General features: G+C 42.4%; 2 protein-coding genes and 1 non-coding gene across 4 annotated transcripts; 2 read left to right on the plus strand and 1 right to left on the minus strand.

The window, feature by feature from the left end:
* Positions 1 to 470: 470 nt before the first annotated feature.
* Positions 471 to 5902, minus strand: DBI (diazepam binding inhibitor, acyl-CoA binding protein). The gene is made up of 4 exons (XM_036254123.1): positions 5775 to 5902; positions 4383 to 4500; positions 2144 to 2206; positions 471 to 745 (listed from the first exon to the last, which is right to left on the minus strand). Exons 1-4 carry the CDS (start codon positions 5781 to 5783, stop codon positions 672 to 674), a joined length of 264 nt encoding a protein of 87 aa, XP_036110016.1. The 5' UTR covers positions 5784 to 5902; the 3' UTR covers positions 471 to 671.
* Positions 5903 to 6026: 124 nt separating this feature from the next.
* CUNH2orf76 (chromosome unknown C2orf76 homolog) lies at positions 6027 to 101757 on the plus strand. 2 transcript variants are annotated; one of them, XM_036254227.1, is made up of 7 exons: positions 6027 to 6049; positions 56030 to 56095; positions 57194 to 57338; positions 80507 to 80557; positions 83923 to 83960; positions 90861 to 90942; positions 101636 to 101753. In XM_036254227.1, the coding sequence occupies exons 2-7, from the start codon at positions 56036 to 56038 to the stop codon at positions 101710 to 101712; spliced, it is 453 nt and encodes a 150-aa protein (XP_036110120.1). In that variant the 5' UTR covers positions 6027 to 6049; positions 56030 to 56035; the 3' UTR covers positions 101713 to 101753. The 2 variants fall into 2 exon arrangements, with proteins under 2 accessions (XP_036110120.1, XP_036110121.1); XM_036254228.1 differs by lacking the exon at positions 6027 to 6049 and adding an exon at positions 56825 to 56882 and having other exon boundaries at positions 56028 to 56095; positions 101636 to 101757.
* On the plus strand, positions 44992 to 45208 carry LOC118625965. Its single transcript, XR_004958801.1, has one exon. It is a non-coding gene; the product is annotated as a small nucleolar RNA U3 (small nucleolar RNA).
* Positions 101758 to 144179: the final 42422 nt, after the last annotated feature.

A 144179-nucleotide genomic window follows, 5' to 3' on the forward strand; every position in this document is an offset into this window, starting at 1 on the left:
CGCTTCTCTACCCACACCCTCTCCGGTGTGACTGAAGGAGTGATAATTTGCTCCCGCAGATGCACACCTCATTCCTTGCTCGGTTGCCCTGGAGCTGTGGACTGGTGGACCCGAGGCAAACCCCAAACACTTAACACTGCCTTCTGCAGAGCACAGGGCCGGCAGTGTTCTTGACCAGGGGCTTCCGTACCTGCAGACTGGCACGCCAGCCCACCTGGTGGGTGTGGCTGGACCTGGGAGGGAGAAGTGGGAAAGGCCACTCCTGCACCCTGTCCCTCCCCACAGGTGAGTGCACTCCAGGCCTGGGACAGGTGGGAACACCCGCCTCACACTCGCAGCAGAGGACAGAGCGGCAGAGGACAGAGGGCAAACACTCCGCGCGAATCTTTAGAAAAGGAAGTGAGGAAGTGAGATCAGAATAGAGCAAATTCTTTCAAGAAACCAGATTACCAAAGACTTTAAGTAACAAATGCCATTTTAATTGGTCTATAGATAAAAACTACTCAGCAAGGTGAGTAACCATTTCTGCTCCTTAATCTGTTAGAGCCGTATCCTGGACAGTGTTCAGGAAGAGGGTTAATTTCGTTACTTCACTTCATCGACCGTGTTAGAAAAACAAGGCATGATTATCAGTTTAGATGAAACACGTGGCTGGCAGCCAAACCCAGTCCCTACATGCCATATTTTTTCTTTAGTTCTTCTACTTTGTTGATGTACGCTTTCATGGCGTCTTCCTTGGAAGTCCCTGTAAGGAATCAACAGGACTGTCGGTCAGAGGCAGCATGGTAGACAAGCAGCGGCCTTAGAGCCCCCAAGAGCCCTGCTTTAATGCTCTGAGGCTCAGTGCCTCACCTGTTAAGTCGGGGGGCCTACTACCTACACCTCAGAGACCTGGCGGGATTTGGCTTGCAGTACCGGAGAAGCCTGGCCCACAGCGAATGCTCCCTAAAGCGATGAACCAATGTGTGTGTGGCTGTCCTGAGGCCTGCTGGCCATGTAAGTCCCCTGTCATGAGTGAGTGGTTAGGCTGAGGTCAGGAGAAAGGTAGGGCCCTCCAGATGGGCAGGAAAGCCTAACATGAGGAGCCCTGATGGCTTCACTGGTCCTGCTGACTCCTGCCACTGGCTTTGACCTATCAAGTATTTCTCTGTTGGGCTCTTAACTCCCAGAGTTGTCCAGCTGGCAGTGAAAGAGTAAAGCCAGGTACCCTTTTCTCCCCAGAGAGAGGCCACGAGAAAACAAAAGCAGCTGGCTTTTGAAGGGAAATGAGGCAAATTTTTGCCTTCTTGCTGCTGTATAAGAAACACTGACTATATCCCTCAGAGACAGTAACCCCTAGTTTCCTGGACTCCGGAGTGAAGGAGAGATGTCTGCTGGGAATCGGAGAGCATGGGGCCTGAGGATGGTATGGAAATGCCCAATGAAAGTGGACAGTAAGACAGGCATTCCTGTTCCAGTTACTTGCAAATCCTAGGAGTGTTCTTATTGTATTCTGCTCTTTTGAATTGAAGAGTTTCTCATTTGCAGGAAGACAGAGGGCTTATTCAGAAACTAGCTGCAAGAACAAAAAGCTGGCAGGCACTTTAGTGCCCGCTTCTAGGTCTCGCTGCCGCAGGTGGCACGTGATTAAGTTGGAGCTGGGACACTTCTTGGCTGCTGTTGCTTAGCATATAATAGCTCCATTCACGGAGCCTGTGAGTGCCAGAAGCTTGCCATGTATTAGCTCATCCCTTTACTTTTTGTGCCTTTCTAGCTGGAGGGAACTGGGGAGGGCTGCTTGGGCTAGGGGGTCACTGCCTGGCCTTGTGGGGGAGAGGAGGTATGGGCAGGAAAGCACCCCTTATTCTGAATATATATAAAGCCCTCGCCAACTATATCGCCTTCCAGTCCATTTCTTGTTGGCCTGGTCCCTGTCCCTCCTCTCCAGATGATACCACTGCTTGCAGATGGTGCTTTTGGAAAAGGAATTAATAGTATTAGGAGAAAAAGTAGGTGGCCCAGTTTTTTTCCATTCTGACACAGGTCAAGCTGGTTTCCAGCCTGGACCTCATCCACTGTTTTCTCTCCTCACCCCTGCACTCCATAATCAAGAGTATTTTGTTACTGGGCTTCACAAATGAGGGAAACTGATGAGAACAGTTACCTTTTAGCTCATTCCAGGCATCCCACTTGGCCTTGCCTTTGAGGTCCAACATCCCAGGTCGTTCTTCAACAAGAAATGGAAAGAGATTAGAAACTGTTCTCATGAATACAGGATCCTTGTCTTCTAAGATTAATAACTCGCAAACTTCTTTTTTTAAAAACTGTACGTTAATTAAAAAAATAAAACCAAGTACTTACATCCATGCACATGGCTTAAAATCCAAATGTTACAAAGGGGAATCCTATAAAGTTCCCCTCCCACTCCATTTCTCTGCCTCATGCATTATTGTTTTCAGTTTTCTGGGTATCCTTTTCCGTGAGCTCTTTGTTCATATCTTTGCCCCATTTTCCCACCAAATTGATAGTCTATTTCTTGCTGACCTGTGGGAGTTTTTTCCTGAGGGCAAGGTTTAACTTATACCACGATTTTATGCTTACAGACTTATTAGTTGTACTTGGGAAACATACTCACTGCTTTCCTGCTGACCTATTCCCCTGCATGCTGAGAACAAAGCCAAGGGCAGCAATCACAGTGCCCAAAGACTGGACCACTGTGCCAAAGGAACAGCACATCTTCCTAGGTGCTTTCAGGGAAGCACTCCCAGGGATACCTGGGGGAAGCTGCACCTACAGTCATCAACCAAATCCTAGAGCAGCCCACCCCAACGGCCCTTCTGCAATGATGAAAATGCTGTACATTGGCATTGTCCAATTCAGGGGCCACTTGTCACTTGTGGCAACTCAGCTCCTGGAACAGTGGCTTGTGCAACTGAAGACTGAACTTTTGATTTTATTTAATTTGAACTATTTTCAGTTTAAATTTGGGTAACCACGTGTGGCTAGTGGCTACTGTATTGGACTGTGAAGCCCTAGAATGTGCTGATACCTCCCTGATTGGGAAGTGATAGAGTCCCAAGCCAGCCTACCTATGCTCATGTGAAAGCAGGGCAGGGCCAGTCTCTGCAAAAATACTGCTTGGCAGAAAAGTATCTCAGCCCCTCTGGCCACCCCCACTTCTTCTCTCCTTCCCCTTACCAGGAGAATACAGAGTTTATAAAACCCAGCACAAAACTCACTCTCACTCTTAAGACATTTCTTGTTTTTTTTTTTATTTTTTATCCTCACCCGAGGACATTGTTCCATTTTTTGTTCAGGTAGAGTAGGAGGGGGAGAGAGGAACAGAGAGAGAGAGAAACATCGACGTGAAGGGACACATCGAGTGGCTGCCACCCGCACGACTGACCAGAGCCGGGGACAAACTGCAACCGAGGTACATGCCCTTAGCGGGAACCAAACCTGGGTCTCTCGGGACCGCAGGCCAACGCTCTAACCGCTGTGCCAAACCGGCCAGGGCTTAAGACATTTCTTAACTCAGCCCTGCCTGTGTACCCATTTGATTTGGCATTGCACCAGATCCTCACGTCTGGGCACTTCTAAATCCACTGGCTGGCAGCCAGCCCACGTGCTCCACCCTCCAACCCAACTGCAGTGGAACTAGGGGCCACACTCACTCTCCTGAACAGAGAGGGGAGGGGGTGACTTCCTCGTGCGGTGCCATGGCCACCACGAGTCCTTGCATGGACTGAATCGTGCCGTTGCCTAAGCATACACCCGAGTTTCAGGGACTCTGGGGGCAGAATAAAAACTGGCCAAGACAGAAAAGGCACTGTTATAGAATGAATATGGTAGTTCAAATGATGGCCTCGAAATCTGTACCAAGATTTTTCGGCAGGGAATGGTCATCAGGAACTGTTTCAGCAAAAGCGCTCTGACTTGCCCCAGGAAGCCAGCTGCTTCTCTTCCTGATTTTGGTTTGGCCCTACTCCAAGTGCTCTGAGACTTTGATCTTGCCCATCTAGGGTGGAAGCACTATGTTTTAACAAAGCTACTACTGAGCTGAGAGTTTGGAGCAAGTCTCTTCAGAGCTGGGGGCCTTCACTTCCTCCCAAGTAGATGGGAAATTCTCTTGATAATCAGCTAAATCTAGGATTAGAATTCTGCTACCTGAGCTACCAAGAACAGTGCAGGGTCTGTTTATCCGACCCAAGAACATGATCTCTGGGGAACCTCTCCCAGCTTAAACTCCAGGAACGTCATGAAAAATTATCATTCTCCACCCAAAGAGTAGGATCTTAGGTGGTTTTGAGTGAGGTTCCCACAGATTAAGAGTTCCAGCACCAATCAAGCCTACTGAGTCTGCTTCGATGAACAGGGGCCCACCCAATCTCATCATAGCATACCTGTATTTACGTCACCCACAGTTGCTTGTTTGTAGCGGCTGTAGATGAACAGCATCTCATCATCTGCTGGCTTGGTCTTGAGGTGCTTAACATCCTCAGCAGCTTTGTCAAACTCAGCCTAGATGTGAGGGAGAGGAGAAGCCTGAATAGAGCTCAGTAATGGGGAAGGAGGTGCTGCAAAGGCAGCACTCCTGCAATTCAGGTGAGGAAAAACAGCACCCCCAAGTGTCTTCCCTCCTTTCCACACAGGGCAGCTAGATCGATTCAAGAGGGGAGGCACACAGGTTCACTTTTTTTTTTTTTTGGTTAATCCTCACCCGGGGGGCATTTTTCCATTGATTTTAGATAGAGTGGAAGGGAGGGGGGAAAGAGAGAGAGAGAAACATGTGAGAGAGACACACTGATTGGTTGCCTCCTGCATGCATTCTGACCTTGGCACCCTGCCAGTGGTAGGGATGGAACCAGCAACGCAGATACTACCTTTGATTGGGAATTGAACCTGAGACCCTTCCATGTGCAGGCTAACGCTCTAACCACGGAGCCACACCGGCCAGGGCCCGGTTCACTTTAAGTAAAGGAAGCTCTCACTAGACCAGGTGTCAGACACTGGAAATACAGCGGTGAAGGAGACAGGCTAGGACTGCCTGCAGTGCGAGAGTACTCGGCAGGAAAAGCATCTTGGCCAACTGCCTGGCCGCTACCAGGTCACAATGGGGTCCAGTGAAGCCCTGACTTGTGGACAGCGGTGGCACAGGTACTTAAAACAGCTGAGAAGGGGCCAGGATATGAGTACAGCAGGGTCAGGGGACTGAGTAGTTGGTGCCCCTCTCCTGGGGCGGGGCGTCCAGCGCCAACCTCTGTCCCAGTGCCGGGCTGAACAGAGGGAAGAGGAGCCAAAGGTCGCCCACACAGCTCGGTTTTGGAAGAGCGGCTACATTCAAGGGAGGGAAAGGCCTCTGGGTCACCTCTCCCCCGCGCACGTTGGGCCCTACTTCTCCTGACCTCAAGCAGTCAGCTATCGCTTCCTTGCTTCCCACTCGGTATGGCGCCCTTACTCTAGTCCTGTCCTTCCGGACGGGCTCGTCCCCTTGCTCCTTCAACCCACGCAACCCTCTGCTTCTCGTCTTTCTGCCTCGGACCCCTCCCCATCCCCGCTTCACCGCGAAGTCCACTCGATGGGCAACTTCCCAGCAGTTGCAGGGTGGATAGCGGTGCGGGGCGGCCCGATCCGGGAAGTTCCGCTCAAGAGCTCTGTCCAAAGACTCAGGGCCGGGCACGGGTCCAGGAGGAAGAGCGGAGCGGGAAGAGAAGGACCTTTCAGGGTGGTGCCTGCGGGACGCTCCCCACAGCCGCTTCCCGCCCCGCTGCACTCGCAGGCAGACCGCGCCATACCTGAGACATGCCGGCGGCGCAGGCTGCGAGGATTCCGGGGAGCGGGCGGAGGCGGCGAGACGCGGGGAGAAGTGGCACAGGACTCCCCTGGCAGCGCCTTTAGAGACGCACTCGCAGGCCTCCCCACATAGCTCGGACGAGCGACGGGCAGCCAATCAGCAGCCAGCTGTACGCCGGGGCGTGGCCATCCTCTGCAGCACGGCCAGCCCTGTCCGAAGCCACGTGGGTCTGCTCGCGCAGGCGCAGACAGGAGCCGAAGAGACCTCCGGGAGCAGGTGGGGACCGCGGAAGTACGGAGCACGTAGTGGAGAGGTTGCTTTCGTCCGAACCTGGTTCTGACCCAGCCCGCTGTGGGGAGTGGCCCACAGGGCAAAGGAAAGGGGATGGAGGCTGAAGAACGAGAGTCTTAAATGTGTTTCTTTAAACCCTGTGTCCCGCGGGCGCGAAGAGGTCGGAAGTTGCGCCTCTGGATGAGGACTGTCTCAGGCTTGGGGAGGGCGAGTGGGCTCCCGCGCCTCTCGGGGATCTAGAGGAGATGCCTGGAGAATTGCGCCTGGTTAGCGGAACTGGTCCCCGGAAAGGCGGGGCCTCGGCCTCCTCCTCTGAGCTCTTGGCACTTGTTCCCGTGGCCTTAGTTTGCAGCCCAGTGTCGCATGTGTTTGTGGTGCATTCTCCATCTGGAGCACTAAAGGCAGGGCCAGTGTCTTACTGATCCGGACTAACAAACTTGACCCGGCCTGCTGTCCAGCAGATATCGCTTAGTGAATGACACTTTCTTTCATTCACAAATATTTACTTGACTCTTGTCAGGTAACTCACCCCTTCTCGGCCTGGCTTTGGGGACGCAGCCGTGAACAAGACAGATACATTCTTTCATTCTTGCATATTGGAGATAAATAGTAATAAAATAAGTTAAATAGAAAGTTTGTTGGAGGATAGGGAGTTGGAAGTTTACTGTTGTAGATGGGAGGGGCAGTGTAGGGTTAAGGGAAGGTTACATTTGAGAAAGACCCTCAAGGAGAAGAGGGAGCATTCTAGGCAGAAAGGTGTAAAGGTATGAGCAGGGAGGGAGGGAAAGAATGGAAAGAGACGAGGTGGGAGAGTTAAAGAGGTCGTAGGTCGGTTAGAAGATGCGAAGCTTGACCTTTACAGGGACTTTGACTTTTATTCTGAGTGAGATGGGACGTCAGAGGTTTTTGAGCAGAGGATAATGAGACTGGGGGAGCGGTGCAGGTCTTTGCAGGGCTGTTAAAGAGGCTGATGTTCTCCATGGAAACAGAAAGGAGCAGCACAGATGGATGGGAGAGTTGCCTTAAGTCCTCCTAAGAGATGCCTAAGAGACTAAAGGGAAAATTTCCTGGTGGTTACAAAGGAGTGGGTGACAGGGAGGGAATTGATGGAAAATTCTCTGGAAATCATTAATAATTTTATTCCTAGTATGTATCTAGAGGACTGGACTACACCTTCTCCCATTTCCAACTGTAGGTGTTCAGAAAGAAAAGCCAGGTGGACCTTTTTTAAAGGTCAGGCTCTATAAAATGGGAAGAAGTGGAGGTACCATGGCAGGGAACAAATCTAGACTCTTTAGTCTATGAGTAGTAATTTTGTTTGAGAAAGCAAAGTCAAGCAAATTAACAAAAGTCTTGGAGTTAAAGTTGAAGAAATTACATTTGAATTGTAAGAAATGTAGGTTTCTTCCAAAATGACAGTGTTTTTTTTTTTTTCTCTGAGGCCCAGATGAAGCCTGGATTTATTTTTGCTCCATCATTTGGTGTTTACGTCTTCCTTGATGGATATTCAGATTATTGCCTGTGTGGGTCAGATTTGCAGTCAACTGAATCTGCTAATCAGTAGGTTTTTACATTAGGTTATTGTGATTGGCATATTTGAAAAGATTAGGTACCTCTAATAATGTAATTTTTAAAAATGTACCTCAGAGATTGATTGGTGTGATTGGTTGGGAGTTAAACATTGTAGAAAGCAAGACTAGTGTTTTATCTTGGCAGTCTCCAGTTTAAGTGGGGTTGATTGATTTGTTGGTTGCTTGTTTGGAATCTGTTACACTTTTCTAAAAATAACATTTTCAACAAGGTAGTTTTGTGTCCAGGGGACTACAAAAGTTGCTTAAAGCTGCTGAAGTATGGAACTAGTAAGAATTGTGGCTCCGGGGATCAGGGTGCTAAGTGATCCGAGAAGGAGGAGTGACTTTCCCCATTACTGGGCCCACCCTAGGCCAAGTTTTTGGCCTGCTTCCTGCTTCCTTCCCTCACTTCTCAGTGACCCATTTTTGGTTATCTCCATGTATAGAAGTGCTGCCTTAAGTCCTCCACTTACCCCTTCTGTTTACTCTAGGGATTTGGAATGGCATTCAGCTTTTAACATACAGAGGGTAACAAGCCAGCATCTGGGAGTTAATTTTTAAAAATGAATTTAGAGTATATTTGGGTCCAATAAATTATATGAATTTTAAATTTTATATTTTTACAGTGTTGGAAAGGAAAGTGCTCTTCATACCTGGAGAAAGTGCAAGTTCCTTAGCTCTGTTTATAGCTTTGTTAGCAACTGTTATACTTTGTAATTATTTTATTTATAATTATTTTTTGTTTTAATTTATTCTTCCGTCAGAGCCCCCTCTACATAAGCCAGGGAGGATAGCGATCCCTGTGTATTGGTCAGTGCCTGTCTCCAAGTGCCTGGCACTTCTTAGGCACTCAGCCAAAGTAATGGGAAAGAAGTGCTTTTCTGTCAATGAAATGTATTCCTTCTGATTTGCCATGAACTGGAAACCAACAAAGGTTAAAGCCCAACGTGAAACTATGGGCTAGAGTAAAGTAGGTGAATTCTGGTGCAATTACCACCTTATCTCTTTGTGGGGATTTCCCAGCTTTGGAAACAGAACACCTAAAATGTTAAGGGAAGATAAGGAACCTGATGAGCCAGTCAGCCTCATCGTCCCCTCCCAGTTAGTGGAGAGGCTATTGCCATTCTAACAGCTTGCCCTCACTTTCTTGGGATACCTGTTTTGACTACTCAGAGACTTCACTTGCTGGGTCTCAGTGTCAAGTCAGTCAGTCAAGATACATTAACAGTAGTGAAAGCAGTTCTTGTCCAGTGGGTGTGAGTAGTAGTTTGATGTTAGATTCCTTGTTATAAACTAAATCTCACTTTCTCAAAGTAACCTATCATTAAAAAATGAACTACAGTTAAAGCAAATCTTTACTAGAAGGCAAGGGTTATCACATTAACAAATGATGAATTATATTCATTTGGTATCTATTCTCCAGTTTCTTGGAGTGTGATCCTGGGGCCTGGCTCCAGGAGAGCTGGGAGTGGACTAGAGTATTGTGAGGGCGGGAGGCACTTGGGGATGCCTCTGGGAAGGAGTGGGGGCAGGTGGGCGGAATTGCAGGTCTTTGGTGAAAGCCCAGGGAGGTAGGAGCTGAGCGGTGGGATTAGAATGCAACATAATTTTTCTCTCCTTCCCTCTCCCTCTTTTTTTTTTTTCTGTCCTTTCTCCTCTTTTGTGTCTTTTTTTTTTTTTTTATCCTCACCCGAGGACATTATCCATTTTTTTGGTCCAGATAGAGTGGGAGGGAGAGAGAGGGAGGAAGGGAGGGAGGGAGAGAGAGAGAGAGAGAGAGAGAGAGAGAGAGAGAGAAACATCGACATGAAAGGGACATGTCGAGTGGCTGCCACCGGCACGATGCACTACCCAACCAAGGCTGGGGCAAACTGCAACCGAGGTACATGCCCTTAGCAGGAACCGAACCCTGGGCTCTCGGGACCGCAGGCTGATGCTCTAACCACTGAGCCAAACCGGCCAGGGCTGTGTCTTTTCTTTTTCTGAAAGCATAACTGTAGTGAAGAGTGGCAGCTGGAGGTCTTAACTAGTCCCTCCCCTTCTCCTCACTGGGGGTTCATCTTCAGAGAAATTGCCATAAAGTGGGTGTGGGAGAAGAGTGAGTGTGTATGTGTGTCATGTGAATGTGTATGCTCTCTGTTCCCCTCCTGTTTCTGCCCAGACAACTTGGTGGGGTGCTGGTTTGGGCTGAGGTGAGACATGGAGACCAGGGCTTGGAAGCAGGGGGTTCTGTTGGGGAAGAGTTTTATACTGGTGGGGAATAAAGAAGAGAGGAAGACTTTCTTTAGAATTACTTAAACATAAGTTGGTTATACACTGGGCAGGTGCTGCCTATTTTCTATGTAGAAATTCTTATGATGATGGGCAGGAATAATGAAACACCTTAAGATATCTTGAGTCCATTATGGCCATTCTTGCACAACTGTCTTAGAAAGTATAAACTCTCTCCTGAATCTACATTGTCTTCTTTGCCTGTATCCATAGCTCCTAGTTACTCATGACAAGCACTTGGTAAATGCTTTGGAATTAGGTTGTTAGAGGTGAATTTTCTAGTGCCTGTCCACAAGAAAATTAGAAATGTTAAAATCAGGTGACAAATGCTTTGGCTGATAATTCCCATGGAGAACAAACACCATTAAAAAAAACCTTATTTTTATTTTGAGATAATGCCATAAATCCCCGCCCCCTTACTTTTTTTTTTTAATCCTCACCCAAGTACATTTTTGCATTTATCTTCAGATAGAACGGGAGGGAGAAAGTGAGGGAGAGAGGGAGGAAGAGAGAGAGAGAAGCATTGATGTGAGAGAGACACATCGACTGGTTGTTGCCACCCACACAACACCAACAGGGTCCAGGGATGAACTACAACTGAGGTACGTGCCCTTAGCAGGAACCAAACCCAGGACTCTCTGGTCCGTGGGCCAACGCTCTAACCGCTGAGCCAAACCAGCAGGGCTCCTCCTAATTTTTATTTTGAGATAATTGTAGATTCACCTGCAGTTATTAAATAACAGAGATCCTTTGTATCCTTTACCCATTTTCTCCCAATGGTAACATCTTGCAAAACTATGTAATACATACCACCATCAGTACATTGACATGGGCACCTTTAAGATAAGAACATTTACGTCATCAGAGATCCTCATACTACCCTGTGATTGCCACAACCACTTCCCTCCTGCCTTAGCTCCTGGCAACCAGGAATTTGTTCTGTTTCTATAATTTTGTCATTTCAAGAATGTTATCTAACTGAAATCATGTCATTTGTAACCTTTGGGATTGGCTTTTTCACTCTGGTGATTCATCCAGGTTATTGTGTGTACCAACACTTTGTTCCTTTTTATCACTGAGTAGCATTTTTTGAATTTTTTTGATTGAATTTATTGTTGTGACATTGCTTACAGGTATACAATTCTATGAAACCTCTGTATGCTGTGTTGTATGTTTACCACTCCAAGTTAAGTCTCCTTCCATCACCATTTGTCTCCCCTTTTCCCTCTCCTGCCTCTCCCCACACACCCTTCCCTCTGACAGTCACCAACTATTGTCTGTCCATGAATCTTCTTTTTTTTTTCTTAGCTTAATCCCTTCACCCAGCCCCAACCCTCTGACAGCTGTCAGTCTGTTCTCTGTATCCATGAATCTGTCTCCACTTTGTTTGTTAGTTTATTTTGTTCATTAGATTACACATACACATATAAGTGAAATCATATGGTCCTTGTCTTTCTCTGCCTGGCTTATTTCACTTAGTATAATGCTCTGCAGGTATTCCCATGCCCTCGAAAAGAGTAAAATTTCCTTCTTTTTTTTTTTACAGCGGAGTAGTAATCCATTGTGTGAATGTACCACAGCCTTTTTTTTTTTTGTACAGATAGAGTGGGAGGGAGAGAGAGGAACAGAGAGAGAGAGAAACATCACGTGAAAGGGACACATTGAGTGGCTGCCACCCGCACAACTATCCAGGGCCGGGGACAAACTGCACCCGAGGTATGTGCCCTTAGCGGGAACCAAACCCGGGTCTCTCGGGACCCTACGCTGACCCTCTAACCGCTGAGCCAAACCGGCCAGGGCTACTACAGCTTTTTTATCCACTTATCTATTGTTGGGCACTTCGGCTATTTCCAGATCTTGGCTATTGTAAATAATGCTGCAATGAACATGGGGCGCATATATTCTTTAGAATTACTGTTTTGGGTTTCTTTGGATATATTCCCAAATGTGGAATTACTGAATCATAAAGCAGTTTCATTTTTAATGTTTTGAGGTAACTCCATACTGCTTTCCACAGTGGCTGTACCAATCTGCTTACCCACCAACAGTACACAAGGGTTCCCTTTTCTCCACATCCTCACCAGCACTTGTTGTGTGTTAATTTAATTGATGATAGTCATTCTGAAAGGTGTGAAATGATATTTCATTGTGGTTTTAATTTGCATTTTTTTGATGTTTAGTAAAGTTGGGCATCTTTTCATATGTCTATTGATCATAAGTATGTAGTATCGTTTGATATACTATTCAGGTCCTTTGCCCATTTATTAATTGGATTGTTTGTGTGGTTTTTTTTTTTTTTTTGGCATTGAGTTTTATAAGTTGTTTATAAATTGTTTTTTTTTTTAATTCTCACTCGAGGACATTTTTCCATTTTTTGTTCAGATAGAGCGGAAAGGAGAGAGAGGAAGAGAGAGAGAGAAACATCGACGTGAAGGGACACATCGAGTGGCCGCCACCCACACGACCCAACCAGGGCCGGGGACAAACTGCAGCCAAGGTACATGCCCTTAGCGGGAACCGAATCCGGGTCTCTGTGGACCGCAGGCTGACGCTCTAACCGCTGAGCCAAACCAGCCAGGGCTGTTTATAAATTTTGAATAAGGTTAACCTTTATCAGATGTATTGGCCAGTATGTTCTCCCATTCAGTGGGTTCTTTTCATTTTGCTGATGATTTCCTTTGCTGTGCAAAAACTTCTAGGTTTGATGTAGGCCCATTTGTTTATTTTTTCTTTTGTTTCCCTCACCCAAGGAGATATATCAGAAAAAAATATTGCTATGGGAAATGTCCGAGATTTTACTGCCTATGTTTTTACTTCTAGGATTTTTATGGTTTCGAGTTTCACACTTAAGTCTTTAATTCATTTTGAGTTTATTCTTGTGTATGGTATAAGAAGGTGGTCTGCCTTGTCTGGTGTGGCTCAGTTTGTTGGGCATCATCCCGTGCACCGAAAGGTTGGGGGTTTGCTTCCTGGTCAGGGTTGCAGACTGGATCCTAGGTAGGGGCATGCGGGAGGCAGCCGATTGATGTTTCACTTTCATATCAATGTTTCTCTCTCTCTCTAAAAATCAATAAAAATATTTTAAAAAGAAGGTGGTCTAGTTTTATATTCTAGCACATAGCTGTCTAATTTTCCCAACACCATTTGTTGAAGAGAATATCTTTAACCCATGTATGTTTTTGCCTCCTTTATAAAATTAGTCGACCATAAAGGTGTGGGTTTATTTCCGGGCTCTCTATTCTGTTTCATTGATCTCTGTGTCTGTTTTTATGCTTGTACCATGCTGTTTTTATTACTATGGCCTTGCAGTATAGTTTGATATTAGGTGGCATCATTCCTCTAACTTTGTTCTTCTTTCTCAAGGTAGCTGTGGCTTTAGGGGTTCCATATACTATTTTGGAATATTTGTTCTAGTTCTGTGAAATATGCTATTAGTATCTTGATAGGAATTGTGTTGAATCAATAGATGGCTTTGGGTAGTATGAAAATTTTAATGATGTTATTTCTTCTTTTCCATAAACATAATGTATGCTTCCACTTATTTGTATCTTCTTCAGTTTCTTTCATCAGTGTCTTATAATTTTCTAAATATAGGTCTTTTATATTCTTGGTTAAGTTTATTCCTAGGTATTTTATTCTTTTTGAAGCAATTGTAAATGGGGTGTTTTCCGTTTTCTTTTCTGATAATTCCTATTTGGTATATAAAAATGCAACTGATTTCTGCATATTTATTTGTATCCTTCCTGCTACTTGACTGAACTTACTTATCAGTTCTAGTAGTTGTTGTTTATTTATCCGCACCCAAGGATGGATGGATATATACACACACACACACACACATATAATTTATTACTTACTGATTTTAGAGAGAGAGGAAGGGAGAGGGAGAGAGAGATAGAAACATCTATGAGAGAGACACATTGATTGGCCACCTTCTGCATGCCCCCCACTGGGGATTGGGCCCACAACCTGGGTATGTGCCCTGACTGGGAATTGAACTAGTGACCTCTTGGTACATGGGTTGATGCTCAGCTACTGAGCCACACCGGCTGGGCCTGAGGATATTTTTTCCATTGATTTTTAGAGAGAGTGAAAGGGAGGGAAGGGGTGGGGGGAGGGGAGAGAGAGACAGAGACAGAGACAGAGAAATCAATGTGAGAGAGACACATTGACTTGGTTGCCTCCCGCACATGCCCTGACTTGGGCTGAGAATCAAACTTGCAACCCACATACGTACCATTGACTGGGAATCGAGCCCATGACCCTTGGGTGCACAGGCTGATACTTTAACCACTGAGTCATACCAGCCAGGGCAGTTCTAGTAGTTTCTTGGTGGAATCTTTAGGATTCATTATATATAGTATTATGTCATCTGCAAATAGTAACAGTTTTACTTCTTCCTTTCCAATTTGAATGCCTTTTATTTCTTCTTTTTGCCTGATTGTTGTGCTAGAACTTCCAATACTATGTTGAATAAGAGGCGTGGAAGCAGACATCCCTGTCTTGTTCCCCATCTTAAGGGAAACACTTTTAGTTTTTGGTCAGTGAGCATGATGTTGGCTGTGGGTTTGTCATATGTGGCCCTTACTACGTTGAGGTATGTTCCCTCTATTCCCATTTTGCTAAGAGTTTTTATCATAAATAGGTGCTGGATATTATAAAATACTTTTTCTACGTTTATTGACCTGATAATGTGGTTTATTTTTATTTTTTTAAATTCTCACCTGAGGATATTTTTTCATTTATCTTCAGATAGAGTGGGAGGGCGGGGGGAGAGAAAGAGAAGGAAAGAGAGAGAAAGAAACATTGATGTGAAAGAGACACATTGATTGGTTGCCTCCCACATGACCCAACCAGGGCTGGTGACGAACCGCAACCGAGGTAAGTGCCTTTGACTGGAATGGAACCTGAAACGCTTTGGTCTGAGGGCCGATGCTCTAACTGCTGAACCAAACCAGCCAGGGCTCTTTTCATCCTCTTAATAGTGTTTGACAGAGTGTAAGTTTTTAATTTTGATGAAATTCAGCCTGTTTTCCTTTTATGGATTTTACTTTTGATGTGAAATCTACCAACTCTTTGCCTCGCCCTAGAACTTGAAGATTTTCTTTTTTTCTTCTCTCTTATCTTTTGTAAAAGTTTTATAGTTTATAGTTAACATAATCCATTTTGACTTAATTTTTGTATAAGTTGTAAGATTTAGGTTGAGGTTCATTCTTTTTTATTGTCCTGGAAGTCGAATTACTTAGCACCCATTTGTTGAAAAGATACCTGTTGGTCATGTTTATGTGGTCTTTTTCTGTGTTTTCTCTTCTGTTCCATTGATCTGTGCATCTATTTCTACACTAATACTACACAGTCCTGATTACTATATAATGTCTTGAAGTTGAGTAAATTGATGTCTCCTACTTCATTCTTTTTTTCCACAATTAGTTTAGCTATTCCAGTTTCTTTACCTTTCCATATAAATTTTAGAATAATCTCGTCTATGTCTACAAAAGATCTTACTGTGATTGTGATAGGACTTGTATTGAACTTGTATATCCATTTGGGGCAAATTGATATTTTTACTATGTCGAGTTCTTCAATCTGTGTACATAGTATATTTTTCTATTTATTTTGATCTTCTTTGATTTCTTTCATCAGCAGCTTGTAGTTTTCAGCATATAAGCCCTATGCATGCTTTGTTATATTTATACCTAAATAAATATTTAGGTGATTACAAATGGTATTGTAATTTTAATTGTGTCTATGTGTTTATTGGTAGGGTACAGAAATACAGTGATTTTTGTTTGTTTATCTTGTGTTCTATGACTTTGCTAAACTCACTTATTCTAGAATATTTTTCTTTCCTTCTTCTTTTTTTAAAATCCTCATCTGAGGATATTTTTCCATTTATCATCAGATAGAGTGTGGGGGGGAGAGAAACATTGATGTGAGAGAGACACTTCAACTGGTTGCCTCCTGCACAATCCAACCAAGGCTGGGATGAACTGAAACCGAGGTACATGCCCTTGATTGAAATCGAACCCATGACTCATTGGTACTTGGGCTGATGCTCTAACCATTGAGAAAATCCAGCCAAGGCAGAGGATTTTTCTTTTTGTAGATTCTTTGGGATTTTCTGTGTAGATAATCATGTCCTCTGCAATTGAGTACGGTTTTATTTCTGATCTGTGTGCCTTTTATATCCTTTTCATGCCTTATTGCACTGGCTAGACCTTCCTGTACTATGTTGAATCGGAGTGATGAGAGTAGATATACTTGCCTTGTCTTGATCTTAGGGAGAAGGCATTCAGACTTTTACCATTAAGTGTAATGTTAGTTGTAGTTTTTTTTTGTTTTTGTAGAGGTCCTTTATCAAGTTGAGGAAGTTCCCCTTTATTCCTCTTTTTCTTATCATGAATGGATGTTGAAATTTATTGGATGCTTTTTTTTGCATCGATTCATATGATTGTGTAATTTTTCTTTGTTAGCATATTAAAATGGTAGATTACATGGATTTTTTTTCAAATATTTAACTAGCTTTGCTTTCCTGGAAGAAACACTTCTTGGTCATAATATATAATTCTTTGTATATATTACTGAATTGCATTCGCTAATATTTTAAGGATGATTATAGCTATATTCATAAAGGATATTTGTCTATAGTTATTTTTTTATAATTCTTTGGTTTGTTATGGAAACACTGCCTTCATAAAATGAAATAGGAAATGTTCCTTCATCTTCTGTTTTCTGGAATAAATTGTTTAGAACTGATGTTAATTCTGTAAATGCTTTGTAGAATTCTCCGATGAAACCTTCTTGGCCTGGAGATTTCTTTTTCTGGGAGTTTTAAAATTATGAATTCAGTATTTTTAATAGTTATAGGGCCATTTAAATTTTCTATTGCATATGGGTAAGTGGTGGTAGTTTTCAAGAAATTGACCCATTTTATGTAAGTTGTGAAATTTGCATATATAAATTTGTTCATAGTATTCCCTTTTATCTTCATGATGTGTGCAGAGTCTGTGATGATATCATTTGGTTTTCTCTCTTTTGGTGTTTTCTCTCTTTTTTTCTTTGCCAGGCTTGTGCAAGATTGCTTATTTTTAAAATCTCTTGAAAGAATCAGTTCTTTTTTTTTTAAATCAAAATTTTTCTCTATTGTCTTTTTGTTTTCAATTTTATTTGTGTTTTCTTTGCCTTGCTTGTTGTGCAAGATTGCCTATTTTTAAAATATCTCCAAAGAACCAGTTCTTTTTTAAAATCAAATTTTCTGCTGTGGCTGATTTGGCTCAGTGGTTCGAGTGTCGACTTGTGGACCAAGTCGTAGGTTTGATTCCGGCCAACGGCACGTACCTCGGTTGCTGTTTGTCCCCGGCACTGGTTGGGGTCGTGCCGGAGGCAGCCAGTCGGTGTGTTTCTCTCTCTCTTTTTTTAAAAAAATTTTTTTCTTTATTGATTTTAGAGAGAGAGGAAGGGAGAGGGAGAGAGAGATAGAAATATCAATGAGAGAGAACATCGATTGGCCGCCTCCTGCATGCCCCACACTGTGGATTGGGCCCACAGTCTGGGCATGTGCCCTGACCGGGAATCTAGCTGGTGACCTCTTGGTGCATGGATCAATGCTCAATCACTGAGCCACACTGGCCAGACAAGATATGTCTCTTTCACATCGATGTTTCTCTCTTCCCCTCTCTCTGTCTCTTTCTCTCTCCCCCTCCCACTCTATCTGAAGATATTTGAAAAAATAATCCTTGGATAAGGATTAAAAAAATAATAATCAAATCAAGTAAAATTTTCTCTCTATTGTCTTTCTGGTTTTAATTTCATTGATTATTCTTTTTTTCCGTTTGCTTGCTTTGGGTTTGTTTTGCTCTTCTTTTTTTTTTTTTTTCTGAGGTAGGAGCTTAGATTATTGATTTGAGACTTTTTCCTTATTTAATGTATGCATTTAGTATTATATGTTTCCCTCTTAGTTCTCCTTTGTGTCGCCCACATTTTATGTTGTAGTTTTGTTTTTACTCAGTTCAATGTATTTTTCAATTTTCTTTGAGACTTTCTCTTTGGCTCAAGGTGTAACAAGTCTCTTGCCTAGTTCCCAGGTGTTTAGAGATTTCCTTGTATCTTTCTGTTTTTTTATTTCCATTTTTATTCCATTGAGGTCAGAGAATACACTCTGTATGATTTTATATCTTTAAATTTGTTGCGTGATTTTCTATGGCCCAGGATATCGTCTTATTGGTATATATTTTGTGGGCACTTGAAAAGAATGTGCATTCTTCTGTTGCTAATGGAATATTCTATAAATGTCCATTGCATTCTGTTGATTGATGGTTGAGTTCTATTTTCCTGTTGCTTATCTCTGTAGTTATTTTACCAGTTGCTGAGAAAGGGGTGTTGAAATCTCTAACCACAATTGTAGATTTGTCAATTTTCTCTTTCAGTTCTATCAGTTTTTTCTTCACATACTTAACAGCTTTGTTGTTTTTATACACATTAGGATTGCTCGATGTTCTTGGTGAATTGACTCCGTTGGTTCATAGTTTCTTCTTTTATTTTCTTTCTGTTCAGACATCCTTTATCCATTCTTTTAGGATAGGTGTGCTGCTAACAAATTCTCTTAGTTTTACTTCATTTGAGAATGCCTTAATTTCCTCTTCATTTCTGAAGAATATTTTCACTGGGTATGGGATATGGATTGATGGTTCTTTTCTTTCAGCACTTGAAAAGTGTGCCACTTCCTTTGGCTTCCGTGATTTATAATGAATAATAATGTCATTTGAATTGGCTTTTCCCCTATTGGTAATATTTATTTTCTCTCTGCTTTCAAGATTTTTTCTTTTAGTGTTCAAAAGTTTGATGTGTTTTGGAGTGGATTTCTTTAGGTTTGTTCTGTTTGGGGTTCACTTCACTTATTGAGTCTGTAGAATTATATTTTTTTATCAGCTTTGGAAGGTTTTTAGCCATTACATTTTAAACCCTGACCTTTTTGGATTATTATACTCCTACAGGCTCTAAGGCTGTTTTTTTTTTTTTAAGTCTATTTTTTCTGTTTTTCAGGTTGGGTAATTCCTGTTGTTTCATCTTCCAGTTCACTGATTCTTCCCTATGTTCCCTCCATTCATTGAGTTTTTAAATTTCAGATACTGTGTTTTTCAGTTCTAAAATTTCTACTTGGTTCTTCTTTATAACTTCCTTTTTTTGTATGAGATCTTTTAATTTTTTATTGGTTTCAAGCACATTTATAATTGCTCATTGAAGCATACGATGTCTGAGTAAACATCTATGTTGTATTATTCTAACATACTGTCAACTTGGTGTTGGCATCACTTGTCTTTTTTCATTCAGGTTGAGATCTTCTTGGTTCTTGTATGCTGAATGATTTTCAGTTGAAACCTGGACATTTTTATTTATTTATTAAAAAATTTGTTTTCTTTATTGATATAAAACATTTTTTTTCTTTTTATTGATTTTATTTTTTATTTTTTAAATCCTCATCTGAGGACATTTTTCCATTTATCTTCAGATAGAGTGGGGGGGGGGGGAGAGAAACATGGATGAGAGAGAACATCGATTGGCCACCTCCTACATGCCCCCCACTGGGGATTGGGCCCACAACCTGGGCATGTGCCCTGACTGGGAATTGAACTGGGGACCTCTTGGTACATGGGTTGACGCGCAACGACTGAGCTACATCGGCTGGGCAAAACCTGGACATTTTATTTAATTAAGTAATTTTTTTGCAATTTTTATTAATTATTTTTGTTACAGAGGTTTCTCTCCCCCCCAGACATTCCCCCCACCCCCCGCCTTGTTGTCTATGCCATTGATTACGCATCATGCATATAAGTTCTTTAAACCTGGACATTTAAAAAATATATGTCTTTATTGATTTTTTAGAAAGAGAGGAAGAGAGAGAGAGATAGAAATATCAATGTGAGAGAGAAACATTGATTGGCTGCCTCCTGCATGCCCCCTACTGGTGCTCGAGCCTGCAACCCAGTCATGTGCCCTGACCGGGAATCAAACTGGGACCTCTCCGTGCATGGGACAACATTCAGTCCACTGAGCCACATGTGCCGCGCAGAAGCCTGGACATTTTGGGTATTATGTTTTGAGGCTGTGGATCTTATCTAAATCTTCTGTTTTTTTTACTTTTTTCTGACATAGGGGGACTGCTGACTTGTTACTGCAGGTGGAGATAGATGTTCAGGTTCTTGATTTGATCCTTGTTGACACCTGAGGTGGGGTGAGAGTTTTCACTTCCCACTAGGCCTCCTCAGGGTCACTTTTTGTTTGGGAGGGGTAAGAGTGCCTCATCACTGCTTCCCAAGTCTTCCAGGTTTCAACTGAAAGTTCTGACTCACCAGACCTCCTCTGATACTACCTGTTAGGATTTTGTTAAATTAATATTTGTTTTTGTTTTTAATTTATTTCTTTTTGTGGCTCGTGGCCCTAGTGGGAACCGAACCCGGGACTCTCTCAGGTCCGCAGGCCGACGCTCAACCACTGAGCCAAACTGGCTAGGACTAAACATTTGTTAAGTGGAGCACAGTGTGCTGGATGCTGAGCTCAACCAAAGATTGCAAGAGGAATTGAAACAGAAGTTTATTATTCACAGGTCCTGGAGGAGAATTCCTGGCACTCCTCGTGGGGCCACTTGGGGAGGTCAAGGCAGGGTTCAGGCAGACAGAGCAGCAGTACCTGGGACATATGCCTTTACTGGGGTCTGTAAGTGGAGTGCTTTGGGGTTCTCAGGCTAGAGCTTGATTGGTTAATTCAAACCAAAAGTGTGAGGTTCTGGTAAGCCCAATGGGGCTCTTACCTAAGGCGTATACAAGAGAAGGCCCTGGGAGGGGAAACTGTTGATCACAAGGGCTTTTGGGGAAATCTGTAGGAACTTATATCTGCTGGTGACTCTGGGCTGCTTTCGAGGGTATTTGCATGAGGGGCGAGTGTCAGTTTAAGGTCCCTGCAGGTCACTTGGCCAAGCAGCATGGATGTCCAGATAGTACAATGGTAACTTAGTTAAACTTTTGACACCAGTGTGGAAGGGCAGAGGCCTTGATGTTCAGTGGATATGGAAGTCTGAGCTCCCGTGGTGTCTGCACTGACACTGGGTTTCCCGAGTCTGGCTCATTATTGCCCACTCCCTACTCTGCCTTCTCTAACATCACCCTGAGGGTGGGGTGAGTTGGGGGTGTCTTTATTAAAGCCAGGGAAGGAATCTAGGCTCTAGCTCTGCCTTTGCTACTGTGGGTGGGGCTGTCGTTTGTTCTGTGATTTCTCACTGGACTAGCGTGTTTACTGTCTAAAAGTTTCTGTCTTGCTAGGCTGCCCCTTTCCTGGTTCTGTGGCTGGGAAGAGCAGGCTTTGTTCAGGGGTTTTTTTTGTACCTGTTTGGTGTTTATAGGTTGCTGACTTTTTGCAGGGACCTCACCATTGTGTCTTTTGTCGGGTCTCAAGGTCTGTATCCAGTCTGCCACCTTCTTGCCACCTTTCAGGTCTTCTTGTTTGTTTGTTTGTTTGCTTGTTTTATCCTCATCCGAGGACATTTTTCCATTTTTTGTTCAGACGGGGGGAGGGAGAGAGGAAGAGAGAGAGAAACATCGAGACATGAAAGGGACACATCGAGTGGCTGCCACCCACACGACCCAACCAGGGCCGGGGACAAACCGCAACCGAGGTACATGCCCTTAGCGGGAACTGAACCCCAGTCTCTCTGGACCGCAGGCCGACGCTCTAACCGCTGAGCCAAACTGACCAGTGCTGTTTGTTTTATGTATAGTGTCCAGGGCTTTTAGTTGTACTTAGCAGGAAGCATAGGAAAAAAGTATACCTACTCCATCTTCCCAGAAGCAGAAGTGTAGGACAGTGCCATTTAAAATTTAATATTATTTTCTCTGTGAATGACATTGTATCCTGAATTTGTAACTGAAAGTTGTGGCTATTAAAATTGAATAAAGACTCATTGTTCCCCATTCTCTTCAGGAGAGTACTAGTTCTGTTTTGGCTACTTGAAAGCTGTTTCATGTGGCTGAAGCTTATTTCCTATTGAATTTAATAACAGGGTTTTCTCCTCTTAGGAAGCCGAGAGCTCAGACACTTATTGGTTTGGTCATTAAAGATGAGTTCCAGTGAGGTCAAACCCAGCTTTGGCTAGTGCTCAGTAAAATGGACATTTTTGAGTATTGCCTCTAGAAATAGTTTATTTTAAAAAGCACTACTTCTGAGATAATACCAAATGTAAGTTTTGAATGTATCTTTCTTAACAGTATTTTCTGATTATATGTAAAAATACTGGGAGTGTTGCTGCAGGGAAACTAGTTCTTTATTAGTCTGCCAAATATGTTATTTATGTAATATGATATATAGCCCTTGATGCAAATCAGAAGACGGATGTCTTAGTCTAGGCTCTGCTACTAAATCAGCAGCATTATTCTTTTTTTGGGGGGGTAAAATTTTTTTTTTATTGGAAAACAAATATACAACTTGGAATGGATTTGAAGCAAATTGTACCATAAGCAGATTTTCTTTAAGTGGCTAAACAAAGTTTAAAAAGCAAGTAATAATAAAAGAAAATGTTTCTGGTACAGGACCAGCGGTACAAAAATATAGTGTATGAGTACCTATTAATGCAACTTTTTTTTTTTTTAATCCTTACCCGAGGACATTTTTCCATTTTTTTGTTCAGATAGAGTGGGAGGGAGAGAGAAGAAGAGAGAGAGAGAGAAACATCGATGTGAAAGGGACACATCGAGTGGCTGCCACCCGCACGACCAACTAGGGCCGGGGACAAACTGCAACCGAGGTACGTGCCCTTAGCGGGAACCGAACCCAGGTCTCTCTGGACTGCAGGCCGACGCTCTAACCGCTGAGCCAAACCGGCCAGGGCTATTAATGCAACTTTTAAGTACATGTTGTTGACTGTTCATGGTACACGCAGAGTTACAACTCCACACTTCAACAACAACATGCTGACGGTTCCTAAAGAAAACTACTTTAAAAAAGGCATAACCTAGATGTTCCCTCATTTGAACAACTCCATCTAAGTTTAGATGTGCAGAAGGGCTTAGATATATCCAGAGTAAGCCACATAGCAGCATTATTCTGAACTCACACATCCTTCATTTCCTGATCTGTAAAATGGGCACAATTATACTGACTTTGCTGATAGTTAATTGAGGAATATTGGTGATATATTTATAGCATTTAGCACAGTGTCTGACAAATGCTGGGTAGCTATTATTACAATCATTAATGCAGTTGATTAAAACAGAAACCTTGAAACAAACTCATAACAAAACCAGAGATCAAGTAACTTTCTTTGGTTTTTATAATAAGGTCATAGAGTTGAGTCTGTGACCTTTCTTCATTGACTCTATTGTAACTTGTCAGGACCTATTTGTGGTATCTTTTAACATGTATTGGTATAATAACACATTTGCATGAAGGATTATTTTTTCCTAGTAGTGAGGCTTCACTGTAATTGTAGTTTATATTTTAATAAGTAGATTACTTGAAAAAAGAAACACAATATTAAAACTCATTCATGTCTCTGTGCTTCCCCTTCCTCTGTATGAACTCCTTTCACTTCTATGTGTGTCTTTTAATTTGGCATTTGTATTAGTTTCCTGAGGTTGCTGTAATAAAGTGTCACAAACTAAGTGGCATAGAACAAGAGAAATTTATTGTCTTACAGTTCCAGAGGCTAGAAATCCAAAACTAAGACATCAGCAGAGTTGGTGCCTTCTGAGGGCCATGACGGGGCCTCTGTTCTCAGCTCTCCTAGTTGCTGGTGGCCCCAGGCATCCCGTGGCTTGTAGATGCATCATGGCCATCCTCTGTCTTCACATGACATTCTCCCTGTGTCTGTCTCCACACGCCCATCCTATAAGGACACCCGTCATACCGGATTTGGGGCCCATACTAACCCAGTATGACTTCACCTTAACTGATTGCCTCAACAGCCACATTTCTAAATGAGGTCCCATTCTGAAGAACTGGGTGAAGATTAGGACTTCAATATGTATTTTTGGGGGGCCGGGGCACAATTCAACCCATAACAGCATTCTTCTAAATACCACAAGAAAGCAAATTGGTGTTAAAAACACAGTCCTTTCCCTCATTCATTACAGTCTCCAGGTCGGGGGCAACGGAGAACAAATGGGGCAGAGCCAGTGAGGAAAGGTCCTTCCGAAGAGGTGACACCTACACTGAGAGCACGAGGATCTAGCTTTAGAAAAGTTGAGAGTGTTTCCAGCATTGAAAGGGGCCATCGTAACTGTTGGGTGGTGACCGAGGGGGAGACGGAGTCATGCAGGGACTCACTGGCCATGACAGGAGATTGCACTTGACCAGGGGGGCTGTGTGGAGCCTTTGAAGAATTTCAAGCAGGGGAAAGATACTTGGATTTATATTTTTAGATGACTCTTGCTGTTACATGCCACATGGATTAAAGAGGCCAGACTGGTAATGAGAAGACCAATTAATTGGGAACCTTTTCCATTATTCCAAGAAAGAGACAGAGACTAAGGTTCCAGTAATAAAGATGGAGAAAAATGGAAAATTCAAGATACATTTTGGGGAAAGAGCTGATAAGATTGCCGATGGATTATCTAGAGGGTAAGGGCAAAGGGGAATCCTTTGCTGATTGCTTGAGTAACTCAGTGGATGGTCGTATAATTACCAAGACTGGGAAATCAGATATAAGCTGCCAAGTTCATTTGGGGATATGTTAAATACCTGGTGATATTTAAGTAGTGAAGCAAGTAACCAACTTAATGTATGAGTTTTGAACCGAGGGCTGGGAACGTATTTTAGAGCGGTCAGCATAGAGATGGCAATGACAGCCAGGGGTGGGAAGGAGATGGGAGTGCTCCCCTGGGGGAAAGTGCAGGGAGAGAGCCAGGGGTACTGACCTGGAGGAACACTGATGTTTTGAAATCTAGAAAAGGAGCAGGGCAGTAAGAGACAGCTGGAGAGTGTGGTATCAGAGCCAGAAAAGCATGGGCAAGCTCTTCATCCGTGTCTCGTGCTTCTGAGAGGTTGAGTGAGGTCATCTATCTATCTATCTATCTATCTATCTATCTATCTATCTATCTATCTTTTTCATCCTCACCCGAGGATATTTTTCCATTTATCCTTAGACAGAGTAGGAGGGAGGGAGAGAGAGAAAAACATCGAGAGAGAGAGAGACACACACATCAACTGGCTGCCTCCTGCGCAACCCCTACCAGGACTGGGGAAGAACCGCAGCTGAGGTATGTGCCCTTGGCTGGAATCAAACTGGGTCTCATTGATCCACAGGCCAGCGCTCTAACCACTGAGTCAAACCGGCCAGGGCAAGTGAGGTCATCTTTTATTGACATCAAAGCAATATGAAGATCAGGACAGAGACTTGTTCAGTGGGTTTGACCTCATGTTTCAAATGAGGGCTGGGTGCAAAGTCTCGTTTAGAGTGGATTAAAGAAAGAACAGGAGGTGAGGAATTGGATCAGGCATGAGTAGACAGCTCTATCTTTATTATTCTGGAGGGTGAGTACACTGGCCCTCTGCGCAGGGGAGGCACCGTCCTCCACGGCTGCGGGCTAGACAGACATCCTAGAAGAGACAGTCTAGAACAAAGGCTGGCAGGGCATCTGCTCACAAGATGTGCAGAAACTCAGAGAATCAAGGAAAGTTTTCTTCCACTAAGAGCCAGTCCTCGTATCTATACCATATTCTGGTGAATATTTTTGTGAGTGTGCATCTCTGTCAGAAACTCTGGTTAGTATGACTGGAAGGGGCTGGGTTTAAATCAGTTCTGTTAGTCCAGGCAGCACTTAGGACTACTCTCAACAAGACTGCAAGCACCAGGACCAGGCCAAGCTGCAGTATTGAGCTCAACCATGCCCCCAGGTTTTGATCCCAGCCTGTTGAACAAATCACAGAAACCATCCATGGGCCTTAGAAAATCAAGCCTTTTTCCTTTTTAATTTTATTTATTTATATTTATTTTATTATTTTCTATTTAATTTATTGGGATTACATTGGTTAATAAGATTATATAAGTTTAAGGTGTGCGATTCTATAATACGCCATCTGCCTATTGTATTGTGTGTTCACCACCCTAAGTCATGTCTCCTTTTGTCACCATTTATCCCTCTTTTACCCCTCTCCCTCCTCCTCTGACCCCCATTTCCCTCTGGTAATGACCATACTGTTGTCTGTCTATAAGGTTTTAATTCTTTTATTTTGCATAATCCCTTTACCTTTTGCACCCAGCCTCCCTCCATCCTCCTCCCTCTCCTCTGATAACTATGAGTCTGTTATTGTTTTGTTTGTTAGTTTATTTTGTTCCCTAGGTTCCACATATGAGTGAAATCATATAGCACTTGTCTTTCTCTGACTGGTTTACTTCACTTAGCATAATACTCTCCAGGTCCACCCATGTTGTCTCAAGGCTAAGATTTCCTTCTTCTTTACAGCTGCATAGTATTCCACTGTGTAAGTGTACCACAGCTTTTTTATCCACTCAACTGCTGATGGGCACTTGAGCTGTTTCCAGATCTTGGCTATTGTAAATAATGCTGCAGTGAACATAGGTTGCATATATTCTTTTGAATCAGTGTTTCAGGTTTCTTGAGATCAATTCCCGGAAGTGGAATCACTGGATCATAAGGCAGTTCCACCTTTAATTTTTTGACATAACTCCATATTGCTTTCCACAATGGTTGCACTAATTTGCATTGCCACCAACACTGCAGGAGAGTGCCCTTTTCTCCACATCCTCGATAACACTTGTTTGTTGATTTATTGATGACAGCCATTCTGACAGGTGTGAGGTGATATCTCATTGTGTTTTTTTTTTTTTTATCCTCATCTGAAGACATCTTTCCATTTTTTGTTCAGATAGAGTGGGAGGGAGAGAGAAGAAGAGAGAGAGAGAGAAACATTGACTTGAAAGGGACACATCAAGTGGCTGCCTCCTGCACCACCCAACCAGCACCATCCAACCAGGGCCGGGGACAAACTGCAACCGAGGTACATGTCCTTAGCAGGAATCAAACCCAGGTCTCTCTGGACTGCAGGCCGATGCTCCAACCGCTGAGCCAAACCAGCCAGGGCTCATTGTGGTTTTAATTTGCATTTCTCTGATAATTAGTGATGTTGAGCATCTTTCATATGTTTATTGGCCATTTGTTCTCTTTAGAGAAGTGCCTATTTAGGTCCTTTGCCATTTTTTAATTGGATTTTTGTTGTTGTTGAGTTTTGTAAGTTGTTTATAAATTTTGAATAGTAAGCCCTTATCACATGTATCATTGAATATGTTCTCTCACTCAGTGGGTTGTCTTTACATTTTGTTTAAGGTTTCCTTTGCTGTGCAAAAACTTTCAAGTTTGATATAGGCCCATTTGTTTATTTTTTTTCTTTTGTTTCCCTTGCCTAAGGAGATACAGTATCAGAAAAAATATTGCTACAAGAAATGTCAGAGATTTTTTTTTTTTATCCTCACCCGAGGACATTTTTCCATTTTTTGTTCAGATAGAGTAGGAGGAATAGAGAGAGAAACAACAACGTGAAAGGGACACATCGAGTGGCTGCCACCCACACAACCCAACCAGAGCCGGGAACAAACTGCAACCAAGTTACGTGCCCTTAGCAGGAACCGAACCCGGGTCTCTCTAGACCGCAGGTTGATGCTCTAACCGCTGAGCCAAACTGGCCAGGGCAAAATGTCAGAGATTTTACTGCCTATGTTTTCTTCTAGGATTTTTATGGTTTTGAGTCTATCATTTAAGTCTTTAATCCATTTTGAGTTTATTCTTGTGAATGCTATAAAAAGGTGGTCTAGTATCACTTTTTGTACATATCTGTCCAGTTTTCCCAACACCATTTATAGAATACACTTTCTTTACCTCATTGTATGTTTTTGCCTTTTTTGACAAATATTAATTGACCATAAAGGTGTGGGTTTATTTCCGGTCTTTCTATTCTGTTCCTTTGATCTGTGTGTCTGTTTTTATGCTATTACCATGCTGTTTTGATTACTATTCCTTGTAATATACTTCTATATGAGGTAGTGTGATTCCTCTAACTTTGGTTTCTTTCTCAAGATAGCTGTGGCTATTTGGGGTCCTTTGTGGTTTTATACACATTTTCGGAATATTTTTTCTGGTTTTGTGAAGTATGCCATTGGTGTCTTTTATTTTTTTTGGTATGTGCCCCTAGTGGGAACTGAACCTGTGACTCTCTAATCCACAGGCTGATGCTCCAACCGCTGAGCCAAACTGGCCAGGGTGGTGTCTTTTTTTATAAACCTTTTTTTTTCCTTTATTGGTTATAGAGAGAGGAAGTGAGAGTGAGAGAGAGATAGAAACATCAATAAGAGAGAACATTGGCCACCTCCTGCATGCCCCCCACTGGGGATTGGGCCCACAACCTGGGCATGTGTTCTGACCAGGAATCGAACTGGCGACCTCTTGGTGCATGGATCGACGCTCAACCACTGAGCTACACTGGCCGAACAACCATTGATATCTTGATAGGAATTGCATTGAATTTATAGATTGCTTTGGATAGTATAGACATTTTAATGATGTTAATTCTTGCTATCCATTAACATGGCATATGCTTTCACTTATTTGTGTCTTTTTCATTTTCTTTATTCAGTGTCTTGTAATTTTCTAAGTACAGGTCTTTTTCATACTTGGTTAAATTTATTCCAAGCTATTGCATTTTATATTTTGATGCAATTGTAAATGGGATTGTTTTCTTAGTTTCCCTTTCTGATAATTCATTATTGGTGTATAGAAATGCAGGTGCTTTTTGGATATTTATTTTGTATCCTGCTACTTTACTGAATTCATTTATTAGTTCTTGCAGTTTTTTGGTGGGATTTTTAGGGTTCTCTATATATAGTATCATGTCATCTGCAAATAATGACAGTTTTACTTCTTCCTTTCCAATTTGAATGCCTTTTATTTTTTATCTTTTTCTTGTCTGATTGCTGTGGCTAGAACTTCCAGTACTGTATTGAATAAGAGAGGTGAAAGCAGACACTCCTGTTTTGTTCCCCATCTTAAGGGAAACACTTTTAGTTTTTGTCCATTGAGTATGATGTTGGCTGTGGGTTTGTTGTATATGGACTTTATTACATTGAGGTATGTTCCATCTATTTCCACTTTGCTGAGAGTTTTTATCATAAATGGGTGCTGGATTTTATCAGATATATTTTCTGCATCTATAAATATGATCATGTGATTTTTATTCTTCATTTTGTTTATGTGGTGTATCACATTTATTGATTTGTGGATATTATACCAACTTTATATACCCAGAACAAATCTCACCTGACCATGGTGTATGATACATTTTTAATGTATTGCTGGATCCGGTTTCCTAATATTTTGTTGGTGATTTTAGCATCAGGGATACTGGCCTATAATTTTCTTTCTTTGTACCGTCTTTATCTTGTTTTATAATTAGGATAATGCTGGCTTCATAAAACGAGTTTTGGAGTGTTCCCTCCACTTGAATTTTTTGAGTAGTTTGACAAGAATAGGTGTCAGTTCTTCTTGGATTGTTTGGTAAAATTCACCTGTGAGACCATTGGGTTCAGGACTTTTGTTTGTTGGGAGCTTTTTGTTGTTGTTGTTACTGCTTCAGTTTCTTTCTTTCTTGTCTTTTTTTTGGTGGTACGTGCCCCTAGCGGGAACCAAACCCAGGACTCTCTGGTCTGTAGGCCGACGCTCAACCGCTGAGCCAAACTGGCCAGGGCACTGCTTCAGTTCCACTAGTTGTAATCTATTCAGATTCTTCCTGATTCAGCTTTAGAAGTTTGTATGTTTCTAGGAAATTATTCATTTTGTCCAGATTTTCCAATTTTTGACATAGTTCTTTTTGTAATATTTTCTTACAATCCTTGTATTTCTGTGGAGTCAAATGTTACTTCTTTTTTATTTCTGATTTTATGTGGGTCCTCTCCTTTTTTTCTGAAGAGTCTTGTTGAAGGTTTGTCAATATTGTTTGTCTTTCAAAGACTCAGCTTGTGGTTTCATTGATCTTTGTATTTTTTTAAAGACTCTATTTCATTTATTTCTGCTCCGACCTTTATTATGTCCTTCCTTCACTTTCAACTTTGTTAGTTTTTTTCTCTCTAGTTTTTTAAGTGTAAAGTTATATTCTTTATTTGAGATATTTTCTTGTTTTCTGAGGTAGATTTATAATGCTCTGAATTGTCCTCTTAGGATTGATTTTGCTGTGTCCCATAGATTTTGGTTTGTTGTTTTCTTATTTTCATTAGTTTCAAGGTATCTTTTGATTTTTTCCCTTGATCTCATTGTTTACCTATTTATTGTTTAGTATCATGATATTTAGCCTCCATGTTTTTATGTGTTTTTCAGTTTTATTCTTGTGATTGGTTTCTATTTTCATACTATAATGGTCAGAGAAGATGCTTGATATGATTTCATACCTCTTACATTTATTAAGACTTATTTTGTGTCCTAACATGTAGTATATTCTAGAAAATATTCCATATGCACTTGAAAAGAATGTATACTCTGGTGCTTTGGGCTGAAATGCTGTGAAGATACCAATTAAATCCATCTAATCTAGTGTGCCATTTAAGGCCACTGTTTTCTTGTTGATTTTCTTTCTGAAAGATTTACCCATTCATGTCAATGGGGTGTTAAAGTCCCCTACTATGACTGTATTCTGTTGATTTGTCCCTCTCTGTCCATCAGTATTTGCTTTATATATTTAGATGCTTTTATCAGTGTTTACAAGAGTGATATGGTCTTACTGTATTGTTCCTTTTATCACTATGTAGTGTCCTTCTTTGTGTCTTACTATATAACCTTTGTTTTAAAGTCTGTTTGTCAGATATAAGTATTGCTACTTCAGCTTTTTTTCATGTTTATTTGCATGAAATATATTTTTATATCCCTTTTCTTTTAATCTCTATGTATCTTTCATTCTGAGGTGGGTGTCTTGCAGACAGCATAAATATGAGTCTTGTTTTCTTATCCATCCAGCTACACTATGTCTTTTGATTAGAGCATTTAAACCATTTACATTTAAAGTGATTATTGAGCCTGGCTGGTGTGGCTCAGTGGTTGAGCGTTGACCCATGCACTAAGAGGTTGCCGGTTTGATTCCCAGTCAGGGCACATGCCCAGGTTGTGGGCTTGATCCCCAGTGGTGGGCATGCAGGAGGCGGCCAGTCGATGTTCTCTCTCATTGATGTTTCCATCTCTCTCTCCCTCTCCCTTTCTCTGTCTCTCTAATATATCAATAAAGAAAAAAAAATGATAGGTATGTTTTTATTGCCATTTAATTCTTAATAGCTATCTTCTTTTTCTTCTTCTTCCACCTCCTCCTTCTTTTTCTAGAGGACCTTTAACATTTTTGTAATACTGGTTTGGTGGTAACAAACTTATTTAGCTTTATCTTGTCTGGGAAGCTTTTTATTTCTCCTTCAATTTTTAAAATGTTTTTTAAATGGATTTTTTTAGAGAGGGAGGAAGGGAGAGAGAGATAGAAACATCAGTGTCAGAGAGAAACATCAATTGGCTACTTCCTGCATGCCTCCTACTAGAGGCCGAGCCCACAACCTGGACATGTTTCTTGACCAGGAATTGAACCAGGACTTCTCAGTCCATTGGATGATGTTCAGTCCACTGACCCACGCTGACTGGGCTGTCCTTCAGTGTTAAATGATAGCCTTGCTGGTTAAAGTAGTTTTGGTTGTAGGTCCTTGATTTTCATCACTTTGAATATTTCATGCCAGTCCCTTCTGGCCTGAAATATTTCTATTGAGAAATCAACTGACAGTCTAATGGGAGCTCCCTTGTAGCATTGTAAAATTCTCTTGCTTCTTTTAAGATTCTCTCTCTGCTACTTTTAAGATTCTTTTGCTTCTTTTAAGATTCTCTCTTTGTCTTTAACCTATGCCTGCCATTTTAATTATGATGCGTCTTGGTGTGGGCCTCTTTGGGTTCCTCTTGTTTGGGACTCTCTGTGCTTCTTGGACTTGGGTGTTTTTTTCCTTCACCAGGCTAAGGATGTTTTCAGTCATTTTTTTCAAATAGATTCTTTTTTATTTATTTATTTTTTATTTTTGGTATGTGCCCCTAGCAGGAACCAAACCCAGGACTTTCTGGTCCACAGGCCGATGCTCCAACCACTGAGCCAAACCACCCAGGGCTCAAATTGATTCTTGATCACTTGTTTTCTCTCTTCTCCTTTTGGTACCTCTATGATGTGGATTTTGTTATGCTTCATATTGTCCAAAGATCCCTTAAACTATGTGTATTTTCTTGTCGTTGTTGTTAATCCTCACCTGAGGATATTTTTTCCATTGGTTTTTAGAGAGAGTGAAAGGGAGGGAGGGGGGAGTGGGATAGAGAGAAACATTGATGTGAGAAAGACACGTCAATTGGTTGCTTCATGCATGCAACCCAACTGGGCTGAAGATTGAACCTGCAACCTAGATAATTGCCCTTGACTGGGAATTTTTTTTTTTTTTTTTTTTTTTTTTTATCCTCACCCGAGGATATTTTTCCATTTTCTGTTCAGATAGAGGGGGAGGGAGAGAGAAGGAGAGAGAGAGAGAGAGAAACATCGACGTGAAGGGACACATCGAGTGGTTGCCACCCGCACGACCAACCAGGGCCGGGGACAAACTGCAACCGAGGTACGCGCCCTTAGCGGGAACCGAACCTGGGTCTCTCTGGACCGCAGGCCGACGCTCTAACCGCTGAGCCAAACCGGCCAGGGCGCCCTTGACTGGGAATTTAATCCACAACTCTTCAATGCATGAGCTGATGCTCTAACCACTGAGTATCACTGGCCAGGGCTATATGTATTTATTTTTTCTTTAGTTGCTCTGATTGGGTGTTTTCTTCTACCTTGTCTTCCAAATCACTGATTGGATCATTTGCTTCATCCTACCTATAGTTTATTTATTCTAGTGTATTCTTTATTTAGATACTGTATTCTTCATTTCTGGCTGGTTCTTTTTTATGGTTTTCTCTCCTTTTTTTTTTTTTTTTTTTATGTTTGCTTTCCTTTTGGTTATATTCTCATTGATTTTCCCATTCTTCCCCTAAATTCCTTGAATATTCTTATAAACATTATTTTGAACTATGTATCTGGTAGATTGCTTGCCTCTATTTCATTTAGCTCTTTTTCTGGAGATTTCTCCTATTCTTTCATTTGGGGCATGTTTCTTTGTCCTTCCATTTTAGCTGCTGTTTTGTATTTGTTTCTATGTGTTAGGTAGATCTGCTATGACTTTCAGTTTATGTAGGGTGGCCTATGTAGTAAGTATCCTGTGGCACCCCACTGGACAGTCTCTTTGATTACTTGCTCTGGTTGCTCCAGGAATGTCCCTTGGGTTATATGAGTGGGTTATATGAGTCTTCCTGTTATAGTTGAGTCTTGAGCTCTGTTGGCCCATTTGTGTGTGGGGTCAATTCTCAGGCAGGCTGGCTGACTGTAAGGATCAACTCCAACCACAGTGTGGGAGTTGTTGTGCAGGTGCTGACCACTCAGCTGAATTTGCCTCAGGAGAGGCTAGTGCCTACTGAGAGCTCTCTTTGGATATTCTGCGTGTGAAGCTAATTGGATCCTGCTCTGATGTCGTTGTCTTTTGTTTTGTTTTGTTTTATTGGTTAATCCTCACCTGAGAATATTTTACATTGATTTTTAGATAGAGTAGAAGGGGTTGGGGGGTTGGGTGGGGTGGGGGGAGGGAGGGAGGGAGAGAGAGGGAGAGAGAAAGAGAGAGAGAGAGATCTATGTGAGAGAGACACATCATTGGTTTGTTGCCTCCTGCATGCGCCCTGACCTTGGTTCCCTGATGGTAGTAGGGATGGAACCTGCAACCCAGGTACTGCTCTTCATTGATTTTTAGATAAATTGGAAGGGAGAGAGGGAGAAGGGGGGGGAGAGCGAGAGCGCGAGAGCGCGAAGGAGACACATCAATTGGTTGCTTCCTGCACGGCTCCGACTGGGCCTGGGGATCAAACCTGCAAACCAAGTACATGCCTGTGACTGGGAATTGAACCTGAGACCCTTCAGTCTGTGGGCCAATGCTCTAACTGCTGAGTCAAACCAGTCAGGGCTCTGATGTTGTTTGATGCTGACCACTGGGTATGCTGGTTCTGGGGCCTCTTGGGAGGGGCTCTAGTGCTGGCCAAGGTGAGACGCTGGCTGTGACTGACCCTTGGCAACCTGTTTGGGGCTGCAGTGTGATCCATAATTTGTGGCTGCCACTGCTGGGTCTGGGTTTGCACAGGAAGAAGGATTAAGGTGTGTACCAACACTTGATTTTATCAGCACTAGACCTAGAGGCAGGTCAGCAAAAGTCCCTAGGAACCCTGAAGTCTGCCTTAGACTGCGTCTGTCTCCCAGCTGCCTATTAGGCTCAGTCACTGAGAGAGCCTCTGGCAGTACTGGAGTTGCATTCAATCCGTTCTCTGTGAGTCACCAGGAAGGGAGGGGCAAGAGGTGTTCTCCAGATCTATAGGCATTCAGTCTTCGTGCCAGTGCTGGGTCTGAGGCCACTCAGCAAATGTCCCAGGGTATACCAAGTCTAGCTACCACCTGCAGGGTGTTCACACACTTCTGTGGTGGGGTGGGGTGTCAGGGAATCATCAGGGTGAGGCTAGGAGAGTTTATCAGGCCTTAATAGACCAAGATTTGGCCATGTGAAAGGAAGGCTCTGCATTTGTTGGGAGTGTGAGGGAAAAATTTTCCCTGTCCTAGAGCCACGCAACTCAGACTGTCCCACATTCTGCCAGGAGCTTGATCTCAATAGGGAGAGGCCCTTGGAGTCCAGAGAGCGGGTGGTGAGGTTTGGGGGAAGTTGGGGGTGTGGCCCCTGCCCCAGAGCTTCACAACTCAGATTGTCCCTGATTGTGCTCAGATCTCAGCAGGGTGGAGCCATCAAGAGTCAAGAGGGTGTGGCCTCCAGGAGCTTGGGGAGTGGGGCTATCTGATCTACCCTAAGGGGCAGGCACCAGTCAAGATCATGAGAAAATGATGGGAATGTCCCTTGCCCCTAAGCCACACAACTCAGTCCCTCCCCCTCCCCCCAGTCTGCCCTGATATCTGCCCTCCAGCCAAGGCAGCTGAGTCCTTAGCAGGGCTTGAGCTCTACAGAGTGGAGCAACAGGGAGACCAGAGGTGGGGCACTTGCTTTGCCCCAGGCTGATGCCGTATGGAGGGACATGTTTCATCCAAGGAAGATGGCATCTGTGGTGTGGTAGCGTGAGTCAGTACAGGGGTCCCAGCAGTTGTCCTCTCGGCTCTCTCCCCAGGGCCACAGACTCCAGTCTGTCTACACACGACTCTAGTCTGCTCCACTCTCCCTCCCCTGAGCCTAGGGTAAATTGTGTGAAAGAGGTTTTGTGTGTGTGCCCTTTAAGAGAGTGCCTGAGTTTCTAGTGGACTCCCATTTCTCCTGATGGACAGCACCCAGCTCTTTTTCACAGCCAGATGTTATGTGGGTCCTCTTCCAGGCTCTGGTGTTCTGGGCTGGAGAGCCTGGCTTGGGCTTGAGAGCCCACGCTTACCAGGGGGACCCTCTGCAGCTGAGATATCCCTCTGGCCCCTCAGCTGCTGCCTGTGGGAGCAGGGCTAGCCCTTTTCAAGGCCCTGTACTTCCTACCAGTCTCGATGTGGCTCCTGTAAATTCTCGGTTATAAGACTTCTCATCGGCCCTGGCCGATTTGGCTCAGTGGTTGGAGCGTTGAGAGTCCCGGGTTTGGTTCCCGTTAGGGGCACTTTGGTTGCAGTTCGTCCCTGGCCCTGGTTGGGATCCTGTGGGTGGCAGCCACTTGATGTGTCTCTCACATTGATGTTTTCCTCCCTCTCTTTCTCCTTATCTCCTTCCCGCTCTATTTGAAGATAAATGCAAAAATGTACTCAGGTGAGGATAAATAATTAAATAAATAAAATTAAAAAACAACAACAACTTCTCTTCAGCTAGTCTTTAGTTGGTTATTCAGGCTGATTGCTCTGTATTTTAGTTTCTGCTTTTCTCTTTTAGTTTCTTGATTGACCTTCACCCTTGGTTTGAGACATCAATCCAGGAGCAGGAGCGTGTGCTAGCCATGGCACAGACTCTTCCGGGGGCCCAAGGAGGAAGCTGGAGCAATTCTGTTGTCCATAACAACCCTGGCCAGTGAGCTGACCGCCAACCTGAATGCCCTGCAGGGCAAGGTGGTGTTACTGCTCACTTCAGTGGAAGTTGGGGCCAGATTTCATACAACCTTTTATAATCATACAACATTGTAGGCAAAACTGCCCTTGGGGCGCATTTAAGCTAATGAGTCAAGTAACCCTCCTGAAAGCTTCCCTGAGTAGGCAAGGGCAGTTTTGGAGAGATTGGCACCATTAGTCTGATAATTGGTCATCTGAGAGCTTGCTTATGGTGTTTTTTGAAACACCTGCAGGTCTAAGATACAAATAATGGTGTTTTTGAGGGGTGGTAAGTTGAGACTAGCTTTCACAAAAAAATTAAGGCCTAGGGGTGCACATGGTGTCCCTGGAAAGGAATTTCTTGACAGTTTACAACTAGGCCCTATGTGGATCAGAGGGCATAGGTTGTCAAGGGCCTTCAGTGTGACCTCTGGTCAGCTGGTCGGCATTAGGGTTTTCACTTGAGTTGAAGGCACTGCATGTAGAAGTTGGCCTGAGGGCAGTCTGTGCAGTTAGCCTTGTTTGTGCTTTTGTCCCACAGAATGCGTGGCTGTGGGGGTGGGGTAGAGACACCTGGGCATATTGACAGGTGTTTTGTGTGGGAGGTACAGGAGCTGAGGTGTGTGTTTCTGGTAGACTTGTTGGTAATGGCGCTCACATTGTATTCAGAGCCATTTGTCAGGTTGGCAGGTTCGGGAGTCAGTTAAATTGAAGGTGTTTACAGCAGTTTGGAGGAACCCTGCCGCAGTGATTTGCTTCCTAAGGACTACTAGAGAGGCAGTTCTGAAAGACAAAGATCATTAGTTGGTGATCCTCCCTGTCCCTAGCTCCTGGGGTATAAGTTGTTCTCTCCCTAGATGTTGAGGTTATTTCTCTCCCTTCACCTCTAGAAAAATCTGTGTCCTATTGCAGTAGCAATAATTCCACCTTTTCTTCCTAATCAGTTCTTATTCTCTGAAGATAATTTTTTATAAAACTTACAGAGACCTAGCATATCCCCCACTTTGGCCTGTGGTACTCGAGTGGTCATTATCCTTGTGATCTGAGATCTTGTCAGTCAACGAGAGAATCCAGGGAGATCTCCAGGCAGAGGCTGCCTCCCTCTGCTAGACGCTCCGGCAAAATCATCAGCTGAGAGACTGGTGCCCCCACGAGCTCATCAAGGTAGAGGACGGCCGCGGCTTACCGGACAGCTCTCCATGCAGGCAGATTGACTTTGGCACGAGGTGTTGCCTCGTGGCATAGCCAGTATACAGGACCAAGTAGAGTGTCTGAGAGGGGACTGTATCATATCAACCAGGGTTCAACTGCAGAAGCAGGATCAATAGGGACAAAATATCACACACACACACACACACACACACACACACACACCCCATAACACAAGTTGTTGGCTTACTCCATCGTGGGGGCTGGCTAAGCAACCCTGAAGTCCAGAGGCAGGCAGGCAGGCAGACAGAAGGGCCATTGAGGAGCAGCTGGACCCCACAGACACCAGCTGAAGCCTGTGGTCCCAGGTAGCAGTCAGGAGAGGAGACCCATGGGAAGGGAGAGCAACTGTAGCCCCCTGGCAGTGTGGAGTCTCTGGCCTCAGGGTAAGGCCTAAGTCCTCCCAAAAGGCTTCTAACTGATGACATCAGGCGCACCCAGGAAAAGCTCCCTTTTGAGTAATTTAAGGTCAGCTGATTATGGACTTTAATTATATCAGCGTGTCTATGCTGCAGTCATCTGCCACTCTGACATGTCAGAGCCACACTGCCTCCAGTACCCAGAGTCCAACAATGTGCTAGGCTGCCCTTTTTTTTTTTTTTTTTTTTTTTTATCCTCACCTGAGGACACTCTTCCATTTTTTGTTCAGGTAGAGTGGGAGGGGGAGAGAGGAAGAGAGAGAGAAACATCGATGTGAAAGGGACACATCGAGTGGCTGCCACCCGCACGACCAACCAGGGCCGGGGACAAACTGCAACCGAGGTACATGCCCTTAGCGGGAACCAAACCCGGGTCTCTCGGGACCGCAGGCCGACGCTCCAACCGCTGAGCCAAACCGGCCAGGGCTAGGCTGCCCTTTTAGTGAGGGGAGGCTGAAGGGCCAGCCAGCCCTTGATGGCTAAAGATACTGGGCATTGTGAATCCACCCACACAATCCCAAGAAACTACTTGGCAAGTAGACCCCTGGATTCCCCTGGTGGAGGTGTGGTAACAGCATAATCAGGGGCCATTAAGATGGAGGTTTCTGATTTGTCAATGAACAGGACATCTTTTATATACTGAAAACTGTGACCACAAGAGGGTAGGGACAATTCCATGAGATCCTGACCCACCTACGTGACCTGTAACTTCCCGATGGGGGAGAATCACCTCTGGCACTAAGGACAGGGAAGTATAAGTATATATAACACATCATCTATACACTCAGATGTAGAAACAACAGTACTTTGAATTGGCCTTTTACCCTTCCCCATTTGAATTTTGTCCAAAACCCATTAGTCGACTCTCTCCCCACACTGGGACAGGTAGGGTGGTGCCTTGAGAGCCTGTACCCACAGGACCACAAAAATTTGAGCCCCTTCCCTCCCTGAAGTTCCCCAGTATACTTGGGTGCATTAGGCCTTCAGTCTCTCTTGGGGACAGGGAGACCTTGGCTGCCCACTCCTAATCATCTTCCTTCAAGCTTCCTTCGAGGGTGACGGGAGCTCTGTGCCAGTAAGCAAGGGACACTTACTTAGTTTCAAGTGTCCTTGTGGCTGTTCATGGCTCAACTGAATTCACTTTTCAGCTCTGGGGTCTCCTCGACTCAGCAGCGATAGCCACGCACCTGTCAGCTTGCCTCTTGGAGGGGAGTGACAGCAGCCAAGGCACCACGGGCCACTTGTTGAAGTCCTACCTTTTGCTGCTCATCCTCCAAAGGTTCATTAACTCTTACTCCCCCACGGCTACCACTTAGACAGGAACATTTGCTGCCAGGTCCCATGGAATCTTCTTATCTCCCTTAAGTTTATGAGACCTTTGTCTTTTTGTTCTGGAAAGACATGTCTCTGCCAGCATCCCATCCTTGTCAACAAGAACTGTGACAGTCTGAGATTTTATGCTACTTATAAGCTGACAGGCCAGCCTGTCAGTGTCCTGGAACTGGCAGAAGATGTGGGACTCCTGCCCAGGGACAAGGACTGGATTCCAGCTCGGCCAACAGCATGAGCTTCATGTCTGTGGCATTTCTGCCTGCCCGTAAGTCCACAGCTGCAGGAACCTGGAGTCTGGGTAACCCAAGAAGACCTGCTCAACCTTAGCCCAGAGGGAGACATTATTTTTATTATACTGGACAGTAGACAAATCTACCCTACTCTGAAGGGAGATAATATCTCAGTCTTCCTATGCTGTTTGCTATACACACATCCTTGAAAAGATAGTTCAGAACTATAGCAGCCAGCAGCTCTGCGTGTGAGATGTGCAGAAGTGTGAGAGACCTGTGAATTGTCTCCCAACATACTAGGTAAGGATTAACATTCCCACTGCTTGGTTGTGAATCAGGAAAAATAGAATTTATATTCAGTATACTTTGTTCAAGAAGAAAAGTATGTGGAATATTCTTTCCAAACGGTTAAATCTCTAACCCTTTGGAAAACTCAACTGTGCACAACAGTTAGTTCTCTGAAGAGTCTTACTTCTCTTGAGCGGAGAAAACAAGTTATGATTTTGTGTATTTGCTCTAAATTGAAGGTCACACAGGCAGGTGTGTGGATTTGTAAGTGTTGATTTGTCAGTAGGTGGTATACTCAGAGTGTAACATCATTGGTTTGTTTGTTATAATTGATTATGACCCTTCTTCAGAAAGTGCTGCTGCTAATACCACTACACAGTAGTTGCAGCAGAGAGAAGCATTTCTGAGTTGTCAGATTTAGCTAATATTCGTGCCTGTGCTATCTAAACACCCAAAGTGGAAGGCTTTATTTTTTAACCTCTCTCAAAAATGGTTGAGGTTAAATAAAGTCTTTAAAATAATTCGTGTGTTAATACATTGAAATATCTTTCTTACAAGGTTTATGTTAGTGAAAGATGAATAACCTGAATTTTCTAATATAATAGCACTTTGATTTGAATTATACAACTAAATATTTGGGGGGAAAAAAACCAAGAGGTTTTCAAATGTTTATCTAATCTTGTTCCTAGTCTACAAAGGTAGACTTAGTTTCATATTTTAAAAGTTATACTTTTGAAAAAAACTTAAAGCAAGTTCCTGAAAAGTTCCTTTTCTTTTTATTGAAATGATCAGCTTTTGGTATTTTATTGTTCCCGATATCTATTTTTAGAATACTTTTTTATTTCTATCTAGGCTTTTAGAAAAATTATGCTCTTGAAGTAGGCTAGAATAGATTAAAATGAAATTAATGTTGCAGTTTTAGTGTTAAATGTGACAATTGTAATTTGTCATTCTTAGAACTTCAATTAAATGGAAATTTTATACAAAGTTATTTATTTGACAAGGTTAAGTTCTCTTTAAAAGGGGGGACATTTATCATTCACTTACTTAGCAGTATGCTAGGTGCTCTGTATTTTTAAGTAGAGTAATAAATTGAATGTAGGTTTCTCCCCCTCTTCCTCTGGCCTTAAACAACTTTTTATTTTTTATTGTCAGTAAAATGACATATGTGGATGTTATTCAATAGTATATAGGATAATTTACTAAAAATCGTTAAGGCTCAATTTCAGAATCATTTGCATATTCAATGATTTTCATCTCCACAGAACTCTTCTTTTTCCTGCTTTTATACCTGATCATTTATGCCCGTTTAGTGTCCTCACATAAACGCACAATAAACTGGACTGGCTGGTGTGGCTCAGTGGTTGAGCGTTGACCCATGCACCAAAAGGTCCCCGGTTTGATTCCCGGTGGGGGCACATGCTCAGATTGTGGGCCAAATCCCCAGTGGGGGGCATGGAGGAGGTGGCCAGTTGATGTTCTTTCTCATCGATGTTTCTATCTCTCTCTCCCTCTTTCTTCCTCTCTCTCTCTCTCTATAAAACAATAAAGAAAAAAATTAAAAAAAAAAAACCACAATAAACTGTATTGCTTAGCTTCTTTGTACTGATTTGTTTCCAAAGGAAGGCAAATAAAATCTTTGCCCTGTAATATTAGTTTCTAACCCTAGAGAAAAATTAAGCATTTACTGTGAATTTTTCGTATGTGGTTAGAACATTACTTTTTGGAAAGTTGTGCTATTTTCCTTATGGGTAAGAGAAGCTTTAAAGCAAACTTGATATCCTTAAATTTAGGGAGTAGATATGACTTTACAAAATATTTTCATTAAAATAATTCACTCCAGGAGTCTTAAAATTCAAGTCCGGTGCATCGCGTCTCTGAAGCAGCCCACGCTCCTCTGCGGGGGTGGGGTGGGGTGAGGGGGGTGGGAGTGGGGGTGATGGGGGGTGAGGTGGGGGTGGTAAGACGTCCAGGCCACTGCCCGGCTGTGAGCGCTTTCCTGCACTGGAAGCGGCTACTCCGGCTCAGTTGGATTCCATTCTCTTACAAAAAGGTCAAGAGCATCCTTTATAAAAAGTACTGGAAGGCACATGTACTCTTTTATTTTTTTTGGTAATATAGTCATCCTCACTATTTGCAATTTCTGTGTCTATAAATTCGCCTCCTCACTAAAATTGTAATCCCGGAGGCATTACTACTGAAGGCACTTTCTCGGCCATTCCCCAACATGAGCAGGGGCCACGGATCTGAGTCAACGCAGTGCGCGTTTCCAGCTGAGGTCACACAAGGTGGCCGGCTGCCTTCTCCTCCCGCCTCTCACGCTGGGAACCGTCCGGTTTGTGCTCTGTTCAGTGCCTTGCTCTTCACATTTTTGTGCTTTTTGTTGGGGAATTGGTGTTTTAAAACGGCCCCCAAGCATAGAGCTGAAGTGCTGACGTGCTGTCTAGTGTTTCCAAGCGCACGAAGGTTGTGTGTGTCTTACGAAGAAAATGTGTATTAGATACGCTTTGGTAAGGTTTGATTTATAGTGCTGAGAGTTTAATGTTGGGGAATCAACAACACATGTCAAATAAGGTGCCTCTGATCAGAAACACACATGAAACCAGGTTATGTAATTGATCCGTGTTAACAGTGTTGTGGGAACCGAGGCCTGTAGGGCCCTAGGAGCAGAGGTCTGTATTCCTTAACTCAGTGCTGGGGACCACTTTATATGGACTCTCCCCACCATGAATAACTAGAATTGGTGGCAGGTATTATTTTTTAAGCTGATAGATATCCATCTAAAGTCAACAATCAGGTGTTTTGTGAGGATGCACGTTTTGTGCTGCACTGTGAGCTTTTACCTACCGTACCTATGTTCACCTCTGGAGCCTGCCCAGGCCCTGGGGAGAAGAGCCAGCTTGGGAATGGGAGCAATCGGGCTGCTGGGAAACCTGGCATGCGGCTCGCCTTGGCGTTCCCTGAATTTCCACCTGTTCACGATGCTGGAGCCTGGGTGGTAAAAACCAGATCCTCCTGACCTCTAGCAACCAGGGAATTCTGGTGTGTGTGTGTGGTGGGGGGGTGCGGGGCTGCGCCATTCCTCGTGGCTACCTGTTAGGGACCTGCGAGCTCCGTGGGAAGGGGTTCCTGCATGGTTTTGTTTGTGTCTTTGGTTTGAAGTGTTGGTTTGCTTTGGATATGACTTATCCTTCATCTTAAACCAGCTGGGTAAGGTACCAGCCAGAACAGGTTCTTTAGGCAGGGAGGTTTAAAGCCCTTTCTAAGCCCTAGGCACTGTTGCTTCTCAGATCCCCACCCTAAACCATATAAAATGTACCCATATTCTATATTAAATCTAATATATATAATTATGAATAGAGTTGAATTGCTGTTGAAATGTTATAGGTGTAGGTGTTTAATTAAATGTTAATGTAAAATGTTCATATTCTGGAGCATTAAGGGTCCCGGACATTTCCCGGTGTCAGACATTTCATGGGCCCTGGAAACACTCGTGGACCCTGTAGTGCAGGACAGATATGTCAGTGTCCCTAGGAAGGAGGAAATTGGGTTTTCCTTAGCCCTTCAGCTGGTCTTCAACTCTCCAGCCTTTGACAGCTCTGCTGTGCCTTGTGCCACACGTGTTGGGTATGCAAGAGTAAGCCAGACAGCGAGCGCTCTGTCCTTCAAGGAGCTTGCAAGCTTCCCTCCTTAGACAGGTGGCTTTCCTGTGGCAAGGTAGGTGCTCCGGGCAGATGGGGGCCCTAGCGGAGCTGGGCGAAGGAGGGGACCCTGAGGTGTCCTGGAGCAGAGGTCCTGCGTGGGGTGTTGAAGGATGCCTTTGGTAAATGAAGAGGCCTGGGCAGAGGGAGTTTGGAGGAAAGCTGGGGGTGAACCAGGTGGCAGGGCCTGGCTCCAGCATGGGGCGTGTGGGAAACTACAGGTTTTTGTTGCTGCTGGAGTGATACGAGACAGGTGGTTTGTGGTGGTGACAGATACCATTGGAGAGACAGGGAGGGGCTGCAGACGCAGGCCTTCGTGCCACCTTAGACAGATTCAGGCTCGTTCTGGGCGTGTGACCTGCTTCTGGTGCTTCTGCCGCGAACACTTTCTGGTATCCCTCAGTGAACGTCAGTTGTACAAATAAGTTTCTAATCTTCTCTGTCATTTACAGTGTCAGTTACCTCTTCTTTAAAGAAATGAAAATGGCTTAGTTCTAGAAATAACTTTTTGTTGATGCATGACACACCAGAAAAGTGCAAATGCAGGTATCCGGGGAAATGGCTTACTTTTAGCCATTCTGATAAGTATGGAAATCACGATTCTGAAATTCTGTCATTCTTTCAGTGCTTTGTAGCTGCAGTTCTATGAAGAAGAACTTTCCTCATCAATTATTTGGTAACCTTGAACTGTAGTCTGTATAAGAATGGCACAAAGTATTTGATTACTTTTCTCATTTCATTGCCTCCCTCCCATCTTGAAAAGTCAAGTTCAGTAAAACAGATGAGTACCCTATTAGGCTCCAGAGTGACTAATTGACTTTTAAAAATCATTATACACTCATGGAGTTTTAAAACATTTGATGTGACTGTATTCTCAGTAAATCAGTAGAAGAGAAATTGCCATGTCAAAGAGTAGGCAGATTTCGCCCTGGCCAGTTTGGCACAGTGGTTAGAGCGTCGGCCTGAGGTCCGGAGAGACCCGGGTTCAGTTCCTGCTAAGGGCGCGTACCTCGGTTGCAGTTTGTCCCCGGCCCTGGTTGGGTCGTGTGGGTGGCAGCCACTCGATGTGTCCCTTCACATCGATGTTTCCCCCTCTCTCTCCCCCTCTCCCACTCTATCTGAACAAAATATCGAAAAATGTCCTCGGGTGAGGACTAAAAAAAAAGAGTAAGCAGATTTCTAATCTTGGTACAGATTACTCCCCTCCCCTCCAGAAAGATTGCACCATTTTAGGTGTTTAGCAGTAGTATATAAACATATTTATCTATCCATCTCCTTGCTATACTGCTTTGGCCAGTTTATTATTATCATTATTTAATTTTTTTTTCTTTATTGAGTTTAGAGAGAGAGAGGAAGTGAGAGGGAGAGATAGAGAGAAACATCGATGAAAGAAAACATTGATTGGCCGCCTCCTGCATGCCCCCCTGGGATCGGGCCCACAGCCCAGCACGAGCCCTGACGGGAATCCAGCTGACAACAGTCGAGCTGACAGCCTGTTGGTGCATGGGTCAGTGCTCAACCACTCAGCCACACCAGCCAGACTATTATTTTTTAATTTACAAATCTAATGGCAGAATTGACACCTTACTGTTTCTCTTTGCAGTTCTTTAGTTACTAGTAAAGTTGATTATCTTTTCACATGATTGACTTCTTAAAAATTTAGTCAATTGCGTATTCACTACCCATGCTTCTATTAGTATATTGGATTGTTTCTTAAATTTTTATGTAGTTTTGTCTATCCTTTCAGGGATCATTTCTATAGTTTGTTACTAGAGACATTTCTATGAAGGTGCAGAGCACCCGAAACCAGGAGGAGGAGGTGCAGTGTTCTCTCCTAAGCGTGAAGCCGGCTTTTGGTGTTTTTACAACTTTTACAACTGCCATTGGCTATTGATGATCAGTCTTTTCCTTTGAGAGAGTAAGAGGGAGAGGATGCAATCTGAGTGGTTTCTGGAAAAGAGAGAGAGAGAGAGAGAAGAAGAAGAAAAAGAGAAAAAATAATGAGAAAGAGAAAAAGAAAAGAAACAATATAACGTTATACCTATCAACTTTTGTTGCTGGTTACTGGTTTTTATTTGCTTAGAAAGGCCTTTCCTACCTTAAGATTATAAAAACATGTATCCATTTTTCTGGTGCCTCTCTGTAATTTTACAGTTAAATATTTGTTCCATGTGTGGTTTATTTTTGTATAAAGAATGAGGTAAGAACCCAGCGTTACTTTTTTCCAAATGTCTGACCAGTTTTCCCAATGCCATTTGTTATAAACTGTTTTATTTGCGGCCAATGTGAAATGCCACTTTTAAGTTAAATTCTTTTACCTGCATCTATTTTTGAGTTTGTCATTATGTTTCACTGATTTGTCAGTCTAGTCTTGTTTTAGTATCACAGCTTAAATTACTATGTAGTTTAATTGTCCTTTACAATTTTGTTATTTGATTTTGTAAATATATGAAAATCACACAGGCCTTTCTAATATATTACTATTATGTCTGACTATTGCTTTATAATGTGTACTATTAACTGGTACTGCTAGTCTTTTTTGTCTTTTATGACTTTTCTGACTAAATTCACAAATGTATTCTTTCTTGAAAAAGGTGAGGGGATTAAGATATACAAATTGCCAGTTATAAAAACAGTTACAGGGATGTAAATACAGCATAAGGAGTATAGTAAATAATATTGTAATAACTATGTATGATGTCAGATGGGTACTAGACAAATTGGGGGGATGATTTCATAAATTACACAAATGTCTGACTACTATGCTGTACACTCGAAACTAATATAATATTGAATGTGAACTGTAATTGAAAATTTTTTTTAAATAAAAAAATATATTTTTCTAGAGGGATTTTAGAAATATTAGTGACAAGTTTCCCAAACCAACTTTTTATATTTTGATTGGGATTTTGTTAAATTTATAGATTAATTTAGGGAGAATTGATTTCTTATAACTTTGAGCATTCATAGATAGAATGGAAGGGAGGGAGGGAGAGAAACATCGATGTGAGAGAGACACATCGATTGGTCGTCTCCCATATGTGCCCTTGACTAGGAATTGAACCCAAGACCCTTTGGTCCACAGGCTGACGCTCTAACCACTGAGCCAAACCAGCCAGAGTGAGGAATGCTTTTAAACTTCTTCAAATCCATTTTTTTTTAATGTAGGTCAGACTTCTGGGAAAAGGTCATATTTTATAATCTGTAATATTGGCTTTATAAACTATCTCTTTAGTAAGTCAGCTTCCCTCAACTAACTAGCATTTCCCACAATCCTTAAGGCAAATTAGATAATGCTTTTTTTCTTTTTTGATATTATTGTATAGTTACCAAGTATATATTACAACAAATTTCTGATGAAGATAATAGTACACTGTTAACCAAAATTAGATATTAACACAAATTTGGAGTTTTAAATTTAAAGCCTTAATTATTTAAGTACAACATTTGGACAGCTTTTTATGAAGTAAAAAAAAATTAAACCTAAAATTATAAAACAGTTTCATAGGCATGCCTGTGCTAGCTTGCCCAGCTTTCTTGGTCAGACCACTTACGTGATTTGTTTCACTGTACCTGGGAATCTAGTATCTTTATCTGCCACCTATATGAGCTGTCTTTCTGCTCAAACCTATTTTATCCCAAGCAGACTAACAATAAAAGCCGCTACTTCTTACTGAAATCCTACTATGTGAGATCCAAGTGTGTGTTGCGGCTAAGAGGTAGAGTTGATATTTAAGCTACATCTGTCTAGCTCTGACCTCATTGTGGACTGGGACTGCATTCTAGGCCTTCCCAACCAGTGTGGGTATGTGTGTGGGTGTGTTTTGGAGGGTGTCTTTATTGTTTGGGGGTGGGTAAGTGAGAAGGAGAAGAAGTGATCGTAATTTTAAAACCTGTTACCACTGCATCTGAAATATAGAAATCTTTATTTTTTTAAAATATGTTTTTATTGATTATTTTTAGAGAGAGAGGAAGGTAGAGAGAAAGAAACATTGATGTGAGAGAGAAACATCAATCAGCTACCTCCTGCACACCCCCTACTGGGGATCGAGCCCACAACCCTGGCATGTGCTCTGACTGGGAATTGAACCGGGACCTCTCAGTCCATGGAATGATGCTCAAACCACTGAGCCACACCAGCCAGGCTAGAAGTCTTTTATAATATCCTTTTCTTAAGAGGTATTCTTGCCCTGGCCAGTTTGGCTCAGAGGTTAGAGCACTGGCCTGCGGTACAGAGAGATCAGGGTTCGGTTCCCGCTAAGGGCGTGTGCCTCAGTTGCAGTCTGTTCCCAGCCCTGCTTGGTTGTGCAGGTGGCAGCCACTCGATGTGTCCCTTTCAGATTGATGTTTATCTCTCTCTCTCTCCCTCCCACTCTATCTGCAAAAAATAAAAATAAAAAAAAGAGGTATTCTTTATTAAATATCTCAGTGTATTTTAAATTATAATTTTGTAGATGTTTGCTGAACTGCTATTATGTGGTAGATTCTAGGATCAGAATTTTAGGAAGCATTGTAAACTAGATTTAATAACAAATAGCATAGTAGCTAATATTGGGATTATCAAATGATTTGTTATTCTAAACTCATTAATGACTAAACAAGATTATAAGGTGAACCCTTACCTTATTGTAGAAGGAAATACTATTTGCAGTTCCTTAGGAACCATTCATTTAATTAGAAAAAGTATACTAATTATAATTACAAATTATTTTATGTATCAAAACAGCTTGAACTTTGATTTCCATATATAATATGTATATATTCTCTCAAATCTAGTAAAATATTTGTATAAGCATTCTATGATTCAGAGAGACTTTCTAGGCCAAATTAGCGTAGCTTGTTGCTATCTATTATGAAATATTCCAGATACGCTAAAAGGTATAAAATATAACATACTATCCATATACCTAACATCCTGCTCAGGACATAAATTGCTAGCAATATATGTGTGTATGTGTTCTAATTGTGTAACCCTTTCCCTCAGGGATAACAACTAATTACCTCATTTTAAACATAATAAAAACTATGTTTTTTTTCTTTTTATTATTATTTTATTTATTTTTTAACTCATATTTATTGCTGAATGTATAATAGATGTGCCTCTTTTTTCCCCATTGACTCCTACCTCCCCAATCCTGCCCCCTCCAGCCTTCCCCACATTATTGTTGGTGTCCATTGTTTATGCATATATGCATAGAAGTTCTTTGGTTTATTTCATACTCTCTCTCTTCCCCTTTCCCTTTGAGGTTCATCAGTCTAACAACTAATTTCTACTTCTTAATTCCTTCATCTTTTTCACCCAGCCCCCCAGCCCCCACCCTTCTGGCAAGCAACAAAAAGTTCTCAGTATCTAGGAGTCTGTTTCTGTTCTGCTTGCTCATTTTGTTTGTAGATTCAGTTGTTGATAGATATGTATTAATTGCCATGTTATTGTTCATATTTCTGTTCTTCTTCAAGAAGACCCTTCGACATTTCATATAAAAATGGTTTGGTGGTGATGAACTCCTTCAGCTTTTTTTTTGTCTGGGAAATTCTTGATATGTCCATCGATTCTAAATGACAGCTTTGCAGGATAGAGTACTCTTGATTGTAGGTCATTGCTTTTCATCACCTTGAATATCTCTTGCCACTCCATTCTGGCTTGCAAAGTTTCTTTTGAGAAATCAGCTGATAATCTTATGGGAACTTCTTTGTAGGTAATGGACTGCTTTTCTCTTGCTGCTTTTAAGATTCTCTCCTTGAATTTAACCTTGGCATTTTGATGATGATGTGTCTTGGTGTGGGCCTCTTTGGGTTCATTTTGTTTTGGGATTCTCTGTGCTTCCTGGACTTGTATGTCTGTTTCCTTCACCAAGTTAGGGAAGTTTTCTGTAATTATTATTTAAAATAGATTTTCAATTTCTTGTTCTCTCTCTTCTCCTTCTGGCACCTCTATGATACAAATTTTGGCATGCTTGAAGTTGTCCCAGAGGTTCCTTACACAATCCTCATTTTTTTTGGATTTCTTTTTCTTTTTGCTGTTCTGATTGGGTGGTTTTTGCTTCCTTATATTCCAAATTGATGGTTTGCTTCTTGGCTTTACCTACTCTACTATTGATTCCCTGTAAATTATTCTTTATTTCAGTTACTGCAGCCTTCATTTCTGACTGGTCCTTTTTTATGTTGTTGATGTTCTCACTAAGTTCCTTGGAGGTCTCCTTAAGTTCCTTGAAGATCTCACTAAGTTCCTTGAATGTCTCACCAAGTTCCTTGAGCAAGCTTATAACCTGTGTTTTGAACTCTGCATTTGATTGATTGCTTATCTCCATTTTGTTTAATTCCTTTCCTGGAGTTTTGTTCTTTTCTTTCATTTGGGACATGTTTCTTTTTCTCCTCATTTTGGCTGCTTCCCTGTGACTATTTCTATGTATTAGGTAGAGTCTCCTAGGCTTCATAGGGTGGCCTATTATTGTAAGTGTCCTGTACAATCCAGTGGCGCAGCCTCCCTGATCACCCCAGCTGGGCCCTCGAGGTGCACCCCTAGTGTGGACTGTATACCCTTCTGTTGTAATTGAGTCTTGATTGCTGTTGGCACATCCATGGGAGGGATTTACTCAGGTTGACCAGCTACAAGGATTGGCTGTGCCCATTGACCACTGGTCTCTAACTGCCTTGGAGGATCATCTGTGTAGGGGCCCACCACACAGGGCAAGATTTACTTCAGTAGGGTTCTGGTGCCCACTGAGTCCACTCATTGAGTGTGTCACTTGTGGAGGTGGTTGAGTGGTGGTGTTTCGATGTGGTCTGAAGCTGTCCAGTGGGTGTGCTGGCTCTGGGGCAAGGTCAGCCACTGCCTATGTTCTATCTGGGGCCACCCAGCATAAGCTACAAAGTGTTCTGCAGAGGGCTGCTTCTTGTTCTGGGCTTGGAGGGGCCAAGGAAAAGCCACATTGTGCACCAAGGCTGGCTGCTTCTAGTGCCAGGCCTGGGGCCACTTAACGAGAGGTATGGGGCTCACTGAGACCAGATGCTGCTTGTTTGAGAGTTTAGCAAACTCTGAAGCAGGATCCAAGACAGGCCAACCCTATGGTAAAACCTTTGGAAACAGCTTGGGTGGCCTGAAAGTTGGGTGGGGCAGGGCCTCAGGGAATCACCAGGAAGGGCAAACAGTGTGAGCCAGGTTGCTGGAGTTCCAGATAGGGTGGCGATCTGCTGCCCCAGGAAGGGCTCATTAAAGGAGCATCAGCCTCAGCCAGCATGTCTGTCCAGGAGAACCCGCCTCTCCAGCCCTTGTCCTGAGGCCAAACAGCTCAGTTCTTCCCTGAGATGCTGAAAATAAACCAAATGGAAATTAAAAACCACCAAGAAGAGATCAAAAAGGACATATCAGAAATAAAGAACACATTGGAAGGTCTAAAAAGCAGAGTAGAGGAAGCTGAGGACCGGATCAGTGAATTAGAAGACAGGGTAGAAAAAATCAACCAATCAGAAAACCAAAAGGAAAAAACAATTAAAAAACAGGAAGACAGCTTAAGAGAACTGTGGAACAACCGGAAACGTAGTAACATTCGCATCATAGGAGTCCCCGAAGAAGAAGAAAATGAGCAAGTGTTAGAGAATATATTTGAAGAAACAGTGACAGAAAACTTTCTTAATTCGGTGAAGGAAGAAAGCAATCAAGTTCAAGAAGCACAGAGAGCCCCAAGTAAGAAGAACCCAAACAGGCCCACACCAAGACACATAGTAATTAAAATGCCAAAAATTAAAGACAGAGAATCCTAAAAGCAGCAAGAGATAAGCAACAGGTTGCCTACAAAGGAAACCCCATAAGATTCTCAGCTAACTTCTCACAAGAAACACTATAGGCCAGAAGGGAATGTCATCAAGTAATCAAGGTCATGAAAAACAAGGATCTGAATCCAAGACTACTCTACCCAGCAAGGATATCATTCAAAACAGAAGGTCAAATAAAGAGCTTCCCAGACAAAGAAAGGCTAAGGGAATACATTAGCACCAAACTAGCATGGCAAGAAATGTTAAAAGGACTGCTGTAATTAATAGAAGAAATAGGAAGAAAAATGTAACCAAACTAAAGACAAATGGCAATAAATAAGTACATATCAATAATCACCTTAAATGTAAATGGATTGAATGCACTGATAAAAAGACACAGAGTAGCTGATTGGATAAGAAAGTATGATTCATCTATATGTTGTTTACAAGAGACCCACATCACAACAAAAGACTGACATAGGTGGAAAGTGAAGGGATGGAAAAAAATTTTCCAAGCAAACAGAAAAAAAAAATAAACTGGGGTAGCAATACTCATATCTGATAAAATAGATTTCAAAATGAAGGCCATAACTAGAGACAAAGAAGGCCACTACATAATATTGGAAGGATCTATCCAACAGGAAGATATAACCTTGATAAACTTATATGCACCCAATACAGGAGCACTAAAATATATTAAAAATCTTCTGGAAGACTTCAAAAGAGAAATCAACAACAATACAGTCATAGCAGGGGACTTCAACACCCCATTGACAGCACTGGATAGATCCTCTAGACCAAAAATTAGCAAGGAAACAGAGACTTTAAATGAAGCACTAGACCAAATGGATTTAATAGATGTCTACAGAGAATTACACCCCAAAACTACAGAATTCACATTCTTCTCAAGTGCACATGGGACATTCTCAAAGATAGACCACATGATAGGACACTAAATCTCTACAAGTTCAAGAAGATTGAAAGCATATCAAGCATCTTCTCAGGTCACAATGGCATGAAACTAGAAATCAATTGCAACAAGAACATGCAAAGACATTTGAACACATGGAGGCTAAATAGCATGTTATTAAACAATGAATGGGTTACCGAGGAAATCAAGGAAGAAATTAAAAACTTCCTGGTAACCAATGAAAATGAAGACACAACAACACAAAATCTATGGGATGCAGCAAAAGCAGTTCTGAGAGGGAAGTTTATAGCACTACAGGCCTATGTCAAGAAACAAGAAAAATTTCTAATTGACTGTCTAACCTCACAACTTAAAGAATTAGAAAGCAAACAAAAAGAAAACCCCAGAGCAAGTAGAAGGAAGGAAATAGTAAAGATCAGAGCCGAAATAAAGGACATAGAGACCAAAAAAACAATTCAAAGGATCAATGAAACAAAGAGCTGGCTTTTTGAAAAGATAAACCAGATTGATGGACCCTTAGCTAGATTCACCAAGAAACAAAGAGAGAGAACCCAAATACACAAAATCAGAAATGAAAGAGGAGAAGTAACAACTGACACCACAGAAATACAAAAGATCGTTAACAGCTACTATGAACAACCATATGGCAACAAATTCGACAATCTAAGTGAAATGGACAAATTTCTAGAAACACAGTCTCCCAAAACTGGACCGGGAGGAGATCAAAAACTTGAACAGACTAATAAGAACTAAGGAAATTGAAGAGGTTATCAAGATTCTCCCACCAAATAAAAGCCCAGGCCCAGATGGCTTCACGGGGGAGTTTTACCGAACATTCAAATAAGAACTAACACCCATTCTCCTCAAACTATTTCAAAAAATTTAAGACTAAGGAAGACTTCCAAACTTGTCGTATGAGACCAGCATAATTCTAATTACAAAACCAGAAAAAGATACTACAAAGAAAGAAAACTACAGGCCAATATCCCTGATGAACATAGACGCCAAAATCTTAAACAAAATATTAGCAAATCGGATCCAGTAATACACCAAACAAATTATCCACCATGACCAAGTGGGATTCATCCCAGGGATGCAAGGCTGGTACAATATTCGCAAATCAATAAATGTGATACACTACATAAATAAAATGAATAAAAACCACATGATCATATCAATTGAGGCTGAAAAAGCATTTGACAAAATCTAGCATCCATTTCTGATAAAAAAACACTCAGCAATATGGGAATAGAGGGATCATATCTCGACATAATAAAGGCCATATATGAAAGACCTATAGTCAGCATCATACTCAATGGGCAGAAACTAAAACATTTCCCTTAAGAACAGGAACAAGATGGATATCCACTTTCGCCACTCTTATTTAACATAGTACTGGAAGTCTTAGCCACAGCAATCAGACAGGAAGAAAAAATAAAAGGGATTCACATTGGAAAGGAGGAAGTGAAACTGTCATTATTTGCAGATGACATGATATTATACATAGAAAACCCTAAAGACTCCATCAAAAACTACTAGACTTAATAAACGCATTTGGCAAAGTAGCAGGATACAAAATTAACATCAAGAAATTGATGGCATTCGTATACACCAATGATAAACTCACAGAAAGAGAAACGAAAAAACAATCCCATTTACCATCGCGGCAAAAAAATTAAGATACCTAGCAATAAACTTAATCAAAGAAGTAAAGTACCTATTTGCAGAAAACTACAGTACATTGAAAAAAGAAATAGAGGAAGATATAAAAAAGTGGAAGCACATACCTTGTTCATGGATTGGAAGAATTAACATCATTAAAATGTCCATACTACCCAATCTATAGATTCAGTGCAATCCCCATCAAAATACCAATGACATATTTCACAGAACTAGAACAAATACTTTAAAAGTTCATATGGAACCAAAAAAGTCCCCGAATAACCACAGCAATTTTGATAAAGAAGGACCAAGTAGGTGGGATCACAATACGAGATATCAGGTTATACTATAAAGCGGCTGTAATCAAAACAGCCTGGTACTGGCACAAGAACAGGCATGTAGACCAGTGGAACAGAACTGAAAACCCAGAAATGGACCCAAGGCAATATGCTCAATTAATATTTGACAAAGGTGGCGAGAGCATACAGTGGAGTAAAGACAGCCTCTTTAATAAATGGTGCTGGGAAAATTGGACAGCTACATGCAAAAAAATGAAACTAGACTATCAACTTACACCATACACAAAAATAAACTCAAAATGGATAAAAGACTTAAATGTGACCCGTGAATCCATAAAAATTCTAGAAGAAAATGTAGGCATCAAAATTTCGGACATCATATGGATACATCACCTAAGGCAACAGAAACAGAGGGAAAAAATGAACACATGGGACTACATCAAACTGAAAAGCTTCTTCACAGCAAAAGAAACAGTCATCAAAATGGAAATGGAACCCACTGTATGGGAGAACATCATTGTCAATGATACATGAGATAAGGGATTAATTTCCTAAATATATGGAGTACTCATACAACTCAACAAAAGGAAGACAAGGAACCCAATTAAAAAATGGGCAGTGGACCTAAATAGACCCCTCTCCAAACAGGACACACAAATGGCCAAGAGACATATAAAGAAAAGCTGTGGTACATATACACAATGGAGTACTACGCAGCGGTAAGAAAGAAAGATCTCTTATCCTTTGAGACTACATGGAGGAACCTGGAAAGTATCATCCTAAGTGAAACAAGCCAAACAGAGAAAGACAAATTTCATATGATCTCACTTATTTGTGGAATATAATGAACATAACAGTTTGAGGAATGGGGTAGTCCCAGAGACGTGGAAGCGGGGTACAGACTGACAGTCCCCTAAGGAGTGGGGAGGTGGGGGAGGGATGAACCACAGAACTTATACGCATGTATGCATGAACAGTGGACATGGACAACAATCTGGGGAAGGGGCAGGGAGGGGAGGGGGAGGGACGAATCAGTTGGGGGGAAAAGGAGAATCATCTGTAACAAAAATTAATCAATAAAAAAAAAAGAAAGAAAAGAAATGCTCAACATCACTAATCATCAGAGAGATGCAAATTAAAACAACAATGAGGTATCACCTCACACCTGTCAGAATGGCCGCCATCAACAAATCATCAAACAACAAGTGTCGGGGAGAGTGTAGAGAAAAGGGGACTCTAGTACATTGCTGGTGGGAATGCAGACTGGTGCAGCCGTTGTGGAAAACAATATGGTGTTACCTCAAAAAATTAAAAATTGAACTTCCATTTGACCCAGTGATCCCGCTTCTAGGAATATACCCTACGAAGCCTGAAACACCAATCAGGAAGAATATATGTACCCCCATGTTCACAGCAGCACTATTTACAATAGCTAAGATCTGGAAACAGCCCAAGTGTCCACCAGTAGACAAATGGATAAAAAAGCAGTGGTACATATACACAATGGAGTACTATGCAGCTGTAAGAAAGAAAGATCTCTTTTCCTTTGAGACCACATGGAGGGACCTGGAAAGTATTATCCTAAGTGAAACAAGCCAAGCAGAAAAAGACAAATACCACATGATCTCACTTATATAAGGAATATAATGAACATAACAATCTGAGGAATACGGTAGACCCAGAAACATGGAAGTAGGGTACAGACTGACAACCCTCAGAAGAGGGGGTGGTGGGGGAGGGCAGAGGTAAACCACAGAACTCATATTCATGTATGCATGACCAATGGACATGGACAACAAAGCCGGGGATGGGGCGGGGGGGATGGGAAGGAGGGTGCCAATGTGGTGAAAAAGGAGAAACATCTGTAACAAAAATAAAATTAAAACAAACAAACAAAAAATCTCTGGTTATTGACTTTATATAAATGGTAGTATACTCTGATTCTTTGACTAGCATTTTTTCACTCAGTAATATTTTTGAGATTCACCTATGTTGATGTATGTAATCTGGCCCATTTATTTTTATTGCTTGTAATATCTATAAATTACTTATATGTTTTTTTCTGGATGGATATTTGTTACCAATTTTTGCAATTAACAAATAATGTTACTATGTTCTTTTACAGTTCTCCATGTGCACATTGGTGAGAGATTCTGTGGGGTACCTACCTGTGAATGAAATCGCTAGAAAGGTATGCATATGTTCAGCTTTACTAAGTACTGACAATCATCTAAAGTAGTACCCATTTGGATACCCACCTTCACTGATTAAATTCTCACTGTTCTGTACCCTTGTCAAAACTGACTTTCTGTCAGTTTGATGAGTGACATATCTCATTGTTCTTTTGAATTCCTTTGATTACTAGTGAGATTGGACATAGTTATGTTTATTAATATTACAAGTATTTTTTTCTTAGCACTTGTACATTACGGTGAAAGTTGTATGTAAAGTTCAAAGTAGCATGAAGTAGTTAGTACTGATAGAAACATACTATATTTGTATCTTTAAGGCATTTGCATCTTTGCAGATTTTTTTTTGGAGGAAATAATTCAGGATGATTTTCTGGTTGTATATTAGAGAGAGTGTGGACTTTGAAATTAAATTGATATTTGAATCCTGGCTTTTTGGTTTATCAGCTTTATAACTTTGGTCAGTTTGTACAATCTTTCTGGCTCTGTTTTCTCATCCTTAAAATTAGTGTAGTAATTTATGATTTGGTGATAGAATCAAATGAGATAACTAACACCTGGCACATGGCCCTAGTACATCATTTTAGGATGAAATAAACACATTAAATAATATGGAAGATTGTTAATACTATGGCATGTAATTAAATCAACACTGAAATTTGGCCACCATTTGTGAGATTTAAATGCGACCTGTTGATAGTTGACTCTGATATAAATGTACTTCAACTCAGGGCCAAGTGAGGAGACCACCGGCGTAGCAAATTCAGAGCAGCTCTGTATATATGCAAGGTATCTTTGGCAACTCCCGCTGGTCCCCACATGACTACCCCCCACCCCTACGTCACTTGTGTTCATCTTCTGTGCCCTGTCAGTTTTCTGCCAGTAAGAACGTAAGTGACTGTGACAAAGCTGTCCAGGTCTCAGCGGATAGGTGGGAGTAACCTTGGACTCTTGTGGGTGCCCCAGAATCTGGCCTTGGTTTGGGGCTCTGCCAGACAGTATGGGAGAAGTGGTCTGGGTGCCAGAGAGCTGAAGGCAGAAATGTGGGCCACAGTTGTGAACTGATGTTATTTAGACTGTCGCTGTGTCCCTTGCCACAGGAACTCCTTCGCATGGCTTCCACAGAAGTGACTGTCACCGTCCGCCTCATTCGTTCCTTTGAGCATCGAAATTTCAGACCTGTGGTATATCATGGAGTGAATTTGGACCAAACTGTAAAGGAATTTATAGTATTTCTGAAGCAAGGTATGAGACATTGTAGTCATCTTGTTTTATTAGTATTTTGAAAAAATAGTTGACTATTACATTGATAGTAATCTTTTAAACAATACGTGGAAGGGTATTAATGTAGGTGGTAAGCCAGGTGCTGGCTAGGCTGGCTCCTGATCTGGACCTTGGACAGGAGGAGAGGTGTCACCCCAGCGCTCACTTAGCAATGTGTGTCCTTTTCAGGGATCATTACCACCATGTTTGGCTTCTCTCTTTCTTTCTTTTTCTTTTTTATCCTTACCCGAGGACATTTTTTTCTATTTTTTTTTGTTCAGATAGAGCAGGAGGGAGAGAGAGGAACAGAGAGAAAGAGAGAGAAACATTGACGTGAAAGGGACACATCAAGTGGCTGCCACCTGCACAACCAACCAGGGCCGGGGACAAACTGCAACCGAGGCACATGCCCTTAGCGGAAACCAGACCCATGTCTCTCTGGACCGCAGGCTGACGCTCTAACCGCTGAGCCAAACCGGCCAGGGTTCTCTTTATTTTTTTAAATTAAAAAAATGTGAGGTCTAGGTTTGCTTGTAACAGGCTTATGCACTTGGAGGTTGATTAATAAACATGAATAGTGTAGCTAATTGTGTTACCTGGCTGAACACACAGAGGGCCTCCTGGAGAGCGTGGCAGGAAGGCGGCAGGCCACTTTCTGCAGCCGGGAAACTATGGGAGCTGTTGTCACTGGGATCACAGAAAAGCCATCTCCAAAACAGTGACCCCGAACTTAGTCTCCATTGTGATAGGTTCTTGATGGGCCTCGAACTTCTGTTATTAATTGTTAAAGTGTCCCAGACATCAATATTTGAGAAAACATCTAAAATAAGCTTTTTAAATTTTAACTGAAGTGTTATTTATACATGTTATATAGCATACCGCTCCATGAGTTTTGACAAGTGTATCACTTTATATCCAACTTAATTTTTTTTTTTAACTTTGGTGTAATTTCAGACACAGAAATGTGTAAAAAAGAGGACGGAGAATTCCTGGATGCTCTCCACACAGATTTCCAAATGTCAACATGCTGTTGTTTTCCCACTCTCCCTCCCCTCTTTTCTCTCTTTCTCTCCTTACTGCCCCCACCCACGTTTTTCTTTCTGAATCACTTAGCCGTATGTTGCCGATGTGATTCCCCTTTACTTCTAAATGTATCAGTATGTATTGCCTAAAAACAAGGACTTCTCTCGCATAACAACAGTACAATGATGAAAATCAGGAACTTAACATGAAAAAATGCTATTACATAATGTACAGATCTTACTGAGATTTCTTTTTATCTTCCCCCGAGGACATTTTTGCATTTATCTTCAGATAGAATTTATCTTCAGATAGAGCAGGAGGTAGAGAGGGAGGAAGAGAGAGAAACATCGATGTGAGAGAGACACATTGAGTGGTTGCTACTCACACGACCCCAACCAGGGCCGGGGACAAACTACAACCAAGGTACGCGCCCTTAGCGGGAACCAAACCCACGTCTCTCTGGACCGCAGGCTGACGCTCTAACCGCTGAGCCAAAACAGCCAGGGCGAGATTTTTTTTTTTTAATCCTCACCTGAGGATATTTTTCCATTTATCTTCAGAAACCATGGGAGGGAGGGAGAAGGGGTGAGGAGAGAGAGAAAAGCATCGATGTGAGAGAGACACTTCGACTGGTTGCCTCCCGCACGACTCCGACCAGGGCCAGGGACTGAACTGCAACCGAGAATTGAACCCACAACTTTTTAGTCTAACTGCTGAGCTAAAGTGGCCAGGTTTTATTGAGATTTTAATTATCCCAATAAAGTCTTTTTGTAACAGGCCAGTTATTCTATAGAGTGTCCCTCAGTTGGATTCTTCTGACACTTTCTCCCGATTAGATTAGGTTATACCTTTTGGCTAAAACATTATAGAAGTGCTGCTGACTTCACCAGGAGGCTCTGCTGTCCTCTGGCCCCATTACTGGCAATGGTGACTTTGATTGGTTCAGACGGTGTCTGCCAGGTTTCTGCTTTGCACATTTTAATTGTAACTAAAAAGTAAGTTGTGGGGGTATATTCTCAGACTATGTATGTGACTATCCTGTTACTTCTCAAAATTTCATCCACTAGTTCAGCATTCCTTGATGATTCTTGCCTGAATCACTTATGATGATGATGACTGGTAAATGGAGAGTTTTCTTATTTCATCTTTCCTCTTACCTACATTAGACATTTCTGTATAGTAAGGAAGAGCTTTCTGTCCACCCCACCTTATACTTAATCAATTGTTTATATCACTGTGGACTCATGGATTCATTTTTTTTTTTAACTTTTATTAATTTATTTTTTCTCCTTTTTCCCCCATTGACACCCTCCTCCCTAACCTGCCCCACCCTGCCTCAGCATTGTTGGTTATGTCCATTGGTTACACATACATGCATATAAGTTCTTTAGTTTATCTCTTCCCTCTTCCCTCCATCCCCTTTCCCACTCTTCTGAGGTTTATTAGTCTGTACCCTACTACTATGTCTCTGGGTCTATTTTATTCATCAGCTTATTCTGTTCATTATATTCCACAAACAACTGAGATCATGTGATATTTGACTCTCTCTGACTGGCTTATTTCACTTAGGATAATACTCTCCAGGTCCCTCCATGTCATCTCAAAGGGTAAGAGACCTTGCTTTCTTACAGCTGCATAGTATTGAATTGTGTACGTGTACCACAGCTTTTTTATCCACTCATCTAGTGATGGGTGATGGACACTTGGGCTGTTTCCAGATCTTAGCAATTGTGAATAGCACTGCTATGAACTTAGGGGTACATATATTCCTTCTGATTGATGTTTCAGGCTTCTTAGGATATATTCCTAGAAGTTGAGGAAACACCATATTGTTTTCCATAGTGACTGCACCAGTCTGCATTCCCACCAGCAGTGTACTAGAGTCCCCTTTTCTCCACACCCTCGCCAGCACTTGTTATTTGATGATTTGTTGATGGCGGCCATTCTGGCAGGTGTGAGGTGATACCTCATAGTTGTTTTAATTTGCACGTTTCTGATGATTAGTGATGTTGAACATTTTTTCATATATCTCTTGGCCATTTGTGTGTCCTGTTTGGAGAGGGGTCTATTTAGTTCCTCTGCCCATTTTTTTTTTTTTTTATCCTCACCCAAGGACATTTTTCTATTTTTTGTACAGATAGAGTGGGAGGGAGAGAGAGGAAGAGAGAGAGAGAAACATCGACGTGAAGGGGCACATCGAGTGGCTGCCACCCGCACGACCAACCAGGGCGGGGGACAAACTGCAACCGAAGTACGTGCCCTTAACGGGAACCGAACCCGGGTCTCTCAGGACCGCAGGCCGACGCTCTAACTGCTGAGCCAAACTGGCCAGGGCCCTCTGCCCATTTTTTAATTGGGTTCTTTGTCTTCCTTTTGTTTAGTTGTATGAGCACTCTATATATTTTGGAAATTAACCCCTTATCTGATGTATCGTTGGCAGTGATGCTCTCCCATACAGTAGGTTCCGTTTCCATTTTGATGCTTGTTTCTTTTGCTGTGCAGAAGCTTTTTAATTTAATGTAGTCTCATGTATTACTTTTTTCCTTTGTTCTTCTTGCCTTAGGCGTTGTATCAGTGAAAATTTTGCTTCCTGTGATGTCTGAAATTTTGTTGCCTACAATTTCTACTAGGATTTTTATGGATTCATGAGTCACATTTAAATCTTTTATCCATTTTGAGTTTATTCTTGTGTATGGTGTAAGTTGGTGGTCTAGCTTCATTTTTTGCACATAGTGTCCATTTTTATCCTCACCCGAGGACATTTTTCCATATTGTGTTCAGGTAGACTGGGAGGGAGAGAGAGGAAGAGAGAGAGAAACATCGATGTGAAAGGGACATATCGAGTGGCTGCCACCCGCACGACCAACCAGGGCCAGGTACAAACTGCAACCGAGGTACGTGCCCTTAGCGGGAACCGAACCCGGGTCTCTCTGGACCACAGGCCGACACTCTAACCGCTGAGCAAGACCGGCCAGGGCTGTCATCAATTTCTTGATGTTAATTTCTTATCCTGCTACTTTGCCAAATTCATTTATTAGCTCTAGTAGATTTTTGATGGAGTCTTTTCGGTTTTCTATGTACAATATCATGTCATCTCCAAATAATGACAGTTTCACTTTCTTCTTTCCAATTTGGATTCTTTTTATATTTTCCTTTTTTCTAATTGCTGTGGCTACGACTTCCAGTACTATGTTAAAAAAGAGTAACGAAAATGGGCATCCCTGTCTTGTTTCTGTTCTTAAGGGAAATGCTTTTAGTTTCTGCCCATTGAGTATGATGTTGGCTGTAGGTCTTTCATATATGGCCTTTGTTATGTCAAGGTATGATCCCTCTATTCCCACATTGCTGAGTGTTTTTAACTGAAATGGATGCTGGATTTTGTCGAATGCTCTTTCAGCATCTATTGATATGATCATGTGGTTTTTATTCTTCATTTTGTTTATGTGGTGTATCACATTAATTGATTTGCAAATAATGTATCAGCCTTGCAAGATGAATCCCACTTGGTCATGGTGAATAATTTTTTTGATGTATTTCTGGATCCGATTTGCTAGTATTTTGTTCAGGATTTTGGCGTCTATGTTCATCAGGGATATTGGCCTGTAGTTTTCTTTCTTTGTAGTGTCTTTTTCTGGTTTTGGAATTAGAATTATGCTGGCCTCATAAAACGAGTTTGGAAGTCTTCCTTCTTGAATTTTTTGAAATAGTTTGAGGAGAATGGGTGTTAGTTCTTTTTTGAATGTTCGGTAAAACTCCCCAGTGAAGCCATCTGGGCCTGGGCTTTTGTTTGCTGGGAGTTTCTTGATTACATCTTCAATTTCCTTAGTTGTTATTGGTCTGTTCAAGTTTTTATCTCTTCTCGGTTCAGTTTTGGGAGACTCTGTGTTTCTAGAATTTTGTCCATTTCGCCCAGATTGTCCAATTTGTTGGCGTATACTTGTTCATAATATTTTTTAATGATCCTTTGTATTTCTGTGTTGTTAGTTGTTACTTCTCCTGTTTCATTTCCGATTTTGTTTGAGTCCTCTCTCTTTGTTTCTTGGTGAGTCTGGCTAAGGGTCCATCAATCTTGTTTATCTTTTCAAAGAATCAGCTCTTTTTTCATTGATCTTTTGAATTTTTTTTAGTTTCTATGTCGTTTATTTTTGCTCTGACATTTACTATTTCTTTCCTTCTACTTGCTTTGGGTTTTTCTTTTTGTTTACTTCCTAGTTCTTTAAGTTGTAGAGTTAGAAAGTCAATTAGAAAATTTTCTTGTTTCTTGAAGTAGGTTTGTAGTGCTATGAACTTCCCTCTCAGGACTGCTTTTGCTACGTCCCACAGATTTTGTGTTGTTGTGTGCTCGTTTTCAGGCATTTTTTTATTTCTTCCTTGATCTCCTTGGTAACTCATTCATTGTTTAATAACACACACGTTTAGCCTCCATGCGTTTGAATGTTTTTACTTTTTTTTTTTTTGTATGTGCCCCTAGCAGGAACCAAACCTGGGACTCTCTGGTCCACAGGCTGACGCTCCAACTGCTGAGCCAAACTGGCCAGGACTGTATGTTTTTGTTGTAATTGATTTCTAGTTTCATGCCATTGTGATCTGAGAAGATGCTTGATATGATTTCAATCTTCTTGAACTTGTAGAGACTTAGTTTGTGTCCTAACATGTGGTCTATCTTTGAGAATGTCTCATGTGCACTCGAGAAGAATGTGAATTCTGTAGTTTTGGGGTGTAATTCTCTGTAGATATCTATTAAATCCATTTGATCTAGCGCATCATTTAGAGTCTTTGTTTCCTTGTTAATTTTTTGTCTAGATGATCTATCCAGTGATGTCAGTGGAGTGTTGAAGTCCCCTGCTGTGATTATATTGCTGTTGATTTCTCCTTTGAAGTCCTCCAGAAGTTTTTAAATGTATTTTGGTGCTTCTGTGTCGGGTGCATATATGTTCACCAAGGTTATATCCTCCTGTTGGATAGATCTTTTCAATATTATGTAGTGGCCTTCTTGTCTCTAGTTATGGCCTTCATTTTGAAATCTATTTTATCAGATATGAGTATTGCTACCCCAGTTATTTTTTCCTTTCCATTTGCTTAAAAAAGTTTTTTTTTTTATCCCTTCATTTTCAATCTATGTGAGTCTTTTGTTATGAGGTGGGTCTCTTGTCAACAACATATATATGAGTCATGCTTTCTTATCCATTCAGCTACTCTGTGTCTTTTGATCATAGCATTTAATCCATTTACATTTAAGGTTATTATTGATATGTACTTATTTACTGCCAGTTTTGTTCATCATGGTTATGTTTCTCTTCCTATTTCTTATGCATATTTTTGTTTTGTTATCCTCACCCGAAGACATTTTTGCATTTATCTTCAGATAGAGTGGGAGGGAGAGAAGAGAGAAGGAGGGAGAGAGAGAGAGAGAGAGAGAGAGAGAGACATCATGTGAGAGAGACACATTGACTGGATGCCAGCCACATGACCCCAAGCGGGGCCAGAGACAAACTGCAACCGAGGTAGGTGCCCTTAGCGGGAACCAAACCCGGGACTCTCTGTTCTTTAGGCTGACGCTGTAACTGCTGCGCCAAACCGGCCAGGGCTCTTCTGCTTAGTATAGCGGTTCCTTTGACATTTCTTGGAGTGCTGGTTTGGTGCTAATATATTCCTTTAGCCTTTTTTTTTGTCTGGAAAGCTCTTTATTTGATCTTCTATTTTGAATGACAGCCTTGCTGGATAGAGTGGTCTTGGATTCAGATCCTTGTTTTTCATGGATTCTTTATTGAAGGGATTATAATTCTTTACTATAATTATTTATTTTGATGCTCTAATTATTCTTGTGTTGGCTGTGGTACCCCTTAAATCTGGCTCTGTGTCCTTTTAACGAGACCCTAACAGTCTCTGAGCACGTCCTTACTTTTTGGTACAATAAGACGTTTTAGACTTGTCCTGTTCTGTCCCTGCCCCAGCTCTGGCATCAGCCATTCCTCTCGGGAGCTATAGCTAACCTTGTAAAATGTTGCGAACTCTTGACATTTTACTTTTTGACTGACTTTGTAAATTTTCTAAACTCTATTTCCTCACTTTTTTTTTTCCCTGTCTTATTTTGGGTAGTTTTACTGATCAGTATTACCTGAGGAATGAGTAGGTTTGTTATATAAACCCCTAGAGAAAACAGACTAGTCAGTCTGCTTGATGGTGACTATAAAATATTTTATAAGAACATAATTATTCCTTAAAGTACTTCGAGGCTTAGTAGAGTATACATTTTTATTGCTGTGTTCTTTTTTTTTTTTTTTTTTTTTATCCTCACGTGAGGACATTTTTCCATTTTTTGTACAGATAGAGTGGGAGGGAGAGAGAGGAAGAAACAGAGAGAGAGAAACATCAACGTGAAGGGACACATCGAGTGGCTGCCACCACACGACCAACCAGGGCCGGGGACAAACTGCAACCGAAGTACGTGCCCTTAGCGGGAACCGAACCCGGGCCTCTCCGGACCGCAGGCCGATGCTCTAACCGCTGAGCCAAACCTGCCAGGGCTATTGCTGTGTTCTTAATTGTTAGAGGAAGATTGAGAGTTGGTACTAAGGCATTGCCAAGTACCGCCTGCCCGCTTTTGAAAGGATATCACCAAAAGTGTGTTCAGGCTTTAAAATAAAAATAAATTCCTTTTTTTTTAAATTTTTAAATCTGTGTGGGTGTTATGGGCTACAGTGTTTCAGTGTTGATACGGTAAGCTCACCTTTTAGTCAGCGGAGCCCTGACCTTGTTGAGTTGGGTGCGTGGAGCTCTGAACAGCTGCGGGACCACGTACTTATCTTTTGGGAATTGTGTGCATACAAAGCCCCAGTCGTTTCGTACTGAGGAATTTTTGAAGTAGTAATAATTGTGAAATTCCTATGTATCAGGTAATGTGCTAAGAACTAGATTATCTCATTTTATCCTCACAGCATCCATCCCTCTAAATTAGGAACTGCTATTCCTCACTTTACAGGTGAAGAAACTAAGGAATGGGAGCTTAAGAAACTTGCCTGAGATAATGGCTAATCAAGGCAAAGCTGCAGTCAACTTATACAGTTGAACCACACAACATGTATTCTTTAAGTTTTAATCCTCACCCAAGGCTATGTTTTTATTGAGTTTAGAGAGAAAAGAAGGGCGAAGGAGAGAGAGAAAGAGAAACATCAATCAGTTGCCTCCCACAAGCACCCTGACCAGAGACTGAACCCACAATGTAGATATGTGCCCCGACCTGGAATTGAACCTGCAGCTTTTGTGTATGAGATGACACTCCAACCAACTGAGCCGTGCCGGCCAGGGCACATGTACTCTAAGCACTCACTCCTGTTCTTCTCTGCTGCCTCACTTGCTTAAGGAGAATCCTTGAAACAAATGGATTCACCCAGTGTCAAGGGGTCTTCGATTTAGCTCATCTTGCTCTAGTGTTTTGAACTCTGAAAGCTGTAAAGGTGGTTTGTCATCGTGGAATAGTGAATTTTACCCACAGACACAGTGGTCATTGTGATGAATGATCTTTTGGCGTTATTTAATTTTATTGTTTTTGGTACGTGTCCCTAGTGGGAACCAAACCCGGGACTCTCTGGTCCGCAGGTCGATGCTCCAACCGCTAAGCCAAACCAGCCAGGGCCTTTTGGCATTATTTTAGATGTTTTTGTTTGCCCTTCTGACTACTACTTTCTTATAGTCACTTTGCTGACCATACTTACCCTTGTTACTTGCCATAACTGTAATTCTTCCTCAGCCAAGAAACTGGTTAAATTTGATTCATGCTCTATTGAGAATCATGCCATTAAAACATAGGGAATGGATGCTAATCAGATATTCTGATCAGAGAGGTACCTTATATAGTTTTTTTTCTAGATTCAGAATAGTTTAGAAACTAATTATCTAGGTAGAAGACATCTTAATTCTTTGATTTGGAAGCAATCTAATACTTTGTAATACTTCAGATCTTGCTTCTGAATGTTAAGTCATTTCACCTATGAAAAAGAAGCAAGCCGTGGAGATTATGTCCAGCCTTCTTCTTTATACCCTGTTACTCCTGGTGATCATTTACTTTGTAAAGCAGTCTGTTCTTTTGGGTGTTAGAAACATTTTCTTTATATCTTATTATTTTATATATTTCTTCATATCTAATGCTTCTCTCCAGTTTTCCGTTATTAATACTGCATATTAGTATGCTGCCCTTGTTGCCATTTATGACCCAATATTGATGCATTAGTAATTAAAGTCCATAGTTTATTCAGATTTCCTTATGTTTACCTAATTGTTATTGGTAATTGTTTTACCAATTTTTTACCTAATTGTCTTATCTTTCCCCCTTGCTAGTGGGAGTGGAGTTCTTGGGCTATAGCTGGAATACGTATTTTCAGAGGCTCTGTGGGAGGATGAGGTATGGGAAATAGCTTTATTTCTGTGGAATTATACTCCTAGGTTTCCAAGGTCTCATTTCCCTTAGTCCAGTCATAGAAGTGTAGCTGGGGTTTCAGTAGAGCTAAAATCAGAGCCAGTGTCCAGAGTTTCCCTTCCATGTAGGAGCTGAGTCCAGCTCAGCATCAGGCTAGCTGCAGTCCATCAGTCCATTGCATGTGGGATCCACATGGCCTTGGGCCATACAGGTGAATGTAAGGAAGCAGGAGTAAAATGCCCTGTAAGCCAGGAGTCATGCCCAGTGTGTCAAGAAGAGCCAAGAGCGTCAACTTCTTTGTTCAGGGGATTATATATCCCAAATTTCCGTGCTCTTGCAGTGGCCACGTTCATTCTGGCCAGCCATCTCTGTCTCCAGGTGTGACTGACAGCAATACCTTCCCTATGTCACCCTAACTGTACGGGCATGTGTCTGTCTTCCCTTTGTTGGATCCCTCCCCCAGTGTTTCAAGGGGAACACGCCTATAATGTCTGGCCTTCCTTTTGCTCCTTTCCTATTATTAATAACTAGTTAATTCCAGCGGTATCATAATGTCTTTTTTTTTTTTTTCTGTTCCAGGATCACTTCTAGGATACCACATCACATTTTATTGTCATGTCCCCCTGTGCTGCTTTGGGCTGTGATAATTTCTCAGACTTTCTGTTTGGTGACTGACAGTTTTGAGGAGTACTGGTCAGGCCTATCATAGGATGCCCCTCTATTGGAATTTGCTTGATGACTCGACTTTTGAGAGGAAGATAACAAAGATAAAGTGTCACATTTATCACATCACATCAAAAGTACAGTAAACCCTTGATTTTGTGGACCTTGATTTAATGGATTTAAGATTTCATGGACAAAACTTCTGGTCCATATATCATATGGGAAAACTAACACTGTTAATTTTAAAATGCTTTTTTAACCAAGATTTGCTTATAATTAAATTAACTGGTTATCTTTTTGTTATTAATTCATTGTTATTTAAAAATTTTAGCAAATAGGCAGTATGTTGGAAAAAACACGTAATTTTGCAACATAAATATTACATATCTACAACTCTAGTCTACATATTTAAATCCAAGAGTCACCACTGTAAACAAGGTTGGAAGAATGATTAGCACGTGATCACATTGCATGGCACGAGGTCATTTGTTCTGTTGTCATGTGGTGTGACTCTCTGCAGCAGTTTTAACACGTTCTGGCTGATGTTCCCACGTGTGCTAAGCCAAGCCCCAGCCACATGCATTTGTTTACTCGCAGTGATTGGTAAATGCACTCATTTACTAGACCAATTCAGTGTAAATTTAAAATTATAGTAATACATATAGAAAATTTTTTCATGAAATTAAACTTTTCATCCATACCTTTAATTACACAAATGTGTCTACATAAGTAAAAACAGGTAAGCTAATGAATTTGTCAATTTTTTAACACCCATTTGGGAAACCTACTTTATTATATAACAGACTTTTGGCTTTAACGGACACCCTTTTGCCTGAATTAGTCCATTATATCAAGGTTTTACTGTATATACTTTCTACATGGTTTATGATTGTTGATGTTGAACTTGATCACATGGCCAAAGTAGTGTTAGGTTTCTCCACTGTAAACTTACTCTTTTTTGTCTTCCTTTGTAATACTGTACTCTTTATTTATTTATTTATTTATTTATTTTAAGATTCTACACATGAGTGCAATCATACGGCATTTGTCTTTCTCTTTCTGACTTATTTCACTTAGCATTGTATTCTCAGGGTCCATCATGTTGTTGTAAAAGGAAATATTTTATTCCTTTTATGGCTTAGTAACAGTCCATTGTATGTATGTACCACAACTTCTTTATCCATTCATCCATCATTGAACACATAGATTGTTTCCATATCTTGGCTATTGTAAATATTGCTGCAGTGAACATAGGGGTGCATATATCTTTTTGAATTCGTGTTTTTGTGTTCTTTGGATAAATGTCCAGAAGTGGAATAGCTGAATTATATGGTAGTTTTATATTCTTAATTTTTTTAGGAATCTCTGTACTGTTTTCTATAGTGGCTGTACCAATCTACAATTCCACCAACAATGTGCAAGGGTTCCCTTTTCTCCACATCCTCTCCAACACTTGATATTTCTTGTCTTTTTGATATTAGTCACTCTAACTGTGGAGTGAGGTCATATCTCATTGTGGTTTTTGTTTGCATTTCCCTAATGATTAGTGATGTTGAACATCTTTTCCTGTGCCTGTTGGCCATCTGTATGTCTTCTTTGTATGTGTGCTGCTCTTGTTTGGTTTTGTTATTAGGGTGATGCTGGCCTCTTACAATTGTTTGGGAGCATTCATTCTGTGGAGGAAAGACTGTTGGCATGACGTGACTGCTATCTGTCCCATGATCTGGACCCAGGCCACAATGGAGGCTGTTTTCTGCAAACCCCCACCCCCTCTTTGAGACTGTCTGATTGTAACTGATGTTCATTTTGACATAATCAGCAGCCCTCCCTTGCCCTGCTATGGCTGGTTCCTGGAACAGGTTGTTGTCCTGACCTGGCCAGGCATGTAATTTCCCATACCTGATAGCATACACATACTAGAAGCCATGACTCTTTTCTCCCTTCACCCTAATTAATTATTTGGCACCTGCCAAGTGGTGCAGAAATCCATTTAATCTTGTAGCCTTCCAAGACATACCTTATATGTAAGTTTTCCTTAATAAATTCTATTAATTACCAGACTGGAGTGGTGAACTTATTTTTTTTGGACTTTCCCTGCCCACCACTTACAGAGGTAATTTTGTCTCAGGACCTTTCCCTGGATCTGTGTGCACTAACACCATCCTCTTCAATTGTTTAGGAAGAGTTGGAGATGGATGGGGATTAATTCTTCTTCGAATGTTTGGAAGAATCCACCGGTGAAGCTGTGTGGTCCTGGACTTTTGTTTGTTGGGAGGTTTTTGATTACAGATTCAATCTCTTTACTAGTAATATGTCTATTCAGATTTTCTATTTTTTGTGATTTAGTCTTAAAAGATTGTATGTTTTTAGGAATTTATCCACTTCTAGGTTGTTCAATTTATTGGCATATAATTGTTCATAGCAGTATCTTATGATCATTTGTGTTTTTATGGTATCAGTTGTAACTTCTCTTTCATTTTTGGTTTTATTTATTTGAGACTACTCCTTTTTTTTCTTGGTTAATCTAGGTAAAGGTTTATCAATTTTGTTTATCTTTCATAGAACAAGCTCTTAGTTTCATTGATCTTTTCTATTTTCCTTTTAGTCTCTATTTTATTTATTTCTACTCTGATCTTTTTGATTTTTTGAAGGAAGACGTGAACTTCCCTCTTATACTGTATCCCATAGATTTTGATATGCCATAATTCTGTTTCCATTGTCTCTAGGTATTTTTTAAATTTCCATCTTGATTTCTTCATTGACTCATTGGTTGTTCAGTAGCATATTGTTTAATATTCATGTTTTTGTGGTTTTTAAATTTTTCTTCTTATAACTGATTTGTAGTTTCATACATCATTGTTGGCTGATTTATTTCACTTGTCTTGAAGTTATTGAGACTTGTTTTGTGGCCTGACATTTTTCTATCCTGAAGAATGTTCCATGTGCCTTTGAGAAGAATGTATATTCTGCTGCTTTTGGATGGAATGTTCTGTATATATATTCAGTCTGGATTTAAGTGTTGTTTAAGGCAGATATTTCCTTGTAGATTTTCTGTTGGGAAAATGGGGTGTTAAAGTCTCCTACTGTTATTGTATTGCTTTCAATTTCTTCCTTTAGGTTTCTTTCTTTCTTTTTTAAAATTGATTTTTAGAAAAAGGGGAAGGGAGAGGGAGAGGAAGAGAGAAACATAGATGTGGGAGTGAAACCTCTATCGGCTGCCTTCTGCATCTTTCCTACTGGGGATCGAGCCCACGACCCGGGCATGTACCCGGACTGGGAATCAAACCAACAACTTTTTGGTGCATGGGACAGTGCCCAACCAATGCCCAAGCCACACTGGCCAAGGCCCTTTAGGTTTCTTAATACTTACTTTATGTATTTACGTGCGCCTATGTTGGGTGTATAAGTATTTGCAAATGTTATATCCTCTTGTTGGATTGACCTTTCTGTCATTATGTAAAGCCCTTCTTTGTCCACTTGATGTTGTCCCAGAGGTCTCTTAAGGAATCCTCACTTTTTAAAATTCTTTTTCCCACCTAGCTGGTGTGGTGCAGTGACTGATTGAGTGTCGTCCCACAGACTGAGAGGTCCCCATTCAATTCCCGGTCGGGGCACGTGCCCAGGTTGTGGTCTAAATCCCTAGAAGGGTGCATGTAGGAGGCAGCCAACTGATATTGCTGTCTCAAATTGACGTTTCTATCTCTCTCTCTAAAAAATTAATTAAACATATTTTTTAAAATTATTTTTCTCTTTTGCTGTTCTGTCTCACTATGCCACTGTTTTGTCTTCCAGCTCACTGATTCATGCTTTTACTTCCTCCAGTCTGCTGCTGAACCCCTCTAGCATATATTTTTTAATGCAGTTATAACTTCTGTTTGGTATTTTTTATGTTTTCTGTCTCTCTGTTGAAGTTCTCACCATGTTCATTCACTTTTCTCCTGAGGTTGGTGAGCATCTTTATGACCATTACTTTGAACTCTTTGTCAGGTAGGTTGTTTATCTTCATTTTATAAAGATCTTTTCCTGGGGATTTGTTTTGTTCTTTGGTTTGGAACATAATCCTTTGTCCCCTCATTTTGCCTGACTCTCTCTGTTCATCTCTGTGTATTAGACTAACCTGCCATGTTTCCCAGTCCTGAGGGAGTGGTCTTCTTAAAAATTAATTAATTAAATTTTTATTGATTGATTTTAGAGGGAGAGGAAGGGGAGGGAGAAAGAAAGAAACATCGATTTGTTGTTCTACTTATTTATACATTCATTGGTTGGTTCTTGAATGTGCCTTGACTGGGGATCGAATGATGATGCTCTAATCAACTCAACTAAGGGAATGGTATTGTGAAGGAGACGATCTGTGGGGTACAGAAGCACCGTCTCTTCTGGCCACCAGAGCAGGCACTCAAAGGGTGTCCCTAGTGTGGGCATCCACTGTCTGTATAGTCGGCTGGGCTGGGTGCAGTGTGCTTGAATAGTCAGTTGTGGCACAGCTGCTGTGAGTGGTGGGAGGGTTGGGGGCACTCACCTGTTTCAGATGTTGTGTGACTGGTTTGCAGAAAGTCTGGGGCACAAAGTGCTTTTCTGGCTTGGTTACAGGGTGGCTGCGGTGAGAGGTGGGGGTGGGGGCTCTGTGCTCACCTGGCCCATTTTTTGTTGTTGGTAATCTTCACCCAAGTGATATTGTTTCCTTTGATTTTTAGAGAGAGTGAGAGGGAGGGATGGGGAGATAGAGAGAGACACATTGATTGGTTGCCTCCCAAATGTGCCCCCTCTGGGGCCAGGGATCAAATCTACAACCCAGGTATATGCCCTTCATCAGGAATTGAACCCACGACTTTTCGGTATGTGGACTGAAACTCTAACCACTGACCCATATCAGCTAGGGTCTGGCCCAGTTGTGATGCAGGGTGAGCAAAGCAGCCTTATCACCAGTGAGTTAGAATGAGATTGCAAGAATGGCGTCCACCAGCGCTTCCATCCCTGGTGACAGACCTAGCAGGTTCCTGCCTCTCTGACAGCCACTCCACGTTTAGTAAGTAGGTCTCTCTCACTGTGATCTAGATGCTTCTCAACTGTTGTGCTGGATCCCAGGGCAGTGGGTCTGTGCCTGAACCCTTTAAGATCAGCTTCTCTATTCCCCGCAGTTCTATGATTCTCCTGGACTTAATCCCTTTTGATTTTCAAAACCACATATTTGGGGGCTTATCTTTCTGGTGCTGGATGCAAGGGTTGAGGTGCCTGATGTGAGGCACAATCTCTTCACTCTTCAAGGGAGAGTTCCATATTTTTTTTGCATCTCTCTTGGTTGTGGGACACTGCAGCTGGGTTGGGGTTCCTGGCAAGACTGTGTCTCTGCCTCTCCTACCTGTCTTGATATGTAGGAGATGAATTCTCAGGCTCTTCACAGAGTAAAATTATTACATATGTACCTGTGAATTTGTTGTATCCATGAGAGGAGATGAATTCAGGGTCTATGTATACCACCATCTTGAACCAGAACTTATGATTTACTCTTTGGAAATAAGTCACTGTCCACAGTTAAGGAGCAGCAAGTTATGAGTGAAATATTAATTTTTTTGCTCAACTTGTTCTAGCTTTGGTCATTGGAAACTCTTTCGGTTGGCTTTTGTGCCTGTGTGTGTGTGTGTGTGTGTGTTTTAAGTACTTTTTAACTTTCTGGTATATAAGATGCTCCAGGCTCACCTTGTATGTTTCCTGTCTCAGTCTTAGAATCAGCCATTCCTCCAATGAGCCTTAGTTTCTTTCATTGGAGACTGATATTGGAAACCAACATCTGGGTGCCAGGTGTGCTCATTACTACTGGAGTGCGAATTCTTTTAGGCCCTCTCAGCTGACATAGAAAATAAATGTATCAACCTGTGTATCTAGACATATCTATAAATATTTTCATGTTACCACCTGTATCTATATGTGAAACATGAGTTCTTACTGATGTTTCCAACTCTAACCCATTACCACGTGGGCCATTCTTGCTTCCTCCCCTTGCTTATCTGTATATTCTCTCTCAAACCATGAGAAACCTGGCTCCCACCATCTCCCATCCATTTACTTAATAGTTTACTTCCATTTACATTATAGCAGTATCAAAACTGTTAATCTGTAACCTGTGGGAAGCATCTTGATGTTAACTAAAGTACGTGCTTTTTGTGCAGTTCTTTTGGCCTTAATCTTACAAAATCTATTTATTGCTAAAATTATTTAGATCATCTTTTCTTCCATTGCCTCCTGTCAGTTGTTTCATACATTTGTAATATAGCTAGATTCTTTTCTCACCATCTGCATTTACCCTGGGGTCCCCTGACCTACTAAATGCTTTTTGTTTTCTACTTTGCGTACATTAAGGTTCGCTCTGCGCTATAAAGCTCTGTATGTTTTGACAAATGAATAATGTCATGTGGCCACTGTTACAGTTTCACTGCCCTAAACATCCCAGGTGCTTCACCCACTCATCCTGTCCACCAAGCTTCTGGCAACCATTGACCATTTCACCGTCTCTATAGTTTTGCCTTTTTCAGAATATCATATAATTGGAATCATACAATATGTAGCCTTTTCAGACTGGCTTCTTTCACTTAGAAACATGCATTTAAGGTTTCTCTATGTTTTTTCATGGCAAGTAATGTCTTCTTAGTCTCCTTTAATCTGGAATAGTCCCACACCTTATTTTGTCTTTTATTGTGTTGATTTTTTAAAAAGAAAAGTCTAGATCAGAGTTTTATAGAATGTCCCATAATCTGGACTTGTCTGATTGTTTTCTCATGATTTGATTCAGGTTAAACATTTTCAGCAGAATTACTGTGTAGGTTGCAAGTTGACAGACTACAACCTGTGGTCCAATTGGGCCTGCCTCCTGCTTTTGTAAATGAGGTTTATTGGAACATAGCCACACCCACATGTTGGCACATTGTGTGTACAGCTTCACCGGCAGAGTTATGTACTTGTGGCTGTGTGGCTCACAAAGCCCAGATATTTACTAGCTGCCGTTCCAGAAAGAGTTTGCTGGCCCCTGATATGTGTGGTTCCCCCTCGCTGCATCGTGTCAGAAGGTACTTTATTCACTTTGTCCATTATCGATGGTGTATATTGAAACCACTTGGTTAAGACCGTCTACCAGATTTCTCTGTTGTAAAAGTATCTTTCTAATTAATAAGTAGTGTGCTGAGTGATAAATATAAAGACTATTTGCATATCTTGTTCACAATGGTTTTAGCACCTATTGATGAATCATTGGGATTTTTTTCTTTTTTAAAAATGTTTTTATTGATTTCAGAGAGAGAGGAAGGGAGAGGGAGAGAGAGATAGAAACATCAATGAGTGAGAAATATCCATCAGCTACCTCCTGCATGCCCCCTACTGGAGATTGCGCCCACATGCCCTGATCAGGAGTCAAACCTCTTGGTGCATACGTGAGATGACACTCAACCAACTGCGCCACACTGGCCTTGCTGAGATTTTTTTTTCTTGCTCTATGATTTCTGGCATTCTTCTGTAAAGAAGCACATCACTGATGTCTCTCTCTCTCTCTCTCTCTCTCTCTCTCTTTTTAGGAAAGGAATGGATTAATTTTGCAGTGGTAAAGTCATAGCACATTATCATCTCATCACAAAGGGCCTGCTCCTTCCAACACTGTGTGGAGGTGATGCTCTTTTTTTCTTAACCACACAATATACTGTAGATTTTTAAGTTTAAAAACTTAACTCTATAAATTTAAAACACAAAATAATATTGTTTCCTGTGGCTATGACTTACGGAATGAAAGTACCAACAAAGAGAGTGTGCTAATTCAATAGCAGTGAGTGGTTAACTCTAGACAGGGATTAAATAGAATAATAAAAAACTGTCATATAGTCAATCCAAAATAAGGTAGAGGAGGAAATAAAGAACAAATGGACAAATGAAAAACAAATAGCAAAGTGGTAGATTTAAACCTAATCATATCAATAATCACATTAAATGTAAATGATCTAAACACCCCAATTAAAAGGCAGATAATAACAGGAAGTCCTAATTATATGTTGCCTACAAGAAATGCACTGTAAGTATCAAGATAAAAGTCAGTTAGCCCTGGCCGGTTTGGCTCAGCAGTTAGAGCGTTGGCATGCGGTCTGGGGAGACCCGGGTTCGGTTCCCGCTAAGGGCATGTACCTCGGTTGCAGGTTGCCCCCGGCCCTGGTTGGTCGTACGGGTGGCGGCCACTCGATGTGTCCCTTTCACGTTGACGTTTCTCTCTCTCTCTCTCTCTCTTCCTCTCTCTCCCTCCCACTCTATCTGAACAAAAAATGGAAGAAGGTCCTCGGGTGAGGATGAAAAAAAAAAAAAGATAAAAGTCAGTTAAAGGTAAAAGGATAGAAGAGTTATACCATGCTAATACTTATCTAAAGAAAGTTGGAATGACTGTGTTAATATCAGATAAAGTAGATTTCAGAGTAAAGAACATCACTAGGGACAGAAACTGTCATTTTGTAATGATAAAGCATCAATTAGTCAAGAGGACTTAATGATTCCAAATATTTAGGCACCTAATAACAGAGTTTCAAAATAAGAAAGAGAGAGAGACACATATTGTCAGTATCAGGAATGAACGTTGTTACATCACTACAAATTCTCTACAGATATTAAAATAATAAGAGAATATTTTGAACAACTCTATGCCATAAATATTTTGTCCTAGGTAGGTGGACAAATTTATGGAGAGACCCAGACCACCAAAGCTCACTAAAGAAGAGCCAGACCACCTGAGTCATTCTGTAGCATTGTAAGATAAACAGTAGTTGAAATACATTTCATAAAGAAAACTCCAGCCCCAGATGGCTTCACTGTCAATTCTACCATATATTTAAGGAAGAAATAACCCCAATTCTATAGAAACTATTCTAGAAAATTAAAGAGGAGGGAATATTTCTTATCTCATTCTCTGAGGCTACCCTTACTCTGATATGAAAACCAAAGAAAGTAATTAGGAGTGGAGGAAGCTACTGACCAATAACTTCCATGTATAGAAATATAAAAATTATTAACCAAATTTTAGCAAATCAACTACAACAATGCTTACGAAAGAATAATACAGCATGACCATGTGGGGTTTATCCTAGGAATGCAAGGCTGGTTCACCCTTCAAAAATCAATGTAATTCATTATACTAATAGATTAAGAAAGGATAACCATGTGATTATTTCAATGGAGGGAGACAAAATCCAGCCTCCATTCCTGTTGGGAATGCTCAGCAAAGTAGGAATAGAAAGGAACTCTCTCTACTTGATTGAGGATATTTATAAAAACTGACACCCAGCATTGTACTTGATGGAGAAAGACCGAGTGCTTTCCTCCTAATGTCAGGAGCCAGGCAGGGTGTCTGCTAGCAGTCACTTCTGTTCACGTTGCCGTGGGGTCCTAGCCAACTCATTCAGGCAAGAAGAAAATAAAGGGTGTCCATATTAGAAAGGAAGAAGGAAAATTGTCATTACTCACTGGTGACGTGATTATGTAGAAAAATCCTTTGGAATCTGTAACACTACTAGAACTAGTAGCTGGGCTTAGCAAGGTTGTAGGATACACAGTCAATATATGAAAATCAGTTGTGTTACTAGTAACACACAGTTGAAAACTGAAAAAAATTATAGCATCGAAAATATGAAATACTGAGGATACATTTGATAAGTGTGTTAGACTTTTGCGCTGAAACCTCTAAAACATCACTGAGAGAAAATTAAAAAGACCTAAATAAATGGAGAGATACACTGTGTTCATGGGTCAGAAAACTCAAAATGGTTAATATGTCGTGTTTCCTCAAAATGATGTATAATTCCAATCTCAATCAAAATTTCAGCAGGCTTTTCCCCCCCTTCAAATAATGTCACATATTCTAAAGTCTAGAAATAAGTTATTCTCACTTATTTGTTGTTCTAGGTACAAGTCCCTTGTTGAATATATGTTTAACAAATATTTCCTCCAAGTTTTTGATTTGCCTTTTCATTTTCTTAACAGTGTATTTTGAAAGGCATACGTTTTTGTTGTTTTTTTTCAATTCAAACATTTATAAGGACCCCTGGCCCGTGTGGATCAGTTGGTTGAGCGTCTTCCCATGCATTGAGAGGTCACTGGTTCAATTCCCAGTCAGGGCACATGCTCAGGTTGTAGACTTGGTCCCTAGTAGGGGGTGTGCAGGAGAGAGCTGATGGATTTTCTCTCACATCGATGTTTCTATCTCTCCCTTCCTCTCTCTTTAAAATATCAATTAAAACATATTTAAAATTTGTGAAGTTTAAAAAAAAAAGAAAGAAACCTGTGCTCTGGTAGCTAAATGGAGGTTGGGCTGGAGACTCTGGACTTAGAAGATTCCCTTGGCTTGTACTGTACGTCAGAAAAATTTCACCTAAACCCCCTGACTTTTATTATTTCCATTTAAATGTTTAGGCAACCAATTAAAACTGAATGGCAGCAACTCTCTTTAATAGGGTATATCCACCGGTGGTCGTTGGCACCAATTCAGCGCCAACGGGATTCCTCAATTTGGAGGACAGTGAAGAAGGAAATTACTCAGTTCAGATGGCTCAGTTGTGATACAACAGGGCCAGGAGATCAAGTTTGTAGCTCAGCTATGAGGCAGCACAGCTGTGAAACAGCGCGGCTGTGAGGTGGCCTTGGGAGATGCAGCCCTGGTCCGCTCGTCTGCTCCACCTCTCCTTGGTCAGTCTGTTCTGCCCTCCCTGCCAGCCTGGTCTGCTGTGCTCCGCTGTGGTCTGGCGAGATGTCTTTGGTGTTTCATCTTGGGTATTTCATCTCTGGTGTTTCAGCTCCAGCGTGGGAAACGCAGTCTGCAGTCTTCAGTGGAAAGGGAAGATGCTTCCTGAGCTAGAGGGGACCTGGTTTAAGTAGACAGAAGTTCCCACCCCTGGTTTCTGATTGGTTCATCCTCATGCAAATGAAGACTCCAAATTCTCACAATTTGGTTCCAAACGCACTGTCCTGACTGGTCACAATGGAGCCGCTCTGATTGATTGGTGAAGATGCTGATGGGTGATACAACTATGCAGCTCTGATTGGGTGGGGAAAATAGGATTCCAGGAACTGCTTTGTGAGGGCTGCTCAGAGGGCAGGAGCACAATGCAGGTGGCAGTTCCGTGCAGAGGCGAAAGTTCAGTGCAGGCTTCTCCCTGAAGTGGGGTTTGCATAAGAGGCCTCTGTGCAGAAATGGCTACTAGGTTCTGCTGTTAAATTTGAGCTCAGTTAGCCACCAGGAGTCCTTCTTGGTAGGTATCTTCTTTCTCAGGCCCACAGGTGCATGCTGTCAGATCTCAGCCACCTTCTGTTTGACCCGCTTCACTCACTTATGTCATCTGGCTGGCCCCTGGAACTTTGTCTGTCTGAGAATCATCTCAGGAAAGGTTTTATGCTCAGAACCAGCCTGTTGCAGATCTGATCTCCTAGTGTTGGGCTGGCCGATTCCCACGTGCAGCAGGATCACATCCTTAAGACATAGCCTGGCTGTGAGCATACCTTTGCTTCAGGATTTACACAGGAGCACGTGTTCTCAAGAGTGGGGACTCGTTCTGGTAACTTCTTTTTGACCCTGTCCCTGAAATATCTGGTAGTAGGTACTTTAAATGCTTGTAACATGAATGAATATGTTATATTTTAATTTCAGTATGTGTTTGACCTCTGAAAAGAAAATGTACTTAAAAAAACATTTCCTAATTCAGATGTGTGGGGTTTTAGAGTTTAATGGATAACACATTCATGTGATTTTAAGACAAACTATGAAAGGGAATACAGTGAAGAGCCTCCTCTCCACGTTTGTTCTCTACCTGACCAGTGCAGCATGCTGCCTGTAATGGGAGTGTAAGCAGATGCAAACATATATTCTTATTTTCTCCTTTTTAGTCAAAAGGTGGCTTACTAAAAAAGATGTTCGGCCTTATGTCTTCTTTGCTCTCAACATATCTTGAAGATCTTATCATATTAGTAGAGAGCTTCCTCCTTTTTTTTGGTTGTTTTACAGTTGAAAAATGTTTCATTGTTTGTACTTATACTTTATTTAGCAAGTACCCCCATTGAAGAACATTTGGATTTTCCTAAGCATTTGCTATTTTAAACACTGCTAAGTTCATACATTTGTATGTATGTCATTTCACACGTACACACAGAAGTGTGCAAAGTCTATGTGATAAATTCTCCAAGTGAAATTAGCACACGTTATTTTGATGTATATTACCAAATTGCCCTCTGTAGGGATTATAGCATCAGATGTTATTATTTAAAAGTAATATTGATATTTGGAACACTGTTTGAAAAGAATATTTGCACTGTTTTTTCTTTTCCAAGTTAGGTTATCTGAATTTTGTAAGAGTAATAAGATTGTTCTAGATCACTGGCTTCTACCACGGCCCAAAGACTCTCAAGGGTTTCCCAGATTTGTATGCTAAATGAATAACAACTACAGTGATACCTCGGTTCTCGAACATAATTCGTTCCAGGAGGACGGTCGAGAACCGAATTGTTTGAGAACCGAAGCAATGAAACCAATAGGAAAGCGTGACTCCACAAAGCGTGACTCTCTCTGCACTCACACTGATGACGCAAGCAAGGCGTGCTGGGCCGAATGAACGCCATTCGGCTCAACTCGGCTCATCTCGGAAGTTCGAGTTCCAAATATTTGTTCGGATTCCGAGACAAAAATTTCTCGAATCTCCTGGTCGAATACCGATTTGGTCGAAAGCCGAGGCATTCGAGAACCGAGGTATCACTGTATATAGAAACTAATGTCTCACACATGTGTACTGTATATTTCAAATGTATGTAGATGAGATTGTGTTTAGTAAAATGCCCATTCTGAATTCTTGGTTCAGCCAGTAGCAGCCCAGCACCTTATCAGTGGCCCATGTTTCAGGTGACCTTGGACTTTGCTGGCATGTCAGCTTCGCTTGGTGTCCTATCAGTTTTTTTCTAAGTAGCTTAGACTGCAGGTCTAGGAGAACAGATATACTATGAGTGTCTATTTGAATATTTTATAATAAAAATAATCTTTTTCTTATAGATATTCCTTTAAGGACCAGCCTGCCACCACCATTCAGAAATTATAAATATGGTAACCAATTTTTCTTACTCTTTTAAAACATGTATTAATGCAATGTCACATTAGTTTTACATTTATATGAATTTAAATTTGGTTTTCAAAAGCAAGTTTACTATCTGTAAGTAAAAACCAATATGGAAGATTACTTAGAAATACGGGAATTCTGTGATATGTTGAAGTATGTGATCCTGCAGAGAAGTAGCTATTTGTGAGGAGTGGCGTGTTTGTGAGGAGTGGCGTGTTTGGCAAACTATGTCCAAGGTGAATTTCTTTGCCTGGTAATGAGAAAAGGAGAAATGATTAAAGACTAGGAATTAAAAGAAGAGATTTAGTATTTTAAATACCAGTACCTTGAGCATGTTATATAGTAACTTTTATGTTGCAATTGTTGATTTTAAAATAGGCAGTAAGCTGGGTTTCACTGTTTGTTATAAAGATGGCACACTTAGTTATTAATCTTCAGCATAGCAATACTCACTAAACTGAGACTTCTCCTGAGAATTATGATGCACTCAATAAATATTTCTGTTAATTGGTACAGGCATTTTAAAGTATAAATATTTTATTACCTTAGATCATTTTTTGGAGTAGCTTTTAATTCTATTCCCATTTGGTAGAGCAACTTATGACCTAAGATTCTTTGAAATCACATTCTTTCCCGTGTGTGCATTTTAATATCCAGAGACTAATTGTGAGGTCATAAGGGGTAGTCAGGCAGAATATGAAGGCACTGAGTGGAAAGTACTTTGATTTATTAGACTTAAAGAATTTACATACTAAATATTAAATAAGAGAACGGAATAGAAAGCATGGTTAAGTAAATATGAAACTTCTCATTGCTAGCCTTCATGGCTTTCAAAGCATACCGCCTTGAAATATAACCTGAAGTTGAATCAATCTACAGATGCTGTTTTATTAGAATAACTATATATGGCTTCCCTTTTTCACATGGTCCATATGTGTTTTCAAACTCGTGAGTAAGTTATTTTGAAAGGTAAGTTTTAGATAATGAAAGCATCAGAATATCTGACTGCCAGTCATCATGGTGGGTCATATGCCTTTTACATTATTTTACCTTATTAACATCCTTCCGTCCTGGAATTCCTATACTATTCAGAGGAATTGGCAGAAAAATGAAGACACTTGCCTGTGAAGAAATTAGAGAAGTATTAGGGTTTAGATAGACTTTAAGTGATTCTGAGTTTGGCTTTTCATTGAGAAAGGCTGAAGTGTTATGTTCTCACGTGTCCTCCAGTACTGCTACCTGCCCTGTGGGAACAGAACCCTGGGTGTTGGGGAGTGAAGGGCACAGGGGCACATTTCAGTTTTGTTACTTGCTGTCTCCATGCCCTAGGCCAGGCTACTGAGAATCTGAGATTTCTCAGAGCCCGTCATTCATTTATAAATGTATCCCTCCTATTTAATTGGCATGTATTTATTGACTTACCTTAACCTGTATTCCTACAGCACAGGGGATGTTGTCTTATTTTTAAATCCTTATTGCCTGGGCATGTCAGTTGTTCAGTGTGAGGCTGCTGATCCTATTTGTTTTATAAGGCTGTGTGAGATTAAACAATGCACATCAAACATGTTAAATACTCCTCAAATATAAAATATTATTTTTATTATTATGAGGTTACTTTGCTCAAGGAATTTGCATTAAGGAAATAATACCCACAGATATTGTTTCTGTTAGTAATGAAGGTTTCTTAAAAGAAGTAGAAACAAGTGAAAGAGATGATTTAACAAAGAAAGGGACATTAACATAACACCTTTTGTTAGCTTGTCATTTCTCCTTTCTTCCTTTCTTTCTAAGTCTTACCAATTTCTGTTGGAGGAAAAATCTGGTGAAAATGTCTGTTCAAACCATTTATTTTCTACTAAAAAATGTGGCCTTCTTCTTGTGGGTTGCAGAACTTATTAGAGCAAAGATAGTTCTAATTTTAAGGCTTATTAGCAATATAATGTATAGAACATAATGAGTATTTGGTAGGGTCCAGCTGCCATTTTGCAGGTTGATTGTAACAGATGTTAAACAGGGTACTTTTATTAAACAACAGCAACAAACCCTTACTGGGTTCTCTAACTTGTCTCCGGTAATAAACTGATACCTATCTATATTGAGAAAAAGAGTGTAATAGGTAACTCAATGATAGATAATCCAAAAGCTATATTTGTTTATTTTCTTGTGTACATTATAAGCTAATTTTTAGCAGTTGTGGCATATTTATATTTCTAGTGTTCATATTTTACTTGGATTAGATTTCTTTTTATTTCTTAACAATTCATAGGATTAGGCTGACCTTGCATTGAGAATTTCAATAGATAATTGAAATTTTACTATTTAAAATAATGGGTAATTGAGAGTGTTAGTTCTTAACTGGATAGGTACTCCTATTCTTCTATATTATTAGAACATAGTTAAATCAGGTCTGTTTTTTAAATAGATCTTTTCATTTCATTTCACTGTTGGAATTCCTCATTGAATCAAATAGCACGATGAAACAAATTTTAGTTTAAGGTTAAGAGTCTGTCAGGTTTAACAACACATACATGTAATCACATAATACATTAATTAAATGGTTAAAACTGAATGAAGAATTGGAAAATTTATTAATTTAAACCTGTGGATTGCTATGTCTATTATATAATTAAGAGCTGATTGTTGGTGGAGTTAGAATTTTACCCAATGTAGAGAAATTACTCACTGGAAAGGCACAATGTAGCCTGACTTTAAGATAAACAGATTAAGGGTGAAGGAGGGATTGACTAAAGCAGGTTAGATGGTGGAAGCCTGCGAAATACTTAAAAGCCAGAGGCAGATATTGGTGTTCTTTGTGCATAGGCTGTTGTTCAGATTACCAGTGATCTTTGGTAGTGTTTGAGTTCTTGGAGTGGTAATGACTTCTCACTGTGATCACTTGACCTCCTGTCACTGGATCTATTCTAGAGATTAATAGATATTTTGGAACTGCTTTTGTTAATGTCTGTCTTAATTTAAGACAATTTTTTTTACATTGTCTGCTAATCTCAGCATTTAGCTAGCGACTCCAAAAACCAGGATAGAGTAATGTAATTCATTTGTCTTCTGTTACAAGGGAAATGTGCTGAGTTGACTTCAGGTTGTGGCACACACTCCACTGTGTGTCAGAGACCATGGCTTTACAATGTCTTTATACAGTGAGCTTTGACTTTAATGATACGCAAAAGTAACTTTTCTTTTACTGTATAGTAGACTTTTAAGAGAACCTGGTCATAAGGTAAGGACTTAAATTTCTTAATTTCATAGCAACCTTCCCCTTATCTCTCTCTTTAATAATTTGAAATGACGTTTTAGAATAATCTTTGTAAAAAGATAACTTGCTTTTTTCTTTCAGATAAATTAAAGATTATTCATCAAGCACATAAATCAAAGGTATGTTTCATATGTACAATACCTGGTACATAGCAGGTAATCAGTGTTGGTTAATTTAATGAATAAATGAATGAAGACATATATGTACTTCTAAACTATTTTCATCATAAGAGCATATTTTATTTTGTAAGTACCTTTTCTATTAAAGAAAAAATTCTAAGCTATATCCCTTTTCATAGTAGATCCTTTAAAATGTGTTGCCCTGGCCGGTTTGGCTCAGCGGTTAGAGTGTCAGCCTGTGGTCCAGAGAGACCCGGGTTCAGTTCCCACTAAGGGCACATGCCTCGGTTGTGGTTTGTCCATGGCCCTGGTTGGTCTTGCAGGTGGCAGCCACTCGATGTGTCTCTTTCACGTTGATGTTTCTCTTTCTCTCTTCCTCTCTTTCCCTCCCACTCTATCTGAGCAAAAAATGGAAAAGTGTCCTCGGGTGAGGATAAAAATAAATAAATAAATAAATAAATAAATAAATAAATAAATAAAATGTGTTAATTTTTGCCCTAGTCAGTGTGGCTTAGTTGGTTGAGCATCATCCTGTGCAGCAAGAGGTCGCCGGTTCATTTCCTGGTCAGGGCACATGCCCGGGCTGCAGGCTTGATCCCAATAGGGGCTGTGCAGGAGGCAGCCCATAGATGGTTCCCCCTCATCCATGTTTCTCCCCCCTCTCCCTTCCTCTCTCTCTCTCAAATCAATAAGAACATATTAAAAAAATAAATACAATGTGTTAATTTATAAATAAAGGATACATGTTATATATCAAGCAAATATTTAACATAAAATTAGCATAAAACTTTGTAAATTCAGGTTACATATAAAGGAAGTCACTTATTATCTGGCAAAACAGTCTCTTTCATTTTCTCAATCCTATGAGAGAAGAAAGGAGCCAAAAGCAGAAAAAAATAATCTGTTTTTTCTGACTTGACTCTCGCTGTGTAAGTGAAGGCCCAGGACTGTGGCTCTGGGGAGCAGACCTGCAATCCTGACGTCGTCTTAACCTGCCCCAAAGAGAACTGTTTATTTATGTATTTGTGTGTTTACATTTATGTTTCATTACTTTTTTAGAGTCATTTTTTTTATAAGTTACAATCAAAGGCTTGCATGTATACATACAGACTAGCGTGATCCTTTTTCTTGAATCTCAGTGACCCTTGTATTGACTCCTAATTATAGCAGAAATCTTACTCTGTTAATCTTGTTCTGTTGACTCAAGGACCAGGGTGGGTGTCTTATTCTTCATAGCTCCAGTACCTAGCAGTGTCTCGTGCATAGGAATGTTTCCACTGCAGTTTTTGAATGAAGTATTTATTTATGAATTCACTGAATTTGATTTCCTTTTTTGGTCATAGATGCCCTCCATAATCTCTGTCAGCTTTCAAATAAATGTATACCACAGATTAGAAAGAAAATAGCAGGAGGGTATGTATGTTGACAATGAACTAGAAATGTTTTCTTTTCCTGTAGTTGAACACAACACATTTATTCTCTTAGAGTTCTGGGGGCCAGAAGTCTAAAATCAGTTTCACCGGGCTAAAATCAAGGTGTTGGCAGGGTTGGTTCTTTCCAGTAACGTTGTTTTTTATGTATACAGCAAGGATTGCATATAGAAATTTAACAGTATCCATTGTCAGGTGCTTTAAAATTTAGTGCTCATGGCCCTGGCCGGTTTGGCTCAGCGGTTAGAGTGTCGGCCCGTGGACCAGAGAGGCCTGGGTTCAGTTCCCACTAAGGGCATGTACCTCGGTTGCAGTTTGTCCCCAGCCCTGGTTGGGGTCATATGGGTGGCAACCACTCGGTGTGTCTCTCTCACATCGATGTTTCTCTCTCTCTCTTCCTCCCACTCTCCCTCCTGCTCTATCTGAAGACAAATGAAAAAATGTCCTCAGGTGAGGATAAAAAAAATTTTTTAGTGCTCATGTGTGTCTGGGGCTGTGGTTTGGAATCTGCAATTAGTATGGATGCTAGAACTTTCCACTGTATCTGGCCACAGACTCTATCCATTTTCTCTTCTCTGGACTAGGAGTGTATGCAACCTTGTCCCTGAAATGTGAAGACTAGGAAGCTTGGTAGAGGGGACTATATATATGTAAATATAAAATAAAGTTAAACAGTATGCTCCTGGAAAAGTCTGTGAGTGTGCCATGCCATTCTCCATTTTTACTGTGCTGGGCTTGTTCACATGCTCATGTTTCTTAAAAAGAATAATTAGTAAATTATTCCTTTATCCTAATGAAGACCTACTTCATACTATTTAAATAATCAATATTATGACATTTTTTAAAAAATCAGGAGATTTTCTTCATGTAGTTGGAAATATGTTAGAATTGTTTCTTAAATTTAAAACACATGTTCCATCCTGGCATGTTAGAGTTGTACAGTGTATTTATTTAAAGAGGGATTCTCAAAACAAATGAAATCACTTAGAATGTGTCTAGAATCTGACTTTATAAACTTTCACCTAAACCATAACAAGTCTAGTTAAGTACAGGTCTGGGGATGGTTCTTCAAGTTTCCTCTTCAACTTCCATAAAGAGAGGGGTTAATTCATTTTTACAGAGACAGTTTTAAAACTTCAGAGTAACTTCTCCCACACGTGCTCACCTGCGCCCTGTCCAGCTCCCGCTGTTCCCTCATCAGCCACCGTTTGTGCACCTGCGAGGCTGTGAGCAGCCGGCCCGGCTGTTCCTTTTCCAGCCCAGCCCCAGTTCCATGTCCTTTCTCAGCCAAGGCGGGACTGCCAGGTAACTCCTGCATCTTAATGAACTTGTTCGCAAAAGGGATTTCCCCAACCCTAGGTTTAGAGTAACTTTCTTAATTACAGTTACCACGTGTCTACAGAAATTTCTTCCTGTCACAATAAAAGGGCTGTCTGGATACTATCCCACCAGAACCTCCTATTTGGACCATGACCTCAGTGTTTGTTGAATGAATGAATCAGTACAGTGCAAATAATTATAATATGATTTATGGTTACCAAGAAAATGTATTTGAGGGTGTATAATGGATTGTAATCTGTAGGCTATTTATAAAGTCAGAGTAATTTCTACTAAAAAGATTTGAAATAAAAACTCTAATTTCTGTCTTATATTTTCTGTGTTTGCAAACCAGATAGCTACACTTGCTAAAAGTTTATGAAAGGAAGAAGTCACACCCTGGAATAAACTTTATGAGAAATGTGTGAAGGTATTTTCTGTTGTCCATACTCGTTAAACTGAACTACTCTGAAGATACGGGCATTTTATTTATGTGAAATTCTACTTCAGCTTAATTTTTTTTTAAATTGAAGAGGGGTCCAAAATCAGACTTGAACAGAAATGCTTAGGATATTTTGGAGGGGAAGATGCAGCATGAAGATGTCAGGTCTTTATTAATTTACAAACGGAATGCCACCCCCCAAGGATACTAACCACAGTGTGTGTGTGTGTGTGTGTGTGTGTGTGTGTGTGTGTGTGTATCTGACTATAAAGCATAAATAATGAAGAATAGTAGTCAGGAAAATGAGAGGGTTGAGAGTGACTGCCCTTAACATAAATTACATGTTATAAAACTGTAGTAATTAGCCCTGGCCGGTTTGGCTCAGCGGTTAGAGAGACCCGGGTTCAGTTCCCGCTAAGGGCACATACCTCAGTTGTGGTTCGTCCCTGGATCTAGTTGGGGTCGTGTGGGTGGCAACCAGTCAGTGTGTCTCTCTCACATCGATATTTCTCTCTCTCTCTTTTCCTCCCTCCCTCTCTCCGAAGATAAATGCAGAAAGATCTCCTTGGGTGAAGATAAAAAAAAAACCCAGAACACTATAGTAATTAAAACAGCATAGTACTGCCACGTGAACTGTTAGTTCAGTAGCATAGAATTAAAAGTCCAAAAATAGACCCAAATATATATGGGAATTTAGTTTATAGTAAATACGGCATTTCAAATCTGTGGAGGATTTAATAAGTGTTATTGGGACAACTGTGTAGACATCTAGAAAATGGTTAAGTTGAATCCATAGCCTTTTTTTAATGCCAAAATCAATACCCATTGGATTAATGACTTAGATGTGAAAATGAAACCCATCCATGGGGGTAGAGATGAAACAGACTGAACATTGGTGGATAATTTATTCAAGCTGGGTGGGGGTACATGGAGGGTTCATCGTATTGTTCTCTGCATTGTAAATTTGAAATTCTTCATAATTAAAAGTTTAAAGAATGAAGTTAATAAAAATACCTGAAGAAAACATGGAATTTTAAGTAATCTTTGAGTGAAGGTCTTTCTAAGTATGATATCATAAAAGACTGATACATTTTATTTCATTAATTATTTATTAAAGAAACATTCAGCACTTCTATTTAAAAATGCTCTGAGAAAAATCAGAGAACAAATGAAAACTGAGGGAAAATTTTCTAACTTACAGAAAAGGCCCAATTTTCTTAGTATATAATGATATTCTACAATTCTATTTTTTTGTTTGTTTTTGTTTTTAATCCTCACCCGAGGATATTTTTCCATTTTTTGTACAGATAGAGTGGGAGGGAGAGAGAGAGAGAGAAACATCGACGTGAAGGGACACATCGAGTGGCTGCCACCCGCACGACCAACCAGGGCCGGGGACAAACTGCAACTGAAGTACATGCCCTTAGCGGGAACCGAACCCGGGTCTCTCCGGACCGCAGGCCGACGCTCTAACCGCTGAGCCAAACTGGCCAGGGCAACAATTCTATTTTTTTAAAAATTTATCCTACAAGTTCATTAAAAAGCAGAAAATATTCACAACTTTACCCATAATAAAATAAATACAAATTAAGACTACTCTTAACCTATATCTGTTAAGTTGGCAAAGATCAGACATTTTTGATAATATAACACGTTAGAAGGCTGTGGGAAACAGGTATTCTCAGTGATTGGTAGTGTTAATGGAAATTATACCACTTCTCTTGAGAGGAACTTCCAAATTAAAAATTTTCAAAATAAAATTTTTCAAAATAAAAATTGCACTTACCCTCTGACCCAGTAATTCTGCTTCTAGAAATTTATCTTTCAGCTAAAACGGGTACATATGCAAAATGGTACATGTACAATGGTATTTGTTGCAGATTTGTTTATGGTAACAAGAAACTGGAAATGACCTAAATGCCATCAATAGGGACTGTGTGTGTGTGTGTGTGTGTGTGTGTAAGTCCCTTCAATGGAATTTGCTGCAGCCTTGATAAATTACGAGGCAGCTCTTATGCCGAGTTTGAAAGGTTTAAAAAATTTTTTTTTCTTTATTGATTTTTAGAGAGAGAGAGGGAGAGATATCAATGATGAGAGAGAACATCGACTGGCCACCTCCTGCATGCTCCCACTGGGGATCAGGCCCACAGCCCGGGCATGTGCCTGGACCAGGAATTGAACCAGCGACCTCCTGGTGTGTGGGTCGATGGTCAACCACTGAGCCACACCAGCGGGGCACGATTTTGAAAGGTTTTAAGCTATATTTGAGGAGACAAAAAGTCAGGTGAGAACACAGCATATAATATGCTAGCCCTTGTGTAAAAAGTTCACATGCACGTGTCTGCCTGTGTGTGCCCGTCCAGGGGCAGTCTCTGGGAGCTCGGATAGGCATCAGTCCTGGCTCTGTGGAGGGCTGCATAGCTGGCGGACAGGGGTTAGAGGAGACTGACTTCACTCTCTATTCCTATGTGCCTAACGACTTTTGTATCATGAGCATAACCTATTCTAGAATGATTTTTTAATGAAGTTTTTTTTTTTTTTCATCTCTGTGCTCTGGAGGTCAGGTCCCTGTGCTCCCTAGTAAGTGAGGTCATGACCCATGGAGCATGGCTGCTAGGCCTTCTCTTTTGGCTGCCGAGAGGCCTTTCTGTTGACACTCCCTCTCAGCCACATTCTAAAATTAGAAAACATTGCAAACAGCTGCACTCTGGTTGACAAATGGTACTGAGTGCCCAGCTAGTGGTCACCTCTATGTGCTCTTTAGGGGCAGTTATCAACTTCAGATGTTCTCCAATATTTATAATTTTAACTGGATTTGTAAATATGATTGAAGAGCAGACTCATCCACCCCAAATCACATAGAGAAATGTGACAGTTAACATAACATGGATCAAGTGTTTATTAGCTAGGGCAAGGTTTCAGATATGTGGGCTTCTGGCCATCGAGGTACGCTTGTTTCCCTCAGAAGTCAATCTGGTTGGAGCTCAGACCTCAGCTCCATGGCTGACCAGCTGTGTACTCTAGGCCTGTGTCTTAACCTCTCTGATTCGTCCTGGAATATTGTGAGGATGAGATGGTGATGATGATGGGGGTAGTATGAGGATGAGATGGGGATGATGATGGTGGTGGTGTGAGGATGAGATGGTGATGATGATGGTGGTGGTGTGAGGATGAGATGGTGATGATGATGGTGGTGATTGTACTGTGAGGATGAGATGGTGATGATGATGGTGGTGATGGTACTGTGAGGATGAGATGGTGATGATGATGGTGGTGGTGGTGGCGGCAGCAGCAGCAACAAGAGAACGGTTAACAGAGTTAATAGCTAACAGAGTCCTTGCTGTGCAACTGTCACTGCGTTGAGTGTTTTATATTTCCTCCTCACCACACAGCAATAGAGAAGCTGTATTCTTTCCCCCTTTTTGACAGGTGAGGAAAGTGAGTCTGAGAGAGGCCGTGCAGTTAGTTGAGAGCACACAGCTGGACACAGCCAGGAGCTCCAGAGCTCTGCTGCAGCACCGTCTCCTGGTGCTTTGTACCGTGTGTGCACTTAGCAGGTTCTCACTGCCTGTTCCCTGCTCTCCGTACAGCAGTGGGAGTAGAATGTGACTCGGGATTGCTGTGACCTGAGGAAACAATTCTGTCTTTGAGAAATCGTACCACATCTGGAACCAGAAGTGCTGCTAAAATGCAGGTTTTCTTTCTTTCCAGACAAATGAACTTGTGTTGAGTTTGGAAGATGACGACAGGCTCCTGTTGAGAGAAGACCACACTCTGAAAGCAGCAGGAATCGGTGAGGGCGAATGCTGTGCAGTGCCAGCGGGGCTCCGGGCCGGCGTGCGGACGCCTGGCTGCTTACATCCGGATAACTCACCGAAACGCAAATGCTGCCCTTCTTCTCTTGACACCGCCTGATAATTATTCAGAGGAGGAGGGCAAGAATGATGTGCATTCAGATCATTTGACTGAGGGCAATGGTTATCTGCTCTCCAATGTTCTGTGTGCAAACAGTTCTTTTCGGAAGGCATGCTCAGACTTCTGATGAGGGCTGTTTTAAGTGATTGACATGTTATTACTCAGTGACCTGCTTACTCTTATCAGCATCATTTGAACTGATGGTTTGAGAGAAGTGGCCCTGGTAGAACTAATGAGGAACAATGAAGCGAGATGTTGTTTGTAGAATGCGCAGCATGGTTTCCGACAGTTGTCCAGCCCTCAGGGACGAGCGAGTCATGGACTCTTAAGTAGGAGCCTCGTGAGTGCAGCTGAGAAATGGCCCGAGCTAGCCTTCCGACCTGGAAAAGGGCATGCAGTTCTAGTTCAAAGAAATGCTGTTTCATATTTTGTGACCATTAGATGTCACTCTAATTCTACTTCTATGTACACCTAGAGCTTTCCTGGGGAGTGGAGATTCTGAGAGCGTTGAGCCTTTGAAGGCACGATGCCTCTGACCCACCTTTGTGGTCAGTAACTAATGAAACAGCACAACTCGCGCTTTACAGCTATTTATATGCACTGCCTCAGGAGCACGCTAAGTGAGTCCATGTTAGGAAGCCTTGCATTTTTGACAGATGTTCTGTTGAGTTATTTTAGTCACAAATGTTGTCAGAAATTCACTTTTGACTGAAACATGTGGCTGAAATAAGTTTCTGCCATATCTTCCAATTTACTTATTTTTATTTTTTAAATATGTTTTTATTGATTTTAGAGAGAGAGGAAGGGAGAAGAAGAGAGAGAGAGAGACAGAAACATCAATGAGAAACATTGATCGGTTGCCTCTTGCACGCCCCCTACTAGGGATTAAGCCCACAACACAGGCATGTGCCTTGACCGGGAATCAAACTGGTGACCTCTTGGTACAGGGGACAGGATGATGCTCAACCAACTGAGTCACATCAGCCAGGCTATATCTTGCAATTTAAATAGAATTTTTAAATAGTATGTTATGAAATATTATACTTGTTTTCTGTGTTTGTCTATACTATTTGCTTGATTACTTTTTTATATTATGAATACATAAAATTGACCATATTATTATACATAAGATTGATTGCTGTTATTTGAAAAAAACTTTTTATTTCTGCATCTATTTCTACAAATGCTATTGTGTTATTGTATTGTGTTGCTGAGGTACATGGCCTCTTGCAGCTAAATAGTCATAAAGCTATAATATAACAGATATATAACAGATTGGTACTGATGTAGGAATTGACAAATGTATGAGGATGTCCAGAAAATCCAAGAACAAACCAAAAAAATGTAAGATTTCATAATTTGGTCAATTTTTGACTTGTCAAATAAGTGGGGAAAGAATGAATTAGCCAGCCCAGCTGGTGTGGCTTAGTGGTTGAATGTTGTCCCATGGACTGAGAGGTCTCTGGTTCGATTTCTGGTCAGGGCACATGCCTGGGTTTTGGGCTGTGGGCTCCATCCCCAGTGGGGGGGGCATGCAGGAGGCAGCCAGTTGATGTTTCTCTCTCACATTGATGTTTCTCTCTCTCCCTTCTTCTCTCTCTAAAAAATCAATAAAATTAAAAAAATTAAAAAGAATTAGCCAGAAAATGATGTTCGGCTCATTGCCAAAGCATTTGGGAAAATAAATTTTAAATTTTTATCTCAGTGTTTATTCCAAAATAAATTCTAGATGGATTAAGTGTCATAATGCAAAATTAAAAAAACAAAAAAAAACCCAAAATGTACTTCAATAATTTTATAATCTTGGGGAGGAGAAGAGCTCTCTAAGCATGGCTGTGAAAGCAGAGCCATAAATTAGGGAGAAGTGAGAGATTTGACCACATAAAAACTAAAAGAAATGCAAACAGAGTTAAGGAAGAAGCAAAACTATGAAAAAGTATTGGCATCATATATGACAAATAAAAAGTTATTAGCCTGACTTTATAAGAAGCTCCTATAATTAGTATGAAAAAAGATAAATGAGAAATTCTACTGACAGAAGAAATAGCTAACGTATGAAAAGTAGTTCGACCTTATTAGTCATGAGAGAAATGCACATGTAAGTGGATACTATTGTATGTCATGTACTAGTGTACTGGTCAAGAATTAGAGCCTGGAGCCAGAGTGCTTGGGTTCACAACCTGATCTGTGGTCATTTAAGACTAGCAGATGAAGCCCTGGCCGGTTTGGCTCAGCATTTAGAGCGTTGGCCTGTGGACTGAAGGTTGTGGGTTCGATTCCTGATCAAGGGCACATACCTAGGTTTCAGGTTTGATCCCTGGCCCCAACCCTGGTTGGGGTCATGCAGGAAGCAGCTAATCGATGTCTCTACATCAATGTTTCTCTCTCTCCCTCCCTCCCTTCCACTCTAAAGAAAAAATGGAAAAATATCCTTGGGCCCTGGCTTGTTTGGCTCAGAGGTTGGAGCATTGGCCTGTGGACCAGAGAGTTCTGGCTTCGGTTCCTGCTAGGGGCACGTACCAAAAAAATAAATAAATAAATAAATAAAATAAAAATAAAAAAGAAAGAAAAATATCCTCGGGTAAGGATTAACTATATAAAAAAAGCAAAAACTAGACATGAAGAAAGTGGTAGTGTTGGGAAATGGGGACTCTTTCGAACTACTGTTGGGAGTGTTCATTACCTATAACTTTCTGCTGGTCAATTTGACCATTAAGATTTCTCAAACTGAATGTGGTGTCCTGTCTGTTCCCGAGCCCACAGGAGGTTCCTCAAGCTCTGTGACTCCTGTGAGGTGCTGGTGTGTCTTCAGAGAAGTAGCCACGTTCCCTCGCCTGCCCCTTTGTCAATCACTGGATTGGAGCTTATTTATTGACTGGAAATAGAATATACTGTGCAATACCTTTATTGTTTAAAAATGTTTATATTTTCATGTCTGTATGTAGATATAGAGAAAAGATCATTTGCCAAAATTATAGAAATGGTTTCTCTGGAAGGTGACATTGCTAAAAATTAATTTTTTTCTTTCTTCTCCATATTATCTTGTTGTTCTTGTAATTTAAAATTTTTCTACAGTTCACATATAAATTACATATATTACTTACAAAGACTAAAGTCCTAAAGTTCAAGAAAATTGATTTGAATGACGGCTCTGCATTTTACTTGCTTTGTGACCTTCTGTAAGCCATTCAACCTCTCTGAACTTCTATTTTGATTTCTGTAAAGCAAATCAGAAGTAATTAAACCTATTTCAGAGGGTTGTCATAGAGATGAATAAAAACATGTATATGAAAGCAAAGAGAAATGCATGTAAAGGCTCTCGAAAATGCTTATTTAAAATTTTTTTTTTAATTATATCTTTATTGTTGAATGTATTACAGATGTTCCTCATATTTCCTTCATCGACCCCCACCTCCCCACTCCCGCCCCCTTCCTGCCTTTTCCCACACTGTTGTCTGTGTGCATTGGTTATGCATATATGCATATAAGTTCTTTGTTTTATTTTTTCCCATCCCCCAACCCCGCTTCTTTTTGAAGTTTGTCAGTCTAGCAACCAATTTGTATTTCTTAACCCCTTCACCTTTTTCACCCATTCTCCCAACCCCCCTCCCATCTGGCAACCAACAACATGTTCTCTGTATCTATGAGAATGTATCTGTTCTGCCTGTTCATTTTGTTTATAGATTTAATTGTTGATAGCTATGTATTCATTGCCATTTTGTTTGTTCATATATTTTATCTTTTTCTTCAAGAAGACCCTTCAACATTTTATTTAATAATGGTTTGGTGTTAGCTTTTCCTTGTCTGGGAAACTCTTTATATGGCCATCGATTCTAAATGACAGCTTTGCAGGATAGAGTAATCTTGGTTGTAGGTTCTTGCTTTTCATCACTCTGAATATTTCTTGCCACTCCCTTCTGGCCTGCAAAGTTTCTTTTGAGAAATCAGCTGACAGCCTTATGGGAACACCCTGGTAGGTAACTAACTGCTTTTCTCTTGCTGCTTTTAAGATTCTCTTTGTCTTGAACCTTTTGCATTTTGATGGTGATGTGTCTTGGTGTGGGCCTCTTTGGGTTCATCTTGTTTGGGACTCTCTGTGCTTCCCCACCAAGTTAGGGAACTTTTCTGCCACTATTGTTTCAAATAGATTTTCGATTTCTTGTTCTTTCTCTTCTCCTTCTGGCACCCCCAAGATGCGAATGTTGGCACGCTTGAAGTTGTCCCTGAGGCTCCTTACACTATCCTCACTTTTTGGATACTTTTTTGTTTTTGCTGTTCTGATTGGGTGTTTTTTGCTTCCTTATATTCCAAATCAATGGTTTGCTTCTTGGCTTTACCTACTCTACTATGGAATCTGTGTAAATTATTCTTTATATCAGTTAATGCCTCCTTCATTTCTGACTGCATCCTTCATTTCTGACTGGTCCTTTTTTATGCTCTTGAGGCCCTCACAGTTCACTGAGGTTCTCACTAAGTTCACTGAACATCCTTATAAGCAGTATTTTGAACTCAGCATCTGTTAGGTTGCTTATCTCCATTTCGCTTAGTTCTTTTCCTGGGGTTTTGTTCTGTTCTTTCATTTGGGACCTGTTTCTTTGTCTCCTCATTTTGGCTTCCTCCCTGTGTTTGTTTCTAAGTGTTACTTAATGAGAAGTATGGAGCTAGCTGAAACCAGATGCGGCTTGTTTGAAAGAATTTAGGAAAACCTGAAGCAGGATCCAAGCCAGGCCAATCCTATGGTGAAGCAACTGGCAACAGCTTGGGTGGGCCTGAAAGGTGGGTGGGCAGGGCCTCAGGGAGTCACCAGGGCGGGGCAACCAGCGTGAGCCAAGTTGCTGGAGTCCCAGATGTGATGGGTGTCTGCCGCCCCCGGGAAGGATTCACCAAAGGAACAAAGGCCTCTGACAGCACGTTTGTCCCGGAGAAAGCCCCCTCTCCAGCCCTCGCTCCAGTGCCAAACAGCTCAGTTCTTCCCTGTATGTCTCTGGCGCCCCTCGAGCTGCCTCCCCTCCAAGCTTAGAGGGAGAGAGTCCGATAAGTCCGTACGCGGGCCCTTTAAGAGGAGCTGCCTGGGGCTCCAGCTGCTTCAGCCTCCCTGAGCCTCAGTTCCTGCTGTTTTTTCCAGCCAGAAGTGATGGGGACTCTCTTCCTGGCACTGGAACCCTGAGCGGGGCACCTCAGTCCCCAGGGAGGACCTTCCCAGCCAAGGTGTCCTGATTTTTATCCGCTACATGTGGATGTGGGACCAGCCCATGGGCCCCTCCTACCAGTCTCCATGTGGCTTTAATTCCGTAGTTGTAGGACTTCCATTCAGCTTAATTTCTGGTGGTTTTGAATGATGATTGTTCTGTAGTTCAGTTTTGTTCTGCAGTTTTGTTCTGTAGTAATTTTGACGTGGTTGTGGGAGGACGCGATACCGCATTTACCTACGCCGCCGGCTTGACCGGAAGTCCCGAAAATGCTTATTTTATTAAGGAACCATTTTGGAGAAGGCAATTGGCGAATGTTTTAAATTTATTTATTTATTTATTTATTTATTTATTTATTTATTTATTTATTTATTTATTTATTTATTTTTTTATCCTCACCCGAGGACATTTTTCCATTTTTTGTACAGATAGAGTGGGAGGGAGAGACAGGAAGAGAGAGAGAGAGAGAGAAACATCGACGTGAAAGGGACACATCGAGTGGTCGCCACCCACACGACCAACCAGGGCCGGGGACAAACTGCAACCGAGGTACATGCCCTTAGCGGGAACCGAACCCGGGTCTCTCTAGACCGCAGGCCGATGCTCTAACCGCTGAGCCAAACCGGCCAGGGCAAATGTTTTAAATTTATTAAAATATTGAGTTGGTTTAAGTGTCATTAATTTCAGATTTATGTACTGAACCACCTGTAAAAGTGAGAATCAAATCCATCTTTGTTCTTGTTTTCAGGCCATAGGCCTTTGATTGGAATCAGATCCTTTTCGTGAGCTCGGCACCGGTTTCGGGTGGCACGAGAACTCCACTGCCCTCCTGGCCTGCAGGCCGTGGGCCGGCAAGGGCGACCTCAGTCACTGCCCACGGTTCTCTCCTGCACGCTCTCTGTTGCCTAGAGCGGCGGTGGTGCAGCTATGCGGGAGGGAGGTTCCTGGAGAGCTACAGTGGGAAAGATGATCCTCCAAGTGTGTGATGATCCTAGGAATTCTCCCACCCTTGGTGCTGCGGCTGGTTAGGTTTTTAAGAGGTTTTAAGAGAAAAAGTCCAAGTCATCGCTCTCTCCCTCTTTACCACGTGATCTCGCTGTGGCGCTGTCACTCTGCTATCACAGCCAGTTGCCATGGGAATCATGCCAATGTAACAAATGTATCATTATGACTTTTCTGCAGAATTCATGAAAGAGAAAAGCAAGACTGTGAGGGGGGAAATTAGGGGAACAAAGTTGTTTGAAGATTTCTTTTCTCACAGAGAAATTCTCCAGTTCCTGCTTTGGCCTTTTATCTGCATTGCAGATCCCAGTTGTATTTTCTGCCTGACGTCAGGGACTTTGTGTTTGTGGACTAGTGCTAAACATGAATAAAAAGATTTGCTCTGTGGAAGGAAGAGGAAGGCATTACCTAGAACTGTTGCTTATCATTTAAAGAATTTTACCTTGTTCTTAACATTTGTAGTTTTATGGACTAATTCCCCTAAGCAATAAATTTGCATGTAAGGTGTTTTTTTTTTTTTTTGGTGATACTGTATCTTATCTTTTGTTTTGCTACATTCTACAACTATTACACCTTTTGACTCCTCTCTGGTTTAGTAAAGAAATTGTGTCAGGGAAACTCTTCTAAAGCCGGTTGTGTTTTATTGGGAAATTTTTACAGCAAGATACAGTAGGCCGTACTGTGAGTGCTGACCTGGGTGAAGAGGTTGTGTCAGGCAGACCCTGTTATCACTCCCAAATTCCCTGTGCTTCGGTCTCAGTTTGCACGTCACTCTTCCTTGTCCTCTGCCCACAGTCAGACCCGTCTTTGTGCCTGGCGCCCTCTGGTTACCTCCCGTGTCCCGCGAATATTGTAGCATACTGTGCCTCCCACGTCTTCATCAGGGTCACATTTGATCTCTGTTCCCGGCATGTAAAGGCGGCTGTTCTGTATGTTAACATTGTAACAGCCATAGTCTGGGACTGGGCAGAGCAGGTAGTGGGCCCAGGAAATTGGGGCTTCTATTGCAGGGGCCAGAATGAGCCTCCCATTGGTTATTCTGTTTTTACCCTCCCCTCACTGTTGTGGTAGGCATGTGTCCTCTCTACCAGAGGTCAGATTTATTTTACTGTTTGTTTTCTTCCAACTGTAGTTTGAAATCTCTGCCAGCTAATCTGAAGCAGACACATGGAGCAAATACAAAATAAAATGCACATAGTTGGGAATGTCTTCACTGGATTGTTGACCTCCTTCAGCGAAAACAGAAATATATCAGCTGCCAGCACAGTTTTGAGTGATTTGTGGATTATGATTTTCAAAACTTGGTAGGATAGGATATATTTGTGGAGCAGGAGAGAGGGTGAACTTTGTCCTTTGGGTCTCAGCTGGCTGCAGAAACCACACCTAGCTCTTCCTGGGTTTTTTTTTTGGCAAATACTCTGCAATTATCACATTACAGCCTGCCCTGATCATTAATTATCTGGACCACAAAGTCAGTGTACATGTGTCCATCTCTTCAGACAGCAGTTGCTGCACCTCACCGCTCTGCTGCTGACCGGCACGAGGCTCGGACACGGGGACTGTGCCCCGAACCCTTGTCAGTAGGCCGTTCATTGAGATGTTATTTGGGTTTAAGTACATGGCATATAATTTTCCTTGAGACTTTATATTTAAAATTGGTTTTTCTTATATTCTTTTATATAAAGTCATTATCATTACTTTCCTGTTAAAGGTGTATGTGTGTGTCTCACCTGTTTGGAAACATAAAATTACTGATTTTATAGCCAAAGTTTGAATGTTCTGGCTTGTATTCATGCCATTAAAATTGAAAGTCAGTATTAAAATTATCCACAAATGTATTTGGAGGGCTTTTGATTTCATTGCTAGTAAGACAAAGGGATGAAGTGGCAGTGTATTTATTGGATTTTAGATTGCACGTTCATTTCAGATTCACACGCCAAGGCACTGTGCACCCGGTCCGCCTGCAGCACTTTTAATTTCAAGTCAGGTGCCCTAGAGGACCAGCGCAGACAGACTTCCTGAGGCTTCTTCCGGAGCCATTTTAAATAGAATTTGGGAAGTAAGCATTTAAGGGATAATGGTGGAAAGAGTGATTGTGTAGAGGTCTTGAAAATCTTTCATAATTCATTTTTACTTTAATTGGCAACTAAATTTGCATTATAAGTACATGAAATCATTCTCTTGAACATTTTCAACAGTTTTACAGATTAAAAAATACACACATTATATTCTATTTCTGTTCGAGGACCGCATTCTTAAAGTTTAAAATCCATTTTATGTCTTACTTTTGAATGTTCAGAGTAACTAACTTTTAATTTGTATTATTTTCCAATTTGTTAAGGGTGAAAATTTTTATCAACTTGATGAATTTGAGTTTAACTCATTTGTCATTCTGGTTAACCTGAAAAAATGCTTTCATCTGAAAATAAAATCTTTATCTTAGATGATCTCATTTTGAGCCTGTATTATGAGAGGTGGCATAAATACTTTATATGAATAATGGATTGATCTATAAGTTAATTAGACCCAAGAGAACCTACTGTCAAAACAAAAATGCTTTGTGAGTCTTTTCTTTACATCAGCTTATTCTGAACCTGTTATTACGGTCCTGAAGAGCTGAACGATGTATTAGTTTCTGGAAAGGAGGACGGATAAATTTCTGCCTCAGTGAGTGAACACTGTAATTACAGTTAGCACGCGGCGAGCACAGTGCTGAGTGGGCAGCACGAGGTGAAGTTCCGTGTGTGGATAGCACGTGGTAGAGAAAACTGCATTGTGATTATGAAGAACGGGGTGTTTTTGTTCATTCTCCATTAGAAGGATGATTAGAATCATTTGCAAATTATGTAAGTCTACTTCTGGGTTTGCTTCCTTTCAAAAAGGAAACGCTGGGGCTTTTTATGTGGAGGATAGATCTCAAAATACCTTATCTTTGGGTATTGGACTTTTTGAAGCCCCTTTTCAACGTTTTACAGATTCTAAGTGTGGAGCCTCTTACCCATTCTTTTCAATGCTCTTGGGGTATAATTTAACTGTACATTAACTAAATGCACCCCTCCTCATTGATTTCCAGTTTCTCTGCTGTACCTTCCCCCAAGGCTCATTGTGATGAGAGTTTGCAATCTGATTTTCATCAGGATTAATCTTCATGTAGTGTCTGGACTAGAATGAGGATCTGAGACCATGGGTGACTTTATTTTCTTCTTTCAACATTTCTATACTTGCTACAATGAGCATGGGTAACTTGCAATGGAGAGAAATGTTCAATTTGAAATTCTTAAAACCAGCAAAAACATTTTTAATGAAATGTCATACGAAGTCTTTAATTTCCTTCTTTTGTGACATATTCTAATGATGAGATGAGAGTTGTAAACGAAGTGGTAATCCTTGGCGTCCCTCCTTATTATCCTGTTTATTTGGCTTGAAGAGTTTCACTTGTCAGTCTTTAGAGGATATGTTAATTGACTGATCAGTATTCATTACAAATGATCTTGTCTGTTTTCTTGTCGAGATTCTGAAGGCCCTTTTGCTCTCTCTGTAAAAGCTAAGCAGACTGTATTAACTTCTGGCTTAATTTTAAAAAAACGAATGTGGAACTTGTTGGCGCAACACCTTAAAGAATTGCATGTTTAATAATTGGAAGGCTTTCCATCAGATTTGTCTGCAGTCTGAATTAATAATGTTGCTGACTTATTGTTTTAGAAGACAGAGTCCTTGACCTGCTAGGTGGAAAGAATTGTGACTGCTCTGAACCTTTGTGGGTCCTTTAGCTGTGCCATATCCCCTGTGAATAATTAGAGGTATTTGAAGGTATTGCAGTAGAAGCCAATTTGTGTCTTTCACTTTGCATATTGTTGAAGCCTCATGAATTAATCATAAGCAGGCAAAAAATTAACTTCTTCAGACACATATTTTGATGGGTCATGAGGGAGAATGTAAAGTGATCTGTAAAATATTCTACTGATCCTCTGAGTATTAAATTATTATACCTACAGGCTAATTTTGGAGGAAAAAAGAGTTTTTCCTCCTTCAGTAATTGAGTAGCAAATTTCAAAAAAAAAATAAAAGGTTTGTTATTTTCTAGGACTGTGAAGAGGGCTATAAATCAGCAAATTTATGATTTCCTGAAAACCAGATTCTTGTGTTAATTATTGTTTTAAAATTTTTGGTTTATTTTTCTTTTTACTTTTAAATTATTTGAATTCTAGATTCTTATAACTCCCTTGTTGATTTAGTGAACTGTGACACCAAACGAATAACTCATCTTTCTTACTTTAGGCATCTAAATCACTAAATCAAAGTAATGTGGGTTTCCATACTTGTTTAAAATCCAATTTTACATTAAAATTATTTTCCATGTTCTCTTTTCCTTTTTTTCAGCCAATGAAACTGAAATTGCATTCTTCTGTGAAGAAGATTATACGAAATACAAAGCTAATCCCATTTCATCCTGGTGAAAACCTCGGGGGCTTCCTTGTTTGCATACCTATATTAAGCTTTTTATTCTATTAGTGGGTTTTGATTGACAAATAAACTTTAAAAATTAATCCCAGGTTCTGCTATTTGAGTTAAATCTGGTTTTTCTCTCTGCAAGTCTCTTTTTTCTTTCTCGTTGTAAAATAATATATTTGTGAGAAAAAGTGTTGTTAATGAATTAATTTATTCATTTATCTGGAAAAGCCATTCAGAATGGCTTGGGTGGGCCCACGCGTGGGGTAGAGTGGGGTCTCGGGGGGGGGGCAGCCATGTATGCCAAGGGGTGGGGCCCGGTGGCGCCCGCCAGCCTGCCAGCTCTGCGGGAGGAGGGCCCAGTAAGGAACAATGGCCTCTGCCAGCCCTTCTGTCTGGGAGGAGGCTGCCCCTCCAGCCCTTACTAGACGATTCCTTTCCCCTGTATGTCCCTGGAGCCTTTCCAGCGGCTGCCCCTGCACTGGAGCTCAGAGCCAGAGTCTGAGTAAGTGTGCGCCTGGGCTCTTTAAGAGAGCACCTGGGACTCCAGGCCTCCATCCCACTCAGCTGCAGTTTCTGCTTCGTGGCACTGCAACCCTGGGCCGGAGAGCCTGCAATGAGACCGAGACTCCTTGCTCCTCAGGGGCGACCTCCACACCCAAAATATCCCTTCCGTTTTTTAAAAAATATGTTGTGAGTAATTTTTTTGGAGAGAGAGGAAGGAAGAGATAGAAACATCGATGTGAGAAATATTCATCCGCTCCTGCCTGCAAGCCCCCTACTGGGGATGGAGCCTGCAACCTGGGCATGTGCCCTGACAGAGAATTGAACTGGGACCTCTCAGTCCCTGGGACGATGCTCAATTCACTGAGCCACACCGGCCGGGCGTCCCTCCCAATTTTTAACCACCACACGTGGGTGTGGGACAAGCCCATTTCCACCCCTTCTACCCATGTCCACGTGGCTTCTGTATATCCTTAGTTATGAGACTTACGTTTATCTAGACTTCAGGCACTTCTCAATGATGTTTGTTCTGTACTTTAGTTGTAATTCTGATGTGGTCATGGGAGGAAGCAAGTAGCCTGTTTACCTAGCCGGAAGTTCCAGCCCAGAATTTCCAAGTTTGATTTTTTTGAAGTGAAGAAATAGTTTTTCAGAAATACTGGTTCTTTAGTCATAATTTGTTTTTCTGAAATTAGGGGTTATTTTGGTGACTTGCATGTTGAGTTCTTTAAAAAGATTGTGAGACTAGGGTGATTTTATATTTTTTCCATAGTTTTTAATTAGAGTCACTGTTGCTATATTGGCAAGCAGAGTTGTAAGAGCCTCTTATGACTCTCAATGCCATCTTTTCACTCATGATGATACACACATGGAATTGAATCATGTACATTTCAGGGGGATTTTCTGATGTAAGAGGATTTCTTCTTTTGGTATTTCAGCCTGCACAAATAACATTGCTGAAATGTTTTTATTAATCCTCACAAGAGGATATTTTTCCATTGATATTTATTAATAGAGTAGAAGGGAGGGAGGGATAGAGAAAGAAAGAGAAAAATCGATGTGAGAGAGACACATCAATCGGTTGCTTTCCACATGACCCCAACCAGGGCTGGGGATTGAACCTGCAACCCCGATATGTGCTTTTGACCGGGAATTGAACCCATGACCCTTTAGTCTGAGGGCTGATGCTCTAACTGCTGAGCCAAACCAGCTAGGGCTGAAATGTTTCTTATGTGAGCTCTGTTTCTCAGCTTAAGAAGCAAACTCTAATAGAACCAAGCTCATTTATTTGGTGAAAGAAAATAACAGGATGTTTGCACTTCACTAACAACAAGGCTATGTCATGGAAGACACATTCTTTCAAAATAATACTTTCAGTTCCTACTAATAGCTGACTACCAGCACCTGAGGATGAGGAGTTTAAAGGGGCCTCTCAGCCAGCATGGATCTCATCAGAACTCTGAGAAAGGTTGGTTGGCTCTAGAATTACTGCGTGAACTCTTAAAATTGCCATTAGGGCAAATTGGTTTCATGGTGGTAGAGGCTAACTTGAGAAAACCGATTCCTTTTAAAAACTCAGCTTTGAAAATCTGGTTAACATAATCAGAAGATGCTTTCTTTGTTGAAAGATTTAATAGAGCCTATAAAAACACTGTATCTGTTTCATTCATGAAAAAAACTACTAAATGCACACAGGACCCAGAATTCTAGGGGGACTAATGAATAAAATAAGATACAGTGTTGCCTCAATAAGGGGGAAAGATATAAAGCAAGTAATGTTAATATAGTGAAAACTGCTATGGAACCATTGATGATGAGGTAATTAATTCTGTGTGGGATTAATTTTTATTTTAAAAGAAGTACCAGTTGAGCTTTGTCTTAAAAGATTGAATAGGACTTCCGGTCAGTATGGCAGCATAGGTAAACGCGGTATCGCATCCTCCCACAACCACATCAAAATTACAACTAAACTGCAGAACAACCATTATTCAAAACCGCCTGAAATCGAGCTGAATGGAAGTACTACAGCTACGGAATTAAAGCAGCAGCCACACTGAGACTGAAGAAGAGTCATATAGGGAGAACACCGTGTCACTAGAGGCAGAGATTCGAAGTAATGCAGCTACAAGCTAAGGAGCACAAAAAATCAACAGCCACCATCAGAAGTTGGAAGAGCCAAATCGAGAGTCCAGTCCAGTTCCAGTTGGAGTCTAAGACGGATATGGGTCCTGATGACACCTTGATTTCAGGCTTCCAGACTCTAAAACTGTGAGACAATAAATTTCTGTTGTTTTAAGCCAAAAAAAAAAGACTGAATAGGAACTTCTGCTTAGTGGAGAATAAGGGAAGGCCGTCAGGAGGAAGGAAAGCGTGTGTAAGGCAGAGCACTGTGAAAGAGCTTCAGTGCTCAGTAGAAAGTACAAATTCCAGGTACTGGAGTAACAGCACTTGGAATTAGGAGGAAGATAAACCCAGAAGGTGAGGTGAGTCTTATAAGTCATGCTAAGGGATTGGAACTTTTATCTCGTTGGTAGTCAGGAGCCAGTGGAAAGATTTAAACAGGTAAATTACAAGTTAGATCGGTCATTTAGAAAGTGGGCTTTCCAGCATTGTCCAGATGGCAGGAAGACCGGAAGACATTTCTCAGAGCTCAGGTGAAGACTGGAAGGCCTGGCCTAGGACACGCCAGAGAACAGGAGACCTTGAGAAAGTGTTAACCTTTGGTCATGCATTAGATGGTAGCATTGTGTTAGGTACTTTACATATATCATCTCATTTAAATTTTACAACTCTTCAGCCTCGACAGTTTCATACCTATTTATAGAAGAGGAAATCGGAGCCCAGAGAGTAAAGTAATTTACTCAAGGCCATGCAGTAGTGTGCCTTGGGATTGGAGGCAGGTCTGTCTTAACAGTCTCGGCCTGGCCTCCCAGTGCCGGTAGGAGGTCCAGTTGTTATGGGAGGAGGACCAGGACCAGGGCGGGTCTGCCCCTGCATAGTCTGGAGACAGGATTCTTCTGTGGTGTCACAGGAAAAGGATTTTAGGGACACACGTAGGAGGATTTTAAGGGATAGTGGCAAGATTTACTGAACTGAAAAAAGAGAGTACCCCCTCGGGGAGGTGGAGACTGAGCAGGCTGCAGCAGCGGCTGCCCCAAGGTCCTTGCTAAGCTCCGAGTATTTTCTGGGGTGTGGAAAAGAGCAGTCTTGCTTTCACACTGTTCAGTCTCTTTCCTGCTTTTCCTGGGCTGTGCCTGTGCCCTCCCTTCATCCAATCCCTTTCCTGGGTCTTCTGGGGTTTCCTGTCCTTATCCAGTTTGATCTTTCCCCCTAAATGGTCCTCGGCTTGCCACCAGTTATGACCATTTGGCTCCTAGTGCGCATGCCTCAGAGTTCTGCTTCATCATCTGCTGCACTTGTGCTCAGTGAAGACTTTCCCGTCACTTCTCCTCCGTCCACCCCCACACACCTCCTTAATCTGGCAGAACAATGCTGGTTGCTCCCTGGGGTGACCGAAAAGCATCTTTCCTGCCTACTCAGATGCCCAGCGCGGCTGTGAAACTGTCCCTTCCTAGTGAATCCGGCTTAATCAGATGTCTGGTTTCTTTGCTCTCTTCCTTTAAAAAAATTTTTTTTCTTTGTTGATTTTTAGAGAGAGAAGAAGGGAGAGAGAGATAGAAACATCGATGAAAGAGGAACATTGGCCACCTCCTGCATGCCCCCCACTGGGGATCGTGCCCACAACCTGGGCATGTGCCCTGACTGGGAATCGAACAGGCGACCTCTTGGTGCATGGTCGATGCTCAACCACTGAGCCACCCCAGCCAGGCTGCTCCCTTCCTTTTTGTTACTATCTAGCTAACTGCCTACTGTAACAGATGACCAGTAGACTCTTTGGGACTTGGTGAGTGACTGGGGTGGACGGTGGAAGGAGAAGAAGGTGTGGAGACTTGAGTGATTCTTGCTTAAGTGACTGGATCGGTGGTGGCAGCGTTGGCCCAGAGAGTGAGTTTAGTAAGCAGAACAACAGGTTAGAGCATATTCCATTTGTTCATTTTTTAAAAAATTTTTATTCTTTTTTTATTTGATCATTTTATAAACATACAATTTACATACAAGTTTTTAAAGAAAAATTAAATATAGCTTTACCTGTATATTTTCTTTTTAACGAACAATGCAAAAATATGTACATATAGTTCTTTATTTTGGTGTATATTTATTTACCTTATTAGAATATTACATATGGACTTTTTTCACTTATAAACACGATGTAAGAATAAAAAATAGAAATATATTATGACTTTAAAGGGCTTTTACCAGGAATGGATAATTGGTTCAAAACTATAGAAAACTTATTGATGTAATTCACAAAATCTATAGATTAAAGAAGAAAGAAATTATTCTCTCAGTAGATGCACTTGATTATGTGCAACCCCATGAATGAGTATAAACTTAGAACAGAATGCCCTTCATTTGATGAATGTTACCTGCAGAAAGCTACTTCATGAAGAAGTGTTTGAGCAAACCTATTAGATATGACTGGAGCAAGGATGACCACTATAACCAGGCCTATTCAGAATTTTTCTTCAAGTCTTATTGTAGTGGACACAATATGAAAAGAAAGTCAGAAAAACCACAGATATTGGAAAGGAAGAGACAAACATTACTTCACAACATGATTGCAAAAGAAACAACTGACAAGTTATGAGAACTAATAAGAGACTTCAGGAGTGCTTGATAATGAACCTAAAATGAAGTGTACATAAAAGCTATAAAAAATGCTACTAGAGACCCTGGCTCAGCAGCTCAGTTGGTTAGAGTGTCATCCCAATACCCCAAGATTGCAGGTTTGATCCCTGGTCAGGGCACATACAAGAATCCACCAATGAATGCATGAGTAAGTAGAACAACAAATCGATTTCTTTTTCTCCCTCCCTACCTCTCTCTCAAATCAATCAATAAATAAACATGTTACTAGAGGATATAAAAGACCTAAATAAAGAGAGAGATTACATATTCATAGATGGAAGCTTTGGTGTAGTAAAGACAAAGGATTTGTTTCTAGAATATATGAAGAGCTATTGTAAGTCAATGAGAAAAGGACAAATATACAACAGAAAAATGGACACATTTTATAAAAAATTCATAAAAAGGGAACATATATGTCTTAGAAACATGAAACGATGCACACCCTGTTATTCATGGAAATTCAAATTAAAACAACAACAGGGTGCCATTTTCATTTATCAAGTTGGCAAAAGGTAAAGCATTTGGTAATAAGTATTGGCAGTGATGTGTGCCTACACTGCCAATGAGCGTATAAATTCGTGTACAGTCACTTAGGCAAGCAGTTTGCTGTGGTATCTATTAAAATAACAAAGGAGCGTATTCCACTGACCCAGCAGTGCCACTTCTTAGAATCCATCCCAAAGAAACCCTCTCATGCCTGCAGACGGAGGCATTTGTAAGCGAATTCACTAGTGTTGTTTATAATAGAGAAACACTATATAATCAACCTATATGATGTCAGTAGGAGAATAGCCGAATAATCCATGGTATATCTATATTCTGGATTACTACTCAATTTAAAACAGTGAGGGATATCCATATTATTGATGGACGATCTTTGAGGACGATCTTGATGGATGAAATTGCAGAGAGACTTAAACTGATGTTTTAAAAAGCACAAAGTGATAATATGTAATGTATATGAATATAAATATTGTATATACATGTATACATATACACCAAATTGATAACATGATTAACTTCGGGGAGGGGACTAGAATTGGGAGGTGCATATGGTAAAAAGCCTTATGTGTAATGTTTAACTTTACAGGAAGCGTGTATTTGAGTTAATTTAAGAATTAGTAAAAACTAATACATGTATGGAAAGTAAAAGAAGCAGGAAAAAAAACCATCAGACAATTGCCATTAACATTTTGGCATATTCCATCTAGGATATTTTTTTTGTATATTTTTTAATGTTTTTGATCTTTTTGGTGAGTTTTAAGTTATACAAGTAATATTTGGTTGTTAAAAACAACCAACTTGAAGGTAAAAAAGTGAAAATCCCCTTTTTCAAAGGTCTCTCCTTTTGCATGGCTTGGTGTTCATACTTTCAGTTTTTCTGTGCACATTTTATTATTTAAACATACATTTTAACGCATTACCATTTTATGTATTTTAAAACATTGTCATTCTCTTACCTATGGTGGAGAAGTCCGTGTTGTCTTGAGTCAGTGAGTGCTACATGCCAGGCAGTGCACGTGATCTGTGCGTCCTCACTTACGTTCTCGAGTTGGGGAGCACTATGCGTGGCCCCATCTGTGAATGAAGAGGATGATGCCCACCTCACAGAACCTTGGGGATTAAGTGAGACATTGCCTACAGGGCACTTGGTAGACAGCACCTAGCATGAAGTGCTTATTAAATGTCTTATGATGACTGTTATGGGCAGTGCAGTAGAATCGACTTCATTTGAGTCAAGAACCCTGATGCTGTCAGATACTGAGCCACTTGCGCAGGCCTAAAATCTGACCAATCAAAGAGCAGGTTTCTTCTGGCTTCATATCCCTCCCTGTGCCACTCTGAAAACAAGAGGTGTGAGACCCTTGGGGACACGTGGTAGAAAAGCTGTCAATCATGGGCCAAGAGACTGTCCCATTTTTGTTGGCTGGACCCCTTCTACATGCGTTTTTGCTATTCTCAGTTGAAGAGAACTTACCTTCTCTTCTTGTGACAAAGGGACATACGGGCCCTAGCTCCATTAAGTGGCCAAGCCTTGTTCGATGTGAATTTGAGGAGCTTTTTGTCACAATGAAGGTGTTTTATTTACCTTCTCTTCTTCCAGACACACGCAGAAGTGATGATGCTTCTGCCTGTTTGGGACACCCAACGAGGGCCTGGCCTGGGCCCCTTGGAAGACTGCTGCTGATTGCTAAGGAGGGCAGGGCAGGGAACAGTGACGCTCTCCCATTTCCTGCCGGGGAGGGCAAGGGAGGGCTGAGACCCATGGACCGCACACCTCTCTGGTGGGCAGAGAAGTCCCAGTACGACAGGATCTGTGGATCCAGACTCTTGTCCTCTTCATCGTGTGTGCACCCATGTGTGTTGGGGGAAAGGCTCTGATTATTGGTTACTGGCAGTTCCCCCTCATTTTACTCTTAAAAACTCTCATGATTAATCAGATTAGCCAAGATAATTGGAGTAAGGGGAATAACTATTTAATTGGTTTGAGGCTATTATATTGAACTCGACCGTGCAGACGGTGGATCTTGGGTCTCTGCAGGCTGGGAAAGTACCCATCTCTCATGTTGAACACACAGCCTAAAACTCATTGCCACTCCTGACCTTCCCCTTGTCACGTCCAGCGTTTATGGAGGCGGGGACGGGGCGGAGGAGAGCGCAGCCTTTGTCATTTCTTTCCATCAGAAGGAGACACATTTATTCAATGGGTCAGACCTGAAACCACTTCCATATCCCCAGTGTGTGTTTTGGTTTGAACACTAATGCTGACTTTGGATAATGGCCTTTGGAGACCCAATTTTCTATTGTTTGCCAGTGAGATGCTCCTGTAATGTGTAGTGATTTAAAGGAAACACACGGGATATGTGTCATGCTGCTCTACAGTGTGGGTTTCTAGAGACCAGCGACCTGCTCTTTCTGTGCTTCTGAAACTTCACTCGAGTATTCAGTAAGCAGTGTCTTTCAAAGGCAGTGAGATTTAAGGTGGAGAAAATCCATTCCAGGTCCCACATGATGTCATACAACAATTGAAGTAACTGTGGGGAATGCTGACTCGAATGAGGACTCGAGCCTTTGGTTCAGCCTCATTCCTACGAAGTCTGAGACACAGGAGAAATGCCTGCTATTCTTGTGGTCGATCGAAGCAGTGACCAGAGTGCTCGGAGTCTTTAACAGGACGAAGGCATGTGGTAAGGACGGGGGTCTTGAGGGCTTCTTCCCCTGCTTCTCACTTGGTGGGAAGTGAGAGCCAGAAAGATCAAGCCCTGTGCTCTTCTGCCCTTTCTGTGTTACATTCTGTTAGCAAAGCCCCAGATCTCACTGAATTCCTGGCCATTGCCCCTTCCTCCTCCAGTGGCGCCCGGCTTCGCACCTTCTGCCATCACCACTGGCCTCCCCTCTCGCCCTTGCTCCTGGCTCTCTGCTGCTCTCTCCAACACTACTTCTGGTCCCAGTTCAGTGTAGACAAGGCTCCCAGAACCACGGGGCCCCCTGGGTCATTGACCAGCTCAACTGCTGAGTTATCACTGGTTCTGTCTCAGCCATCTGCTCCCACAGTCACACCTTAGCCGTAGTCGTCACCAGTAACCACACTCTAGTCCACAACATAATCTCAGTATTGTGCCTCCCACTCTCCGACCACGCTCCTGTCTCCAGCCCTCCCTCTGCTGCCCCCCCCAGCAGTTCTTCAGCCTTGCAGACCTAAAGCCGTTGCCCCACCATCTTTGCACCGCCCCTCCTTTACCTGATTGAGATTCTCTGGTGCCCCATTATTCCTCTGTGCAGACCCTCACTCACCGTCCCCATGCCCGGGCTTCACGCTGCCTCTGCACACCTGCCCTGGCGTAGCTGCACGTGCTGGCTGAAAGCATGCTGACCAACAGAGCTGCGGTTCATGACTGCGAAACTCAGCCACGTTCCTGACGCTGCCCTGTGGTTCCACATGTCCCTTCGCCCTCCCAGTTTCTCCTTGGCCCGCAATCCTAACACCTCCTCTCTTCCACTCCGAGCTGCCTCCTTGCTTCCCGTTTCACTGAGAAAATAGAAGCCATTGGAAGATAGCTTGCTCATGCCCACCACCAGGTCCCCTCCTTGTGATGGTGTGATTGGTGCACCTTTCTGTCTGCCCGAGCATCTCCACCCGCTGCCTCGAGTCCTCAGGAGCGCCTCTCCGCTGCGCCGTCACGTCTCCGCCTCCTCCAGGTCCGTGCACCCACATACAAACACGCTGTGAGGTCTCCTGCCTAGCCCCCACAACAGTTCCATTTCCCCTTTACAGAAAAGTCCTTAACAGAGTTATCCACACCTTTTATTCCCACTGCCTCTTCTCTCATTTTCTCTTGAACTATCCGGTTGGGCCTCTGTCCCCAACACTACTGAAATAGCTGTGGTCAGCGTCACCAGTGGTTCCCCTGTTGCCAAAGGAACATGATTATCTGTTTTCAGGTTACTTAACCTATCAGAAGCATTTGATGCAGAGAACCAACCGACACCCTCCTTTTCGCAAACATTTTCTTCATTTGGCTGCTGTGCACCCTCATCCTCGTTCCCCTCGCTGGTCCTTCTCATCTCCATAACCTCCCAGCGTTGGAACGCTCAGGGCTCCGTCCTCTGCCTTTCTAATTACATTCACTCCTTGATGATCTCATGCATTTCACAACTTTACTTATTTATTTTTAGCTTAAACAACAGACATTTATTTCTCACAGTCTGGAGCCTGGGAAATCCAAGACCAAAGTGCCAGGAGGTGTGGTTCTTGGTGAGGGCTCTTTCTGGCTTGCAGATAGTCACCTTCTCACTGTGTCCTCAAATGGGGGCAGGGGATGCGTGAGAGAGAGGGAGAGAATGAGGAGAAAACCCTTTTTAAAGAGAATAAAATTATAGAGATTTTAGGTGTACAGTTATATAGTACATTATCTTTATATTGTATTGTGTGTTTACCACCCCAAGTAAAGTCTTCTTCCATCACTATTTATTCCCCCTTTAGCCCCTCCCACTTTCCCCACCCCACTTTTCCTCTGGCAATCACCATACTGTTGTCTGTCTATGAGGTTGTTGGGTCTTTGTTGTAGTTGTCGCTATTGTTTTTTGCTTAATCCTGTCACCTTTTCCCATTCGTTCCTCTAAGCCCCCTTCCTTGGCATTTTACAACTTTAAAAACAAGTAGGTGCTGCATACTCCCAATTTTACACCAGCCCAGCTCTCTCCCATGAGCCACACACTCGGTCATCTCTATGGCTACTCTATATCTTCATTAAGGTGGCTAATAGGTGTCAACTAATAGATATCTCAGACTTCACCTGTTAGAAACTGAGCTTCTGAGCTTTCTCCCCAAACCTGGTCTTTCCTTAGTCTTCTCCACCGAAGAAAAGAACTCTAGTTATTCACTTGTTCAGGCCTAAACCTTGGAGTAATTTCTCTTTTCCCTGCTATGCCCAACATCCAGTCTAGCAGTGAGTTGTTTGCTCCCCCTTCAGAGTAGACCCAGCATGCCCAGCCTCATCTAACCTTTCCCACTCTGCCATCTAATCCAAGGCACCACCATCCCTCACGTTTGAATAGGGTTCCCTGTCCCCACTCCTCCCCTACTGCAGTTCGGTGCCAGCCATCAAAGCAGTGCTTCCAGAGCATGAGTCAGACCGTCTCATGCCTAAAACCTTTACTCAGAGAAAAAGCCAGCTTGCTGCTGAGGCTTAGTGACCAGGTCCTCCATGACCAGCCCCTGCCACCTCTGTGGCCTCATCTAGTGTCTCCCTCACTCTGCAGTAGCCACTGTGGCCTCGGTTCTCTCCCTGATGCATGCCAAACATACTCGCACCTCAGGGCCTTTGCATTTGCTCTTCCCTCTTCTGAACGCCTTTCTCCCAGTTCTTCCTGTGGGTTGTCTCATCATTTCTGTCAGGCATCTGCTCAAATGCTATTAAAGAAGACCTCCCTGCTCTTCGTGTATAAAATAGCAGGTGCCCGCCCCTGCAGCGCTCCCTGTTCCTCTAACTCGACTTTAAAAAAATCTGTTCCGCCCTGGCCAGTTTGGCTCCGCGATTGGAGTGTCGGCCCCCGGACCAGAGAGCCCGGGTTCAGTTTCCACTAAGGGCATGGACCTCGGTTGCAGTGTGTCCCCGGGCCCAGGAGCCGTGTGGGTGTGTGGCAATCACTCGATGTGTCTCTCTCACATCAATGTTTCTCTCTCTCTCTTCTTCCCTCTCTCCCTCCCTATCTGAAGATAAATGCAAAAAATAAAAAATAAAATAAAATAATCTTTTCCTGGTCTGTCTCCTGCTGTTAGAATGTCCCCAGTATATAGAACTCTGCCTGGCACTTAATGGGCCAGCATAACTATTCCTTGAATGATGAATGACTTTAAGATTGTATTTTAACCTTAAAGCTAAACTTTACGGATTCTGGAAGCTCATCTCATAGCAAAGTAGGCGCATGTAGATTGGATACATTCTAGAAGCTTTTTTACTTAAAATAGCCATGCAGATTTATACACCGAAGTAGACAGGGCTCTGGAGCAGTTGGTTAGTGGGCCTGAATGACTACGTGTTTCCAACGGAACTGAGGAGATGAGATTAAGAATCTTGTTAACAGTTTGTTTTTATCGTCTGAAGGTTGCTGCGCACCTGCGTGTCCGTCCGTGTAGCTGACAGTTGCCGGCAGTTCCCCGTGTGCCCGGGGCGATCCCGTGCCTCCCGCCGAGCTTCTGCACCGGCGGGACCGCGCTGCTGGGCTTCACAAGGCGGTGTCCTACGCTGTCATTTGTTCTGTTTGAACTGTCCCTGGAAAGCTGAGTAGAAAACCGAACAGTGGCTTCAATAACTGTACAAATTAAAGCAGGTTTTTCCCCCCATCTGCCTTAAAGCAAAGTTGCTTGTTTTAAAAGTGACCTAGAAGTGAACTTGTGGTGACATTTAAAATTATACAGATTGAAAAGGCAAATGGTGCATTTTTGCATGTGTTGGAATTATTTATCTTTCAGTGTTTGCTTTAGGCAAGCGTGATGAGGAGTACAAAGCATCGGCTTTGAAGTCAGCCGGCCCTGGGTTGGAAAAACACAGGCACTGTTACTAGCTTAGAGGTGTGACCTTGGGCAGGCCACACAGCCTCACCAGGCCTCAGTTTCTTCTCCTGTTAAATGGGGACAGCACTGATCTCACAGAATGGCTCTGAGGCTTTGGTGAGATGACCTAGCTCCGTGCCTGGCACATACATACTCTATTTTGGGGACAAGTGTCATGTTGCTATTTCGTGAAGACTGTTCATCCCGTTACACAGAGGGAGAGTTTAGTCACAGAATGAGGGTTTATCCCACATCAGATGTGGGCACGGAGCCAGGCCTTTTCCCACAAGGCAGGTTTCCCGATGTTTGCTGATACTCCTCAACCTGCCAGCTTCAGCAACACAGCCCAGAGATGGTCCTGGGGCTCAGGGACGAACTCATTTCTTGTTGTTGTTAATCCTCACATGAGTATGTTTTCCCATTGAGTTTTAGATAGAGTGGAGGGGAAGGAGAGGAGAGACGGAGAGAGAGAGAGAGAGAGAGAGAGAGAGAGAGAGAGAGAGAGAGAGATGGGTTGTCTCCTGAATGACCCTGACTGGGCCGAGGATTGGACCTGCAACCCAGGTATGTGGTCTTGGCTAGGAATCGAACCCATGACCCTCTGTCTGTGGGCCGATGCTCTAACCGCTGAGGCAAACCGGCCAGTGCAAATCTATTTTTATTGTCCAAGAATCTTTCCTTTTTGTTCACTTTCCTGGGGGCCTTGCCCTTGGATGCAGCTAACCCTTAGCACATTACCTGCCAGGTGTTTCTTGTACATGCCCCCTCTCTTCTGGTTGGAATTGTTCCCAGTTAGGACTGAGTTCATTAACACCGGCAGGACAGTTGAAATTCCTTTTTGTAAGAATGAAGCCATCCCTCTTTCTATTCTCTGGGTTTAACTTGCTTTAAACAGGAGTAGGACGGGGATGGTGGAAAGAATGGATACAGAAGTGGGTACAGAGGCTGTTCAAACAACTACGGTCTTCGGGAAGAAAAATCTCCCAAAGCCAGGTTTAGCAATTTAAATTTTCTAGATACCTGCCCAGGCTTATTTATGTATGTATGTATGTATGTATGTATGTTGGTGCTGCTGAATGCCTGGCCATTAATCTGAAGAGCTGGTCGAGCAGCTCTTCCTCCAGTGTGACCCTTTCCTGCTGTCATCATCTGTGTTCATCACGCAGGCGGGAGTCCAGGCGGCGGGGCAGGTTGAGGTCCATTGGCTCTGGACTTGGTCCCGCTGCCTGCTGTCTGCCACCAGGTGTCAGCAGAGGCTGCCTGGCGAGGACGTGAGGGCTGAGAGCTGGTTGCCAAGGGTCATGGGCAGTTCATCCCCGTCAGGTGGGCCGTGGCGTCCTTTAGCTGATAGTAGAAGGCTTGCGCCTGCAAGTGGTCTGGAATGTTATACTCATGTTCAAGAGTGACCCCGTGATTGCTGCTGCCTAAAGTCTTGATTTATTTCAGAAGTCAATACCTAATGATTTCAAAGCCAATATCTAAAACTTTAGTCACTTAGCCCTGGTTGGCCGGTTTGACTCAGTGGTTGGAGCGTCGGCCTGTGGACCGGAGAGTTCCGGGTTCGCTTCCCGCTAGGGGCACATGCCAATAAAATAAAATAAAACTTTAGTCACTTAGACCTCTATAATCTTACTTATTTTTGAAATGAATACCAATAATGTGTTAATGCTTTGGAAGATGCTCCTGCTTATTCATTGAGAATTATTATTTTTTTAAGCTAAGGATTGAAAGGTGGCAAGTGAGTTCTAATAGATCCTTAGTTAAAGGCTTCGGAATTCCTTCCCAACCAGTGACGCAGGAGAGCGCGCTGTGCTGGGCGGGAGGGCGTGTGAGAGGTGAGCCAGCTGTGGGAGCAGAGGGCCACCGCAGGGCCTGGCAGTCACCTGACACCAGGTGGTGTCTCTCTTCCCTTTCCAAGGCTGGGTGTTCTCACCCGTGAGTAGGCAGTGCCATGAACTCTGAATAGTTTACCAAAAAAAACCCCGTTTGTTTCTAGATTACTTTAAAAATGACAAAACATCACTTGAAGGTAGTGGACAGAATGAGACACAAGTTTGCCATGTGCATAGACCTGCCTCCGTGGGTGCTGTTCAGGGTTCAGCTGTGGTCTGGCCGAGGGTTCAGGTGGTCTTAGGAGTGGTGCCCAAGAGGAGGTCTGAGGTGGCAGGGTCTCTTTATGGTTCTGGGGACTCTGTTGGTGTCTAGTCTTAATGCCCGGTCTTGTCGCGGGCACTCAGCTGTGCACACAGCGTCACTGGGAGGCGCTTCCAGGCTAAGGTCTTGGTCAAGTGTAAGATGAAATGCAGAGGCAGGAAAGACAGAGCCCTGAGAAGGCCTGCTTGAGGTGGGAGCTATTCCAGCCCCTCCTAGAGCCTCCTCTCCCAAATTCTTACAGCCCTGAGCTGACTGGGACACCCCGACCTCAGGAGCATTCGCTCTATGGTGTTAGGTCTCCCATGTTTGATAGAAATGTATCAGGACCTGCTGTGCAGAGGTTCTGGAAACCGGCCTTCCTTAGGGCCTAAGACCAAGGGGGCAGAGTAGTTTACTGAGACAGGAATTTGTGTGTGGTTCTCTGTATTCTTCCCTCCTCTTTTCCAAAGTAGTTGGGCTTTTTGGTGTCCTACCCTAGAGGTGCTTGAAGGGCTCAAAGCAGAAGCAGCTTGAAGACAAATTCTTTAGTCTTTCCTGAAAGCCTTAGTTGGTCAGGCAGATTTTGCTGAATGGTTTGAGGTAGTGGGGAGGGCTGGAGTGATTGGCCAAGGCCGGAGGGGATGGAGGCCTGTGGGTTCTGCTACTGCAGGTATCTCTGTTCCAGGGAGGTGGTCTGACCTCAGGGAAATTGCTGGCGCCAAGCAGGCTAGTAACCCCACTCTACTTGAGACCTCCTCTTCACATGGGAGCCGCCAGATTGTCCAGCCTCTTGGGACCAAGTAGATTGAGATAACAGGGATCTCTGGGAAAGCCAGTGTGAACTGAAGACTAAAAGAGTTTCCTGGAATACTTTGCCCCAGGACCTTTGCATAACCTTGATAAGGAAGCTCAATGACTGAGACTGAATTTCAAGACAGATGGGGATTTGGAATCAGACTTAAGAAGATAAAGAAATAAGCCATTTCTTTCACACATGTGTTTGTAATCGCAAATTCATACACATCATTACCAGTTTGGCCCAACCTAATGTTTAAGAAAGGGTAATGTAGCCCTGACTGGTTTGGCTCAGCGGTTAGAGCGTCGGCCTGCGGTCCAGAGAGACCTGGGTTCAGTTCCCGCTAAGGGCAATGTAGCCTCTTGGCTTTAGTTACCAACTAAAAGGATGATTTTAATCCTCACCCGAGGATATTTTTTCCATTTTTTGTACAGATAGAGTGGGAGGGAGAGAGAGGAAGGGAGAGAGAGTGAGAAACATCGACGTGAAGGGACACATCGAGTGGCTGCCACCCGCACGACCAACCAGGGCCGGGGACAAACTGCAACCGAAGTATGTGCCCTTAGCGGGAACCGAACCCGGGTCTCTCCGGACCGCAGGCTGACGCTCTAACCGCTGAGCCAAACTGGCCAGGGCAAGGATGATTTAATGAAAGTGGAGAACAGGGTGAAATTCTACTCCCAAAGTATTAAAAGAACCCACGTCTCTTTTTTAGAGAATTAAAAAATATATGTATTTCATTTTTTCCAAATTATGAAACACACAAGCCTGGCTGGTGTGGCTCAGTGGTTGAGCATCAACCCATGCACCAAGAGGTCACTGGTTCAATTCCCGATCAGGGCACATGCCCAGGTGTGGGCCAGATCCCCAGTGGGGGGCATGCAGGAGGCGACCAATCGATGTTCTCTCTCATCGATGTTTCTCTCTCTCTCTCCCTCTCCCTTTCTCTCTCTCTAAAACCAATAAAGGAAAAAAAATTTTTTTTAAACACATACAATAGTACTAAAAGACTTCTACTGTAATTTCTTAACCTAACTCCTCTTCCTAGTGTCAGGCCCCAACAACTCTGTTAAGTCTTTCGGCAGCTTCTTCTGCGGTCTCTCACGTGTCACCTGATGACCTCCCGGGCTCTGCGGGACGGGCCCACTTCCGGGGGACCCTGCTGTCTCCACCGTGGGAGGCGGAGTTGGCTCCTCCACACACCCTCACCCGTCTGCCCTCATCTCTCTCTGCTTTCACAGACTTCAGTTAAGTCGCATTTAGTGTTTACATTGCTATGATTGTGCCTTTTCTTGGGCATTTAAAAAATATATTTTTCCCTCTTACTTGTGTAGTTGTCTATATACTTAAACATACTTTTCCCCATCAGATTGGTCATAAGCCTTTAAGTAGTTTTTTCCCCAAATGACCTCTGACCTCCTCCACCCCACCTACTCCCGAGACCTCTGCCCCAATCGGGATGGGTTGTTTCTCAGGTCAGCTACAAAAGTGCTATTGTGGGACTGTTTCTTGCTTTCCTACATGCTTGGTTTCCTGAATCCTTTATCTTTTTTTTCTTGTTTCACTCACTGGTGCGGTGGTGTAGCCTTAGTAGTCCTAGGAATGGGTGCATAGTAGTACATGCTTTGATATGTTTGTAGGTTTTTTTTTCTTTATTGATTTTAGAGAGAGAGAAAGGGAGGGGAAGAGAGAGATAGAAACATCTCTAATGTGACCTCTTGGTTCATGAGTCGACGCTCAACCACTGAGCCACACCAGCCAGGCTGAAATGTTTGAAAATGTCTTTGTTCTTGTAGACACTGTTGGAGGGTACTCACTTCTAGGCTGGAAACACCTTTGCTCGGAATTCTGAAGGTGTTGTTCCATTGCTTATAGGAAGCTGTTGCGAGGGCGAGTCCCATTCTGATTTTTATTTCTTTGTATATAAATGATTTTTTTTTCTCCAAAAACTTTTAGGACATTCTCTTTATCCTAGGAGTGTGGAAATCTCACAATTACGTACTTTGGTGAGGGTATGTTCTAAGTCTTTGGGCTGGGTATTTGGTGGACACTTCAATTCAGAAACTTATGTCTTTCAGTTTGGGGAATTTTCTTGTGTAAGTTCTTTGGTGATTTCTTTCTTCTCTGTCTCCTCTGCTCTCTGGCTTTCCTGTTCGCCAGACACTGGGCTTCCTGGGGTGTTCCTATGTGTCCTTATCTTCTGTCCTCTGGTTTTCCTTTCTGAGAAATGTACAGAGTTTTATTTTATTTTTTTTTATCCTCACCCGAGGACACTTTTCCATTTTTTGTTCAGATAGAGTGGGAGGGAGAGAGGGGAATGGAGAGAGAGAGAGAGAGAGAAACATCGACGTGAAAGGGACACATCGAGTGGCTGCCACCCGCACGACCGACCAGGGCCGGGGACAAACTGCAACCGAGGTACGCGCCCCTAGCGGGAACCGAACCCGGGTCTCTCAGGACTGCAGGCTGATGCTCTAACCGCTGAGCCAAACCGGCCAGGGCCGGAGTTTTATATTCCTAATTTTCTATTGCTTTTTAAATATTTCTGCTATTATAGTTTCAAATTTCAATTTCTAATTCCTTATTTCTTTTCCACTGTATTGTTTTCTTATTTTATGGGTGGAATATCTCCACTTTTCTCCCTAAAAATGTTAGTTGTAGTTTAAAATCTTTTATTCTGCTCCTCCCCTTGTCCTTGTTTTCTCTGGATTCTCTTCCCCACTTTCTCGCTTTGGTTTCTTTCTTGCATAGTAGAGGCGCTCCTCAATGCCTTCCATTGATATTGAGGCTCGAGGTACTCCAAAGCTCCTCACCACACTCTGTGCCCCGTGGGGCCGTCCACACCGTGAAGAGCAGGTGCGGCAGGTCCCAGCGGGCCGAGCAAACGTCGCCAGCCCCGTCTGGGAACGGCCCGCGGCTCCCAGGATTCGGAAGGATGAAGGAGCCGCTCCTCGGGGGTGTCCCTTCCTGTCAGCACTTCAGTGGGCGCTTGCTCAGACCTACTTTGGCAACTCTGTTCCTCTATCCACTCTCCATCTTCAAAAATGGGATGAACTCTCTTGTCCCTGGTGTCTTCTCTCTCGTGCTCTTTGTCTTCATGGGTTTATTATCCCTTTACTTTCATTTTAGTGGCGTTTCAGAGGAGACCATAAGATGAATATGGTGTCTGTCATGCTCAACTGGAAATCTCCCTCCTCCCTTTTCCTCCCTCCGTCCCTTATAAAAAATTAAAGTACAATGTACATACAGTAAAATGCAAAGATCTTAAGTTATATGGGTTTTGACAAATGTATATGCTGTATTCCAATTTGTATCTTTACAGAACGTGCCCATCAGCCCAGAAATTTCCTTCATTCCCCTTTTCAGTTCCCTCCCTGCCCCTCCACCATTTAAGTGAGAGCAATGCCATTTTATTATAACAGAACAAACCAAGCACAAAATCTGTCTAAATCTAACCCCCTTTTCAGGAGGGAAGAGAAGTTCGTTGTTTCCTAGAAAGGATTTTGAGGAAATCAGTTTCCTTCATAACCAACAGAACTTTGTATCACCTGTTTATTGAAAGACCCAGTTAATCAAAAAAGATTCCTAATGGCTTTGAACAAACATCCCTTCCCCTCTATAGATCTTCAAGGTCGCATTTCTCTTTGTTCTTCCGAACAAAACCCGAGGTTTTTCTTGTTTTCTAAGGTGTCTGACCTCTTACCAAAAATATATACAATTAGCCGTTCTTTTGAGTACTTTCTGAAGTGCATGTGCTCACGGGCAGAAGGCCCCGACGGTAGGTGGGGCCCCGTGTGCAGCCGGGACCTGTGATCCACGTGTTCAGAGCTGGGCTTTGCGAGTTGCTCAGTCTCTGGTGGTTGCTCCTTCATGGAGCACTCCCATGAGTGACAGTGCCAAGGCTAAGTATCTGTCCCGCAACAAGGTTCAGCAACCTCTGTAGGACAAACTAGACCATCAGAAGAGAGGCCGAGCCAGGTGTAGTAACAGCTAACATTTAGTGAGTGTGTACTAGGTTGACTCACCTAGTTCCCCTAGTAAACGGTGGAGTGAGGGGTTGAGCCTGACCATGAGCAACTATCTCACTACTAAGGAAGGCAGGAGGGACTCCAGGGGCAAAGGGGAGCTTCCTTACACCTGCCCAGTGTACTAGAAAGAAGTCTCCTGATTGTAGCTGGAGTGAGTGATATCCTTCTTTGCCTTTCACTGCTTTCTGACAAGCCAGCTCAGAATTCCTGAATTAATATCTCAGAAGAACGACCTCCCCTTCTCTTCCCACTGCTACATCCCTGGCCTGGGCCCTCATCCTTTCCCCGTCTTGACCGCCGAGACACCCTCTCGTCTGGTGTCCTTACAGACCGGAGTCCTGCAGACTCTCATCCATCGAGTCCACCCCTCATGCTGGCGGCCAGAGTGATCTTTTCAAAATGCAAGTCTGACCATGTTTCTTCCTGTTTAAAACCACTTGACCCCCCTTCCTTCAGGACGAAGTGCACACTCAACATGGCATCGGCATTCTTGGTTTCATCCGCAGACATATTGCCAGCCTTTTCCCTCGTGGTGTGATCTGGCACCCCCCACCTCCTCCCTCCTCTGCCACCATCACCGTCCTCACCAGATGTCCACGCCATGCTGCCGTGCCTCCGGATTCCCATCTGGTCTCTGGAACGCCACCAGACCCGCATTCGTCGTGGAAGACAGTGGCAAGAATCGCCTCGTCCCCAAGATCTTTCCTGACCCACCCTCCCAGCGCCACATGGCCAGTAGACTCGACTGTGCTCCCCTTTGGGTCCTCTCCACGTCTGGCCAGTCTGCCATAGCACTTCCCCCACACGTGGCCTTCATTTTTATGTCACCCTTCTGCACAAGATGGGGCTCTCCTTGAGTCTGGGGATCAAGTCCTACTCACTGTTGCTCCACTGCCTGGCACGTCTGTTTATTTATGTATGAACAGATGGATTCACTTTCCGGGCTGCATCAGATACGCTTCTACAAGTTGCTGGGTTTCTGGAATGTATGTGAAGAAATTCAGATACCAGCAGGAATGTCCAGATAACTCAGCTGTACCCACATTGCCTGACGAGGTGGTCGGGGCCTCGTGGCTAGGACCACGGTTCCTGCTGCCTTTATATCCTCCGGTGGCCTGACATGGCGCCGGATGGGCACTGCCTGTTTAAAATGTACTTGTTGACTTGAGCTGGCCGGGTGCTGGGGCTGGGACACAAAAGACAGAGAAAATGTGGTCCCTGCTGTTGAGGGCCTAACACACAAAAAGGAGAGACGGAAAGATCCTGTGAGGGAAAAGCCCCATTAAAACCAATTACTGAGACTTTCCTCAGAGGTCCCCGAAGATGCCTGCCGAGTTGCGTGACCCTGAGGAAGGTCTTCCTTCGCCACATGATTTGTTGCAGCAAAAATAAGGAAGGAATTTGGAAGCAGTTAAGGTCACTTTGTACCCAGTGGATGGCACTCTATCATGTTAAATAAATGTCGGCTGATAGCTATTGTGTCCCTCTTTTCAAATGGTCTTATGCATACTAGATGCTTTTATTACGTATGTGTTATATAGATGACTTGGATTTGACTAAATTTTTTATTTTTAAGAATTTAGTAAGAACATGCAACCAAATGTGTGTATCTTATTTGAGGCAACCTGAGAAAAATTCCAAGAGTACAGATGTTTCATGAGCACTGTGGTGTGCTTTTTTTGTGTATCAAGACCCTTATCTGATCCCCACAACTCTGGGGGTAGATATTATGCCTCCTCCTTACAGATGAGAAAACCAAAGCTCAGACACGTTAGTTTGTCTAAGGTCATTGCAGCCAACAGTACAGTGTAGGGTCAGAATTTTATAGTTATTTCACAGCCTACAGATATTCAAATCTAATTTTATTTGTGTGAAATTCTGGGTTAAATTTTTCAGAAAATTGTCAACCGTTAGCAAACACTTGTGGCATATTTCTTTCTTTTCTTTTTTTTTTTATCCTCACCCGAGGACATTTTTCCTTTTTTTTTTTTTGCTCAACATGAAAGGGACACATCGAGTGGCTGCCACCCGCACAACCGACCAGGGCTGGGGACAAACTGCAACCGAGGTACATGCCCTTAGCGGGAACCGAACCCGGGTCTCTCAGGACCGCAGGCCGACGCTCTAACCACTGAGCCAAACCGGCCAGGGCTATTTATTTCTTTTTATTTGTTATCCATGTACATGCATTTAAGTTCTAAACATGAAAATATTTTGTTGTTAGACTGCAGAACCAGAAAAGATGCGCAGCGTACAAAACAAGCAGAGGTGGATGTCCAGTATGTTCGGGCGGTAGCAGCAGGAGGGAGTCCGAACACCGTTTCAGGGTGGAGGTCATCGGACAATAAATACCTAGATCAAAATTACACAAACCTGCCCTGGCCAGTTTGGCTCAGCGGTTGGAGCATTCCACCAGGGGACCAAAGGGTCCGGCTGGATTCCGGTCAAGGGCATGTACCTTGGTTGTGGTTCATCCTGGCCCTGCTCCGGGTCGTGCAGGAGGCAACCAATCTGTGTGTCTCTTTCACATCCATGCTTCTTTCTCTCTCTCTCCCTCCCCCCCTCCCCCCACTCTATCTGAAAATAAGTGGAAATATATCCTCAGGTAAGGATTAAAAAACAACAAAAACAATTACACAAACCTAATGACCCCTGAGGGGAGTCTATGGGCACAATGACACAGTGGTTAGAGCAGAAGCCCTGGGTCCCTGTGACTCTAGGCAATTTACTTTGAGCCGACTTTTCTCATCGGTAAAGTTAGGCTAATGGTGCCTAGTGTGTGCGGTGCAGTCAGGATTAAATATCCGGATGTCTGTCCAGTGCTTGGCAAAGTGACTCAGCGACAGGCACTCAGCGCTCGTGGTCGCACGTGTGCTCACCCCTTCACGTGGGTCATCGAGCTGTGCTCTCCTGGTCTGGAGGTCGAGGTGGGAGGAACTGGACGTGGGTGCTGGGTAAGCGTGGAGGCTCCTTGGGACTCAGTGTGCCTAGGGAGACGAGGGCGTGGCTGAGAGGGAGCCGGAGCGTGGCCGTGGAAACCGATTCCGTGTCACCAGTGAGCACAGGACGGCCATTGCCCCGGGAAGCCCGCCCCGAGTGTCCGAGCTGTGCTCCCGAGGGGCTGCGGCCACGTCCTCGCCAGTCCAACAGGGCTTGTCCTCTCCACTTTCCGAGAAGTCTCAGTTGCCGACATTCAGTCCCATTGTCAAAACCCAATTTCTGACTTTGGGGTTTGATAATAGGCACCGAGAAGCGGAAAACTCTCCAATCTCAGTCTTCAAGGTGGTGACATAGAAACAGGACCAGGAACCACGAAGGGAGAGGGTGGGAAGAAGAGTGCAAGGGCGAGGGGAAGGGGGGGGGTTGAGGCCGGTGGGAGCGGGCGGTGGGAGCGGGCGGTGGGAGCGGGCGGTGGGAGCGGGCGGTGGGAGCGGGCCGTGGGAGAGGGCGGTGGGAGAGGGCGGTGGGAGAGGGCGGTGGGAGCCGGCGGTGGGAGCGGGCGGTGGGAGCGGGCGGTGGGAGCGGGCGGTGGGAGCGGGCCGTGGGAGAGGGCGGTGGGAGAGGGCGGTGGGAGCCGGCCGTGGGAGCCGGCCGTGGGAGAGGGCCGTGGGAGCCGGCCGTGGGAGCCGGCCGTGGGAGCGGGCCGTGGGAGAGGGCCGTGGGAGCGGGCCGTGGGAGCGGGCCGTGGGAGCGGGCGGTGGGAGAGGGCGGTGGGAGCGGGCCGTGGGAGAGGGCCGTGGGAGAGGGCCGTGGGAGAGGGCGGTGGGAGAGGGCGGTGGGAGCGGGCGGTGGGAGAGGGCCGTGGGAGAGGGCCGTGGGAGCGGGCGGTGGGAGCGGGCGGTGGGTGTGGGCGGTGGGAGAGGGCGGTGGGAGCGGGCGGTGGAGAGGGCGGTGGGAGCGGGCGTGGGAGCGGGCCTGGGAGCGGGGCCGTGGGAGCGGGCCGTGGAGCGGGCGGGGGGTGGGATGCGGGCGTGGGAGCGGGCGGTGGGAGCGGGCCGTGGGAGCGGGCCGTGGGAGCGGGCGGTGGGAGCGGGCCGTGGGAGCGGGCGGTGGGAGCGGGCGGTGGGAGCGGGCGGTGGGAGCGGGCGGTGGGAGCGGGCCGTGGGAGCGGGCCGTGGGAGCGGGCGGTGGGAGCGGGCGGTGGGAGCGGGCGGTGGGAGCGGGCCGTGGGAGTCGGCCGTGGGAGAGGGCCGTGGGAGCGGGCGGTGGGAGCGGGCGGTGGGAGCGGGCGGTGGGAGAGGGCGGTGGGAGCGGGCCGTGGGAGCCGGCCGTGGGAGAGGGCCGTGGGAGCGGGCCGTGGGAGCCGGCGGTGAGAGAGGGCTGCGCATCGGTTCGGGCTGGCACTTCACGTAGACTGCAGACTGGGAGGGAGCAGGCCGCTGAGGCCGCTGACTGCTCACCTCGGTGTGCCTCCTTGTCCCCCCCTTGCCCATGCCACTGGTGCCGCCGCTGGCATCCAGCCAGAGCCGCCAGGGAGATGGTCACCAGCACCTCTCAGGAACCCTGGGCCTCCCACCAAGGACCCTGGGGGAGCGTCCTGGGTTGGGAGGGGCTGGGAGGGGCTGGGAGGGGCTGGGAGGGGCTGGGAGGGGCTGGGAGGGGCTGGGAGGGGCTGGGAGGGGCTGGAAGGGCCGGCCCAGGGCGCAGCGCTGCCGACTGTTCAGGCCTGACCTAGGTGGCCGCTCTCAGCGCCTCCTGGCTCCTCCCGGAACAACGCGGCAGAACCACAGAGGGGACTCTTTCCCAGGGACTCTTTCCCAGGGACTCTTTCCCAGGGACTCTTTCCCAGGGACTCAGAAGAATTCCCCCCAGGCAAGGACGTCCTACCTCAGCCTTGAGGCTTTATAGCGAAATGAGTGTTTTGTACTTCTGGGCCACAAGCTTTCACCCTGTTCCCCGTTTTATCACATACCCTTCAGTAGTATGAAATTTGGATTATTTTTAATCTTCCCTTCCCATTTCTGCTGTTCTGCTGTTGAGCTGATTATGCAGAACTGTGTGTTGATGTCTCTGTGGCACGTGTCCCCAGGGCCGAGCTCTGCCTTCTGAACATCACCCTACTCCTCGCATGGAGGGGTGCGCTCCCCATCCATCAGGGCCTATGGAGAAGGACACTTGATGGGGGCGATTGTAACCTGGCCACACCAAACTGGAGGCTCAGAGGCGCCAACACCCTAAGTCTATTGCCCACCTCTCTAGCCACCCCCTCAGATGACCCAGTGGTTAGAAAATTATACATGAAAATCAGGCCCGCTCTGCCCACAAGAGAGAGTAGAAGAAAGTGGCTGAGGGTTGTCGCCTGGAGTCACCTGCTGGGAAGTGCCGAGTCACCTGAGAGGAAGGACAGAGAGGAAGCTTGGTGAGTGGCAGTCCCACCAGCAGAACCTCGTGCAATGACACTTCAGTTCAAAGTGAGCACGGTCTCTGGGTCGGCGCCCACCTCAGTGTAAGAGATTCCGCTCTCAGCGCAGGGGTGTCGGGGATAAGGGTCGACAGGAATGCCAGGCTTTGTTATTTATTTATATGTGCTGCTGGGACCTCTCACTTCTCCAGCTTTTTACATCTTGAGGGCCGTTGCGGAACTTTCCAAAGCGTATGCTCTCAGTGGCCTGGGAATGGTTCCAGGTGGTAGCACCGTGAGAGGTTCACTTCTCCTGCGGGCCTTCTGGCCGGCGGAGGCGCCTCAGCTCGCTGTCGCCCTGTCTTCTGGGTTTCCTGAGCTCCGTTCCCTCCTCTCCTTTACACGGTAAAGAGAGACCAGGGCTGCTCCACCACGCATTTTAGCCGGCAAGTAATAGCTAGAATTTAATGACACCATTTTGTTTGTATTTATTTTATGGTTTTATTTGTTTTAAGATTTTTATGGCAGGTAATTCTGGTTTTCCGTTTACATTAAGGGTGTTTGTTTAGCAAACATGTCACACTTACTCTGTGGAAGGTCTGTTTCAAGCACTTTGCAAAGAGAAACTTCTATGATTCTCATAACCTATTATGAACCTCTGTGACAAGGGTTATGATTGTCCTCTTTCATAGATGGGGAAACTGAGGCAGGAGGGGTTAAATCAGGTTAGAAAGCCGTGGAATCAGTGTTGAAACCCTGGCCATTTGGCTCCAGACCTTGTTCTTAACCTCCGAGCCCTGCTGCCTCTCCTCAAGGAACACTTTAAAAATTAATGTATTCAAGGGAAAAAGTGGGTTGATTTGAGGAAAACCTTGATATAAAGAAAACAGGTTCACCCTGGCCAGTTTGGCTCAGCGGTTAGAGCGTCGGCCTTTGGTCCAGAGAGAACCCGGTTCGGTTCCCGCACATACCTTGGTTGCAGTTTTTCCCCGGCCCTGGTTGGGTCGTGTGGGTGGCAACCACTCGATGTGTCCCTTTCACATTGATGTTTCTCTTTCTCTCTCTTTCTCTCTCTCTCCCCCTCCCACTCTATCTGAACAAAAAATGTCCTCGGGTGAGGATAAAAAAAAAGAAAAAGAAAACAGGTTCATGTGCTATTTGGAAAGGGCAGGAATTGTGAAGGTGAACTAAAATGAGGGTGGTTGGCTGCTACCCTGGCCTACAGAATGAATAAGTGACTCTAGCTGATTAAGTGTTTGACCTTGAACACAGCATACTTCACTCAGAGGATCCCTGGAACTTCAGATAAAACTTCTTACAGGTTGATTCTATAGTAGAGGCATCTTTCAGGATTAGTTGTATTTGTAATCATATGTCCATACACACATACACACGCACACACACACACACACTGCTGTTTTGCGCAAGTCTATACCAGGGGTGGAGCTACACAGAGTTATCATTAATTACCATGTATTATCTTCTTTAACCCGCATTATCTCTTTTATTTTTCACCATAGCCTATGTGGTGGTTTTCATCCCCACCCTGGGTGAGGAAGCTGAGCCCAGATAAGCTGTGGAACTTGTCCAGGGCCACTGTGCTGCCCGGGGAGCAGCCCAGGCCGCTCCTGAACCCAGCCAAGGTCTTGACCATGGCGTCGCATGGTTGGTGATGTGTCATTGAAAGTGAGTTCAATCTTCCTACATTCTCTGTCAAGAAAGAGTGTTGGGTCTCAACATGACTCTGGACCACAGTTCTCAGACTCTCAGATTTAAATAAATAAATCTTAGAGATTGATTTGGATTTGCCAGCTCTTTTTTATTTTATTATAATCCTCACCTGAGGACATTTTTCTATTTATCATCAGACAAAGTGGGAGGGAGAGAGAGAGGGAGAGGAAAGGAGAGAGAGAGAAACATGTGAGAGGGACACATCGACTAATTGCCTCCTGCACAACCCAACCAGGGCCAGGGACCAACTGTAACCGAGATACGTGCCCTTGACTCATAGAGGCATCTTTCAGGAATAGTTGTATTTGTAATCATATGTACACACACACACACACACACACACACACATTGCTGTTTTGAGCAAGTTTATACCAGGGGTGGAGCTACACAGAATTATCAGTGTATCGAACTTGTGACGCATTGGTCCAAGGGCTGACGCTCCAACCATTGAGCCAAACTGCCCAGGGCTGGATGTGCCAGCTCTTTGTTTCACCAAGTAAGGGCATTAAAAACAAATCCAGCCCTGGCCGGGTAGCTTGGTTTGTTAGAGCTTCGTCCTGATATGCCGCCAAGGTTTTGGTTTGATCCCAGTCGGGGCACATATGAGAATCAACCAATGGATGCATAAATAAGTGGAACAACAAATTGATGTTTCTCTCTCTCTCTCTTCCTCTCTTGAAATGAATCAATTTAAAGAGTAAACAAACAATTCCATACTTTCCAAAATTAGTAACAAAGTCCAACAAAGGTCTGTCATCACTGGTAATACTGAAAGGAAAGGAGATCCTAACAGAAATGTGAGGAGGACATAAACTCGGAATAATCTGTGTGTGCGTGCATGTGTGTGTGTGTGTGTGCGCGTGCATGTGTGCATGTGTGCGCGTGCATGTGTGTGCGTGTGTGTGCATGTGTGTGTGCGCGTGTATGTGTGTATGCTTGTGTGTGTGTGCGTGCATGTGTGTGTGTGTGCATGTATGTATATATATGTACATTACATTTTTAAGAAAAATTAAACTTTTTAATGGAACTGAATTGGCCGTGCTGGGAGCCACTCTCTTTTAGAGCCTGTCTGCGGTCTCCTCTTAGCTACTTAATTACCTTAATTTTAAAATGACCTTCTTCAGCCCGGCCAGTGTGGCTCAGTGGTTGAGCATCGACCCATGCACGGTGAGGTTGCCGGTTTGACTCCGGGTCAGGGCACATGCCCAGGTTGTGGGCCCCATTCCCAGTGGGGGGCATGCAGGAGGCACCCACTTGATATTCTCTCTCACTGTTTCTATCTCTCTCTCCCTCTCCCTTCCTCTCTCTCTAAAATCAATAAAGGAAAAATGAATAAATAAAATGACCTTCTTCAGCGGATACCAAGAAGGTCTCCCTCAGGTGTCCTGAAACTGATTGTTCCGATTGTGGATTCCCCTGGCTCTTACTTCCTGCAGATTTTGTAAAGCTCTCTCACGGTCCACACGGTCTGCAGTGACTGCGTCCCAGGAGGCCGCGAGCTCCAGAGGGAAGCGGCGGCGGGGTCTCCCTGCTCTGCCTGAACCCCGCACAGTGCCTGCGCACAGGGCACTCAGTCACTATTGTCAAGAGATTGAACAAATGGTTGATAAATGGGAGAAACACGTCTAATTTTTAAATTCTTTGCATGCAGAGCTGATATATTCTTAATATAAAAGCGTATTTGTAAATTGTGAAACACAATTATGAAAAGTACACTTAACCTGCCACGCAATTCACGCGAGAGCTTGTGCACCTGCCCTAGCCCACCCTCATTGCTTCTCCCGAAATAAAAACCATCCTGAACTTTGGGTTTATCACTGCCTTACTTTTTGAAAGTGTGGTTTTAAAAATTACAAACGTACATGTTGCATCCTAAATTTTCTGTGTACCATCCTTGATTCCTTCAAATAATTTTTAAAAGCACATATGTATGGCCCTGGCTGGTTTGGCTCAGTGGTTAGAACATCAGCCCCTGGACCAGAGAGACCCTGGTTCAGTTCCCGCTAAGGGCATGTAATGTACTTGGGTTGCAGTTTGTCTCGGCCCCAGTTGGGGTTGTGTGGGTGGCAGCCAGTCAATGTTTCTCTCTCTCTCTTCCTTCCGCTCTCCCTCCCGCTCTATCTGCAAAAAGGTCCTCTGGTGGAGAATAAAAAAAAGCACTTACGTATGTATCCCTAAACAATGTAGTGTTTTTTTCCTCTTTGTTTCTGATGTTTAAAGAAACGGTACCATACAGCTAACTGTTTTTTGCTACTTGCTCTTTTCACTCCATATTATGTTTCTAAGTTTTACTGAAGCAATAGGTTTATTTTCATTTCTGAATGATAATGGGTTGCTTCCACTTTGGGCAATTATGAATACTACTAAGAACATTCTCTTTTTTTTAAAAAAAGTAGTTGGAGCCCTGGCCAGTTTGGCTCAGCAGTAAGAGTGTCGAATTACAGACTTAAGGGTCATGGGTTAGATTCCTGGTCAAGGGCACAGGTTCCTGGGTTGCAGGTTTGATCCCTAGCCCTAGGGTCATGCAGGAAGCAACCAATCGCTGTCTCTCTCACACATTGATGTTTCTCTCTCTCTCTCTCTCTCTCTCCCCCACCGCTCCCTTTTTCCCTTCCACTCTCAATAAAAAAATATCCTTGGGTGAGGATTAACAACAACAACAACAAAATTAGTTGGAGGGAGTCAATGGGGAAAAAGGGGGGACATCTGTAATACATTCAACAATAAAAAAATTAAAATAACACAATTGGTTGGTAGTTAGGCGCGCGCGCACGCGCACACACACACACACACAGCATAAAACCAAATGTAACGTTAATGAGTGCAAAGTGACGGCCTTTGAACGTGCCTATGAAAAGGAGACTGACGCTGGCGCCCCCAGCCTGCCTGCTTTCCCCACACTCAGTGCTGTCCGCTCCCGCCCAGCTGGTGTGCTAACCACCGCCTCGCTGCCCTTTGCCCAGCGTCACCCATTCCTAAACCCTGCCGCTTAGCTTTGCCCGTTTTTACTTTTCTTCTTCTGAATGTTTGTTAGAGCTCTAATCTGTAGGCTCCCATTCCATCTCTCCTCCTTCCTCCTGCCAATTTGAAATATTGGTGATGGTTTTCATCTCCGGGTTTCGATGGCATGCTTTATGGTCTGCAGGGGTGTTATTTTGATCCTTATTTTTCTTTAAATAATGATACAAGGTTTGCCTTCAACCCTTTTCTGTTACTTATACTTAATAATACTAGGTTTCCTAACTGTTAGAAAGGAGGTATTGAAAGGGGCGGGAGAGAATAATAGAATAGAGACCTGATCATGGTGGGATGCTAGCCATAGTTATAAGAAATGTTAATCATCCTTGCTCTATAATTGTTTTGTTCTGCTTAAAGAAAACCCATTGTGACCTGGCTGGGAGCTGTATGCCCTGGGAGTTTACCTCGGGAATGTTGTCCATACTCCTCACCCGAGAACAAGGGGGAACTGCTTGACATCATGGAGAGATTGATGGTCTGGTTATCCGAGTACTGGAACCTGGAGGCACCCACTTCAACACCTTTGCCATCCCCCAGCCCACAGTCCTTCCCCATGATTGTAATCACCTGTAACCACTTTACCCATTTTTGTTCTTTTTGCCTAACTGCCTTTTCTCACGTAGCCTTTGTCTTTCTACCCTGTAAAAATGGTTGGCGAGCGAGGGGTGGGGGGCAGAGCAGATTTTACAGGCTGACCTGGCTGCTCTCTCATAGCGCCAGCATTACTGGAATGCATACTTAATATGTTTCAAACTTGTCACTGTTTAATTGGTTCAAGTAATGACAGACAATGCAGACCTCTTTGTTTTCCAGTTTCAGTATAATTTCAGAGCTTCAGAGCACTCTCTTCTGGTGTTTTTGTTAACGTCTCGTGGGGTTTGTCCAGGATGGGAGCCTGGCTGGTGAGTTCAAAAGATTCTTAGGGAACTTCCGGTCAGGACGGCGGGTAGGTAAACGCGGTATCTGTCCTCCCACAACCGCATCAAAGTTACAGCTAAACTACAGAACAACCATCATTCAAAACCACCGGAAATCAAGTTGAATGGAAGTCCTACTACTACGGAATTAAAGCAGCAGCCACATGGAGACTGGTAGGAGGGGCGGAGGGGCTGGTCCCACATCCACGTGTGGCGGATAAAATCAGGAGGACGCCTCGGCTGGGAAGGTCCTCCCTGAGGACTGAGGGGTCCCCATCTCACACCAGGTGCCCCGCTCAGGGTTCCAGTGTCAGGAAAAGAATCTCCATAACTTCTGGCTGGAAAAACCAGCGGGAACTGAGGCTCAGGGAGGCTGAAGAGGCTGGAGCCCCAGGCAGCTCCTTAAAGGGCCCGCGCACGCCCTGGCCGGTTTGGCTCAGCGGTTGGAGCATCGGCCTGCGGTACAGAGAGACCCAGTTCGGTTCCCGCTAAGGGCACGTACCTCGGTTGCAGTTTGTCCCCGGCCCTGGTTGGTCGTGCGGGTGGCAGCCACTTGATGTGTCCCTTCACATCGATGTTTCTCTCTCTCTCTCTCTCTTCCTCTCTCTCCCTCCCGCTCTATCTGAACAAAAAATGTCCTCGAGTGAGGATTAAAAAAAAAAAAAAAAAAAAGAAGGGCCTGCGCACGGACTTATCGGACTCACTCCCTCTAAGCTTGGAGGGGAGGCAGCTCGAGGGGCACCAGAGACATACAGGGAAGAACTGAGCTGTTTGGCACTGGAGCAAGGGCACGTTTCTCTGGGACAAACGTGCTGTCAGAGGCCTTTGTTCCTTTGGTGAGCCCTTCCCTGGGGTGGCAGATGCTGCCATATCTGGGACTCCAGCAACCTGGCTCCACTGGTTGTCCCACCCTAGTGATTCCTTGAGGCCCCGCCCCAACTTTCAGGCCCCACCCAACTTTCAGGCCCACCCAAGCTGTTGCCAGTTGCTTCACCATAGGATTGGCCTGTCTTGGATCCTGCTTCAGGTTTTCCTAAATTATTTCAAACAAGCAGAATCTGGTTTCAGCTAGCCTCATACTTCTCATTAAGTAATACATAGAAACAAACACAGGGAGGCAGCCAAATGAGAAGACAAAGAAACAGGTCCCAAATGTAAGAACAGAACAAAACCCCAGGAAAAGAACTAAGCGAAATGGACATAAGCAACCTAACAGATGCTGAGTTCAAAATACTGCTTATAAGGATGTTCAGTGAACTTAGTGAGAACCTCAGTGAACTGTGAGGGCCTCAGGAGCATAAAAAAGGACCAGTCAGAAATGAAGGATGCACAGTCAGAAATGAAGGAGGCACTAACTGAAATAAAGAATAATTTACACAGATTCAATAGTAAAGTAGGTAAAGCCAAGAAGCAAACCATTGATTTGGAATATAAGGAAGCAAAAAACACCCAATCAGAACAGCAAAAAGAAAAAAGAATCCAAAAAGTGAGGATAGTGTAAGGAGCCTCAGGGACAACTTCAAGCATGCCAACATTCGCATCTTGGGGGTGCCAGAAGGAGAAGAGCGAGAACAAGAAATCAAAAACCCATTTGAAACAATAATAGCAGAAAACTTCCCTAACTTGGTGAAGGAAACAGATATACACATCCAGGAAGCACATAGAGTCCCAAACAAGGTGAACCCAAAGAGGCCCACACCAAGACACATCATCATCAAAATGCAAAATGTTCCAGACAAAGAGAATCTTAAAAGCAGCAAGAGAAAAGCAGTTAGTTACCTACCAGGGGGTTCCCATAAGGCTGTCAGCTGATTTCTCAAAAGAAACTTTGCAGGCCAGAAGGGAGTGGCAAGAAATATTCAGAGTGATGAAAAGCAAAAACCTACAACCAAGATTACTCTATCCTGCAAAGCTGTCATTTAGAATCGATGGCCATATAAAGAGTTTCCCAGACAAGGAAAAGCTAAAGGAGTTCATCACCACCAAACTATTATTATATAAAATGTTGAAGGGTCTTCTTGAAGAAAAAGATAAAAAATATGAACAAACAAAATGGCAATGAATACATAGCTATCAACAATTGAATCTACAAACAAAATGAACAGGCAGAACAGAAACATTCTCATAGATACAGAGAACATGTTCTTGGTTGCCAGATGTGAGGGGGTTGGGGGAATGGGTGAAAAAGGTGAAGGGATTAAGAAGTACAAATTGGTTGCTAGACTGACAAACCTCAAAGGGAAGGGGGTTGGGGGGTGAGAGGAGATAAGTCAAATAATTTATATGTATAACCAATGGACACAGACAACAGTGTGGGAAAAGGCAGGAGGAGGGCGGGAGTGGGAGGAGGGGGTCAATGAGGGAAAAATGAGGAACATCTGTAATACATTTAACAATAAAGATAAAAACAAAAAAAACACAAACATTTCTTAGGCCCTGTCTTCTCTGGCCCCTTCAGACACTGCCCCTTGTCCTCACCAGTTCAGGGAGTAATCAGATCCCCGCTGTGTCAGGGCCCCTTCAAGTGTCGGCCTGCTGGCTTGACCCTGACTCCTGCTGGCTGTTTGAAATTCTTAGGTCCGTCAGGTAGACTGTTGCTTCCTTCTGCTCCCCCGGTACCGTTGTTGTGTCTTGTGGGTGTTGCTGGATCTGGGTTGTCTACTTTGTCATAGTTGTTGCTCCTGGGTTTTAGTTTTGTAGTCCTGTCTGCTCTGTGTATTTTTATGGGGGATTTAGAGAGATGAAACAATTATTCCACAGATATTTTTATAAAAGTGTACTGTTGCACACCTACAAGAATTTTTCTAAGTATACCTAGGGGCAAAATTACAGGATCTTAGGACAAATGCTGAACATTATGAGATAGTGCTAAACAGTTTTCTAAAATTGTTACATTGCCCGGCTGGTGTGGCTCAGTGGATTGAGCGTCATCCCATAGACTGAGAGGTCCCGGTTCAATTCCTGGTCAGGGCACATGCCCGGGTTGCAGGCTCCATCTTTGGCAGGGGGCATGCAGGCGGCAACTGATCGATGTTTCTCTCTCACATCAATGTTTCTATCACTTTCTTCCTTCTTCTCTCTCTAAAATAATCAATAAAAACATTCATAAATAAATAAAATTATTACATCAAGTTATACTTTCATTGGCAGAATATGAAAGTCCCCATGATCCGCATTCTTGCCAATACTTGGGATTGTTAGAGTTCTTTAATTTTCCATATCTGCTGGGTGGAAATGGTTGTTTTTGTTGTCTTCATTTGCATTTTCTTAAATACTAATGAGGTTAAACATTTTTTTAATGTTTATTTTTCCCCATCTATTTTTCCTATGAATTGCCTGTTCATCCAGTTTTTTTCAGGTTGTCATTTTTTAAAAGTTCTCCCAAAATAGATTTCTCTGTTTTTATTTCACATTATTTATGGTGCCTTTCAATAACAAGAGTTCTTAATATTTTTTCCTGAGGTAAAATTCATATTAATTAAAATTCACCATTTTAACATGTATAATTCAGTGGCTTTAAAATGTTTAATACAGTTGAATATATCATGTTCTATTATGCTTACTTAATACTTTGTGTCTTGTTTAAGAATCTCTCTGCCCCTTTGTCATAGAGGTGTTCTATACTTTCTCCTGCAAGTGTTCATGTTTTGCCTTTGAAACTTGAGCCTTTGTCTGGAATTGTTTTCAGTAAATAGTGTGGGTGGGATTCATTTCCTCCCATGTGTAAACCTGCTATCCAGGCACCAGTTATGGACTGTGATCCCCTTCTCTGCAGTGTCTGCAACGCCACCTCTGTTGTACATGCCATTGGCTCTAAGAAGCCATCTATGTAAGAAGTAACATTATTTTGGTGCAGTTACAAAAAAAAATTACTGTCAATTAAAAAATGACACAATGCTTTCTTATCACTTAACATTTATATTTATTTGAACAGCATTTTTATCATATGTCAGTCTTATGAATCCACATAAGGAAAATATTCGTGAATTAAATTAAAATTCACCATTAAGGTATTCCTATAATTTCTTCATATTACTTCTGAATCCCTTTCTTTTCACTGAGGTACAATTTGCATACTATAAAACTTACTTCTTAAAGGGTACAATCTAGTGGTCTTTAGCACATTATGAGTGTGACCACATTATTGTGTGACCATCACTAATATCTAATTCCAGAGCATTGTCATTACCCCAAAAAGAAACTTCATACCTATTAAGCCATCATTCCCCATTCCCACTCCCCTCAGCCATGGCAACCATGAATCTGCTTTCTGTCTATGGATTTGCCTTTTCAGGACATTTGATATAAAAAGAATCATGCAATATGTGTTCTTTGTGTCTGGCTTCTTTCACTCAGTGCAATGTTTCTAAGGTTCATCCATGTTGTATCATTTATAAATATTTTATTCCTTTTATGGCTGAATAATATTCATCGTATGGATGTATCACATTTTGTTTATTCAGTCATCAGTTGATAGGCATTTGGGTGATTTTTACTCTTCTGCTAATATGAATAATGCTGCTATGAACATTCGTGTACATGTTTCTATATGAGCCTATGTTTTCAGTGCTGTTGAGTATATACCTAGGAGTGGATTTGCTGGTTCATATGTTTAACTTTTTGAGGTACTGCCAAATTGTTTTTTAAAGTGGCTGCACCATTTTACATTCTAGCAACATATGAGGGCTCCAGTTTCTTCACATCTTTGCCAATGCTTGATTATGTTCCTTTGATGATAGCCTTCCTAGTGGGTGCGAAATGGTACCTCATTTTGATTTTGATTTGTATTTCCCTAATAGCTAATCATGTTGAGCATCTTTTCATGTGCTTCTTGAATAACTGCATATCATTTTTGGATATATGTCTAGTCAGATCTATTGTCCATTAAAAAATTGGGTTATTTATCTTTGTTTTTTTGGGTTGTAAGAGTTCTTTATATATTCTGGATACAAATTCATCATCAGATAAATGATTTGCAAATATTTCCTCCCATTCTGTGGGCTGTCTTTTCATTTCTTGGTGGTGTCCTTTGGAGCACAAAAGCTTTTAATTTTGATGAAGTTCAATTCCTGTATTTTGTCTTTTGTTGCTTGTGTTTCATATGCACGTACATGGCCACAACGATTCACATCTAGGCTCTGTTCTAAGAGTTTTGTAGTTTTAGCTTTTACAGTTAGGTCTTTGATCCACTTGAGTTAATTTTTATTTATGGTGTGAGGTAGAGGTCTAACTTCTTTCTTTTGCATGTGACTATATAGTTGTTCCAGCACCATTCTTTCACCATTCATTTGGCATCTTTGCTGAAAATCATTTGAATTGACCATAGGACTATGGATTGATTTCTAGACTCTAAATTCTGTTCCATTGATTTATATGTCTATTTTTATTGCCAGTCTTATTTACTATAGCTTTGTAGTAAATTTTAACATTGGGAAGTGCAAGTCCTCCAACATCGTTTTTTTTTTTTTTAAATTTGTTTTTGTTACAGATGTTTCTCCTTTTTGCCCCATCCCCAGCTTTGTAGTCTATGTCCATTGGTCATGCATACATGCATATAAGTTTTGTGGTTTATCTCTTCCCCCCCACCCCCCCACCTCTGAGTTTTGTCAGTCTGTATCCCACCATGTCTCTGGGTCAATTTTGTTCATCAGTTTGTTTAGTTCATTATATTCCACAAATAAGTCAGATCATGTGATATTTGTCTTTCTCTGCTTGGCTTGTTTTGCTTAGTATAATACTCTTCAGGTCCCTCCATGTTGTCTCAAAGGAGAAGAAATCTTTCTTTCTTACAGCTGCATAGTATTCCATTGTGCACATGTACCACGGCTTTTTTATCCACTCATCTACTGATGCACACTTGGGTTGTTTCCAGATCTTAGCTATTGTAAACAGCACTGCTATGAACATAGGGGTACATATATTCTTTCTGATTGGTGTTTCAGGTTTCTTAGGGTATATTCCTAGAAGAGGGATCACTGGGTCAAATGGCAGTTCAATTTTTAACTGTTTGATAACATCATAGTGTTTTCCACAGTGGCTGCACCAGTCTGCATTCCCACCAGCAGTGTACTAGAGTCCCCTTTTCTCCACACCCTCGTCAACATTTGTCATTTGATGATTTATTGATGGCAGCCATTCTGATAGGTGTGAGGTGGTACCTCATAGTTGTTTTAACTTGCATCTTTCTGATGATTAGTGACGTTGAGCATTTTTTCATATGTCTCAGCCATTTGTATGTCCTGTTTGGAGAGGTGTCTATTTAAGTCCTCTGCCCATTTTTTAATTGGGTTGTCTTCCTTTTGTTGAGTTGTATGAGCCCTCTATAGATTTTGGAAATTAACCCCTTATCTGATGCATCATTGGCAATTATGGTCTCCCATATGGTGGGTTCCCTTTCCATTTTGATGGTTGTTTCTTTTGCGGTGCAGAAGCTTTTTAGTTTGATGTAGTCCCATGTGTTCATTTTTTCCTTTGTTTCTGTTGCCTTAGGTGTCAACATTGTTCTATTTTCAAAATCATTTTGGCTATTCTGTATTTGCCTTTCCATATGAATTTTAGGATCTGCTTGTCAATTTCTGCAAGAAAAAGCCAGGCGGAATTTTTATTGAGAGTACATTGAATCTGTAGATCAATTTGGGAAATATTGTCACCTTAACAGTATTAGATCTTCCAGTCCTGAAGACAGGTGTCTTTCTGCTTACTTAGGCCTTTATTTTTTCAATGATGTTTTATAGTTTTCAGTGTAAGTACACCATTTTGTTATATATATTCTTAAGTATTTTAGTCTTTTTGATGCTATTTTTAATAAAATTATTTTATTAATATCATTTTTGTATTTTTCATTGCTAGGACATAGAAGTACACCTGATTTTTGTATTAAACTTATATCCTGTAACCTTACTGAAGTCATTTATTACCTGTAATTTTTTAATGGATTCCTTAGGATTTTCTATATATAATATCATGTCATCTGTAAACAGAGATAGTTTTATTTCTCCTTTTCCAATATGGAGACTTTTATTTGTTTCCTTGCTTGCTTGTCCTGGATAGAACTCCAGTACAATGTTGGTGAGAGTGGACATCCTCTTCCTCCTGATCTTAGGAGAAAAGTTTCCAGTCTTTCACCATTAATTATGATGTTAGCTATGGGTTTTCACAGATGCCCCTTGTCAGGTTGAGGAAGTTCACTTCTATTCCTAATTTGTTGTGTGTTATTATCATGAAGGGTGTTGGGTTTTGTCATGTGCTTTTCTTTCTTTCTTCTCTCTTTCTCTTTTTCTCTCTCTCTCTCTCTCCCTTCTTCCCTTCTTCCCTCCCTCCCTCCCTCCCTCCCTCCCTCCCTCCCTCCCTCCCTCCCTCCCTTCCTTCCTCTCTCTCTCTCTTTCTATCTTTCTCTCGATCTAGTGAGGTAATTATGTGATTTTTGTTCTTTATTCTATGAATATGGTATATTACATTGATTTTCTGCTTGGTTATGATATATAACACTTTTATGTTGTATTTTATGTGAACATTGAAAATGGATTAAATTTTCTAGTATTTTATTGAGGATTTTTTTGTGTCTATTTTCATAAAGGATATTGGCCTGTAGTTTTCTTTTCTTACATGTCTTTGGTTTTGGTATCAGGGTGAGTCTGACTGCAAAGAACGAATGAGGAAGTATATCAGTGTGCTCAGGCTGCCATAGCAACCAGGTGGCTTAAACAATAGATATTTATTGTCTCATAGTTGTGGAGGCTGGATGTCCAAAATCAAGGTGACAGCAGGGTTGGGTCCTTCTCTGGGGTGCGACAGAAAGATCTATTCTAGGTTTCTCTTCTTAACTTGTAGATGGCCATCTTCTTACGTCTCTTCACATCATGTTCTATGTATATATTTATGTCCAAATTTCCCCTTTTTATAAGGACATATTGCATTAAGGCCCACCCTAATAAACTCACATTAACTCTATAAAGAACCTATCTCCAAATAAGGTCACATTCAGAGGTACTGGGGTTTAGAACTTCAAAATATGAATTTGGGGGCAGCATAATTCAACCCATAATAAATGTTCCCAACATTTTCTATATTTTGTGAGAGTTGGTGAAGAATTATTGTTAATTTTTCTTTGGCATGGGTAGAATCCACCTCTGAACTCTCCTTCTCTGGGGCTTTCCTTTGTAGGAAGTTTGTTTTTTCATCACTAAATTAATCTTATTACTTGTTATGGGTCTGTTTAGATTTTCTGTTTTTTACTTGTTATAGATCTGTTCAGATTTTCTTGACTTGGTGTCAGTAGTTGGTGACTTCTAGGAATTTGTTCTGGAAGGCCATCTAATTTGTTGGCATACAATTGCTGATAGTATTTCCTTTAAATCCTTTTTATTTCTGTAAGGTTGGTAGTAATGTCCTGCTATTTATTTCTGATTTTAGTAATTGAAGGTTTTCTCTCTTTTATTTATTTCTTTATTTTTTTCTTACCCAAAGACATTTTTGCATTTATCTTGAGATAGAGCGGGAGGGGGAGAGGGAGGAAGAGAGAGAAATATCGATATGAGAGAGACACATCGATTGGTTGCCACTCACACGACCCCAACTGGGGCTGGGGATGAACCGCAACCAAGGTACTTGCCCTTAGCGGGAACCGAACCCGGGACTCTCTGGTCCAAGGGCCGACACTCTAACTGCTGAGCCAAACCGGCCAAGGCTCTGTTTTATTTTTCTTGGTCAGTCTAGGTGTGTCACACTTTGTATGATCTCAATATTTTAAAATGCCTTGGGACTTGTTTTGTGGCCTAATGGATGGTCTGTCCTGGAGAATGTTCCATGTGCACTTAAGAAGAATGTGTATTTTGCTGTTGTTAGAGTGTTTTTATAGATATGCATTAAATCTAGTTGGTATATAGTAGTGTTCAAATCTTCTATTTCCTTACTGATTTTTTGTCAAGTTTTTCTATCCATCATTGAAATGGGTTATTAAAGTCTCCATCTATTCTTATTGAATTGTGTATTTGGTCCTTCAGTTCAGTTTTTATTTCGTGTATTTTGAGAACCTAGTAGGTGCATAAGTGTTTATAACTGTAACGCCTTCTCTTCGGCTGCCCCTTTCATTGTCATGTAATGTTTTCCGTTGTCTACACTAACAAACTTTGTCTTAAAATCGATTTGCCTTTTATTATATAGCCATTCCAGTTCTCTTTTGGTTACTGTTTGTGTAATATATCTTTTCCATCCTTTTACTATAAACCTATTTGTGACGTTGAATCGCAAGTGTGTTTCTTGCAGCCAATAGATAATCGGATCATTTTTAAAAATATCCATTCTGCCAGTCTCTGCCTTTTAATTGGAGTGTTACATCTTTTTACATTTAATGTAATTATTGATAAGGTAGGATCTATGTCTGCCATGTTGATATTTGTTTTCAATTATTGTTTGTTCTTCATTTTCTCCATTACTTCTTTCTTTTTATAATATATATATTTTTTATTCCTCACCTGAGGATATCTTTCCATTTATCATCAGACAGAGTGAGAGGGAGGGAGGGAGAGAGAAACATCGATGTGATAGAGCCACATCAACTAGTTGCCTCCCGCACGACCCAACCAAGGCCAGGGATGAACCGCAACCGAGGTATGTGCCCTTGACCAGAATGGAACCTGCGACTCATTGGTCTGCAGGCCGACGCTCTAACCGCTGAGCCAAACCGACCAGGGCCATTATTTCTTTCTTTTGTGTTAAACAAATACAGGGTAGGGCAAAAGCAGGTTTACAGTTATTTGTATGAAAAATAATACAATAATTAGTAAATAATAATATAAGAATAAACTCTTGTTTTGCGTACTCACAACGATAAACCTACTTTTTCCCTACCCTGCATTTCCCAGTGTATCATTTGAATTCCCTTGTCATTTATTTTACTGCATATTTAAGTTATTTTCTTAGTGGTTGCCCCAGGACATATAATTAACATTTTAAAGAATTTATCTTTATTGATAATTAACATATTAATTTATAACAATTTAGTTTGGGTTAATACTAAGTTAACTTCAGAAGTATACAAAAACTTTGCTTTTTTATACTCCTTTTCATTCTTCCTCCTTTGTTCTGTTATTGTTGCAGAAATGACATCTTTATACACTATGTGCCCATCAACCAGATATATAATTATTGTTTTATGTGTTATCTTTTTAGTCACATAGGAGAAGGAGCTACAAATAAAAATATACATTTATATGTTTTCATATTTACCTCTGTAGTTTCCTTTACTGGTGTTATTTCTTCCTGTGGACTTGAGTTACTGTCTAGTGCCCTTTTAATTCAGCCAGAAGAACGCCCTTTATGTACCTGTGTGGCAGATCTGCTAGTGATTAATTATCGCAGCTTTTGTTTACCTGTGGGTGTCTTCATTTTTCCTTCATTTTTAGACATATTTATAATGGGGCTTTGAAGTCTTTTTTTGGTGAAATCTGGTATCTGGTCATTTCCACAGGCAGTTTCTATTGCTCTGTTTTGTTTTCATGGTGTGTGGATTATATTTTCCTGTTTCTTAAATGCCTCATAATTTTTTGTTGGATTTATTGTAGCAACTCTATGTACTAGGTCTTCTCCCACCACCTCCCGTTTGTTATTTTTGCTTCCTAGTGACTGGCTGGATTATGTTAGTATCTATTTCCTCCCCCACTTCAGTGTTGAACTTCTATTGTCCTTCTCAGGGAGGCTCGGTTGGGTATACCCCGTCACCTTGGCATGGCGGTGGTATTAGTAGGACTATCTTTCTTTCTTTCCCTGACCACACCCAGCTGTTAAACTCTACCAATTGCTGGCTAATTGCTCTATTGTTTCCAACAATTCCCTGGGGTATAAATTGTTACACAAACGGATCCAATCAAAGTGTGGCTCCTTTGAAGGAACAGTTCCTGAGGTCTGTGTTTGATATTTGTTTTGAACCCAGGAGGGTCTGGGATCACTTTCCTTCTATCTGAAGTATACTTTTTTAGAAGCTCTTTAGATAAGAACTACTGGGAAACTCTCTAAATTTTTGTATTAGCTGAAATATACTATCATATCTGAAATACCCGTATCTTTCCTTTCTTAAAAATCAGTTTTGCTGGATTTACAATTTTATGTTGACAATTTTTTGCATTAGATCACTATTTTCTGATTCCCGTTGATACTGTTAAGAAGCCCACTGTAAATTCACAACTGTAAGTGATCTGTCACTTTTCTCTGGCTGCTTTTTAAGAGCTTCTTCGTTTGTCTAAGTGTGGTTTTATTGCGTAATCCGCTTTGCTGCTTGATGATGTGTGCTGTGCTTTCTGCTGCTTGGAACCCAGTGTTTCATCCCCTTTGGAAAATCCTGGGCCTGTCTCTTTAAAATCTGTCTCCCGGTCACGCTTTCTTTCCAGAACTCCAGTTATTTGTATGTTAGACACTTTCATTTTAACCTCTAGGCTTTTTAATCTCTCATATATTTTCTATCCATTTGTCTCTTTTTTGCATTCTGGGTAATTTTTCAGCTCCATTTTAAAATTTACTAATTTTCTCCAATCTGCCGTTAAGCCTATCAAATAATGTTTGTTTCCAACAATTTTTCATTTCTGAAGGTTCTAGTTTTCCTTTTTAAAAATTGATTTGAGAGAGATAGAGAAACATCGATTTGTTGTTGCACTTATTTATGCAGCTAGATAGATGATGGTCCAGGTACAGAAAGTCACCTGGGTGGAAAGCCCCGGGTGCCTAGCAACAGACAATTGTAGGGTGGGGCCTGGCCCCCAGGGTGACTTCACCTCCCTAGCATATGCCCGGTCTTTCGGTTTAGACTCCCTGAACTTTCCTCCCTGGGGATAACATCTGGGTCTCAGTTGTATTTCAGCTCCAGGCCCAGAAAAGTAGCAAAACCAGACATAGCTGACCTCAGGGCCAGCTGCATTGGATAATGACCCCCTGCCCTAGCTCTGCCCAATCAATCAGCAGAGACCCTGAGCCTGAATATTCTATTGAGATCTTCCCCTGGGACCACCCCTAAAAACTCCACCCTTAAAATTCTTAGGACTAGGACCCAGCACACTCTCCCTCCCCAGCACCCTGGAGCTTTTCCCTCTCCATCCCCCTTCCCAGCCCGCAGGTGCATCACCTTTACCTGATCACTTCCAAGCTCTGAGGGCTGTGCCTCTCTAACTTGTTTCCTAAGCCCATTTCCTCTACAAATTACTTCTTCTACCT

The sequence above is a fragment of the Molossus molossus genome, unplaced genomic scaffold (genome assembly GCF_014108415.1).
Source record: "Molossus molossus isolate mMolMol1 unplaced genomic scaffold, mMolMol1.p scaffold_m16_p_11, whole genome shotgun sequence".
Lineage (NCBI taxonomy): Eukaryota > Metazoa > Chordata > Mammalia > Chiroptera > Molossidae > Molossus > Molossus molossus.

Bases quoted from the DNA above. Each gene is read 5' to 3' on its own strand.
- DBI (XM_036254123.1), bottom strand. The intron at 2,207-4,382 runs GTATGCTATGAT...TTCTTGTTGAAG, and splicing joins TGTGGGTGACGTAAATACAG to AACGACCTGGGATGTTGGAC. The intron at 746-2,143 runs GTAACTGTTCTC...GATTCCTTACAG, and splicing joins TGCCTGGAATGAGCTAAAAG to GGACTTCCAAGGAAGACGCC.
- CUNH2orf76 (XM_036254227.1), top strand. From the start codon at position 56,036: ATGTGCACATTGGTGAGAGATTCTGTGGGGTACCTACCTGTGAATGAA. The intron at 56,096-57,193 runs GTATGCATATGT...CCCTTGCCACAG, and splicing joins TGAATGAAATCGCTAGAAAG to GAACTCCTTCGCATGGCTTC. The intron at 83,961-90,860 runs GTATGTTTCATA...CTTTCTTTCCAG, and splicing joins ATCAAGCACATAAATCAAAG to ACAAATGAACTTGTGTTGAG.